This window comes from Mesoplodon mirus (genome assembly GCF_964341445.2).
Source record: "Mesoplodon mirus genome assembly, chromosome: 3".
In the NCBI taxonomy this organism is placed as follows: domain Eukaryota; kingdom Metazoa; phylum Chordata; class Mammalia; order Artiodactyla; family Ziphiidae; genus Mesoplodon; species Mesoplodon mirus.
Window position 1 is genome coordinate 86,651,712 of NC_138978.1, and position 144,179 is coordinate 86,795,890.

The following is a 144,179-nucleotide window of genomic DNA, read 5'->3' on the forward strand; positions in this document are numbered from 1 at the left end:
AATCGAGAAATTAAAGTTACGAGCTATTGACTAAAGATCAATGACTGAACTTGACTGGCCCTCAGAATAAGAAAACAAGTTCCCATTTTTGCAATAAATTGGATAGCTACCTTCCATACCAGGGGTGAATGCTTAATTATAGTCCATGGTTTGAAATATCATTGATGCTGACTAGTTTTAGTCACATAGAGGCTTTACATCTAGTGTGATATAATAGAAAATAAATATTTGCTCCTTGTCCCTGGTTCCTGGCATACATCTCCTAAAACGCTTGCAATCTCCAGAGTGATGAGAGTGTCTTTCATATGCTAATGACATGACTGGTGGCTGGGGGCCCCCAGATAGCTTCAGAATGGGAGTGGGTCACCAGAAAGACCAAGGCATGATTAGAGGGTTGGAGTTTTTTGTCCCGCTACCCTGCCAAAATCTCCAGGGAAAGGAAAGGAGCTAGAGATTGAGTTAATCACCAATGGCCAATTACTTAATTAATTATGCCTACATAGTGAAACCTCCATAATAACCCCCTAAGGGATGGGCTTCTGGGTTGGTGAACACATTAAGGTGCTGGGTGGGTGGCGCACCCAGAGAAAGCATGGAAGCTCCATGCCACCTCCTTCCCAGCATACCTTGCCCTATGCATCTCTTCTATTTCACTGTTCCTGAGTTATGTTCTTTATAATAAACTGTTAAAGTCAAGTATTTTTCTGAGTCCTCTGAGCCGTTCTAGCAAATTATTGAACCTGAAGAGTGGGTTGTGGCAACCTTTGATTTATAGCCAGTTGATCACAAGTATGGGTGACCTGATACTTGTGAGTGGCATCTCAAGTGTGGGCAGTCTTGTGGGACTGAGCCCTTTAACCTATGGAGTCTGACGTTAACTCCAGGTAGTTAATGTCAGAATTGACTTGAACTGTTGGACACCCAACTGGTGTCTGGAGCATCAGAGAACTGGTTGTTGTTGGTGGAAAATGCTCAAGATTGAGTATTCAAAGGTTAGTCTATACAATGCAGCACTTAAATTTCAAATAAACTTGGGAAAATGGGATACTGGGATAAATTATATTATATTCGTAACTATAGTGAAACAGTAAGAGAAACATAACAAGCTGTTAAAAGTAAACGTGTTTCAGAATGAAGGTCATACACAGTCATATATAATGATGCAGATAAACTGTATTCAGTACTCCATCACGACAAATGTATCCAAAATAGGAATTGACAAAAACTACCAGAACGTAATAAAGATCATATACAAAAAGAAAAAAAAGAAAAAAGTAAATGTGTTTGAGTCATAATACCACAGGTGATTTTCCCCATTTTTTACTTTTTCATTTTCTTAATATTTCTAAAATGAGCATATATTACAATTTCTTAGTGAAGAAAAAAAATCAGAGCTATATTTTGGACCAGTATGTTTTAACTGTAGAGTCCCTGAGAGGTTATGTGTATGTCCTTAAAAAAACTCTGTCTAATTAAATTACTACTGAAAAACTATCATTCCCTCTAACCCATAACTAAGCATGTGAAATCTAAAATAGAGATATTAGCTATGCCATGGTTCTAATATATTCTAAAGAAGCATAGTGGAAAATACTACTTTTGAAGAAGTTAACTTTTTTTGTCTTGATGCTATTAAATAAATCAATGCTTTTAACAAGATTTTTTAAAAAAAGAAAAAGAAGCTCAAAAACAAAAGAGGCTCAAACATCTAGGCAATAATAAAGGAATTATAAAAGAAAATTCAGCAATACTGAATACTGAATTAGTGCATGTTTTAACATGAAACTCTATCATGTAACTTAAGACAATATTTTATAATTTTCTTCCAGTGGAAGCCAAATGAAAATATATCATTAACTTTCTAGTTGTCAAATAAAAGACAAACTTTGCTCCCTAAGAAATTTTTAAAGTTTTGTAACCCAAATATCTTTACTATCAAAAATGTTCTTTGTTTAATTTACTTTTCAGGAATCCCTCTAGCTTACTGTTTCCATTCTGAATTATTGTATTTTGATGATTTAATTCTTTTTATATCCAGAAGGAGAAATATTGTTTTAGAAATAGTTTAACATAAAAAATGTAATCTAGGTTTGCTTATGAAATCTGTGGTCAAACTACCTACTTATATTCCTACATCTTGATAGCTGGCTTAATTAAATCAAAGAACCATAAATACTAGAGTTGAAAAGGGCTCTAGTGATTGCTAGTCTTCCCACCAGGAATCTTTTTTTCCCCTTAATTTCTGAACTCTACTTGCTATGTAGCAGTATGACTTCCAATGAAAAAAATATATTCTATTTAAATATAGAATATATTCATATCAATGAAACTTATTCAGTAAGAGAATACTATTATACACAGACTTGGTATATTTTCAGTCAAAAGTTAAGAAATTTGATGTTTTAGTTAGACTCACCATTATAGAGAAGCAGTTTCTATGAGGCCTTTGGAAAAATGAGAGTAACTTACAAGTACTTTTCCCTTATCTAGTAACCCAGGGATCAGGAGACCATTGGTTGGGAATGATCCATTTCGTTCAAGTTCCTAATTTTACATATAAAGTATGTGAATAAAGTAACCTTCTAAGTATAAACAACATAAATCAAATGAAACACAACTTCAAGTGGACCATTTCCACCAGTGATAAAAATAAGAAATGTTTCACACTATAGACATTATAATTTTCTTTAACTCTTTTTTTATTTAGAGATTTTTCTGGTAAGGAGATATACCATAGGAAAGCAATTTCACTGGCAGTGAGGTATGTATATACTCTACCAAAATACTCCTTATTTTAACTGCTCTTAACTTTATTTACATACGAAGAAAAGTATCAATGCATATCCTTGTTTCAACTATAGTATTAGCCATACTACATGAAATAAAATGAAATGGTGCTTGCATACAAAAACTGTTGTTTGTAATGGAATTTAATTTCAGATTAAAAGAATTAATTTGCTTTTGGAAAGAGTTTAAAAGGAGAATCACAATTTATCATGACCAAGACATCTGCACCATATTTTCCATTCCTCACAGCACATTTATTTCAGTAATTCCATTATGTCGGTTCTTAGCATGAGCATAGTGTTACACGATTTTCGTACATATAATCACATCCAAAACAAGTTCTAAAATTTAAATTGTAAACATTCTCATCATATGTAGAAATATTTCAATTGGTGTATTAAGTTTTGCTAACTGATCAAATTTGGAGGAGAATATAAATGAGAAAGCCTATTCTAAACTGTGTAGTGAGCATTGTTTATTAATTACATTTCTACAATGTTAAATAAAGTAAGAGGCAAACCTGTCCTGTAAGCATGTCAAATTTTAGGTAAAACATTAAAAAGAAACAAATCTGTTAACAAAAGGATGTCTTGCAATAAAGAACATTAGATTTTTAAAATCTATTATGATACAAAAATGTAAAGGGTAAATAGCATCTTTGTTGACAAAGTAGGAGGTAGCATGGATGCACCACTTTATTGTCTGAGAAATGCAACTGGAGTAAAGAATATTTCCTTACCATGAATAATTTCCAGGACTATGTACATATTTCTTTTAGAAATACTTGTTTAAACAAATCTCCCTCCACTTTTTAGTATAAAAAAAACCGTTCCATGTGATTTTAAAAAAACACTTACACATCTAGATAGAATAGTACTCTGCCCTATTTGAGTGAACAGTCTCAAACTATGAAGTACATGATATTTAATGCCCTAAGTTGAGTAAATTTAGTTAGCGGTTCCTGGTATTATACAAAACACTAAATATATACAAACAAAATATAATATCTTAATTTTCAATGCAAGTCTTGTGGGGAATAAACAGAACCTTGATTCTGGTAACACTGCAGAAAACATAATTTTCCAATAAGTCTGTGTTTAAGTATCCATGTGCAACAGTTTATTAATGACTGCTTACGTGTACTGATCTATCATTGAGTGAACACAGTTAACTGACAAAACGTAGTAAACCTCAGAAACACATCTCCCATCCTATACAAAATATAGAGACTACTTACTGTTTGAAGCACTCAATTTGCTCTGATGTCACTGTCATTCACTTTTCCCCATTTGCCTGCTTTAGTATTTATAAACGGATAATTTAATGTGGCTTTAAAAAAAAGACAAAGAATTTCAAATTTACATCCAATTCAAATTTGCTATTTAAAAGGTTTTCTTGTTCTATGAAGCTGCTTCTGCCATTAGTAGAGAAAATGAAGTTTCTGTAATGGAGGCAGGCTTTTTGAGTAGTGACGTGACTTCCACCATGCCAGCTCCAGTCCGTGGAAGATTAGCGTTTACAATGTGTCGTTGTAAGTGCTTAATCCAGTCTTCCTGAACAGACAATGGTCCACGAAAGACTAGGCCACAAAACCTAGAGAAGAAGTTGATAACAGTTCTCTTAACATGACCAATTCCCTTTATGTAAAGCCAATTCCCATAAAATCCATAAACACAGGAGCAAACTTTACTCTGTATTGGAGATAGTACTTGACAATAGTTTCTAAACACCTATAAAGTCAAAATGATTTAATACAATATCAAAACTGCCAATTCATAATAACTCCACTAATATTTGTAGAGATGGGAACATTACTATTAGGTTAAAATTAATTAAAAGGTCTTAACATCTACACATCTTAATATATTTAAAACAACTCGTAATTCCAAAATGCACTATTCTTTTCAAAAGACCACTCTCCAATTCAGAATTCCTTAAACTGCATGAAGATGAGTATGGAAGGTGTGAATGAGTTTGTATAGCTACACTTAGAAGTATGAGGGGAGAGAAAATATATTCCCAATAAGCAGGAACTCAAGACAATTTAAAAAATATCAAATTAAACCAAACAAAGCACACAAATAAAACACAACAAAAACAAAAGACACTTTTACAAATCACAGTATCTTAGCTAATGTAAAAACCTTGATTCATTAGTTGTTGAAGTATAGCATATTATGAGCCATATAAGATTTTAAGTCTGTCTCCAAAAGTTCATTTGTAACTTGATTTTTGAGAATGCACCTTCTGCCACAAACTAAAAATCCAGAATAAAAGAGCTAATATGTCTCAAAGCAAAATCTGAAGAAACTGAGCAGATTTGGCAATATAGGCATATACCTGCATCGGAGAATGTAAACCTCGTCAGCACCATGAGGTAATGTTAGCATTTTCTTCTTGCTTCCGGATCTTGACCTTGATTTCTTTTGCTTACAATCTAAAGCTAAAAAAGGGAAGAAAAAGACTTAACATTTCTCATATATTCCAAGTATGTATACATACTATACTTCTAGGGAGGTCAGACCATCTAAATCAAGTTAGAAAAAGTCTGTATTCATTTGTATTCCCTAAAGCATGCACTAACTTGCAGCTGGTTCTCTAACAGCAGTAATATTATTAGCATACACTCTTCCTGTACTCCTTTTTCAAATAATGCTTTACCATATCAAACTAGAACTGAGAAAATGTAACTAAAATAACTTGAAATGACTAAAGTGGTCAATTATTACAGCAATGTAATCTTTTCTCTTATGATCATATATATACATTAACATCTGGTTAAATCTTATTTCCAGAAAAACTATAACCTTTTATGTGAGATCATTAAGTTTGCATTTGATTACTTCTCCATTAATCAGATCTCACATGCTTTGAAAACAGTAAAAAGTTCAATGAAAAATCAATTTTATATACCAATTCACTTTGAATTTTATAATAATAAATAGCTCTTAAAATTATACGCTAGCCCTATATCTGGAAGGGCAAACAATGCTCAACTTTCATTTTTAAACTCAATCTGTGTTGCATAGACAAGCACATGTTTTATTTTGCTAGAAAACAAATACAGATCCAGATTACCTCACATAAGTTCATAAATGGACCAGAAGTTAAATGCTATTTGTTACGTTTTTTTCTTTTTATATTTTCTCCTATAGCTTATTTTAAAAATGTGATTAAAAAGGGGAAAAAAAGATTTTTATGTTAAAGTGGATCAAAATTCTAGTGCTAACTGTTCTTGAAATTTTTCTGTTACTTGACTTTTCCTTCAATCATTTATTACAAAAAAATCTAATTTAATAAAGAAAAAAGGTATTTTTTATAGGTAGGAATAGACAGGACATAACATTTTATTCTTTGAATAAAACTACGCCATTCCTTTAGACAAAGGGATGATAGTATTCCAGGGTGCTGCTGGTCAATTAGCAGGAAGAGATGGTAAGAATTTATCTCTAGGGATCCAAGGGGGAGGGAAACAAATGTAACAGAAGAGTTGTCCAAATGGCTTTTCTTCTGTTAACCTGTCACATGAAATCCCCTGGAAAAATTCTAGGTAAGAGAGAATAGGAACTAGCTATTCAATGATTGTGTGAAATGAATTGTTCGAAGTCTGGGCTCCAAAAGAATAGATGCTACTATTATAAAACCAATAAACAGTTTCTTACAGTAGTCAAGTGGCAATGCTAACAGAAATGTCATATAGAAAATTAAAAACCATGAGAAGCCTAAATCTCATTCAAGCCACTGTTTTTCGCTTCCTGTCACCTGCTTCTTTAAAAGTAAAATCTAGGTCTTACAGTCTTTCTCTGTGTATCCTCAGAAGAAGAATCTAATAAGTAAAGAACTATATAGGAAGTCAAGTTAAGTTTTAAAGAATGGCTACTTCAAAGTTAAACAACCAAAATCTGAACAGAAAAATCTTACAAGGTTCTCATTAGTTAGCTCATTCAAGAGTCTGGCACATAGTAGGAACTCAACAAATACTTCTGGAGTGAAAAATAAAGAAAAACCTAGCAATTTAACCTTTGACATTTAAACAGCATATGAACAGAAATCTGTTCTACCCCTATGTAATATACACTATAGTTCCTGTAGAACACTTCTGTATCATTTGTTTAAATGAATATGTTGCTAGCAGTCACACTTAAATTCTTCACTGGCCAGTCTAGCTTCTATGTAGAAACTAGGTTCTTCATAACCGGTAAGAAGAATGAGGTAACACATACTCTGTAGTCAGCACTTTCTTTTTCCTAGTTGCTTTGGTGAGCAATTTGAATTCAGGTGAATTTTAAAGAAATTCATACACTAGAAGTAAAGAGTTTAAGGAACTCAAAGGGCTAAGTGCTACTAGATGGCAGCTACTCTTTCCCTATCTATAAGGTAAACTACACACAATCCCTGTCTCTGTTACGTGGAACAGAGCAAGCATTTGGTATATCATGAGATTACAGATAGAATCTTACTTTGATGAGTTTGCTGGTTGTCAAAATTGCCACACTGTATTCAAATTTCCTTTTAAAATGTAAATAAATTACTGTAGAATACAAATAAAATACATTTTAACAATCCGTTAAATATTTGTTCACAGAATGCTAATGTTAGGTGTGTAAAGCAAATTGAGGGAGAAGGACAGAGGGTGATGGGGAAGTACGCAAAAGAAAGTTTTATCAGTTACAAAGCATTTAAGTTACATTTAGATGCTGTGATACTTTAAAAAAATGGAACTGGAAATGTTTACTCAGAGGTTATAGAAATGTTTTTGACTTTAATAGACGGAAAAAATTTTTTTCTGACTTTTGATGCTATATGAACTCTAGAAACTCTGAAGTTTATGGCTGTTTTTATGAATGATCAGAACTAAATTTTAAGTGAGAATACCATAGTTTTTGTAGTAATTAGTATTTGAAGGTATTATGACTTTGGAAAGTAGGACAACTCTGTCAGCATATGATTGAGAATCTCCAGTATCCAGAGTTCCACATAAGTTTAAGGAATCACATGAACTGGGAATCCTTGGAAACTTGTCCATAAAGTTAAGGTATTAAAAACCAGGGACCTCTGGTAATTACACATAAGTATCTCCATGTCTTTTTTTTTTTTTTTTTTTTTTTTTTTTTTTTTTTTTTTTGCTGTACGCGGGCCTCTCACTGCTGTGGCCTCTCCCGTTGCGGACCACAGGCTCCGGACACACAGGCTCCGCGGCCATGGCTCGCGGGCCCAGCCGCTCCGCGGCATGTGGGATCTTCCGGGATCGGGGCACGAACCCGTGTCCCCTGCATCGGCAGGCGGACTCTCAACCACTGCGCCACCAGGGAAGCCCTCCATGTCTTAATATCTCCATCATCACTTTAAAATTTCTCACCCCCTGAAATGTCATTTATTTTAGGAAGTAAAATATGAATACATTTGACAGGAATAATTTTTTCTAATATCAACATCCAACCATCACCCCTACAATACTGCCCAAAATTTTAGAAAAATCGGTATATATATATAAAAAAAGAATATTCCAAAATGTTCCACTAAATGAAAAAGATGATGTACAAACATGTCTATTATACAAATGTTCTCATTTAACAGATTTTATTGTCTCTAGAGGGAAAAGCAGTTTTATTCTGGACTGTACCAGGAATTGTTAGAACATTAAAAACAACGTCACTAACACAGTCAGTTTTAGTATAATGCGGCTCATCAATATTTCTGACAAATAGCCTAAGGTTTATTGAAGTTGTTTATATGAATAATCTGTCAAATAGATAACTTTATACAAAGCCTTTCTTTACAATAGAATTTTATTTGCACTTACTTGGTACTGTCAAAAATCAAAACACACACATACCGTTTTTCTGTTCCGAAGTATTTTAAATCTAACATTGTTTCTATACTTGAAATTTACAAAAAATACGAGATTAGTTTTAGAAATTCTTAATTTTCTTTTCCTTGAGTATAAATACTTCTTTAGAAATGAATAAACCCAGTTACTCAAATCTTCCTATTTAGGGTGGCAGGAAATGTTTAAAGAGATCAATTTTAACCAGAAGACTATAAAAAAAAAAAACCTTTGAAGTGATCTGATTTATAAAAGATCTACATTGCTACTGGCAGCAATATTTTACTTGTAAGAAGAATGAATTGAGCTGAGCTATAAGGTCATATAAAATTTTTTTCAGAATACACCTTTCAGTAAAACAGCTGTTTTGATCAAATAGGAATGAGACAGAAATACAGCAGACTTATGAGCCCTCAAAAAGAACATCATACTGCTATGCTACAAAATACAACAACAACAAAACAACAATTGTGCCTAAAGAACTAAACTGGATCAGCAAAAAGCAAATCAATAAATAATACAACAGATACAAATTCAAATCTGTTTTCTGAGACATTAGTTTTATACACAGAAGAAAAGTAATTTACTTTGGGCTCTAACATAAGTCCTTTTGCCACTTCCACCTTTCTGCCCATTATATACAATAACTGCTTCAATGAATTTCATTTTCTTTTTAATTCAGTACACAAATGACCTCAAAGAATGGAGATTTATTTCTTAAAAACATCTGAAGCCTCTATGGTAAAAGAACTAACATCATAACTAAATTAACATTCACCACCAAAATATTGTTATTTGCAATCACCCTTCCCTGCCCATTTAGTCAAAAGCCCTATTTCATCTGTTTTGTTCCTAACTGGTTGTTGGCATATTTGGACACATAAAGCAGTTTAAGTAGTTTATTGTTATGAAAGCAATGTTCCCCTTCCAATCAGAATTAAACATATAGATACACAATTAGCAACCTCAGAAGCATATTTTCACCATCATTTTCCCCTGATATTTTCACTCTAAAATTGGATTTTTTTTTAGTACCCTAAGTTACTTTCATTATTTTTGGAGTTTCCATTCTCAATAACTAAAAACAGTAACTAACCTAGAATCACAGGGCAATTATGGCAAAGTTAATAAGGTACAGCATGATTTAACATTCTACCTGGAAGAGGATGAAGTGAAAAATATTTGAAAAGCAGATTTCCTTTGCTGTAAGTATTAAGTTGATGGCTTAATATTAGTCTAGGGGAATCAGGTAGCTTGAGTTTGCCCTACAAAGTAGGAGGTTGTATTAAGGGTAGCAACAGCTTTATATGCTTGGTTCAAAGAAAGTTATCTACTTGGGACAAGAAAAAGTACATATCGATACATTCAATGTCTAGAAGCCTCTGCTATTTCAAAGTAGAGGGAATGATTAGTAAAATGATACTTTGAGCATTATCAATGTGAAGGGAAAAGCTAAACATAAATATGAAACTTTATCACACATTTTTATAAACAGAAATTGGAGGCATACTAGTTTTTTTAGGTTGCAAAAAGCTAAAAACTAACAATCCCCCAGGTACAAGCTGTTTATTGTTCAATTAAGAGTTAACAGGTACCTGTGGTAACAGGTAAGAAAAAAAAAACTTAAAATTTCTCCTTAAGGTAGGTTGGATTTGCATGCTCTTTTACTAAACACAATAGGCATTTAATATCAACCACTTTTCTAAGACAAAGACATATCTAAAATTGGAATAAACATTAAAATACATAATGGCAAATCTGCTCTAAATCACATTTGTTTAGAATCACCTGAATATAAGCACACTCCCTGCCTTCTAAAAGTGTCAGTATTTCCAAATTACCACTTCATATTTATTAGAAGTAACTAAATGATTGTTCCTATTCAAAATTAGTTAAGTAAGGAAATGACCTTACCTAAAAATGTGTTAACTTATCTTTAATATAATCATGTTCAACTTAAGTTAGATAGAGTTCATAATAATCATAAGAGTAAATCTAAATATCACAAATCTATAATCCCAATAGATCTGATTTGGCTTTTTATAATTCTAAAGTATTTTTTTACATTCCAGCCAAAATCTGAACTATTAACAAACACGGTGTTGACTAGGTAATTTCTGGTTTAGCTAACTTCCAGCTAAGGCCACAATTAAATATATACTTTAAACATTGGACAGCAAGAATTAACCTTATTCCTCAAACTCCAGACACAACAAAAAACCAGTAAATCCTACTTTTCCACTTCTTACTTAAGTGAGGGACCACCAGTCTCCAGCAAGCCATCCCCTTGCCCTAACCTCCAAAAGAGAAAATCTGTGTATTATTTTATTATTTCCATAAAGTCACTTGAAGTAGATCTGCCTTCAGTTTAGGTCTCGCCAGGAACATACTTTTTTTATTGTAAAATCTACTAAATTTTAATCCAGATTATAAACAGCATTCAAGAGATTCATGTCAGAACATAAAACATAACAAACACAACACTACAACTAAGGATGTAAAGATATTAGACAAGTTAAAAAAATTCAAACATAAATATCCAGATTAAGTCAATTGTTAAAAAAACAAAACAAAACTTGAAAATTGGTAAGTAACAGAACCAATAGGAACGCAGGGGACTAGTTAAGACTTTTATGAAAAACAAAATATTGGTCAAAAAAGATTATCAAATAGAATTCCTAAGTTGTATAACCGATGACCAGCAAAAGCAGGCATCATAAAATGTAAATATTTTATGCTACAATAGTACAAAACCCTTAGGCTCCATTCTCCCCAAAACAAACTTACTGACTGAGTAAGTGTGATTGTTTGCTTTGTTAACAGTAGATACCTAGATGATGTTGTGTTGCTAGATAAATGACAGCCAGAGAAGTAATGAAGCCCACCGTTCTCTTACCAAACACCCCGGTAGCAGACTCATTAACTCTACTGGTATAACCATCTTCCCAATAACAAGGTTTAAAACTTTGACCCATCTCCATCTCTTTCCTCTTATTCTTGTTCAGGACTTTGGTTCAGGACTCCTAAAATGACCTCATCTACAATTTCTCCACTTCCCCACCAACTCCTTTAACTTTTATTTAAAAAACAGTTTTAAAAGCTTCACACAAATTCTTTAAAAAAAAAAATCTTTACTGGCTCCTCCCTACAAAATTAATTCCAGCATCATGGGTTAGCATTCTAGCATTCTATGTCCTTTACCTGTCCAACTCTATTCCCTTATCTCCTACTTCCTAGTGTTTTCAATAAACTTTCCACACAGTCCCAAGTTGCTCCTTCCCAGGCATGCTCCTTCCCCACCCCGACCCCCATTTCCATTTCAAGGTCCAAATCAGATTCTACTTCCAAAAACCTTGCTGGGCCCTGGTCTAGCTGAAAATACCTTCCTCTTCATACGAACTTCCACAGTATTTCATGCACACTTATAATTTGGCACTTAAAATTTGTTTTGTATTAGTTATGCATATACGTGCTTCTACCATATTGTAAGTTCCAATTTATCTCTGTAATACTTAGCATAATACATAAACCACCAAGAAGCTGAAAAAAATGCTTGTTGAATTAGTGAATGAATCAGCCAATCGCTTTTCAGTATTGTGGGCAAATAGCCCAATTTTTGCTGGCATAATACAACAATTAGCATCCGTAAGCGTGACTCTAAATACTCAAATAATTAAATTATATTCAGTCTACTGTTTCGCAAGGCAAAAACAAGAATAACGTTTTAGAAACACTACCATAAAAATGGTTGGGATGAAATCAACTTTGACACTAGTCTTCCATTACCCAGAAAATTTACTCGACTTGAACCATTCACTACCTTGCTAAATAAATCACACATTACTGGGCAGATAAATACACACAGATATACACTCTTAATGAAGAATAGTACCACATCAGTAAAAAAAAAAAAAAAAAAAAAAAAGAATAGTACCACAGGATAAGTTATAGCCAAGAAACTACAGAAACCCATCTTTCAGTGTTATGAGAAATAGTTTTTTCAAATACAAATCTGAACACGTCATTTCCTTATTTTAAAAAATTCTTCGATGACTTCTTAAATTTTTTAGCAAGCACTCAAAGCATCAACCCCACCTTTCCGGCGTTATCATCTTCCCAAACACCTACAACTGATTCTCCCAACACCTTTTGAACTCCAAATTCCATCCCTTTATCCCACACTATGTTGTTCTCTCTACCTGGAATGTCCTACTTCATCTCTTCTTCTGTTTAAAACTACTCAACCTTCACGTTCAGGGTCTAGCTGAAACCTTACAAAGCTTTCTGCAACAGTACATTTGTCCTTGTCCTAACAGATCACCATCATTAAGTTTACGCAGCTGGAGTGCAGGGTCTTTATAGCCTCAGAGCTAGCACAGTCCTGGTACAACAATAAACAGCTAAAACTTTTGTTGAATGAATGGAAATTTTATTTGACTACTGTTTTTATTTTTCCCTCCCACTTTAAACATTGTAAGAAACATATCAGCATGAGCTATCTTTTCTTCCTTTTTCTTTCTTTTTGAGGCTCTACTTAACAAGGAGACAAAACAGTAAAAAACAGCAGGAAAAAACAAACCCAACTTAATTCCCAGCTCCCCTTGAAAGGAGGCCTAGACTAAACAAACAACTTGAACTTCTAGAGCACATACAGTCAATATATTATTAATGTGTATAGTATCTTGCATAGTTCTCTAACTTTGATAGTTTTGTATGTATTGCCAATAATGCTTTCCTAAGTTCTTTAATACAGGGTCATATCTCATTATGTATCCCTCATACAGCCTAGTCTGGAGGAATTATCCAGGTATTTGGTTTAATTAGAAGCTGCTTTGCTCCTTTAGAGTTTAATCATAATAAGATCGAAATTTTCTTATACTCTTTCAGGTTGAATGAATCACTATAAAAGGATGTGGTTTCTTGAAGATGCAATATTATAATATTTTAAAAGATACCACAGAAGACACTCATGAAAGGACAAGTAATATACCTTGAAAAGCTTTTACAATACTATTTTTTTCTTTCTCTCACAGCAGAAATAATTCCTACGGCACTTTCTACAATAAAAGAATTATTTTTGTAGTGGCTTTTATATACCCACTCAGCACCTGGCACTGTGTTATATGTTCATTAGCACTTGTTGTTGCAGGCCCCTATGGCCAATTATACCATTAAAGCTGAAAACAGGCAAAAGATCCCATTAAGTAACACATAATCTACTATTCTGCTTAAAAGTGGATGGTATGAAAAATAAAACAATGACTTCACTAAAAAAGAATGTAGATATATTGCATTAGTGTTACTGACTGAAAGGATCTAGTATCAATTTCTTTAAGTTATTTTTCTCTCATTGGAAAAGTCATTCTTTAATTATAATGATGAGTCTGTTGTTGTAGAACAGCAACCATCATGCTTTACTTCCAAAATATTATCATGGAAGTATTCTGAAGATAATTAAATGAACCCCCCCCCACATATTTGCATATGTAAAAATATATTTCCTGCATTAATTTTAAGTAGCTAGAAATTTCCAATTTACTTTAAATACCAAAGGTGAGCAGTTGATTGAAAAATATGATCTATAGTTAAACATTTGAATATAATGAGTAAAGAAAATTCACTTGCTGCCACAGAAAGAGTGTTATGATTTCTAAACTATTACTATTGTTGATTCTAGTCAGTATCAGCTTCTAAAAGAGACACTTAAGGGGAGTGTTTTCAATCTGTGGGCAGTGACTTCTTAGTGGGTAGTAAATCAATTTACTGGGTCATGACCACTATTATTTTTAATGAAAAATAATAAAATAGAAAATATCAGAGTGCATCATACTCAATTCAGGTGAGTGAATGAGTGAACAAGTGAGTTTGTATATGTATGAATGTGAGTTTGTATACAAGTTCAAGATGTAAAATGGAATTCCAGTAAAAACGCTGAATACCACTGTTATCTTTTTTTCTTTTTAGGAGATGACAGATTGCTATGTTACCACAGAAAAGCACTGTGCAAACATGCATTCAACTTACTGATATATTTACTTTCACAGCATTCTCTCTACTTGGACTTCAATTATTTCCCTTTCTTTACCTGTTAAAAATTCACTGTTACTCTGACCGCAAAATATTTTTGTTGTTCCTGATTGCAGATTAAGTTGATAGAATACACTTTGCCTTGAATAATTTTAAATATTTAAAAATTTTAATAACCAGGGTGACCCTAAAATTTATTGTGCAATCCAGGACAATCGTGAGAGTGAAGGAGGCACTATACTCCGTCACTCTATTAATAACTTAGTAAATATATTGTGTTCTTAATACTGCCAGTATGAAAAAGATATCATTTAATTAAAATATTATTAAACACAAAAAAGCCAGCAGTTAAAATAAAAGTCCAAAAGCATTTAATATAAATTGTATGAAATTTCTAATTTTTAATGAAAATTAATAATGTTCTTATTAGACTGTATAAAAAATCAACCAGGAAAAAGAAATCTGTGTGGGCATGTAAAACAATCTGAAGAGAACAAAACCTGAAAAAGAAGTCTTCCAATAGTGCAGTCTATATTAACTGGAATAAATTCTTGAATAAGAAGTATGTCTTGAATTTGCAATGTAGGATATAAAGTAAACCCTTTAGAACTAGTCTCTTTAGATAAAAATCCACTAAAGAAAAAACCTCAGTAAAACAGCTTCATAAATGATTATCCACAACTGAAGGCACATGGAAATTATTAAACAATTCATTTGAACCTGCCCAAAGAATGAAAACTAGGTCAGCGTTGGGCAAAATTTATACCTGTGAAGCTTATTCTTTCTTGACAATTGAACTCTGTTCCAAGTATGGCTACCTCTTCCATGTCTTTAATTCCAAAACTTTCCTACTTTCTTCATTATTTCCTTTTAGTTAAGTTAGGATTTATATCTGTGACCATATAAATTAGTTTGATGTTACACAGTTCTGGCATTTTAAGCATCATCTAATTCTTAAAAAAAAAGAAAGATTTCTTAGGGCTCCAGAATCCCAGTTGTGTGTTCTTTACACTTCATTTTTATTTGGCATCTCCTCTTTCTTAGCTTTCCACCAGAGGAAGGCCCCATGGATGATAAACTTCAAGGGATATGTAACGCCTACATATATAAAACTTTTTATCTGTGGATGATAAGTGCCTGTTTCTGGGATGAGGCCCATAGTTTTCAAAGTCTCAAAAGGGTCAATAACCCCCCCAAAGATTGAGAACCATCATATTATAAGTATTTGAGTCATCAGTAAATAAATATTAGAGAAACAGAGGGGCATCCTTTTCCTTCTGTTCAGGCTGGCTGGAATATTTCTCTTTCCCAAAAAGCCACCAGTTCCCAGAGACAAGGCCAGGAGCTGGTGGTTTCTAAGAAAGCTTGGGAGTTTATTCCATCACAGGTAACCAAGCAGGCCTTTACCATTTCATCTAGGGATATCTAAGCTTTTTCTTCCGAAGTAGGCCACATAATTAACAATTCACATGAATCAAGTCTGCTTGAACTAGGAGCACAAAGGCTTTAGTTCTACTTATTTTCCCTTTATATTGTCTCAGTTTTGTGATATACTTAGATTAAGGTAAGTTTTTAAAAAATGATTTTGTATTTTAGTCATCAAAACAGCATCTACATATTCTTGAAAACTAATGCCTTTTACTCATATGAATTGATGAATCCCTTATAATAACCCAGTGGAAACCTCCTGGCTAACAGGTTGGGACCATTGTTTTATACCAGTGAAACTGATAGGGAAGAAGAGAATTGGCATCTGGAGTTTATAAATATAATACAGAATTCTACACTTGGAAAACAAAAAACAATAAAGCCGATAAAAACTTCTTACTGCCATGAATAATCAGCAAAAATATCCTTTATGTAGCTCTACATTCTACACTTGGAAAACAAAAAACAATAAAGCTGATAAAAACTTCTTACTGCCACGAATAATCAGCAAAAATATCCTTTATGTAGCTCTACTGGTCAAGATGATTTTGAAAACAAGGGGAAAAGTTTCAGAATTTCCAAGGGAGCATGTGATTTTTATGTGTCTTAAAAGTGAGTAGGGGCTGTGGAAAAAAGCACCCTAGACTTTCTTCAGCTTTTCATTTCCCTTCTTTTTGCCCTAGGACTGCCTAACACACACTTCATATTTCCTAACACTTCTGATATTTTGGTTAGTATTTAATAACATTTGAAACATAGCCATCTCCTTTTCTGATGCCCATAAAAATGTATCCCCATTCATCTTATATTACTTTTTCCCCAACTAATGAAACTTTTTAGATGATAAAGAGTTCATGAGAATGCACCCCTGTTCAATGGAGGGTCATTATCTGTTAGTTATAAGCAATTAATACTATGTTTTGAAGGATTTTCATATGAGATAAAGGCATTTTTTTTAATGGACTACAAAATCTGGACTGGAGAGATCTACCTTATTGAATATTTATGTAACGTGCCCAAATGGTCAGAATGGAACATTTTCTAAAGCCCTCTGAAATCTAATACAGCCCTAACCATTTCTTGGGTCCCTGCCCTTTCTTTTTTTTTTTTCTTTCTTTCTTTTTAATTTTTTTTGGCCGTGCCATACAGCTTGCGGGATCTCAGTTCCCCAACCAGGGATTGAACCTGGGCCACAGGAGTGAAAGCCTGGAATCCTAACCACCAGGCCACCAGGGAACTCTCCCTTCCTTGCTCTTTCAAATTAGACTCTGCACCACAATGATCCTCACCTTGAACCCAACTTCATCTTAGGATTTTCAATTGCTTTCATCCTGTATGTGGTAGGTAATAGTGACTAAAAACAAAGATCTAGGGGTAAGACAGCCCTGATTTGAATTTCAAGTTTGCTACTATTAACTGCATAAGTTTGGACAACTTGCTTAAGTTCTCTAAAGCTCTAGTTTCCTATAAAATGCAAAGAATTGTAGTACTTACAACTGAAATGGTGGTGGTGAAGATTAAGTGTTATGCATGTCAGCTGCATAGCATAGTGCCTGACGCATAGAAGTGTTCAATACAAGTTAGTGGTTATGATAACAATAATGATGATTTCCGGTTTCTACAGTCTCTTATTTTCACTGCCTCCCTGCCTCTAATGTCTGCAATTACCTTCCAAGACTGATGAAGGCAGAAGTAACTGAAATGTCACAGTAGGAGGACTAATCCAGTAAAGTAAAACTCACTCTATTCCCCTCCTTTTAATATAAATGGTCAGCAGTCATCCCTGGTTATTGATATATAAAGTCAAAGGATACAGCAAAGAAGCAGAAGAAAGAAAGACACTAGTGTGAATACAAGTGTTTCTTTGGTGGCAAGAACATATTGGATGTAAGCCATAGGAAGACATGAGGAAGAACAAAAAAGCTGGGTAAACAACAACTGGAAGAAAGCAGAAGGAAGTGATCTAAAAGAGCAAGAGAAATAAAAAGATTGGAAGGAGAATTTTAGGCAAAAGAATTTTATGTAGACCTATTTAGAAAAGAGAGAATATTTTAAGATGTGAGACATGGGATTTGCTAAAGCAGGGTAGCTTGAAAGGCTACAAACGAAAAGAGCAAGGCATTTTGTAGGGTTTAAGAAGCAGTATTACATATGAGTAAGCTAATAAAATTTTCACAAGCTAGCAGTATGAAGAGGTATCTGCAAGGTTGGGCTAACCAACCAAAAATAACACAGAAATGTGCATGTTAACATTTATGTGCACAGCTATATTTATTAATCCTAAATATAGTTTAGGGGCATTAAAAGAAAAATCTATTCAGTTGTCAACACGGGCCATTATTAAGGCCTGCCCCTTCAAAAAGTTGATCTATAGACTAATGAAGACTCATTAGTTTGCTTAGTTTTCTAATTTAGTTACATATTTGAAATTTCACTATAATTTCTTTGCCTAACGAAGCATTTCCCTAAGCTAGAACTACAATCTTTTTTACCAAAGAGAGGTGTCTTACTAGAATCTACTAACAAAAATAAATTTAAAAATCAAAAATGGTATAATTTAAAAATCAATAAGAATAATGTAGACTCAAAAGTTCCACACCTCTATTAGGTTACCTTTTTCCTCAAATCAAGCCCTAAGAGCTAAATGAAAAAGAATAACTTGCTTAAAATTATATCCAACAGTTTACAAGTTGCTGAAATTTAACGTTTATTCAGACTCAACTGCTGCTTACAAAAGAAAGCTATAAATATCATCTGAACTAGCACCAGTCTGGTGAGAAAAAAAAGTGTATTGTATCAAACAGACTTGCTGTGTTATCTGTTCAAACATACCTGTACCAGTCAAAAGTCCAGCACTCTTCTTTCGTGCATAAGCGCGTAAGTGGTTGGACAGGCTAACAGCACTTGTAAACGTCGTATTGCAATGCACACATGTTCTAAGCTTCACAGGCATACCTATCATTCAAAAGAAAACTATAATCCAGTTCTCACTTCAAAAAGTGAAATTTTCTTAGGTAAAAGCGTGAAAAAAAGTACCACAATAAAGATGGTTTTAAAAAACGTTCATTGAATTAGCTTAAGATAAGGAGGGGAAATTAAGTCACCTATTATTAGTTTGTAGTTAGTATTTAGAGCCAACCCATGCTCTTTGGAAAGGTAGAAGGAGGAGTGTCTTGAACCCCTGAGCTCCTCTGGATTTAATACCTATTATCACTTTCTTGCAGATTTCTGTGTTACGCAGATCATTTCCTAAACCTAAAATACAATCCTATGATTTGAATAGCACAGTTCTGTTGAGAAGTTTCAAAGTTTACAACATTATCAATAAAAAAAAAAATTAAAAAGTCTAGTTGACAAAGTGGTAATTAAAGTGTTTTACCCACAAAACCTTAAAAGGCTCAATACTAAATTAGGCTTTCTGATGAAGGCTGGGAGAAAAGGTGGTAAAACACACCACTGAACAGCTGTTAGACACAACATTTTATTCAGGGCATTTTATGTTCATTACTCTGAATGCACAATCAATAATGAAAGTTAATGATTTGAAGTATTTTGCTAAAATCTTTGTGCTAAATAAAAGATCAACAAGCTAACATCTTAGTCATCACAGTAAACATGCTGAAACAATAAGAAACTCCTAACTTCTCAGACAACCCTCATGCCCCCAACATGTTTCAATTGGTTTCTTCAACATTATTGTGATAGCCACAAATATGCTTTCCCTCTCTGAAGTGTACTATATCTTGGCCAACATAGCTGACACATCTTCCTTACATTTTATCCCTCTGAAAAATGCTGAAAAGTTATCTTTGAAAGACTCTCTTCATACAAAAGAAAGAACCCTATTAACCAGAAGCTCATACAAGATAAATTGTTTTTCAGACCACTTAAAATACAAGGCAGTCTTTCCTCAAATCAACACTGCATTACAAATATTTGGAATATCCCAGTGTCTGCCCAAAGTAAACAAACCAACATTACAGTAATTTTATTCATTATTAATCCATTGACCAGTTACTTTTACCTTAGATACATTCAACCCAGTGCTAAAATTATGAGATCATCTAAATTTATCTTCAACATTCTTAACCTCCAAAAGAAACCCATACAGACACAACATTTCTCTAGTCTAAAAGTATACACCAGACTTAGCAATACCAAATAAAGTATGGCAACTTTCTATCTGCCACATCATTTGCCAATACATACAAAATATTCCTTTGAAAAGGAAAAACTATGGGTGCATAACCACTAAGCTAAACCATCTGTTTTGTTCTATTAGAACACTATAGTAAAATCTAAAACCTCAAACAAATGTCTTATACTCACAACAGTCCTCCAAAAGCAAACTATCCCACAATACAATGACGAATTGAAGAGGGAGAAGTTTCTTTGGGTTAATCACAACACACAACAGACACCAATCCATTCAGTTTAAAGAGTCTGTTTTGTTTTACCCAAGCAGCAGGAAAACCGACAACTAAAATCTTGAAAATAGTATCACTTTGGAGCACTGGCAAAAAAAATGACAGCCTTTTTAGTAACACTATGCTTCTAAACAACACCAACCTCCCATCCAAAGAACCATCCCCCGTCCATGACAAATTTTATTTTTACAGATCAGCTTTTTGTTTTTGCTTTTGTTCTCACCTTGCATTGTGACCAAGAGATGAGGCACAGAGAACTCAGTGCCGATGAACATCAACTGATGATTTATATAGAAATAACAGTATAACCAATCCTGCTCTGCAAAAAAGCAGCTTAAATAAAAGGATTCTGAAAAAGTATTTTTGACACATATTCCACTAAGGTAAACATTAACTGTGTTTAAATTATGTAAGATAGTCATAAATGTCCTCTTACCTGAGTGCATAGTGAAGTCCATTTTTTGTGGTTGGTACATCAATGGACTATCTTCATTTAGTGGAAGAACACATTTCTGAACAAATCTCTTTCTTGCAGTTTGATTATGGATCTTTTGAGGAGAAATAGAAGAATTCTTTTCTTCTCCCATCCTTTTATTTTTAAGCAGTTCTATCAGTGTAAGAGACTGATTCTTTTTTCCACTAGGCAGTTCTGGCTTTGTTTCATCATATTCATTTAAGAAACTCAGCCCTTCTTCCTCTGATGCAGACACTGATAAAGCTTCAGTCTTTAGGCCATTACGGTATGCTTCAAGAGGTATAACATTTTGAGATAGAAAGTCATCACTTGATGCAAGTTTTTGAGCTACAAATGGTCTAGGAATAATACGACGACTGTTCAATGCCTTTAAGATTTTTTCATATTTTTCTTCATTTTGCATCATCTCATTCAGAACACAGATTGGAGATTTGTGAGCATCCCACTTGGTCTTCCCAAGTCTTTTCAGGTGGCCTCTAACATGATTTGATAATCCAATTTTAGTATCAAACCAACCACCACAGAGCTGACAAGTGTGTTCAGAAGTGGTTTCAGACTTCTCTATAGCTAAAAAAAAAAATTTTTAAGAGTAATATCAGAATTTTTAATAAATTGACCACCTTAAAACAAATTAACTCTGAAATATGAAATTATGTGATTCTAATAAAGGCCAAATCTGAGCAAAACCTTCAAATCCTTTGAATTCGAATATGGACATATTAGCCCAAATTATCTGCATGAAAACTTACCTTTTCTAACTCGCTTAACAGGTGTTCCTGTGCCAGTTCTTTTGAAATGTTGCATTTTGTCACTTGTGGCTATTTGTTCTGGTGATACAACATGACGGGCTTCATAGCTTAATCCTGCTCTGTGAAGATGTCCCCGGACATGATTTGACAACCCAACGCCTGTTTCAAATGTTGCTGGGCAGTAAGGACACGATTTCTTCTCAAGAGACAAATCAGTCCAGTGAAAAACAGAACTATGCTTTGACAATGAAGTTTCTGCATTTTCTAAATGCTGAGGATCATGTATCTCATGCAAAAAGTTATTAGTTCCAGCATCTTCATAATATTCAAAATAAAAGCCATCATTTTGATCATAACTAAGTGTAGCATTTTCTCCAGGCTCTTGACCTTCCACCTTGCTTTTAAATAGAGGGAATAGGTTTACATGTTCTTGATTAATATCATTATAGGTTTCATCTTCTATAGTCTGTGTAGTGTAGTCACCTAGCTCAACATTGTCCCAGGAACTTTCATCTTCTGTTTCATAGCTATCTTTCTTTTCAGCAGAATTAAGTTTTTGCAGAACGACAACGGTCATTTTATGCAAGAAATCTGGATAGCTATCCAAGTCTTCTCCTCCAACAGAACTTTGCTTCTTAGATTCCTTAACTACTCTCTTTACAGCTACACGCCTGTGGTCTCTGAAGCTTTCTGGCCTTTTGGTATCAGAGTTATGAGGGTCTGAAATAAAACTATTGTTGTGAGAATTACTTGATGATGAAAACAGATGTAAAGAATTTAACGAACTAGCTTCCTCTTTTTTGAAATGCAGAGGATATGATTCACCTGATTTTTTGATCATTCTGTAGTTTTCATATTTATGTCTATATAAATAGTTGCTATTTGCCTTGGCATTAGATTTTTCTTTTGCTGCCTGATGGAAATACTTAGGTTTTTGGTCAATGCTGCTTTTAATCATAACAGTCTTGTGAGGAGAATTGTTTTGATTGCACACATTTACACCTGACTGGGCAATGCTTTTCCGAGCTTTTTGTATTCTGTGTGGCCGCTTATGGAATTTTGAAAAATTACTTGATTGTGAGGATGATCCAAATGTTCGCTTTACATCTTGTTTTAAAGCAGAGTTCTTTGGAAATGTTGTTGACTGTTGTTTAGTTAATGGTTTAGGACTATCTGTATCTATAGGTTCTTCGATTATGTCGCTTTTTTTTTTATCAAGTCCAAGAGGACTGCCAAATGAATCAATGCATGATGATGAATGCAAGTACTCCATGTGTTTTTTTAAAATACTCCTGGCTGAAGTAGTAAAAGGACACATCTTACATATATAGGTAGCTGATTTTTTGGATGATCCTATAACGGGGTCCTTCATGAAAGTCTTTTTTTGCGTTTTTCTCTGGGCTACATCAGAACTGACAATAGGGCATTTTACCACTGCTCCATGGGCAATTCCTCGATGGCATTCCAATTCATTTTCTGTCACTGCCATAAAGTTACACTCTTCACAGCAGTAGTACCTTTTATCTTTTTCATGGGTTTTAGCATGTTGCACAAATGTTTTAGGGCAATTGGTACCAAACACACACTGAGGGCATTGTAATCGTGCACTTCTTCCTTCATCTTGAAGTTCTTTCAATTCACGAATTTCCTCCATCAATTTCTGTCTTCTTTCTTGGTGAATAATCATATGCTTTAGTAGCGAGTTCCGATCTCGAAATGTCCGTCCACATTCTCTACAAGCATATGGCCTTGGGACGTTAAGATGTCGAAAGTGACTATTTCCATCTAAATGATACATCATATGCCTGTGGAGATGCTTTTTCTCCCTAAAATTCACATTGCACTTTGTACAGGGGTAGAATGATGGCTCTTCGGTGCTGAAAGTAGCAGGTGACTCGGAATCACTTTCTTCACATTTCTTTTTTAAGGTATTTGAAAGAAAAGTGCCAGTATGAACAGGTGAACTGTCTTCTCCGCACTTATCTGGGTTATAAATTAGATGTTGAAAAGTATCCACAGATTCCAAGTCTTCATCGGTTGATTCAGGTTTCACTTTTGATAATGCATATTTCTGTGAGTCTATTGCTTGCAGTTCTTCATTCTGTTCCATAAAGTCTACTTCTAGCATTTTTGATTTATTGGGTACACAGTTAGAATCATTAAAGCAATCCTCAGTATAACGAGTTATCTTGCTTACATCCATTTTTCGCTTTCTCTTTTTTTCTAGACCTACTTTAGAGTGAACTGGAGCTTTATCCACTGTGTCTTCATTCGTCATAAGAAACTGAATGAACTCTTTCTGGGGATCCCAGTTTGTATCATTTTCTGACCTAAATTCATCTGTACCTGAGGAAATTCCTGTTAATGTGCTGACACAATCATCTTTTACCAATAAATCTTCACTATCTTCACCCACCTCTACTTGATTTATTAAAGTGCTATCTGACTTTATATTACTCCCTACTGAATTCTGAATGTCACAACCAATTGAAGCAGAGGTAGGTAGTTTTTTAATGGAATGGGTTGGATTCTTAGCATGTGCTACATCTGATAACAAAAATAAAACTTGGTGTTGACTTGCTTTCTGTGGTGTAGAGAGCTGAAGATCAGCTGCCACCTTCAAAGTTGAACAAGATTCTGTCGTTGGCTGATCCACAGGCTGTCCAGTGGTTAATGAAACACTGCCTTTATTCATATTGGAAGTCTTATTTAAGGGGTGTGAAACTGGTCCATTAACAGCAGCTCCTTTAGGCAAGATAAAGTTTTCACTAGAAACAGTAGGAGCACCAGCATGTATAAATAGAGTAGACTGGCCTCCACTTAAGGCTTTTTCAGATTTGTCCTTTGACAGTTCTTCAGGCAGAGTGAATGTATTGTTTTTCTGAAATGATGTTTGACAATCTTTTGGTTTATGAACTCCACTCTCTTTGTCTGAGATAAAACTGTTGTCATCTAGGAGTTCTTCTTTAGCACCAGTAATATCGGTGTTTATCTTCAAGTCATCCATATTGTTGGCAAGCCCATTTAACACATTTAGTCTAGAAAATGGAAAAAAAAATTTAGATTTGCATGAAAGAAAGAATATTATTAGAACGTATGGAGAGTTAAAAGTACACATTTTTAGTAGCTTAATTCTACTTTTTATACTAAGATCCCCAAAATTTTTCAAGGATGAAGAAACACTTTAAAAAATTGAAAGATTTTTAAAAGGTTGCAGTGGTTAATTTTTCCTTTGTGCTAGGCAACAACCCAAAACTGCATATATACAAAATGTAGGGCAAAGTACATAAAAAACACACACAGACACACACAATATAAATGAATATGCTACAGACTGAAAAAAATCTAAAATCTCATATACAGATTACTAATAAGAAAATTATCTCACTTAAGTAGATTTATTAAGGGACATTCTACACTAGAGAATAATGTAAATTGTTAAATATTGCAGAAAAGTAAAAGTTTTGTCACTTAAAAGTCCATTCCCAGAGGAAGGTAACAAATTACCAGTCAGTAGAGAAGCTTACTTGAATGTACAATGTGCTATCAACATCAATGGCTAATGTATGAAACAGCATTTTTTATTTAAAATAAGACTGCTTTGCTCTCAGTGTTTCACATTCTCCTAAAATTCGACTAATTTAAAAAATGTTTTATTCACTGGGTTTCATTCATTGCTTATATAAAGTATCCTTCATTCTAAATTAGTAAAGTTAAAATTAATGAAGTTCCATGTTTCTTTAAACTTTCATAACCTGGATCCCCAAATTCTAGGCATTCCCTACAGGCAGTTATCCTATTTATGATCTGACAGTCTACTGCAATAACCTAAAATTTTTTACTCTACTCTGAAACATCATAAATATATGTTAAGTTTTTAGTTTATTTCATATAAAATGTGGACAATATTTTTCTAGGCATTTTTGATAAAATATTTAATCATTATGAGAAGACAGCAGGATATTTTAAAAGGAGAGGAGACTTCTGAAAGTTTGGAAAACATACATACCATGGCTATAATTATTGCCCCTACTATGAAGAGTTTCCTTGTACCCTGTTCTTATTTTGCTCTTAGAAATGGCCACATTATACAGGAGTTGCCTATCTTCTTGGAAGAATGTAAGCTCTTTGAGAGCAGGGATAGTGACCTAGTCACCTTCATACCCCTAGAACCTAACAGGATGCTTGGCATAAGTGCTCAGGCAATATTTGTTGAATAAAGGACTAATGTGGTGAATGAATAAAAACACAACTGCAAAATCAAAACAAAAGTTCCTAAAGTATAAGAAGAAAAGCAGTTTTCTTCCTATGAAATTCGGATATCTCATTCAAATAATGCAAATTCCATCATGGTTCTGATTTCTTAACTCAGCAGTTTTAGCAACGCCTTCAAAATATCCAATAATCCTCAAGTGCGATTTAAAGAACCCACTATTTGGCAGCCCCATGTATTTAATTATTCGAAGTACTGACATAAAATTCCATATTTCTTTTCCTTTCGTACATAGTATCAAGTACAGTTTATTCATTCTCCTAATGTTTACTGAGGCCTTTCTATGTGCCAGGCATTGCTCTAGTAGCAGGGATTCAGTAGGGAACATGACAGACATAGTTCCTGCTCTCAGATAAAGAATAAGGTCTTCCATTTTTCTTTTACAGTATTTTAAATTTGTATAACAAGTAATATCATTTTAGAACAGCAGGAATTTACAATTGCTATTTAGAAATTAAAACATTTGCAATAAAGTTCATTATTTCTAATATCTTTTATGGTACCAAGTACATACTTTGTAAAACATTAAATCCAGTTAAAGAATAAAAGAATTGCTTCTAATTATTTTCTTCTTATTTCACAACTTAGAGCAGCACTTATAAATATGATCTTATTCTTTCCACAAGATGTGTTCCTTAATACAACAAATATTACAAGTAAATATTATAAATATCCTTCTTTGGCATTATTATTTATACCAACAATTATTTTTCTGCCCGTCATAGGTCTTAGAATTCTGTTTTGAGATTGGCAAATTTCCACAGAAATAAAAATAGACTTCAAATAACATCATATTCAATGATATCACTCCAAAATGGTGCTAATGCAGCACCCAGCAGGAGTCTCTACATCACATACAGGCAAGTTAAAAATGGGCAGCACATAAACATGTGTTAGGAAGGAGTGTGCAAACGTCAATGAAAAGAAAAGCAAACCTTGATGCTATACTATTACCCATTCCTGACATTTCTAATTAAGTTAGGTAGAAAAAGTAAAATGTCCAAATAGGAACAACCTCATAAATCAGAAATGGATGACAGATTTTTTAAAAAAAACCAGCCTGAAAAACATTTACTTTCTTTTCCTACTTATTATATTCGCAGAGGTAGACAAATATATGCTCAATCTGAAAGCCTATATTAGCTTTTCTCAACAGGAAGCAACATTGCTAACGAAGTGGTAAATTCAGTGTTAATGAGTGGCTTCACTGTTACCACCTCAGAGGTAAAACCTTCCATGTTCCATGTTCCACCCATCTGTTCTGGTGTTAGAGGTTCAGAGATGGAACAGACGCTTCCCATTTAAAGCAACTTCGTTGGTACCCCCTGAACAGCAGGGTGACAAACTATGAGAATATCATGTCAGCTTGGAGATTGCATCCTCATTACCAGAATGGCTTTATAAAAGCCTTCCATAAGTTCAAAGTTTGAAGATATCAAAGGGTTTTGCTCAAAAACATAGAAGGAATAACAGATTTTTAAATATACAAAGCACATGTAGTAAAAAGAAAAACAGAAGATCAAATTAAATATTGTGAAAATATAAAATGAGGTCTTTAACAATCAAACTTTTCCTTTACATCTACATAGTGAAATACACCTTACTTGCCTCCAAATTGACTATCTCTGCTCTGAAAAATTTTTATTAGCACATTAATATTAAAAATATACTGTATCAGTTTAAAAATATGCTACAAGAAATTGAATCAGTAAGCTAGTATTTTAGCAACAATAAAAAATTCTCCTGGCTTAATTTTCAGAATATATTTCTATAAACGAAAATGTCCAAGATACATTTTTTCTTAACAGTATTCAAGACCCAGAGCTATTGCATTGAGATACAATATAGAACAATGGATCATCAAAATGTGTTACACTGACCCAGAATTTTGACATAAAAAATTATTTCCCTACATTCAGTATGTTTATGGAGTATCCAGGCAAGAAAGCATTTGACCTATAAGTTAATTTCACACTGTCTCAAACAGTTTTTTCAACCACCTTTATATAGTTAAATATATATAACAGAGTCATAAATACTAGGTTATGTGCATATAACAAAGGAAGGGGCATATTTGAAGGTAGGCATTATTCATTAAGTTTAAAAAGGAAAAACTAATGAATTAAAATAAACAAATTAATGTTATATTGTTTGGCCTCTCTAAATTTCAATGAAATTGCTGTTATCAATTAGGATCTTTTTATTAAATGTTTAGATACTATCACTGTGTCCTCCTCCATGTAATCATATAACCACAATTTTTCTATTAACTGAATTTTAAAATGTTCTTTAAAAAAGTTCACATACTTTATAAAAAGCTGCAAATGGAATTTTAAATCTACATAAAACATATTTCAGGTTCTGGAAAATCATAATGAGTTCTACAGCTATAACTGCCTGTAGTTATATACTGTGAGCATTAAAAAAAGTACAAAGGTCAGATCTGTCTTCAAGATGACATCATCACTTATATGCCTCAAGCTAGACTTATTGTCTCAGAAATCTCAAACATCAGTATTTTTGCAAACTATCAGCACTTGCTATAACACCCTCACCACACTACATCTTGAGGTTACTACAGAAGAAATGAGGTGATAATTGCATATTAACATAATTATTCTGTAATCCCTGTGAGCAAGCTTCCTAGGTCACTCAGTAATTCAGATTAGCTACAACCTTCCTGTCACCAAATCTATGCTGTCCACTTCCTGTTCATGAATAATTCTTTTCTGATAGAAAATTGGCTTAATTTCATTTTTTATGTACATTATTCATTGTATTTATTGCAAGTAGGTTGATATTTTGTGGGTACTTATTACATAATATCAACCTCTGTCATGTAGTATAATTTCACAAAAAATATAGTACAATTTGCCCTCACTCTACATTAGTTCATTAATAACTATATTGCATAGCTATAAATAAATTATAGTGTTGCCCACTAGCTGAGTTACAGTTAGGATCTGTCAGATTTTCACAAACCCCATGTTCATTTAAATTATCCTTGAAAACACACGACAACTTCAATTAATCATATTTTGAGATTGGTTCAAGAAGAGAAAACCATTCACAACTGTCATTCTAATTGCAAAAAATAACCTTAATTAACTGAAATATTACATCTAAAATTACTTCAGTATTTAAGCATATATATACTATACACAATGTACAAATATATATACCTGTCTCACCTAGCATACAATGCAAGTGAAGACAGAGTATACCATATATAACGATATCATCCAGGTAGTATCCTAAGCTGTATGTCACACTGACAGGAAACTCTAAAAAAATACTGAACATTCGTAAGGGTACCTAGCATATAACATGAAGAATGAAGAGAAAACCTGGCAAGTTTAATCCAACAATTAGCCAATGCAATTAGCAATCTTCAAATGTTTGAAGGTTTGACATATAGAAGCAAAAACATATAATCAATATGTTTGAATCATAAAGATGTGGATTTTATCTCAAGATTAAGAAAAACTAGAAACAGGAAACATTCAGCATTTCAATGGGTAGTCTTACCCAAGAGTGAACTGAATGGCTCAGCAGGTTGGACTATTTGTCAGAACACTGTAGAAGGAAATACGGCACTGGAGATTGGATAAGATGATTTCTAAGGTCCTTTCTCATATGTACTATGTATGTTTAATGTTTGGTTATTACACTATTAACATTATTTGAAATACTGAGCTAAAAACAGAAGTTAAATTTATACTATTGAACTTTAAAAATATTCTCTAAATTCAAAATTACCTGAAATAATCCTTTAGTTGTAATATTTGATAAGCTAATTCTTGAACAATGAAATATGGCACTAAATGACTAACACACTGACGTCATAGAGCTATATGCATCCCGAAAACTCGATGTACAGGTTTTTTCTATTGGCAACACCAAAAATAAAAAATAGCAGGAACATAATGCTTTCTTGCCAGCAGCATGTGGCACTGCCATGACAAACTAATGATCTAATTGTACCACCTACCACCAAATTACACTGAACTTGTTGAATAGTTTTGTTCCTGATGCCATGTATTATCCTCATTATTTAATAGAAAGATGTTACAAACAGTAAGGTACTAGCTCATAAATAACGTAATAACTCAAAGCAATTCTTGTTGAAAAATACACTAAATATTACACATAGTTTGACACATCTCAAGAAGCTGCTATACGGCAAACTGAAGCAGGTAATGCAAGGAGGATAAAAGAAGGGGGCCCACAAAGGCATAACTTTAACAACCTGGCAAAATCATATAATAATGAGAAGCAATAGTAGTAGAAAAACAAATGGACATTTATTAATAAAAGGTTAATTTCCTAATGAAGAACTTTGCAATTGGAAGAGGCAAGGTAAAAAACTGCAGCTGCAACCAAAGGAGAGTGCTAAGTCATATTCAGCACGGAATGACTGACTGTTGTGTTGTTTATGCTTGCATATAGTCAGAACAAGATAAGTGACCATCTCAGTTTTTTTTTTTTTCTTTTTTTTTGCGGTATGCGGGCCTCTCACTGTTGTGGCCTCTCCCGTTGCGGAGCACAGGCTCCGGATGCGCAGGCCCAGCGGCCATGGCTCACGGGCCCAGCCGCTCCGCGGCATATGGGATCCTCCCAGACTGGGGCACGAACCCGTATCCCCTGCATCGGCAGGCGGACTCTCAACCACTGCGCCACCAGGGAGGCCCGACCATCTCAGTTTTGACAGGGTAAATGACACACATATGCACATAGCTCCAACAAGAACAATTCATGTCTTTAAAAATTAAAATGCGTGATAACTTCCTTCATAGGACTTTCAAACCAATCAAACTTTTGACCACAATTTTATAATTAACATGAGTCAAAAATGTGTCAATTCCACACTACAGAGGTACTGTGTCAACTCTGCCCGCCACCAAAAGAGTATTAAACTGCCATAAATTATTATTTTACTTTGGGTCTTTGTGTTCTTCAGTTTATGATGAGTTTGCTGTTTCTGCTTAATTTTGAGATATTTATTAACCCATCACGTACAGTAAGTGCAAAAGAAGTACAAGTGTTAGAAGTCCTAGGAAGACAAAACGTATAATTATATTAGAAGTGAAAATAGAGATAATAATACCCAAAGTGGTAAGATAAATATTATATATGCATATGGAATGAACTGCTTCAGAGAAGAAATAATTCTTACGGGCAAAGAGAAATTCACCATTAAAACATTACTGTGCCTATACACTTGACAATAATCAGCAAGAAACAAGGAATACGAGAAAGGAAATTTTTGAGTACAGAATCAGTATCAATGTCAGATGTCTTTTTGCCTAGTGGTTATTCAGGGAAGGCTAGGAATTTGTTCAAGAACTCAAAAATTTACAATGTTCTAAGTGCTACTGATGTAACTTCTGCCCCAGACATATGCGATTCCATAGGATCAAGGTCCATTAGAATAAGCACATCAAAGTTAGTGACATGACTGCAAATGCAAACAATTGTGGCTTTGAAAGAATTCTTTATAACAGTTGAAGAGCTAATTTGTGCCTTAATATACAGCCTGGAACATAAGAAATGTTATGCTGGTTTCTTTTTACACTCAAACAATTTTGATGACAAATTCAGAGTTTCACATATTCAACTGTATGTATTTAAAAATAAAAACTTTTGTAGATCTCAATGGTTACGGTAAAATTCTCATTATAAGTGTTCCATTAATTCATTTGCCAATCATATATTAATTAATCATATTTAGGAAACACAAAATTGTTATGGTCTAATGGGAAGTAAACAAGAACATTCTCACATCTGGAGAATAAATTATTTCCCTAAATTACAATTTCATTTTATTGAAAGTGGGGTTCAGATCACATACAAAAAATTCTGTAATTAACCTTTCACCTATATTATACATTTAAACTCTATTAAGTAAATTCAAATTTATATATATTTAGATGGGAAAGTGGGACACTTTCATTGAGAACTAGAAAAACCAAAAAACCCAGAAGTTTTATTTTCTATAAAATAATATATTTATTAAACATGAATTCTCTTACTGATATTACCATTTACTCAACTTTTCTTCTTTCCTTTCTCTAAAATCAGCCTACAAAATTCCAATTATCTTCTGAGAAAAATATTCCAAGGTAATCACTACTCTATAATTATCTTCATTTAGGATGGTAAAAAATTCAAATATAAGAAATTTGCTTTCCTTAAAACAAAGTATGCATCTCTCTCATATCACTGTCCTTTAAAAAAAAGAAAGAATTATTTTTGTAAAGGCAAATCACAAACCAGCCACTGCATTTTTTCTGATTTTACATTTGACCTAACAAGTTTTTACTTACTGCATGTTCAATTCTGGAGTTTTAATTATAAAACCAGAAGCATTTATTTATTGTGAATTTAAATAATTACAAAATTTCACCAAAATGTTACAGAAAACACTACATTATATTTAGAAAATGCAAGTACTTATTGATAATCAAATGTAGAGTTCCCTGGTGGTTTAGTGGTTTGGATTCCGTGCTCTCACTGCCACGGCCTGGGTTCAATCCCTGGTGGGGGAACTGAGATCCTGCAAGCCGCAGAATTTCTTTCAGGTTTACTCATATGGAGAGAGACTGAGGTCATGGTCAAGAGTAGCAATTCTGAACCATGAGAGGCAGAATGCTTGGTTTCCATATTACCAAATCCATAAAACCAAAATGTTATCAATAGCACATTACTGTTTTATAAAAGGAGACTGAAGCATATTAACATTGAGATACTTCATGGAAAATTTTAATTATTCATAACGCTAACTATCTAAATGGTATTGTTGGTAGTTTTTTTGTTTTTTAACTGTACTGCTATCTGAGGAAGACTATATAGGACACATAAGTATAAAAAACTGCTATCAATAAAAAGCAATACATTATTTCCCCAGTGAGTAATATGAATTATACAGTCTACAGTTCAGAGGAAGTAGAAGGTCCTATAAAATACCATGGCTAAGAAAAGCCTCACAGAAAAGAGAGGGTTTTAGATAAATTTTATAGTGCAGTGCCAAGACAATCACTCTTTGGAGGCAGACCTACCTGGGTTTGAGAAATAGCTCCACAACGTCTAGCTTATTAGGACAAAGTTACTCCACTTTCCTTCAACTTCAAGTTGCTTCATCAATAAAATAAGAGTGGAACCTTCTTATAGGATTGTAAGGATTAAATAAGACAATGTACATAAAACATGTAGCAAAGGGCCTGTTATTTAGTAATTACTCATTAAGTGTTCACTCCCCATGACCCTTGCCATTAACTTGCTTCATGTACAGAATGATGACACTGAATTTGTGCACTGCTCCTAATGATAATAGAGACCCTCCCTTACAAGCAGAAACGCATTCTGGGAGGAGATACCTGAGAACTTACACTACTCCCAGGGTATAATAAACAGGATAAATGAGCAGAAGCTAAAGAGCCATAGGAAGAAGCATATCTTAAGAGTTGCTGGTTCTAGAACAATACCAGTCTTGTGGGGATAAGGCAGGGCTTTACTATTCAATAAGCAATAAAGAGGGGAATTACAGTGCATGACCCAGTGCTCTAAGGAAAAAAAGACGTGAAGTGGCCACTCAGGATTCAAGAGTTTCTAAGAGTTCCTGATCCCTTTCAGAATATCAAGGACATGAATTTATCTTTCTCTCTTGTAAAATGCCAACAAAATGAAAGTAGAAGGACTAGAAGAGAGAGACATATGTAGACAAATAAAACCATAAACTTGAACAGTTATAGACAAGGGCTCTGGAAAGAAAGGAGACCACAATCTCAAATAAAACAAACAAATAAACAAAATAACTAAAAACAGGTTTTATACAAAAGAATAGGAATCAGAATAACATCAGACTTTTCACTGTCAAGACTATTACATCAATGAAGCAATAATTTCAAAGTTTGGAATTAAAATTACTTTGACTATATTGATACAATCCTATTCAAAGACAAATTATACAACATTCAGGTTGAGGGCACACAGTGTGTAAGTTTACCACCTACCTATCATTTCAGAAAAATTTTCTCAGAAGGTTGTGTGTGTGAAGGGATCTAAAATTCATGTGCTAAGTGTATTTCACAACAACAAGGTTATGAATACTTATTAATAGTGATTGAAATATAAATTTAAATGTCTGTTAAAATTAGGTTAACCACTAGAAGAATAAAAAGAGAAAGTAAATATACTTAATATCCTCAGATTCTATAAACTACTGTATTTTAAATAAAGAAGTACAGTAGCAGTAGGCTGACAACTTTGAAATAAAAAACTACTAAAAAAAAAAACCTCAAAAAACAAAAACAACTCTCAACAGGTGAGGTGAAGAACAGAGTGAATAAAGCTGATGAAATGAGGTATTCTTCCAATAGAAAGATTTTTTTACAAGGGAGTAGGAAGAGCATTAAAAAAAAACAACAGAAAAGAGACACAAAGTCTAGACCCACAAATTATAATGAGTAGAAATTATAGAAGAAACCAGGGGAACAGGGAAGAGGACACAATAGAAAAAAATGTCAGAACTCAAGAAGCACAGAAATCTTCAGAATAATAGCATTCAATGAGTGCTCAGCAGGATGAAGAAAAAGACACGTCACTTGAGAAGTCCTGGGGGAAATTTCAGAACTCTAAGAATAAAAGGAAGAATTCTACTCATTTCCAGAAAAAAACAAAAACAAAAACAAGACTATCTACAAAGGAACAAGGATACACAATTCATCACCAGTAGTGTCATCAGGCTTTTGAGGGAACATTTTAAAAAATCAAATTTATTGGAAAAAATTACATAAGTAGAACATATTTGTTGCAATCTCCTCTACCTTTCCCACTATATCCCACTTCAATTACCAATGTAATAGTCTGGTGTATCCTACTACTCCTTTTTCTTATTCATACAAACATATATACATATGTATTTGTTTTGTGCTTACCTTCACAGAAATGGTATTATATCATACACATGCTACAATAAGTATCCTTGTATAGACAGCCCTAGAGTCATGTTTTTATTTTGATAATGTAGATCCTTTAAAATTGCATGTGAATTTTTTGTTTAATATACATTTTCAAATCATTTCCCCAAATCTCTATCAATATGCATGTCTACCTCCGATGTATAAGAATGTCTGTTTCCCCACATTCTTACAATTTTTGCCAGTATCATGGTGAAAGATGTGAAAATACTTTTTAACCCAGAATTCTATAACTAGCTAAACTAGCATTCAAGTATAACAACAAAATATAGACATCATTGGACAAACAAGGATTCCAAATGTTTACCACCTACAGATGAGAGAATTACTCAAGGAGATATTCAGGCATAGATAGAAAAGAATACGTGAAGAAGAATCAATAAGCATTAGTGAGCAATTAAACTAGTAAAACATGCAACTAAATCTAATAACTGTTGACAGTTGTTCAAAAAGGATTCCTATGAAATGAGAAGCATGTATTCTTTTTTGTTCAGGATAATCATGCTGGATCAGAGTGACTTGTCATACTGACTGGAAGTGGACCATAGATGGACTCCTGGCCTGCACCTGAGTGCCCTCCTAGTTAATAATATGGGAAATAAGATCCCCAAAAGATTTCAACATGGGAGTTTTGACTACTGGAAAATGATCAAAAGAAAATCTTTTAAAAGTGTGTTAAAATGTTAAGGATAACCAACTAAAATAGCGAAATAAGATATATAATTTCAAATCTATAGAATTAAAAAATGGAAAAAAATTGATCCAATATAAAAAGTAACAACAATGGAACAAAGCAAAGAGAAAATAAAAATAAGAAAGTAGAAAAAAGTCCAAACATATCAGTATTCAGAATAAGTTTATTCAGAATAAATGTGAAAAGTTCATATATTAAGAAAAAGGCATTCCTATTTTTTGTTTTGTTTTTAAGTATAGAATTAACATATAGGAACAACATAAGTATTCTATATGTTGTTTATAAAAAGAAAGATAAGGTGATGAAAAGATAAACTAGGCAAATGTTAATGAAAAGAAAATAGATGTCTCTACTACCAGAAAAATCAAATGGAATTTAAGGCAAAAGCACTAGACCTGCTAGAAATGAATATTATATATTAATAAAGTACATGACCCACCAAGAAGATATATTTTTCACGAACCCCTATGCACACAACAAAATGCCTACAAAATATATAAATTATAAACTTACAAGTATTAGGAGAAATTGACAAATAGATAGTCACAAAGGGAAGCTTTAAACACTTCTCCCCAAAAGTCAAAAGATCAAGGAAAATATTCTAGTTTTCCTCTTCCAAGATCACCTTTCTCTCACTTTATGAAAGAAAGATTCCCAAACACAAATCTGCAACTTTCTCCATCTCCATCAGTTGTTCAGGCCAATAACCTTGGAGTAATCTTCCTTATTCTCTTTAATTCACACTTCATATCCAAACCATCAGGAAATCCTATTGCCATCATCTTCAAATTACATCCAGAATTCAACTGCCTCTCACTACTGCTACACCCAGGTCCACTATTATCTCTCCCCTGTATTACTTCAAGGGCTTCCTAATCTGGTCTTAGTGCATCTACTCTTGCCCACCCACCATCTATTCTCAACACTGCAACCATTTTAAAACCTAAGACAGATCAAGTTCCTCAAAACCCTTCAATAGCTCCCTGTTTTTCCCTCAAAGAAAAAAACCCAACATCCTTATAATACCCTGTAAAAGGTGCTATGAAGATCCTTCCCAGTAACTCTTTTTTTCCCCCAGTAACTCTTTGACCTCATTTCTTACTCCTCTCCCCAACTTGCTCACTCAGTTCCAGCCATGCTGGCTTTCTTGCTATTCTTTGAACACATTCTCTCCCACATGAAGGCCTTAGCACTGACAATTCCACAAGCTGGAATGCTCTATCTCCCAGGTACTCTCATGGCAAACTTCCTCATCTAATTTGCTTTTGTTCAACCATTTTCTTTTGAATAATGCCTACCTGGACCACTCTGGTTAACATTACATACAAAACTCACTCACTTCCCTATTGCTGACATTCTTAAATACACTTACACTAGTTTACCCTTTTTCCTCCTGTAACATTTATCACCTTCTTACATATTACATAATATACTTACTAATTACAGTTATTGTTTGTGCATCATTCCCATAATACTAAGTTTCAAGGGCACAGATCTTTGTCTTGTTAGCTGGATATCTCATGGATCTAGAAGGGTACCACCACCCAAAACCTTGATATTGTACATTGCTCTGATGTGTAAAAACTTCTGGGGAACCAAATAAAAGGTTTGAGAATACCAGATTTTCTTAAGGAGAATGCCATGGCAGCAAAGCAAACGATACAGAAAGGCCACATAGTCTCAATTCACTGAAAAACAACTCAAGGCAAGATTCCAGTGTCTGTCTCTCACTCTACCTTCTTCCTCTCCATACCTACTTTCCCCTCCCTCCCCAATCCCCAATCTTAAGAATAAAAATTCAGAAATGTGAAGGTTGTCAACAATGACACGTATGATACGTGAATTGAATTTAAAAAGGGAAGCTGTTCCCTGGTGGAGCAGTGGTTGAGAGTCCGCCTGCCAATGCAGGGGACACGGGTTCGTGCCCCAGTCTGGGAAGATCCCACATGCCGCGGAGCAGCTGGGCCCGTGAGCCATGGCCGCTGAGCCTGCGCGTCCGGAGCCTGTGCTCCGCAACGGGAGAGGCCATAGCAGTGAGAGGCCCGTGTACCGCAAAAAAAAAAAAAAAAAAAAAAAAAGGGAAGCTGTGTTTTTACTGAGAAAGGGTCACTCTGATTTAGCTGTGAAGACTGGCTTTGTTATATAAGTTACATGGCAGACATTTTCTGTAAGCTGAATTAATTAAATCTACAGTGCAAAGATTTTGAAGAAATTAGATTTAAAGCATGTATACAATATATAAGCATTGATAAATACTTTCACTTTGTGACAAAAATTACAAATGCAACTTAAAAATGCCACAGTTTGTCAAAATTCTTTTAGAGGACATTTCAAAGAAAAATTTTAAAGACCACTGATCAAATATATAGAGAACTCTACACAACAATAAACAGACATTTTTATTTCAAAACACAGATTTGTAAAACACAGATTTGCAAAATCTGACTATATATTATAATGACCACAGAGAAATTTCCAACAGAGATGGAAGTCACATAGAGCACATTCTCTGGCCACCATGCAACTAAACTAAAAATTAGATACAACTAAGAGTTAATTAGTGAACTAGAAAAAGGTCAGAATAAAGTATCCAGAATGAAGCAATGAGAGACAAAAGGATGGAAAATGAAGACAGGAACCCGAAAAAGGATACAATGAAAAGATCTAACACACATTTAATGGGAATCCTAGAAATAAAGGAGCGATAAAATAGGGCAGAAGCAATGCTTGAAGAGATAATGGCTGAGAATCTTTTAAAATTGACAAGAGACATCAAGCTGTGGTTTCTGGAAGCACCAGGAACTCTAAGATACATAAACAGAAAGAAAACTACACCTAGATACATCACAGTAAAACTGATGACAATAAAAGACAGAACATCTTAAAAGTAGACATAGAAAAAAAGAATAACTACACAAAGAGACAGTAATTAGAGTGAGAAAGAAAAACAGCAGCTCCTAATGTCCGAGAACTAATCTGATGTTTTCAGCTAAATCATATTGTTCTGTTGAACATAAAAATATCTCACAGAATATCGACTTCAGACAAGGTAACTGTGTAACACAAACTACCAAATAGCGCCTTCCCTTGCTAAATGAGTTGATTGCTACCTTCTTTACCAATTATGTTTATCTCAGCTTCAGCCTGCCTTCCCTACAGATGAGATTTCTTAAGAGGGCAATCTCAAGATGAATGAAAACAAAACGCAACATACCAAAACTCATGGAATGTCCCAAAAGCAGTATTTGGAGGGAAATTTATAGCTGTAAATACCTACACTAAAAGAGAAGAAAGATCTCAAATCTATTACCTAACTTTATACCTTCAGGAACTGGAAAAAGAGCAAACTAAACCCAAGCCAGAAGAAGGAAGAAAATAATAAATATTAGAGCATAGATAAGGAAATATAAAAATAGAATCAAATAAAAAGTTAATTCTTTTAAAAGGTCAACAAAATTAACAAAGAAATTTACTAAGAAAAAAAGGAGAGAAGATGCAAATAACTAAAATCAGGAATGAAAATAGGGATATTACTACAGACTTTAGAGAAACTGAAAGGATTATAACAAAATATTAGAACTGAATACTAACAAATTAAATAATTTAGATGAAATGGACAAATTCCTAGAAACACAAATTACCAAGCCTGACTCAAGAAGAAACAGAACATCTGAACAGATTTATAATTAGGTAATGAGACTGAATCAGTAATCAAAAACCTCCCAAAACCCCAAAAAGGAAAAGTCCAAGACTAAATGCTTTCACTGGTAAATTCTACCATTTAGAGAATTAACATCAATCCTTCACAAGCTTTTCCAAAAACAGAAGAGGGACTACTTCCTAACACATTCTATGAGGCCAGCTTTACCCTAAAACCAAAGCCAGACAAAGATACCAAAAGAAAATGACAGACTGTTATGAAGACATGCAGAAATCCTCAACAAAATGCTACCAAGCTGAATCCAACAGCGCAATAAAAGGATTATAATCATAATTGGGTGGGATTATTCCAGGAAAGCAAAGGTGGTTCAATATAAGAAAAGCAATGTATTATATTAATAGAACAAAGGAATAAAACTACACAATCATCTTAATAGACGCAGAAAGACCATTTGACAAAATCCAACACTATTTCATGATTAAAAACAGTCAGCAAACTCGAATTAGAAGGGAATTTCCTTAACATGATAGAAGGTACCCATGAAAAACCCACAGCTAACATCATACTCATCAATGATTAAAGACAAAGTTTTCCTCCCAAGACAAGGCTGCCTGCTTTTACCACTGCTATTCAACATTGTACTGGAAGTCCTAGGCACAGCACTTATGCAAGTAAAACAAGTAAAAGGCATCCAAATTGTTAAGAAGTAAAACTACCTATTTGCAGATGACATGATTGTATACACAGGCACGCCTTGGAGATATCAGGTGTTTGGTTCCAGACCACTGCAATAAAGGGAATACTGCAACAAAGAAAGACAAGACAAATTTTTTGGTTTCTCAGTGAATATAAAAGTTATGATTACACTACACAGTTGACCCTTGAACAACACGGGTTTGAACTGCACAGATCCACTTATAAGCGAATTTTTTTCAATAGTAAATACTACAGTGCTACATAATTTGAGGTGGGTTGAATCCGTGGATCTGGAACCTTGGATATGAAGGGCCAACCATAAGTTATACTTGGATTTTCGACTGTGCAGATGATGGGGACCCCAGTCCCCTGGCTTTTCCAGAGTCAATTACAGTCGATTAAGTGTGCCATGGCATTATGTCTAAAAAAAACAATGCACATACCTTAATTAAAAATACTTTATTGCTAAAAAATGCTAACCATCATCCAAGCCTTCAGCAAGTTGTAATCTTTTTGCTGGTGGAGGGTCCTGCCTCAGTGTTGATGACTGCTGACTCATCAGAGTGATGGTTGCTGAAGATTGGGGTGACTGTGACAATTTCTTAAAATAAGACAACAATGAAGATTGCTGCATCGATTGACTGTTTCTTTCATTAACAATTTCTCTGTAGCATGCAATGCTATTTGATAGTTTGAAATATTCCAAGAATTACCAAAACGTAACAGAGATATCAAGTGAGCAAATGTTGTTGGAAAACTGGTGCCAAGAGACTTGTTCAACACATGGTTGCCACAAACCTTCAATTTGTAAAAAATGGAGTATCTGCAACACAATACAGTGAAGTGCAATAAAACAAGGTATGCCTGTATAGGAAAGCCCACAGATTCCACACAAAAAACTTACTAGAGCTAACATAATAAACAACTTCAGCAAACTTGCACATATAAGATAAACAAACATAAATCAATCGTGTTTCTCTATGTTAGCAATGAATGATCCAAAAAGGAAATTAAGAAAATTCTATTTACAAAAGCATTCAAAATAAAATACCTAGAAATAAATGCAACCAAGAAGTTGAAAGACCTATACACTGAAAAATTACAAAACACTGCTGAAAGAAATTAAAGAAGGCCTAAATAAATGGAAAGGCATCCCATGTTCATGGATTAGAAAAGAAAATATTGTTAAGATGACAATACTTCCCAAAGTGATCTACAGATTCAGTGCAATCCCTCTCAAAATTCTAATGGCCTTTTAAAATAGAAACGGATAAGCTGATCCTAAAATTCATATGGAACTGTAAGGGGCCCTTAAGAGCAAAAACAACAATGAAAAAGAAATAAAGTAGGGGGGCTCATAATAACTTTAAAATTTACTACAAAGCTATAGTAATCAGTGTGGTACTGGAATAAGGGTAGACATATAGACCAATGGAATAGATTTGAGAATCCAGAATTAAGTCCAAACATCTATGGCCAACTGATTTTTAACAAAGGTGCCAAGACCATTCGATGGGGAAAGAACAGTCTTTCAACAAATGGTGCTGGGAAAACTGAACAATCACATGTAAAAGAATGAAGCTGAACCCCTGCCTCATTTTGTCTACAGAAATTAAATCAAAATGGACCAACAATATAAACATAAGAACTAAAACTGCTATTGCTCTTAGAATAAGGCTTAGGGATGGATTTTATGATGTTGGATTTGACAATGAATTCTTAGAATTGACACCAAAAACATGATGAACAAATGAAAAAAAATAGATAATTTGGACTTCACCAAAACTTTTGTGCAAAGGACATTATCAAGATATATTTGGTAAGGGTTTAATATCCAGAATATATAAACAGCTCAACAACAAAAAGAAAAAAAAACCAATTTTTAAAATAGGCAAAGGACTTAAATCGACATTTCTCAAATGAAGATACACAAATGGCTAACAAGCCCATGAAAAGATGTTCACCATCTTGGTCATTAAGAAAACTGAAATGAAAACCACAATAAGGTACCACTTCACACCCATTAGAATAGCTTTAATTAAAAACAACAACACCAAAAAAAAAAACCTGGAAAATAACAAGTGTTGATGAGAATGTGGAGAAACAGAGACCCCATACATTGCTGGTGAGAAACTGAAACAATGTACGTGCTGTGGAAAACCATGGGGCGTTCTTAAAAAAGGTAACAAAGGGGCTTCCCTGGTGGCGCAGTGGTTGAGAGTCCGCCTGCCGATGCAGGGGACACGGGTTCGTGCCCCGGTCCAGGAAGATCCCACATGCCGCGGAGCGGCTGGGCCCGTGAGCCATGGCCGCTGAGCCTGCGCGTCCGGAGCCTGTGCTCCGCAACGGGAGAGGCCACAACAGTGAGAGGCCCGCGTACCGCAAAAAAAAAAAAAAAAAAAAAAAGGTAACAAAGAATTACCACGTAACCCAGCTATTCAACTCCTAGATATATATCCAGGAGAAATGAAAACTTACGTACACACAGAAAATTGTACATGAATGTTTACAGCATCATTATTCATAACAGCCAAAAAAAGAAATGAAGTACATGCTACAACTTGGATGAACCTCGAAAATATGCTAAGTGAAAGAAGTCAGACATAAAGAATCATTGTATGATTCCTTTCATTTGAAATAGCAAGAATAGGTAAATCCATGGAGACAGAAAGTAAAGGGTACCAGGTGATAGTGGAAGGAGGGAATTGGAAATGATTACCTAACAGATACAGGGTGTTGAAACACCTTTGAAATGAGAAAGCTGGTGACTGCATAATATTGTGAATATATTAAATACCACTGAATTGTACACTTAATATGATTAACTGCATGTTATGTAAATTTCACCTCAATTAAAAAAAAAAAAGATGGCAGTCAAATGTGCCCATGTTCTGACAACATCTAATTTAGAGCAAACTTCTACTTCGTTAGCCCCTCTCTAAAATTACCCAACCAAAGTCCAATCCTATTATAGGTTCTAATACCCTCTTAAAAAGACACCCCAAAATTCACTATACTATGAGGAATCTTTCACTTCAACAAGTAAAAACCATGTTCAACTATAGGTGTTCTTTGCTGGTCTTTTTGGTTGGAAGATGTTGACAAGACTAGCACCTAATTTCTCAACAGAAACAACAGAAGCCAGAACACAAAGGGATAATAGCCTAATTAAAAGAAAATGATGGCCAACCCAGCATTCTAACCAGGAAAAACTGTCATTCAAAAGTGAAGGTGAGGGCTCCCATGGTGGCACAGTGGTTGAGAGTCCATCTGCCAATGCAGGGAACACGGGTTCGTGCCCCGGTCCAGGAGGATCCCACATGCCGTGGAGCGGCTGGGCCCGTGAGCCATGGCCGCTGAGCCTGCACGTCCGGAGCCTGTGCTCCGCAACGGGAGAGGCCACAACAGTGAGAGGCCCGCATAACGCAAAAAAAAAAAAAATATATATATATATATATATATATATATATATATATATATATATATATATATATGGAGTTAAAAACAGGTGAGTATTATAGCAAATAAACTGAGCAAAGGGTGAGGGGGGTGATTAATGGAATTAAAATGTTTTAGGTTCCTCACATTGTCTGGAAAGATATAAGGTAAATTAATTAGACTCTTACTGGTCAAGGATGCATGTTGCAATCTCTAGGGCAACAGCTCCCAAAAGTGTGATCTGTGGACCCCTGGGGGTCCCTGAAACCCTATCAGGGGATTCTCAAAATCACAACAGTTTTCATAATATTACTAATAAGACCTTATTTGCCTTTTTCACTCTCATTCTCTCACGGTGTACAACAGAGTTTTCCAGAGTCTATATGACTTGTGCTATCCCAACGGATTAAAGCAGAGCAGGTATGAGAATCCAGCTGTCTTCCATCAAGCTAGACATAAAAGAGATTTGCAAAAATGTAACACTATTCTTCTCACTAAATTTTGTTTTGGAAAGTATATTTTTCAAAAAATTATACTATTTATGTTAACATTTAATAGGATATTCTTGTTCCCCAAAACAAAATTATTTATGTAAATATTTAATAGGATATTCTTGTTCCCCAAAACCAGATTAAAAAAAAGGTTTTTTTAGAGTTTAAATGGATCTTGAGAACACAGAGTTTGAGACTCAGTGACCTAAATAAATGAAAGGATATGACATTCATGGACTGGAAGATTTAATAACATAAAGATGTCAACTCCTTCTCAATTCAATTTTTGTAAAACTGACAATGTGACAGTAAAAATTTATACGGAACTGCAAAGAGCCAAGAAGAACAAGGTAGGAAAACTTGCCTCATTGAACATGAAGACTTGTTATAATGCCATGTTAATTAAAACAGCATAGTTTTGGTGCAAGGGTAGATAAAGTAGACCAATGGAAAAAAATAGAGCCCAGAAACAGATTCATACATATATGGTCACTTGATTTATGACAAAGTTAATACTGCAGAGCAGCTGGGAAACAATCTTTTCAACAAATGATGCTGCATAAAATGTACATCCATAAAAAAAAAAAGAAAAGGTGACCTCTATATGTCATATAATATCTAGAATAACTTCTAGGTAGAAGGTAAATCTAAATGCATCATAACAATATACAAAGTAATATACAATAATCAATTCTAGGTAGAAGCAGAAAGCAAAATAATAAAGCCTCTAGGACAGTGTCTCTAAACCTCAGCACTAGTGAAACTTTGGGCTACATTAACTGTTTTGTGCATTGTAGAATACTTAGCATTCTGTGCACTGTAGAATGTCTAGTAGCATCCCTAGCCAACCCACTAGATGCCAGGAGTACTCCATCCACCCAGTTGTGAAAACTAACAATGTCTCTGAACACTGCCAAATGTCCTACCCATGGGGTGGAAGGTGTGGGATGAGGGCAGGGTGAACTGCCTCTAGTTGAGAACCACTAGAGGATAGATAGTAGAAGGTAACATAAGAGAATATCTTCATTCATGTTCTTGGAGCAGAGAAAGACTTCTTAGACAGGACACAAGCAGCATTGACTATAAAGGAAAACAATGATAAATCAGACTACAATAAAATTAAGATCTTCCTTTCATCAAAAGATAACATTAAGAGTGTGAAAATCAAGACAAAATGGATACATTTTTTTAACATAAGTAACTAACAGAAGATTTGTATCTAGCATATATAAAAACTCCTAAAAACAGAAGGAAAAGAACAGAAACTACAGTAGGAAAAAAAAGGGCTCATCCATAAAATATGTAACTCCTATAAATCAGTAATATAGAAAGCTAAATAGTAATAATAAAAAAGAGGATATCCAAACGGCCAATAAATTCAAGAAAAAGTACACAATTTCATTTGGAATCACGGAAATGTATCCTTCAGAAGGGCTAAAATTAAAGAGGCTATTAATACCAAGTGCTGGTGAGACTGCAGAGCAATAGGAATCCTCATATTCTGTTGATGGGATAGGTACAATGACTCTGAAAACAATTCTTGCATTATCTTCTAAATTTGAACATACATACACCAATGACCCAGTTATTCTACTTCTGGTATATATCCCACATAAATGTTGCACATGTACCCCATGAAACATTTACAGGAATGTTCATGACAGCATTACTCAGTCCAAATGTCCAACAGTAAAAAGATAAATGGTGATAAAATAGTACAAGGGAGCTACAGTTATATTGGTAGCTGATAACATACATGAATCTCCCAAACATGACAGAGACAAAATACTACTACTATATAATTCTATTTTTATAAAAGTCCAAAAATAGGTTTAAAAAAAAGCTATCATCTTTGAAGCCAGGTAGTCGTTACTCCAGGAAATGGGAAAGGGAGAGTGCTTGGGAAAGGAAGCATAGGAGGCTTCTGGTTGCTGGCAGTATTCTATTTCTTGATCTATGGTGGTCATGGAGTGTTTACTTTGTGACGATTCACTCAGCTGTATACTTAGTACAGTTTCCTGTATGTATTATATTTCAATTTTGAAAAAGACATGGGTGGGGAATTCCTGGCGGTCCATTCCCCGGCGGTCCAGTGGTTAGGACCTGGCACTTTCACTGTGGGGGGGCCCGGTTCGATACCTGGTCAGGGAATTAAGCTCTGCAAGCCACGTGGCGCGGCCTGGAAAGAGGGGAAAAAAAAAAAAAAAAAAAAAAGCCATGGGGCATTACCTTTTATATGCTGTATATGCAACCCAGAAAACAAAAATTACACAAATACTTTAGCTATTATGGTATTATATATCAGTTGTTTAGAAGTAAAAATCATGTCTGGGGACATCATAACTTTCCACATCTTACACTTCAAGATCCTTTGCCTAATTAAAAAAAACAAATAAAATATATTAAAAATGACTGCCTGAGTTTTTAGTATGTTGCAGGAAGACATAATAAAATATACTTTAAATTTGTTTTCCTACATGTGTCATTTATTTTGATCACCTAAAAAAATCTACTATCTTAGTTTTATATAAGACAAAATAAAATACACGTCTTAGAAAATATTAATATTAAAGGAAAGTTGAAGATGTTTGTTTCTAATATTAAAAATATTTTTTTTTAAAATTTAGACACACAGAGGTTTAAGGCAGAATATAAATAATGCCTGGACTAAATAAAGGAGGTTTCTATCAAAAATCTGTATGCTTTCCCTCCCCATCAAACTAAGGCTTGGTTTGTTTTATTTTTTTATTTTATTTTATTTTATTTTTTTTTTTTGCGTTATGTGGGCCTCTCACTGTTGTGGCCTCTCCCGTTGCGGAGCACAGGCTCCGGACGCACAGGCTCAGTGGCCATGGCTCACGGGCCCAGCCGCTCCGCGGCACGTGGGATCTTCCCAGACCGGGGCACGAACCCATGTCCCCTGCATCGGCAGGCGGACTCTCAACCACTGCGCCACCAGGGAAGCCCACTTGGTTTGTTTTATATTCCATATGACATTTTAATAAAATGCAGTTTTACAACACCAATTATTATTTTATTTACAAAATAAGAACCAAACATTTATAATATTAAGTTGCTTAATATCAAATAGATGCCCTCTGAATTTAGTCATTTAAGTGGGATGGCATAGTTAACAGCAGACAATCTGATTTTTTTTTTTTTACATCTTTATTGGAGTATAATTGCTTAACAATGGTGTGTTAGTTTCTGCTTCATAACAAAGTGAATCAGTTATACATATACATATGTTCCCATATCCCCTCCCTCTTGCGTCTCCCTCCCACCATCCCTATCCCACCCCTCCAGGCGGTCACAAAGCACGGAGCTGATCTCCCTGTGCTATGCGGCTGCTTCCCACTAGCTAATCTGATTCATTTTTAAGCTAAGTAGTGCCACCAAGTGGTAGCAAATTCTTTTTCCAAAATACCATGCAGAAGCAATAGAAAAGATTATAATGGAATATAATACTGGAATGGAAAAATCAATCTTAATAAAGTAATAAATTAAAGTAAATAAGACTGTGAAATATCTTGGTATAAAAGTTTTAAAACAAAACAAAATAGGTCAATCTTTTAAGAAAAAAGTTTTATATATTACTGAGATGGTCTTACAGTTTCAAAGTTAAATTTTTCATAGAAAGTAAGTAACTATGAATATAGTTCTTAGACTTTACTTTTTGCTGCTCTTTTAAAAAAATTTTTATTGGAGTGTAGTTGATTGACAATGTTGTGTTAGTTTCAGGTGTATGTTGCTTGTTTTTTAATTCCATATTTTCTTAAAAGACTTAAGTTGCTCTAGAATTAATAAAACACATACAGTAAAAGACCCAAAGCTTTCATAACAATCTGCTACCCTTGTTAAGTGTTGGGAGAGAGTGAGGAGAATCGGAATAGAGAAAAAAAGAAACTTTTGCTTTTTAGTTAATATTTAGTTTGCTAGCAGTCCTGTAACAAAGAACTACAGACTGGGTGACTTAAGGCTAGAACTCCAAAATTAAGGTTTCAGTAGGACTGATCCCTTCTCAGGGTTGCGAGGAAAGGATCTATTTCAGGTCTCTCCTTGGCTCATACGTAGATCATCTTCCTATTTTGTTTCAAACTGTCTTCCCTCTATACCTGTCTCTGTGTCCAAATTTCCCCTTTTTATAAGGACACCAGTCATAACTGGATAAGGATCCACCCTAAGGACCTAATTTTAACTTGATTACCTCTGTAAAAGACCCTATCTCCAAATAAGGTACTACTCTTAGGTATTGGGGATTAAGACTTCAACATGTGAATTTGGGGTTTGTATAGGGGGTAGGAAATTCAAGCAGCAACACTACTCTTCTGTATTTGTGTATTTTTGATAAGACTATATTTTTATTTAAAAAGAAGATAGAAATAGCTCTTGAAAGTTGTTAAATGATAGAATATTTGTGATACTGTGACTTATAATAAGAAATATGTATTTGGTCTTCCCGTTTCTGGCACAGAGTTCCTAAAATCCTTCATTTCCTAAATCAGGAGAGCTATAAAGGTGTCTTTTGTTATGTTAACGGAGACTTCTGGCAAGCACCTAAGAATGGGGACTGGTTGCCAGAGGAGCCAACTGTGTGATTTTGTACTTTCAGCCCAACTCCCCTGACCTCCAGGTAAGGGAGAGGGGCTGAAGGTTGGATCAATCACCAATGGTGAATGATTTAATCAATCATGCCTATGTGATGCAGCCTCCATAAAAACCCAAAAGGATGAGGTACAGAGAGCTTCTGGGTTGGTGAACATATGGAGGTACTGGGAGAGGGGCTTACCTGAAAACGGCATAGAAGCTCTGAGCCCCTTTCCCACATACTTACCCTATGCATCTTTTCCATCTGGCTGTTCCTGAATTATATCCTTTTACAATAAAGTGGTAATCTAGTGAGCAAATGGATTTCCTGAAGGTCTGTGAGCCACTCTAGCAAATTAACTGAACCCAGTGAGGGGGTCATGGGAAGCTCTGATTTAGAACCAGTTGGCCAGAAGAACAGGTAAAAACCTGGACTTGAAACTGGCATCTGAAGTCCAAGGACAGGGTCGTGACAACCTCCTATCTGTAGCCAATTAGTCAGAAGCATAGGTGACAACCTGGGCTTGCAAATGGCATCGGAAGTGTGTGTGTGTGACTGGGCAGAGGGGGAGTGTAGTCTTGTAGGACTAAACCCTTATTGTGGAATCTGATGCTGTCTCTGGGTAGATAGTGTCAGGACTGACTTGAATTGTAGGACACCAACTGGTATCTGGAGAAATGCTTGGTGGTGTGGGGGAACCCCCCTCCCCACTCCACACACTGGAATTAAGTCCAGAACTTTAATAATACTATTTTAATTTCATGAACAATTACCAGCAAAAGAAATTACTAAATTTTAGTATAAAGCTATATATATAAAATATCAAAGTGATAATTGTTATATAGTTCACATCCAAGCCAACTATAATGCACTTAGTCCTAGACCTCATCTCCTAACACTCTCACTCTTCTCACTGTACCTCAGCTACACTGGCCTCCTTGCTCTTCCTTGACCAGACCCCACATACTCTGTACTTAGTACTCAGTGTTCTCTGCCTGGAATTCTTCCTCCAAATATATGTGATATGTACAGATCAGTTCCTTCAGTGCCAGTTATCTCCTCCTCAGTCCTTCTTAGACCATCCTTAATAACATAGCACTCTCAGTCTCTCTTTATCCCCCCTATCTGGTTTTACTTTTCTTACTAATAGTAAGTACTAATACAGTACTTACTAATACCTGAAAGATGATATAGTTATTTGATTATCTGTTTTCTCTTCCCAGCTACAAAGTAAGCTCTTTGAGGGCAGAGACTTACGTTTTGTTCACTGATACACCCCTGTTACCTAAAACAGTACCTGGAGTGACTACTTTTTTGTGTGTACTATCATAAGCAGAAAGAATTTTACAAAATTAATGCATCTGCGCTTTCTAAATGGATCTATTTGTTCCTTTCTAACCAATTCCTCACATATATCAGCAGAGTGATCTTTTCAAGTTCATTACTCCTCTGTGGAACACAACGTTTTCCTCTGTCTCAAGACAGAGCAAACCCCAAATCTTTTAACATAGCTGAAATGGCTTTGCTGGGCCCTGCCTACCTTTCTAGTCTTGTCACACACTTTCCTCCTAACAGTTCTCAAGGGATTCAACTACATTGGCCCTCTCAAATTTCCCAACATATTCCTTCTCATCACAGAGCCTCTGCAGATGGAGTTTCTTTGGTCTGGAATCCTCTGCTCTCCTCTCCCCAGCCCTCTATCACATAAATTCAGTTAACCTTAGCTCATAATCTTCCTTCAGATCAAAGCTTAAACATCCCTTACTCTAGGAAGGTTTCCTCAAACACTCTGTCAAGTTCCTTTATCATATGCTTTTGAAGAACTGTTCCTTTCAGAGCACTAATATCTTTCAAATATTCAATTGATATTATCATTGTATCTCCCACTGAACTGAAGTTCCAAGAGAACACGCACCATGTCTTTTGTTATATACACTGTGTTTTTAAGCAACTAGAATGTGACTGAATACTAATGAAGAGATACAGATAAAGCAGACTACCTATAAGTGAATAATAAAGCCTGCAATCAGTCAATTTTGGTAATTAAACAAAGCAAACTTTCTTTTTATTAACTTCAAGTGTCTTATCTAGACATACTGCATGTTTCTGGGTAGCCTTTCCCTAGTCATCATTGTGTGCACAAAAGATAAAAGCTTATTTAATATTTCTACTAATTTCTATTAGTAATTCTACTATTTCTACTACATATGAATAATATAAATCTCTACAACATTAACTGTTCTATCATTCGCTTTCAGGTGCCTAAACAGTAACTATCTCCAGATTGACTTGTATAAATTTTGCATATAGTACAAACATTTACTGTTTCTTTATGACAATATCATAATGATAATTAAAATGGGTCAAAATGAATTTTTAAAACAAATTTGTATCATAAATGATATAAAACAAGGCTATAACTCTCTCCCAGATTTACGACTTTTGTTCTAAGTACTTTAATATACCTCTCAGATGACACAGATGCATACCTACTTGCCACAGCAAACTGAAAGTTACATATCTGACTTGATGCCTTACACCTTGTTATTACACTCTAAGAGGATGGTTTAAAATGGTTAGAAAAAAACAATTCCAAATAATTTCATTTAACTCTTTAATTCAGTTACACAGGAGAACACTTGAAACTTACTGTTATAGACTGAATTACGTCTCCACCCCACCTCCCCTGCAAATCATATATTGAAGCCTTAAGCCCCAGTACCTCAGAATGTAGTCATATTTGGAGACAAGGCCTTTAAAGAGGTAACTAAGTTAAACAGAGGTAACTAGGGTGGGCCCTAATCCAGTCTGGCTGGTGTCTTTATAAAGAGAGATTAGGACATACAGAGAGACATCAAAAATGCATTGCACACAGAAAAAAAAGGGAACCCTTAAAAAACTGTTTAAGTAACCCATCCTAAGGCAAGAAAAGAGTAACTACAACCAGAAAAAACATCAAAAATTACCTTAAATGTAAATAATCTAAATATATCAGTCAAAAGAAAGAAAATGACAGAGTAGATTCAAAAAACACAACCTTACTATATACAGCTTACAAGAAACTCATTTCAAATTCAGTGACATAAGTAGGCTGAAAATAAAGGAATGGAAAATGATATGCCATGCAAACACTAATATCTGGTAAAACAAACTTCAAAACAAAGAAAATTACTAGTGATCAACAGGGACATTAAATAATGATAAAATGATCAACCCACCAGGAACACAATGATCCTAAATGCATTATACCGAACAACAGAACCTCAAAATACACTAAACAAAAACTGATAAAGCTAAAAAGAAACAGAAAAATCCACAATTGCTGTTGGAGACTTTAACACTCTTCTCTCAGCAACCGATACAACCTCTAAAAAGAAAATCAGGGGCTTCCCTGGTGGCGCAGTGGTTGAGAGTCTGCCTGCCAATGCAGGGGACACAGGTTCGTGCCCCGGTCTGGGAAGATCCCACATGCTGCAGAGTGGCTAGGCCCGTGAGCCATGGCCACTGAGCCTGCGCGTCCGGAGCCTGTGCTCTGCAACGGGAGAGGCCACAACAGTGAGAGGCCCGCGTACCGCAAAAAAAAAAAAAAAAAAAAAAAAAAAAGAAAATCAGCAAGAATATAAAAAAAATCTGAAAACAATCAACCAACAGGATCTAACTGAAATACTTAAAACATTCCAACTAGCAACAGAGAAATAGATATTTTATCCAAGTGCCTATGAAACATTTATGAAGATAGACAATACCCTCAGCAATAAAACAAACCTAAACAAATTTAAAAGAATGGTAATCAAACTAGAAACTGGTAATGGAAAAATAAAAGGAAAATCTCTATCAACTGAAAATTAAGCAACATACTTCTAAATAATCCATGGCTCAAAAATTCTCAAAGAAAATTTTAAAAACGAGAACTTAGGGCTTCCCTGGTGGCGCAGTGGTTGAGAGTCCGCCTGCCGATGCAGGGGACATGGGTTCGTGCCCCGGTACGGGAAGATCCCACATACCGTGGCGTGGCTGGGCCCGTGAGCCATGGCCACTGAGCCTGCACGTCTGGAGCCTGTGCTCCGCAATGGGAGAGGCCACAAGAGTGAGAGGGCCGTGTACCGCAAAAAAAAAAAAAAAACGGGAACTTAATGAAAATGAAAATACAACTTATCAAAATATAAGAGATGCAGCTAAAGCAATGCTGACAGGGAAACTTAAATTTATACCATTAAATGTTACATTTGAAAAGAAAAAAAAGAGCAGAATAAATCCAAAGCAAGCAAAATGAAGGAAATAATAAGTATAACAGCAGAAATAAATGAAATTGAAAACAGAAAAATCACTGAAACAAAAAGCTAGTTATATGAAAAAAATCAATAAAATTAATAAATTTCCAGCAAGAATGATAAAGATTAAAAAAACTGTCAATTTAATAATGAAACAGGAGATATCACCATAGACCCTATAAACATTGTAAGGATAATAAGGGCATACTATGAACAACTTACAAACATAACTTTAACAATTTGATTAAATGGCCCAGGGAGAGGAACCAAGATGGTGGGGTAGAAGGAAGTGCTCTCACTCCCTCTTTCAAGAACACCAGAATCACAACTAGCTGCTGGAAAATCATCGACAGGAAGACACTGGAAATCACCAAAAAAGATACCTCACATCCAAAGACAAAGGAGAAGCCACAATGAGACAGTAGGAGGGGCGCAATCACAGTAAAATCAAATCCCATAACTGGTGGGTGGGTGACTCACAGACTGGCGAACACTTATACCACAGAAGTCCACCCACTGGAGTGAAGGTTCTGAGCCCCTGGGAGTCCAGCAACGGGAGGAGGAATTCCTAGAGAATCAGACTCTGAAGCCTAGTGGGAACTGATTGCAGGACTTCGACAGGACTGGGGGAAACAGAGACTCCACTCTTGGAGGGCACACACAAAGTACTGTGTGCATCGGGACCCAGGGGAAGGAGCAGTGACCCCGGAGGATACTGAACCAGACCTACCTGCTAGTGTTGGAGGGTCTCCTGCAGAGGTAGAGGGTTGCTCTGTTTCACCGTGGGGACAAGGACACTGGCAGCAGAAGTTCTGGGAAGTACTCCTTGGTGTGAACCCTCCCAGAGTCTGTCATTAGCCCCACCAAACAGCCCAGGTAGGCTCCAGTGTTGGGTTGCCTCACACCAAACAACAAACAGGGAGGGAACCCAGCCACACCCATCAACAGTCAAGTGGATTAAAGTTTTAACAAGCTCTGCCCACCAGAGCAACAGTCAGCTCTACCCACCACCAGTCCCTCCCATCAAGCCTCTTAGACAGCCTCATCCACCACATGGCAGAGAGCAGAAGCAAGAAGAACTACAATCCTGCAGCCTGTGGAACAAAACCCACATTCACAGAAAGATAGACAAGATGAAAAGGCAGAGGGCTATGTACCAGATGAAGGAACAAGATAAAACCCCAGGAAAACAACTAAATGAAGTGGAGATAGGCAACATTCCAGAAAAAAGAATTCAGAATAATGACAGTGAAGATGATCCAGGACCTCGGAAAAACAATGGAGGCAAAGATGGAGAAGAAGCAAGAAATGTTTAACAAAGACCTAGAAGAATTAAAGAACAAACAAACAGAGATGAACAATAAAATAACTGAAATGAAAACTACACTAGAAGGAATCAATAACAGAATAACTGAGGCAGATGAACAGATAAGTGACCTGGAAGACAGAATGGTGTAATTCACTGCCGCAGAAAAGAACAGAGGAAAAAGAATGAAAAGAAATGAAGACAGCCTAAGAGACCTCTGGGACAACATTAAACACAACAACATTCGCATTATAGGGGTCCCAGAAGGAGAAGAGAGAGAGAAAGGACCAGAGGAAATATCTGAAGAGATCATAGTTGAAAACTTGCCTATCATGGGGAAAGGAAATAGCCACCCAAGTCCAGGAAGTGCAGCGAGTCCCATACAGGATAAACCCAAGGAGAAACATGCCAATACACACAGTAATCAAATTGACAAAAATTAAAGACAAAGAAAAATTATTGAAAGCAGCAAGGGAAAAACGACTAATAACATACAAGGGAACTCCCATAAGGTTAACAGCTGATTTCTCAGCAGAAACTCTACAAGCCAGAAGGGAGTGGCATGATATACTTAAAGTGATGAAAGGGAAGAACCTACAACCAAGATTACTCTACCCAGCAAGGATCTCATTCAGATTCGATGGACAAATCGGAAGCTTTACAGAGAAGCAAAGGCTAAGAGAATTCAGCACCACCAAACCAGCTCTACCACAAATGCTAAAGGAACTTCTCTAAGTGGGAAACACGAGAGAAGAAAAGGATCTACAAAAACAAACCCAAAACAATTAAGAAAATGGTCATAGGAACATACATATCGATAATTACCTTAAACGTGAATGGATTACATACTCCAACCAAAACACACAGGCTTGCTGAATGGATACGAAAACAAGATCCATATATATGCTGTGTACAAGAGACCCACTTCAGACCTAGGGACACATACAGACTGAAAGTGAGGGGATGGGAAAAGGTATTCCATGCAAATGGAAATCAAAAGAAAGCTAGAGTAGCTATATTCATATCAGATAAAATAGACTTTAAAATAAAGAATGTTACAAGAGACAAGGAAGGACACTACATAATGATCAAGGGATCAATCCAAGAAGAAGATATAACAATTATAAGTGTATATGCACCCAACATAGGAGCACCTCAATACATAAGGCAACAGCTAAGAGCTATAAAAGAGGAAATCGACAGTAACACAAAAACAGTGGGGGACTTTAATACCTCACTTACACCAATGGACAGATCATCCAAAATGACAATAAATAAGGAAACAGAAGCTTTAAATGACACAAAAGACCAGATAGATTTAATTGATATTTATAGGACATTCCATCCAAAAACAGCAGATTACACCTAATTCTCAAGTGTGCACGAACATTCTCCAGGACAGATCACACCTGGGATCACAAATCAAGCCTCAGTAAATTTATGAAAATTGAAATCATATCAAGCATCTTTTCTGACCACAACGCTATGAGAACAGAAATGAATTACAGGGAAAGAAACGTAAAAAACACAAACACATGGAGGCTAAACAATACGTTACTAAATAACCAAGAGATCACTGAAGAAATCAGAGGAAATCAAAAAATACCTAGAGACAAATGACAATGAAAACAAAATGATCCAAAACCTATGGAATGCAGCAAAAGCAGTTCTAAGAGGGAAGTTTATAGCTATACAAGCCTACCTCAAGAAACAAGAAAAATCTCAAGTAAACAATCTAACCCTACACCTAAAGGAACTAGAGAAAGAAGAACAAACAAAACCCAATGTTAGCAGAAGGAAAGAAATCATAAAGATCATTGCAGAAAAAAATGAAAAAGAAACAAAGAAAACAATAGCAAAGATCAATAAAACTAAAAGCTGGTTCGTTGAGAAGATAAACAAAATTGATAAACCATTAGCCACATTCATCAAGAAAAAGAGGGAGAGGACTCAAATCAATAAAATTAGAAATGAAAAAGGAGAAGTTACAACAGACACCACAGAAATACAAAGCATCCTAAGAGACTACTACAAGCAACTCTATGCCAATAAAATGGACAACCTGGAAGAAATGAACAAATTCTTAGAAAGGTATAACCTTCCAAGACTGAACCAGGAAGAAACAGAAAGTATGAACAGACCAAATCACAAGTAATGAAATTGAAACTGTGATTTAAAATCTTCCAACAAACAAAAGTCCAGGACCAGATGGCTTCAAACGTGAATTCTATCAAACATTTAGAGAAGAGGTAACACCCAGCTTTCTGAAACTCTTCCAAAAAACTGCAGAGGAAGGAACACTCCCAAACTCATTCTATGAGGCCACCATCACCCTGATACCAAAACCAGACAAAGATACTACAAAAAAAGAAATTTACAGAGCAATATCACTGATGAATAGAGATGCAAAAATCCTCAACAAAATACTAGCAAACAGAATCCAACAACACATTAAAAGGATCATACACCATCATCAAGTGGGATTTATCCCAGGTATGCAAGGATTCTTCAACATACGTAAATCAATCAATGTGATACACCATATTAACAAATTGAAAAATAAAAACCACATGAGTATCTCAACAGATGAAGAAAAAGCTTTCAACAAAATTCAACACCCATTTATGATAAAAACTCTCCAGAAAGTGGGCATAGAGGGAACCTAGCTCAACATAATAAAGGCCATATATGACAAACCCACAGCAAACATCATTCTCAATGGTGAAAAACTGAAAGCATCTCCTCTAAGATCCAGGATGAGAGAAGGATGTCCACTCTCACCACTATTATTCAACATAGTTTTGGAAGTCCTAGCCACAGCAATCAGAGAAGAAAAAGAAATAAAAGGAATACAAATTGGAAAAGAAGAAGTAAAACTGTCACTGTTTGCAGATAACATGATACTATACATAGAGAATCCTAAAAATGCCACCAGAAAACTACTAGAGCTACTCAATGAATTTGGTAAAGTTGCAGGATACAAAATTAATGCAGAGAAATCTCTTGCACTCCTATAAACTAATGATGAAAAATCTGAAAGAGAAATTATGTAAACACTCCCATTTACCACTGTAACAAAAACAATAAAATACCTACAAATAAACCTACCTAGGGAAACAAAAGACCTGCATGCAGAAAACTATAAGACACTGATAAAAGAAATTAAAGATGATAGCAACAGATGAAGAGATATACCATGTTCTTGGATTGGAAGAATCGATATTGTGAAAATGACTACACTACCCAAAGCAATCTATAGATTCAATGCAAGCCCTTTCAAATTACCAATGGCATTTTTTACGGATCTAGAACAAATCATCTCAAAATCTGTATGGAGACACAAAAGACCCCGAATAGCCCAAGCAGTCTTGAGGGAAAAAAATGGAGCTGGAGGAATCAGACTCCCTGACTTCAGACAATACTACAAAGCTATAGTAATTAAGACAATATTGTACTGGCACAAAAACAGAAACATAGATCAAAGGAACAAGATAGAAAGCCCAGAGATAAACTCACACACCTCTGGTCAACTAATCTATGACAAAGGAGGCAAAGATATATAATGGAGAAAAGACAGTCTCTTCAATAAGTGGTGCCGGGAAAACAGGACAGCTACATGTAAAAGAATGAAATTAGAACACTCCCTAACACCATACACAAAAAAAACCTCAAAATGAATTTGAGACCTAAATGTAAGACCGGACATTATAAAACTCTTAGAGGAAAACATAGGAAGAACACTCTTTGACATAAATCACAGCAAGATCTTTTTTGATCCACCTCCTAGACTAATGGAAATAAAAACAAAAATAAACAAACAGGACCTAATGAAACTTCAAAGCTTTTGCACAGCAAAGGAAAAAAAGTAAACAAGGCGAAAAGACAACCCTCAGAATGGGAGAAAATATTTGCAAACAAATCAATGGACAAAGGATTAATCTCCAAAATATATAAACAGCTCATGCAGCTCAATATTAAAAAAGCAAACAACCCAATCAAAAAATGGGCAGAAGACCTAAACAGACATTTCTCCAAAGAAGACATACAGATGGCCAAGAAGCACATGAAAAGCTGCTCAACATCACTAATTTTTAGAGAAATGCAAATAAAAACTACAATGAGGTATCACCTCACACCAGTTAGAATGGGCATCATCAGAAAATCTACAAACAACAAATGCTGGAGAGGGTGTGGAGAAAAGGGAACCCTCTTGCACTGTTGGTGGGAATGTAAATTGATACAGCAACTATGGAGAACAGTATGGAGGTTCCTTAAAAAAACTAAAAATATAGTTACCATGTGATCCAGCAATCCCACTACTGGGCATATACCCAGAGAAAACCATAATTCAAAAAGATACATGCACCCCAATGTTCACTGCAGCACTATTTACAATAGCCAGGTCACGGAAGCAACCTAAGTACCCATCGACAGACGAATGGATAAAGAAGTTGTGGTACATATATACAATGGAATATTACTCAGCCATAAAAAGGAACAAAACGGAGTCATTTGTTGAGATGTGGATGGATCTAGAGACTGTCATACAGAGTGAAGTAAGTTAGAAAGAGAAAAACAAATATCGTATATTAACGCATGTATGTGGAACCTAGAAAAATGGTACCGATGAACCAGTTTGCAGGGCAGAAGTTGAGACACCAATATAGGGAACAAACATATGGACACCAAGGGGGGAAAACCACGGTGGGGTGGGGATGGTGGTGTGCTGAATTGGGCGATTGGGATTGACATGTATACACTGACGTGTATAGAACTGATGACAAATAAGAACCTGCAGTATAAACAAACAAACAAAACAACTAATACTAAACTTTCTTTGGGTTATTTGTATGGAAACATGTTAATATAAATGTTTCAGACATTACATGAAATTTCTAAAAATCTTATATGTTCTGTATGTTATAAGTCATAATTCTAGTTATTACTTTAAAATGTATATCTCAGAAATAACCAAATTTCCTTGTTGATTGCATTATTATGAACTTTCATCAAATTTTTAACCATAGTCATTTTTAAGTCTTTTGTCATTTACAGACAGTTTTGGGTGTACTCTGATGCTTTTGCAAAAATGTTCCTATAAAAGGGTTTCATCCTCAAGGAATTCATGGAAAGGACTCTGACAAGTACAGGTTTCTGGTAACTGACTACTATACTGCTGAACTGAATGAATAAGCATTTTCTGAACTCTAATGGAAAACTGATGAATTCATAAAAGTGCTAACAAGAGATAAAGATGAAAAAAAAATTAATTACATGGGATTGAGTGAACTGATGAGGATGATTATAATGTTTTTGACTTTCTGTTTGAATAAAGAAAAATCCCACAAGGACTCTGAGGCAAAAAATATACAAATCAATTTTCACTGCAAAGTAAAGGAGCTGTTACAGTGGAGGATTAATGGAATGAATGTCAATATTATGACATAGTATGAGTGTGTTTCGTGTTTGGTAATTGCAATCATTGTTGCTTTTGTTGTGGTCCAAAAAAAAAAAAAAGCCCCAATATCTTGAAAAACATAACCAACTACAACTCACTAAATATGAAATTAATTTTTAATACCCCAATCACTCTTAAGGGTATTGAATTTAAATTGTAAACCCCCCAAAAAGAAATCTCTAGGCCAAGACGGTTTCACTGGAGAATTACAAATTGGAAAATTATTTTAAATAACATGAGTATATCAACTGAAAACCCAACACTCATTCATGATAAAAACTTTCAACAAGTGGAATAAAGGGAAACTACTTCAACTTGAAAAAGAGCATCTAAAAACACCTATTGCTAACATTATATTTAATGGTACAAAGACTGAATGCTTTCCTCCTAAATCTTCTAAAGGCAAGAATGTCCAGCTTCACCACACTAATCCATATATTACTGGAAGTTCTAGCCAGTGCAAAAGGGCAAGAAAAGGAAACAAAAGGCATACACATTGGAAGGAAAAAAATAAAATTGTCCCTATTTGCACATAATACATCAATGCCTACATAAAAAATTCCAAGGAGTCGATGAAAAAAACCTGTGGAACTAAGAAGTGAGAACAGTGAGGTCACAGGATACAAGATAAACACACACAACTCAATTGCAGGGTGTCAGTTAAAATGGCACAGTAAAAGTAATGGCTAATTTTATGTCAACTCGGCTGGGCCATGGTGCCCAGATATGTGGTTAAACCTCATTCATGAAATTTCAGTGAAGGTGTTTATGTATGAAATTAACATTTAAATTGCTATACTCTGAACAGACTGCCCTCCATAATGTGAGTGGGTCTCACCTAATCAGGTGAAGGCCTGGTTAGAATGAAAAACTGAATTCAACAGCATATGGCCTTCAGACTTGAACTCCAACATCTGCTCTTTCCTGAGCCTTCAGCCTGACAGCCTTCGGACTTGAACTGCAGCATTAGCCCTTCTCTGGGTCTCCAGCCTGCCAGCCCACCTTATAGACTTTGGACTTGTCAGCCTCCACATTCACATGAGCTAATTCCTTGAAATAAATATCTTTCCATATATATATATATACACACAATCTATTAGTTCTGTTTCTCTCGAGAACTCTGTAGAATACAGTAAGAAAATGCAACTCTGATGAATACAGTAAGGAAATTCAAGGGCCTGTCCCTTCAAAGAAAGACCAAGAGTCCAAAAAAAAATAATAATAATAACAAAACCCCCAAACTGTCAGAAACAGCTTTTACCAAACTCTGGAAAACAGTAAAAGGTTTGAAGCAACAAAGTGAATACTGAATCAAGAAAAAGCAACTTAAAAATGGTAGGAGAGCTTTGTGGCATTTTAACTTAGCCTAGCTCCAACCCCTTGCACAGTACAGCAAAAGTCAAAAAGATATCACTCAGCATTCCTGTTCTGAGGACCTGGTTCCTCAAAGAGCAGAGCAGACCTTGTTCCAAAAGAATGTGTGTGTTTGTTTTAGTCTGTCTGGGGGTTGGATAAAAGACCAAAGAAATGCGTGTCTTTGTTTCATCTAACTCAAATATGTCTCAGAACAGAAAAGCAGCAAAGAAGAGGATATTACAAAGATTGAGAGGAAAAGCTGGGAAGAGAGATATTTCGGGAAAGAAGGGCTGTGAAAAGCTTTTGTATAAAATGGGGAATCCAGAAATCCATGTCAATGCCTAGGGCAGGATACAAGGTCAGAAAAGACCTGAAAAAAAACCCTAAGCTTCCACCTCTAGCTAATCTTTAGGCTCAGTGGGAGCAGGAAATGAAGGCTAATGCAGAGTTGTAAATAACCTGGCTAAGAATTGGAGGAGTGACCGAAAATAAAGTCAATTTGCAAGGACTGGAAAAGTTTTATCTTCTTAAATTTTTCTTTGTTTTATTTTCTTCCGCTTTTTTTTTTTTGGCTCCAGGCATTGTAAGGAAATTTCTGTCAGACCAGTAGGTGACCCCAAACTAAAGGAACAGAGACTTCAGAGACAAAAATACAGTTAAAAATTTTTAAGAAAAATCACTGCAAACCAAATTAAGTAACAACAAGAAACCCTGAGAGAAAGGAACCTGATTTCTACAGCTATCATGTTATAATATTTAAAAGGTCCAGTTTTTAAGGAAAATTACAAGGCATGCAAAGAAACAAGAAGGTATGTCCCATTCATAGGAAAACAATCAATAGCAACTGTCCCTGAAGAACAGACATGGGACTTATTGGACAAAGCCTTTAGATTGACAGTTGTAAATATGCTCCAAAAGATAAAAGAAACCATGGTGAAAGAACTAAAGGAAACCAGGAGAACAGTATCTCAACATAGAGAATATCAATAAAGAGAAATAAATCAAACAAAAAATTTATAAAAAGGAACTAAATAGAAATTCTAGGGCTGAACAATAATTAAATTGAAAAATTCACTACTGGGCTTCAAAAGTAGATTTGGGCAAGCAGAAGAAACAATTACTGAATGTGAAAATCAGTCAAATGAAATTATGCAGTCTGAGGAGTAGAAAGAATAAAGAGAAATGAACAGAGGTTAAGAGACCTGTGGACACCACCAAGTTTACCAACACATTTATAATGACAGACAAAGAAGTAGAGGAGTGAAGAGGTAGAAAGAATATTTCAAAAATGAATGGCCATAAACATCCAAAACCTGAAAAGGAATGAATCTAATCAAACAAGGAACACAACCAACTCCAAGCAGGATAAATAGAAAGAGATCCAGACTAAGTCCCATTAATATAAAATTGTCAAAATTCAAAGACAAAGAATGAATAATAAAAGCAGCAATGGAGAATCAAGGGATCATAGACAAGAGGTCCTTATTAGATTAAAAGGTACTTTCTCATCAGAAACTATGGAGGCCAGAAAGTACTGACATGATATTTTTAAAGTGCTGAAAGAAAACACCTGTCAACCAAGAATTCTATACCTAGCAAAATTATGCTTCAAAAATGAAAGAGGAATTAAGACAATTCCAGGTAAACAAAAGCTGAGAAACTTCATCATTGGTAGACCTGCCCTATAAGAAATGTTAAAGGGAGTCCTTCAGACTGCAATGAAAGGATACATTATGGCAACTCAAAGTCATAAAAAGAAAGAATAATGAAAGGCAACTCTGCAGGTAAACATAAAAGCCAGTATTAATATATAAAGATGTAACATGGGACAGTAACAAGAGGACCAATGGAACGGAACAGAAACAGAGCTTTTACACTATTGAAACAAAGTTAGTATTAATTCAAACTAGATTATTATAAGTATATGATGTTAATTGTAACTGTCAAGGTAAATACAAGAAAATAACTGAAAAATACACATAAAAGGAAATGAGAAGTCAAAATGATACACAACAAAAAGATAAACACAAAATAAAGCAGTAATGGATAGAACAACCACATAGATTATCAATAAGGAAATAGAGAACAACATTATAGACCAGTAGGTCCTAACAGAAATACACAGAATAATCTACTCAAGAACAACATACATATTCTTCTCAAGTGCACATGGAACATGCTCCAGGATAGACCAAATGTTAGGCTATAAAACAAATCATAACAAATTCAAAAAGATGCAAATGACACAAATACCTTTTCTGATGAAATGGAATCAAACTACAAATCAACAACACAAAGAAAACTGGAAAATCCACAAATCTGTGGAAATTAAACAACACATTCTTAAGCAGCCAATGAGTCAAGAAAAAAGGAAAAGGGGAAATTAAAAAATACCTTAAGACAAATGAAAGCAGTACTAAAAGGTAAGTATACAGATTTAAGTACTCACATTAAGAAAGAAGATCTTAAATCAAAAACCTAACTTTACACCTCTAGAAATTAGAAAAGAAGAACACTAGCAGAAGAAAATTAATAAACATTAGAGCAAAGATAAGTGAAACAGAGAACAGAAAAACAAGGGGAAAAAAAGGACTGACTTTTTGAAGGGATCAGCAAAATTCACAAGTCCTTAGCTAGATTAACAAAGGAATAAAAGAAGACCCAAATAACTAAATAAGAAATGAAAGGGGACTTAAAATACCACAGAAATAAAGAGGATTATAAGAGAATGCCAGAATCAACTGTACACCAAAAAACTGGATAACCAAAAAGAGATGAATTCCTAAAAACAATCAACCTCTCAAAATGGAATCATGAAGCAATAAAAAATTTAAACAGATCCATAACTAGTAAGGAGATTAAAGCAGTAATCAAAACCTTCCCAAGATAGAAAAGCCCAGGACAGGATGGCTTCACTGGGAAGTTCTACCAAATGTTTATAGGAGAATTAACACCAATTATCTTGAAACTCTCCCCCAAAATTGAAAAGGAAGCCAGCATTACCCTGATACCTAAGGCAGACAAAGACACAAAAAAACTACAGTTCAATATCCCTGATGAATACTGATGTTAAAATCCTCAACAAAATACTAGCAAACTGACTTCAATAGCATATTAAAAGAATTACTATACAACCAAGTGAGATTTACTCCTGAAACACAAAGATGGTTTAACATGTAAAAATCAATCAATGTAATTGATAAACTAAATTATCAATGTACTATGATGTAATACACTACATTAACAGAATAGACAAAAACATGATCTCGATTGATGCAGAAAAAAACATCAGACAAAACTTGATGCCATGTAGAAGGAAACTACCTCAACATAATAAAGTCCATTCCTGAAAAGCATACAGATAATATCATACTAAATGTGAAAGACTGAAAGCTTTTCCTCTAAGATTAGGAACAAGACAAAGCCGTATGCTCTTGCTACTTCTATTCAACATAGTACTGGAAGTCTCAGCAAGAGGTATTAAGCACGAAGAAGAAATAAAAGACATTCAAATTGGAAAGGAAAACAAAAAATTGTCTCTATTCACAAACAACATGAGCTTATGTAAAAAACCTGAAATATACCACAAAAAAACTTTTAAAACTAATAAGCAAATTCAGCAATGTTATAAGATATAAAATCATCACACAAAAATCAGGTGTGCTTCTATACGCTAACAATGAACAATCTGAAAAAAAAATTAAGAAAACAATCTAATTTATGATAGCATCAAAAAGAGTAAAATACTTAGGAATAAACTTAACCAACGAGATGAAAGACTTGAACAATGAAAACTACAAATACTGCTGAAAGGAATGAAAGAGAACAATAAACTGAAAGATATCCAGTGTTCATGGATTGGGAGACTTATTTAAGATATCCAAACTATCCAAAGCAATCAACAGATTCAATTCGATCACCATCAAATTCCCAGTAGCATTTAATTTTTTGCAGAAGTAGATAAATTCATCCTAAAATTTATATTAAATCTCAAGATATCCCAAATAGCCAAAGTAATTCTGAAAAAGAAGAACCAAGTTGCAGGTCTCATACTTCCTGATTTCAAAATATATCACAAAGCTGCAGTAAATAAAATATTCTGGTACTGGCATAAAAACAGACAAGTAGACCAAAGGAATAGAAGAGAGAGTCCAGAAATACACCCATATATATGGTCAAATGATCTTCAATAAGGATGCCAAGACCACTCAATGGAGAATGGATAGTATCTTCAACAACCGGTGCTGGGAAAATTGGATAAACACAAACAAAATGATGAAGTTGGACTCATCTCACACCATATATAAAATTAACTCAGAATGGATCAAAGACCTAAATGCAAGACCTAAATCTATAAAACTCCTAGAAGAAAACATAGGGGAAAAGCTTCATGATATTGGACTTGGCAATGATTTCTTGGATATGACACCAAAAGCAGAGAAAACAAAAGCAAAAACAGGCAAATGGAAGTACATCAAACTTAAAAACTTCTGTGCATGAAAGGATACAATCAATAGAAAAAAAAAGGGCAATCTCCAGAAAGGGAGAAAATACTAGCAAGTTATATATCTGATAAGGAGTTAATATCTAGAATATATAAAGAACTCATATAACTCAATAGCAACAAAAAACAAACAACCCAATTACAAAACTGGACAAAGGACTTGAATAAACATTTCTCCAAACATGATCTACAAATAGCCAACAAACATATGAAGATGCTCAACGTCACTAATTATCAGAGAAATGCAAATCAAAATCATAATGAGGTATCACCTCGTATCTAGTAGGATGGTTCTATCAAAATAACATGTGTTGATGAAGACGTGGACAAAATGGAAACGGCGTGCACTGTTGGCATTATAAAGTGGTGAGGTTCCTCAAAAACTTAAAAATATAACTATCATACGATCCAGCAATCCCACTTCTAGGTATATACCCAGAAGAAATTTTAAAAGTCTTGAAGAGATATTTGTGCACCCATGTTCATAACAGCACTATTCACAATAGCCGAGACATGGAAGCAACCCAAATGTCAGTTGACAAATGAATGCATAAAGGAAATGTGGTATGTACACCAAAAGGAATATTATATAGCCTTAAAAAGGAAGAAAATGTTGTCACATGCTACAACATGGATGAACGTTAAGGACATTATGCTAAGTGAAATAAGCTAGTCTGAAAAGACAAATATTGGTGATTCCACTTGTATGAGGTATCTAAAGTAGTCAAATTCATAGAAACAGAAAGAAGAATGTAGTTACCAGAGACTGAAAGGAGGGGAAAAAAAGGGAGTTGTTGTTCAATGGGTATAGAGTTTCAGATTTCCAAGATGAAAAAGTTCTGGATTTGTTTCATAACAATGTGAATACACTTAACACTCTTGAACTGTACACTTAAAAATGGTTAAGGGGCTTCCCTGGTGGCGCAGTGGTTGAGAGTCCGCCTGCCGATGCAGGGGACACGGGTTCGTGCCCCGGTCCGGGAAGATCCCACATGCCGCGGAGCGGCTGGGCCCGTGAGCCATGGCTGCTGAGCCTGCATGTCCAGAGCCTGTGCTCCGCAACGGGGGAGGCCACAACAGTGAGAGGCCCGCGTACCGCAAAAAAAAAAAAAAAAAAAAAAAATGGTTAAGGAGGGCTTCCCTGGTGGCGCAGTGGTTGAGAGTCTGCCTGCCGATGCAGGGGACACGGGTTTGTGCCCCGATCTGGGAAGATCCCACATGCTGCAGAGCGGCTGGGCCCGTGAGCCATGGTCGCTGAGCCTGCATGTCCGGAGCCTGTGCTCTGCAACGGGAGAGGCCACAACAGTGAGAGGCCCACGTACCGCAAAAAAAAAAAAAAAGGTTAAGATGGTAAATTTTATGTTATATGGGTTTTTTTTTTTAACTACAATTTTTAAAAGGGCAGTAATAGAGGAAATAAGGAATAAAAGTTATAAGATATGTATACAAAAAACAGCAAAATAGCAAAAGTCCTCACTTATCAGTAAGTACTCTAAACAAAACTCACCAATGATAAGGTAGCAACTGGCATGATTTAAAAACATGATCCAGGGCTTTCCTGGTGGCACAGTGGTTGAGAGTCCGCCTGCCGATGCAGGGGACGTGGGTTCGTGCCCCGGTCTGGGAAGATCCCACATGCTGCGGAGCGGCTGGGCCCGTGAGCCATGGCCGCTGAGCCTGCGCGTCCGGAGTCTGTGCTCCGTAACGGGAGAGGCCACAGCAGTGAGAGACCCGCATACCGCAAAAAAAAAAAAAAAAAAAAAACATGATCCAACTATATCTGTTCACAAGATTCACACTTAATGAAATACACAGGATGGAAAGTAAAAGGATGGAAAAAGATATTCCATGAAAATATCAACCAAACAAGAGCCACAGTTGCAATACAGATATCAGACAAAATAGAATTCAAAACAAAAACTGTTATGAAAAACAAAGAAGGACATTATATATTGATGAAAGGGTTAATTCATTATGAAAATCAACAAGTATAAACATATATGTGCCCAACAATCAAGACCTAAAATATATGAAGAAAAACTGACAGAAATGAAAAAAGACAGTTCTACAATAATAGGTGCTGGATACATCAATAGCCCAGTTTCATAATTATGGATAGAAAAATCCAACAGAGATCAATAAAGAAATAAATGACTTCAACAACAACATAAGTCAGCTAGACCTGACAGATATATACAAAACATTCCACTCAAAAAGAGCAGAATACATATCTTCTCAAGTGTACGTGGAACACTTTCTAAGACAGACCATATGTTAGTCCATAAAATAAGTCTCCATGTATTAAAAAGAGAGAGCTCATACAAAGTATCTTTTTCGACTACATGGAGTAAAACTGGAAATTAGTAATAGAAGGAAACCTAAAAAATTCACAAACATGTGGAAATAAAAAACACCTTCTAAAACAAGCAATGGACCAGAGAAGATCTCATGAGGGAATAAGAAAATACTTTGAGATAAATGAAAATGAAAACACAACATATTGAAACTTAATGGGATGCAGCAAAAGCAGTATTCAGGGGAAAATTTATAACTATAAAAGCCTACATTAAAAAAGATACATGTCATATCAATAACCTAACTTTACACATCAAAGAACAACAATAACAAAACTAAACTGCAAACTAGCAAAATGATAGAAATAATAATGATTAGAGTGGAAATAAACAAAATAGAGATTTGAAAAATAACAATCAGTGAAACCAAAAATTGGTTCTTTGATCAATAAAACTGAAAAAGCTTTAGGTAGACTGACCAAGAAAAAAAAAAAACTCAAGTTACTAAAATTAGAAATGCAAGAGGGACACTACTACCAACCTTATGGAAGTAAGAGGGGTATAAGAGTATACTACAATCAATTGTATACTAACAAGTTAATAACCTAGGTGAGATGGACAAATGCCTAGAAACACATGAACTACCAAAAATAACTCAAGAAGAAATAAAAAATCTGAAAAGACCTATAATAAGAGGTTGATTCAGTAATCAAAAATCTCCCTAAAAGAAAAAGCCCAAGACCAGATGGTTTCACTAGTGAACTCTTCCAATCATTTCAAGTGGAATTAATAATCAATCCTTCTCAAATTCTACCAAAAATAGAAGAGGAAACACTTTCTAACAACTCTATAAGGCCAGCATTAAACTGATTTCAAAGACATCATGAGAAAAGAAAAGATTCCCTATTAATATGGATGCAAAGATCCTAAACAAAATACTAGCAAAATAAATCTATAACCTACTAAAATGATTATGTATCATGAGCATTTGAGATTTATCCCAGAATTCAATGGTAGTTTAATATAAGAAAATCAACCAATGTAACATACCACATTAACAGACTGAAAAACAAAAACCAATAGAGCATCTCAATAAAAGCAGAAAAAGCATCTGACAAAATTATACACCCTTTCATAACAAAAACACTTAATGAAGTATGAATATAAGGGAAGTTCCTCAACCTGATAAAGACTATCTATGAAAAACCCACAGCCAACATCACACTTTATAGTGAAAGACTGAAAACTTTCCCACTAAGATTAGGAACAAGACAAGGAAGTCTGTTCTTCCCACTTCTATTCAACATTGTATAACAGGTTGTAGTTAGGGCAAACATGAAAGAAAAAGGAATAAAAGGTATCCAGATTGGAAAGAAATAAACTATCTCTACTTGCAGCCTACATGATCTTATATAAAGAAAACCCTAAATAATACACACACACAAAAAAAACCTATTAGAGCTAATAAACAAGTTCAGAAAAAATTGCAATATACAACATGAATATAGAAAAATCAGCTGCAATGAAAAATCTGAAAATGAAATTTTTAAATTCCATTTACAATAGCTTCAAAAAGAATAAAATACTTGAGAAAAATTTAAATAAAGAAGCAAATTAATACACAAAAAACTAAACAACACAGTTAAAGGAAATTAAAGAAGACATAAATAGGGGCTTCCCTGGTGGCGCAGTGGTTGAGAGTCTGCCTGCCGATGCAGGGGACACAGGTTCATGCCCCAGTCCGGGAGGATCCCACATGCCGTGGAGCGGCTGGGCCCACGAGCCATGGCCGCTGAGCCTGCGCGTCCGGAGCCTGTGCTCCGCAACGGGAGAGGCCAAAACAGTGAGAGGCCCACGTTAAAAAAAAAAAAAAAAAAAGAAGACATAAATAAATGAAAAGACATCCTGTATCCTGTGTTCATGGTCTGGAAGACTTTATATTGTTAAGATGGCAATATTACCACCTAAAAGCCATCTACAGATTCAGTGCAATCCTCATCAATATTCCAACAGTGTTTTTGTCAGAAATAGAAATGCTGATCCTAAAGTTCATATGAATTTGCAAGGGATCCCAAATAGCCAGTACAACAATCTTAAAAAAGAAGAACAAAGAGGACTCAATCTCCAAAATCAAATCTTACTACATAGCTACAATAATAAATGTGGTACTGACATAAGGATATACCAATGGAATAGAATTGAAAGTATAGAAATAAACCCATTCATCAATAGCCAACTGATTTTCAATAAGGGCACTAAGACCACTGAATGGGAAAAGTCTTGTCTCTTCAACAAATGATGCTGGGATAACTGGATATCCACATCCAAAGGAATAAAGTTGGACTCCTACCTCACACCATATGCAAAAAATTAATTCAAAATAGATCAAAGACCTAAATATAAGAGCTAAAATTATAAAACTCTTAGAAGAAAGCATAGGAATAAGTCTCCGTGACCTTGGATTTCACAATGGATTCCTAGATATGACAAAAGCAACAAAAAACAAAACAATAAATTGGACTTCATTGAAATTGAAAACTTTTGTGCATCAAAGGACATTAAGAAATGAAAAGACACTCTACAGAGTGGGAGAAAATATTTGCAAATTATTTTTCTGATAAGGGTCTAGTCTCCAGAATATAAAAAGAACCCCTACAACTCAACAACAAAAAGATGAACAATCCAATTTTTTAAATGGGCAAAGGACTTAAATAGACATTTCTCCAAAGACAATCTATAAATGGCCAAGAAGCACATGAAAAGATGATCAACCTCATTAGTCATTTAAGAAATGCAAACCAAAACCACCATAAGATACCACTTCATACCCACTAGGATGCCTATAATCCAAAAATTGAAAAATAATAAGTGTTAGCAAGGATACAGAGTAATAGGAACCTTTGTACATTCCTCGTGGGAATATAAAATGGTGCGGTCGCCATGGAAAAGTGTGGCTGTTCCTCAAGAAGTTAAAACACAGAATTATCACATGACCCATTAATTCCACTTCTACGTATACACAGAAAAGAATTAAAAACAGATATTCAAACAAAGGTACACAAATGTGCACAGCAGCACTATATGTAATAGCCTAAAAGTGTAAAAGCAACCCAAACGCCCATCCACAGACCAGACGAATGGATAAAGAAATTAGCATAGTCATACAATAGAATGTTTCTCAGGCATAAACAGGAATAAAGTACTCATCTGCTACAAAGTGGATGAGCCTAAAAAACATTATGTGAAATAAACATGACACAAAAGGTTACATACTGTATGATCTTATTTACATGAAATATATAGAATAGGGAAAATCACAGAGATAGAAAGCAGATTCATGGTTGCCAGGGGCTGGGAGGAGGGAGGAATGAATAGTGACTGCTTAATGGGTACAGGATCTCCTCCTTGGGAGTATCAAAGTATCTTGGAACTACTTAGAGGTCATGGTTGCACAATACTGCAAATTCACTAAAAGGTCACTGAATTTTATACTTTAAAATTAATAATTTATTTTAGGTGAATTTTCCCTCAAAGGAAAAAAAGCAATTGCATTTCTATATACTAACAATAAACATACAGAATCTGAAATTAAAATCACAATACCACTAACGATCAATCCAAATAAAATGAAACACTCAGGTACAAACTTAACAAAACATGTAAAATATCTGTATGTTGAAATTACAAATGCTGATGAAAGAAATCAACCTAAATAAATGGAAGATAGATTGAAGACTCAATATAGTAAAGATTTCAATTTCATTCTTCCCAAATCAATCTATAGGTTTAATGCAAATCCTATCAAATCCCAGGAAAGATTGTGGTAGATACATGTAAGCTTATTTTAAACTTTATATGAAAAGATACAGGCCTTAGAATAGCTCAAACAGTCTGTAAGAATAAAGTGGGATGAATCATTCTACCCTAAATTAAGGCCTACTATACAGCTACAGTAGTCAAAACAGCATGGTATTGGATAGACATATAGATCAAAGGAACAGAACTGAGAACCCAGAAATAGATCTACACCAATATGCCCAGCTGATTTTCGACAAAGATCCAAAAACAGGTCAACAGAGGAAAGGTAGCCTTTTGCAACAAAATGGTGCTAGAGCAATTAGATGCTCATAGGCAAAGAAACAAAAACCTTGAATTAAGTCTTACAACTTGTAAAAAATTAATTCAGAATGGATCACTATGAACTTGGATGTAAAATGCAAGTCTATAAAACTTTTAGAAAACAAAACAAAACAAAAAACATCTTCGGGATCCAGGGTAAAGAGTTCTTGACACCAAACGCACAATTCAAAAAGAAGAAATTGATGGGCCTGTCAAAATTTTAAATTTCTACTCTGCAAAAGACCGTGTTAAGAAGACAACACAAGCTACAGAACAGGAGAAAGCATTTACAAGCCCCGTATCTGACAAAGGACTAGTGGGTAGAGTATATAACTCTCAAGACTCAATATAAAAAAAACAAAAAAAACCAATTAGAAAATGGTGAAAGACACAAACGGATATTTTGCCTAAGAGAGTATAAAAATGGAAATGAGCACAGGAAATGATGTTGAGCATCATTAGCCATTAGGGAAATGCAAATTAAAAGCACACTGAGGGCTTCCCTGGTGGCGCAGTGGTTGAGAGTCCACCTGCCGATGCAGGGGACACAGGTTCATGCCCCGGTCTGGGAAGATCCCACATGCCGCGGAGCGGCTGGGCCCGTGAGCCATGGCCGCTGAACCTGTGCGTCCGGAGCCTGTGCTCCACAACGGGAGAGGCCACAACAGTGAGAGGCCCGCATACCGTAAAAAAAAAAAGCACACTGAGATATCACTACACACCTTTCAAAATGGCTAAAAAAAGTGACATCTACCACCTAATGTTGGCAAAGATGTGGAGAAACTGGATCATTTATACACTGCTGGAAAACAATTTGGCCATTTCTGATAAAACTAAACATGCAACTAGCATGCAACCCAGCAATTGCACTCTTGGGCATTTATTCTACAGAAATGCAAACTGATGTTTACACACAAACCTATACACAAATGTTCATATTAGCTTTATTCATAATATCCCCAAACTGGAATTGACCCAGACATCCTTCAATAGGTGAATAAACTGTGGTACACTGACACTGTGGAATACTACTCAGAATAAAAAGGAATGAACGAATCAACATACACAGTAGCTTGTATGAATCTTGAGGGAATTGTGCCGATTGAAAAAAGCCAATACCAAAAGATTATATACTGTATGATTCCATTTGTACAACATTCTTGGAATGACAAAATTATAAAAATGGCAAACAGATTACTAGTTACAAGAGATTAGGGGACCAGGCAAAGGGAAGCAAGTTGGCTATAAAAAGGCATCCCTCCAGGTTCTTGTGAGGGAAGTGTTCCATAACTTGACTATATCAAAGTCAGTATCCTGGGTATGATATTGTATTGCGGTTTTTGCAAGATGTTACCATTAGGTAAAGGGTACAGGGATCTCTGTATTATTTCTTTTAACTGTATGTGAAACTACAATTACATCAAAATTAAACTGCCCTCTTCAAAAATGCCAAGATCATTAAAGAGAAATAAAAGATGATATAAAGGACATTACTGGAACAACTGGTAAAGTTTTAACATGAGCTATGGATTAGATAGGACAATAATACTGCACCAATGGTACATTTCCTGACAGAGTCCTTATTTTTAAGAAATAGATACTGAAGTATTCACAGATAAATGGACATGATGTCTGCAAATTAGTCTCGAATAGTTCAGGAGAAAAATGATAACAAATAAATATGTGTATAGATACAGATAAGGAAAACACAAATAAAGCAAATGTCGCAAAATGTTAACTGGTGAATCTGGGTATGAGTACAGAGGAGCCCTTTATACTATATAGTAACTTTTCTAAGTGTGAAAGTCTATCAACATTAATTTTTTTTAATTATCAATGAAAAAAATAAAATTACCAATGAGAGTAGTTGGGCAACAATACCGTATTATTGCTCCAAAATAATACCTTCTCCTGAGGGTGAAGGAGAAATGGGTGAGAGTCTAAATGAGATAAGACTACATATTTGATTATAGCTTTTTATACATGGTTTCTTTTCTTCATAGCAAAATTATTCCACAGCTCTTACGAGAGGCAGTATAAAAAGCCTTTAAGAGCACAAACTCTGAAGCTAGACTACCCGATTCAATTCTCAGCCCTTCCACTGCTAAGTCAATTAAGCTCATTGTATCCCAGTTTCTTTACCTGAAAACTAAGGATTGACTTGATATTTTATAAAGTACTTATAACAATGCCTGGCATATAGTAAGCACTATCTAATGTTAAATAAAAGAAATCTGGGCTTATCATGGTTTTGGTTTTAATCAATCAGATTAAAAAATCTGCTTGTTTGTCAACTGTGGAGACAGGTAAACACTATATAAACTTTTGTTTATGAAATAAATCTAAGGTTATCATAGTTTAAGTATTAATCAGTCAGTCAAAAAATATAAGAGCCTATCACCTACCAAGGGTACTGTAGGAGGTGTTATTATTTAGTATCTTATTTATTATCTTCTCATGCTTTTAAGTCATTGAATCAATAGGTTGTTCAGTTTACAATCATCACAGATACACAGAGAAAGTAACTTCCTAGGGACTATGTCCTCAAGACAGAGCCAAGATTTAAGTTGAACTTTCTTGGATGAGTTAAATTTCAAGGGTACAGATGAACTGAGGATGAGAGTGGTGATATGAGTAACTGTGAAAGTGTCAGGATTTTCCAAGAACAATGCTAATCAATTAGGCTACAGCAAAATGTTTATTTAAGAAAATAGTAGGAGATGAAACATTAAAGTTGACTGGAACATGAATTTGAAAGCTCTTGAATGTAAGATCTAAAAATTTAAATTTATCCTTAAGGAGTTGGTAAATGTTTTTTTTTGAGCAAATAATGTAATTAGGGTAACTTCCTAAAAAACTGAATCAAATGATCTTACAGAAATAAAATGAAGTGAGCAAAGACATATCATTCACAGATGAATACAATAGAGAGGATAAACAAAACAGCAATGGGAATGGAAAGGAAAGATACACATTACACTGACAAGGTAAAGGCAAAAAGACCTAGTAACTGACCAAATCTTTAAGACAGAAAGTAAGCAATGTAAATATTCAGAGGGATTTTGGTCTCAATGACAAGAGAATGGGGCGCTAGCAAGAACAGGTTTTGAGAGTAAAGGTGACTAATTCAGTTTAAATATGGTGATGTTAGAATACACAAATGAAAGTATCCAAACTGATTGTGATTTTAGTAGAAGACATGTTTCAATAATGTCATTAAAAATATTTCTGATTAAGGCTTCCCTGGTGGCGCAGTGGTTAAGAATCCACCTGCCAATGCAAGGGACACGGATTCGAGCCCTGGTCCAGGAAGATCCCACATGCCGCGGAGCAACTAAAGCCCATGCGCCACAGTTACTGAGCCTGCACTCTAGAACCCGCGAGCCACAACTACTGAGCCTGGGTGCCACAACTACTGAAGCCTGCGGGCCTAGAGCCCATGCTCCACAACAAGAGAAGCCACCGCAGTGAGAAGTCCACGTACTGCAACGAAGAGTGGCCCCTGCTCACCACAACTAGAGAAAGCCCATGCACGGCAACGAAGACCCAACACAGCCAAAAATAAATAAATAAAATAAATAAATTTATTGAAAAAAATATTTCTGATTAGAAAGTGAAATATGTTTGTTGGAATGGAAGGAAGGCAGTATAAATATGAATGGTTACAGGGTAATTTAAGGGGGGAAATATTACTCAAGTAAAAGAATAACCTTTTAAGTTGGAAGAACTAACTTGTCTGTCACGCCTGTCATTTGACTAAAAATAAAATTTGATTAGATATTAAATGTTATATGTAAACATTGACTGATTATTCAGCAAATGTTAATTGAGTTCCTCTGTGCCAAGAACAGCTCTAGATGGTGAGTATACAATGGTGAACGAAGTAGGCGAAGTCCTACTGTCACATGTACCTTTTTTCCTAATGATTTGCTGAATCACAATTAACCTAAAGACTTCATGACCAGAACTTCCCTGGTGGTCCACTGGTAAAGAATCCGCCTACCAATGCAGGGAACACAGGTTTGATCCCTGGTCGGGGAACTAAGATCCCACATGCCGCGGGGCAACTAAGCCCGCACACCACAACTACTGAGCTCGTGTGCCTCAATGAGAGAGCCTGCGTGCCACAAACTACAGAGCCCACGCACTCTGGAGCCCGCATACCACAACTAGAGAGAGAAAACCCACATACCACAACTAGAGAGAAGCCTGCGCACCACAACGAAGAGCCCATGTGCGCTGCAATGACAGATCCCGCATGCCTCAACGAAGCTGCTGCGTGCCACAACTAAGACCAGACGCAGCCAAAAGAAAGAAAGAAAGAAAATAAATAAATATTAAAAAAAAAAGACTTCATGACCATTTTAACCTAAACTTTGTTACACAGGCAGGAAAATATCTAAATTATCAAATATCAGAGTTCATATTTAGCTAATATGTATTAGACACTATTAATGGAAATCCAAGATTTAACACATTTAATATATCCTTAGGCTATTCAAGTATCTTTGGTAAAACTATTGCCATCAATAGTATGATTAATTGTTCATTCAAAGTATTAAATCTTGTTTAATTAAGAGTAAGCAGAGACTAGAATCTAATAAAAACAGCAGCTCATAAATTTACATGGAGCAACTCATTTTCAACAATCTTTAGGTCAACTGAATAGCTCATATATAAAGATGCTTTGTAATATCTTACAGAGAAATATCAAAACAAAAAATAAATTTGTGAGATATTATGAAGATTTAATGCTGATGACTCTCAGATCTCTTTAAGTTACAGGTCTCTTGCATCTAACTGCCACCTGACATTTCCACTCAGATGTCTTGAGCTACTTCAAGTTCAATATAGCTAAAATTTAGCTCTTGTTCTCTATAAACCTGCTTCTTCTCCACCGTTCCTATCTGTGAATATCGCACTACTGCCAGGCCAGAAACATGGATATCATCCTCAACTCCTTCCTTACTCTCCTACCACCAATTCCTTTACAATTCATCACCAAAGCTGATCTACTTTCTTGTCTAAATCTCTCTCAAATCCAACTACAGCTTTTCCATTACAACCACTCTAAAGTCAGGCCAGCAGCGTCCCCCTACAAACGGGTCATCCTGATTCCAATCTAGCTTCTCCACTAATTTGTTCTCCATTTTAATTCTCCACATTTCTAAAACCCTGATCTGATCACATCACGTCCTCACACTTAAATTCCTTGAATGGCGTCTCATTACTCTGTTAATCCAACTTCCTTAAAGTGACTTATAAGACCCTCAATAAAATAGCTCAAGCCTTACTCTGTCTTATCTCTTGACACTAGCCACTCCTCTCAGCCTCACTGCATGTAGAACACTACACTCAAGACATACCATATTTCTTTCAGTTCCACCAATCTTCCCTTTCTCTTACCTCTCATCCTTTCCACGTGCCACTTCCTCTACTAACAGCAGTCTTTCCCCAACTTTTTATTTAGACAAATCACCAAAAGTTCCTCCAAGTTTTAGTTTAAGTGTCACTTCTTCTGGGAGGCCTTTCCATATTTCCATTTAGTCATTCAATAAATCTTTATCATTTAATAAACATACTGTCCTAAGTGCTTATATATCAATAAATAAAACAGACATGGTATTTGTAATCCAGGACACAGACTATCATAACATTAATCACATTTGATTGTAATTACATATTTAGTCATGTTTCCTCCTCAGACTAGTGACTAGTACCAAGTATGAGCTACAACCAATTTAACTATAGCAACCAGTTCATAAAACACTGAATGAATCAACAAAACATTAAACAAATATTTACCATCACGTGACAGGCCCACAGTCCTCAGCCTAGCTAGAAGACTCTAAAAGGTTTCAAATGCCTGCTTTAATGGTCATCTCAAAAGAATAGTAGATCAGAGGTCAGAAGACAGGTTCTAATTCCATCTTTGCAACTATCTACCTGACCTCAAGCCAGTTTTTTTTCTTTTCTTATTATGAACCTCATACCCTTAAATGTAATATTATAATATTTAAATTAATGATCAGTATGGAGCCTTTTACAGTATAATTTATTTCTTGGTGGGTTCAAAATCAGACTTGGTAAAAAAACAGTTTGAAAAAGCCAAACAAGGAAGTAGTTCAAGCAATGAATTCCTAGGCTGTAGTAAATTTTAAACTTGAGTACACTTAAGAAAATATCAGTAACTCTGACAATATGGACATCCAGTTAAATGAAACTGTTTTACAAAATAATTTCTGGAAACTAAAATAAGAGCTTCAGTTTATACCCCCTCTGTCCATATTTTCCCAAGGTCATCCTACAATCAAAATTCTATTCTTTCCTTCAGGGTACAATTCAAATATCACCTCTTCTATAAAGCCTTTCTCATTATCTTCCTTCAAAATTCCCTCCTTAGTCCCACTATACTCCCCTATACATACCAGTCAGTATTCTGTTCATGACTTATAATTAATTATATAGAACTGAGATTCTAATTACCAACGCATACTTAACATATAGCATAGTGCCTAGAACGTTAGGTTTCAATAAAGGCTTACTGAATGCCTTGTTTTATTTAGCACCTTTATTTACAGTTTAGACCTACTATAGAAGACTAAACTACAGCAATTCCAAAATTGTTTGGTCTGACAGGACAGTTTTATGGTTTACTGTTTACATATTTGAATGACGTTTGCCACATTTTTTTTTTTTTTTACTGCTGAAGGCAGCAAAAACATAATGACAAACAAGGAAAGTTTTCGAATGCTTGAGTTCCAACAGACAACAGATTTTGGCAGCATGCTATTAATCTAGACTTAATTTACCTAATACTTAGTAATGGCTTTTATTTTCTTTCTACAGACCATGCTAACATTAGTTTGTAGCAAACTATAAAGAAATTCATCATAAGAAAATATTTATCCTAAATAAATAGCTTTATGAAGGGAACAAAGAAGACAAAGAATCTGGTTATTCAATATTAAGTAACTGAAGGTAGTACATAAAACATGAAGGTATGTTAATTGATGGATTTAACAATAAACAAAATCTTTTGCAAATTATATGTTCTCAATGGATTAAGCTATGATGATGGTGACACTTCAAGCCTTTGAGAATCTCACAAAGAAATGCACAGTCAAATAAATACCACTTTTCAACGATCAGACTGGCAAAGATTAAAACACTGGTTAATATTTAGCAGGGTCTGGGAAAACAAATATTCTCAAAAACTGCTAATAGAATATTAAGTGGTACAATCTCATTTGCAGTATATATATCAGAAATTAAAGTGTACACATCCATTGACCATTTGTAGTAATCCATTGCTACAAGTTATCCTATAGACATTCTCACACAATCACAATGATATAGTTAAGAATATTTACTGCAGCACTGCTCTAGCAGCAAAAAAACCCCTGAGATTTACCCAAGTATTTATTAAGAAGGAAACAGTTATATTACATGTAATGCATATATGAAAAAAAATGTCCAAGACATATTGGAAAACAGTGAAAAAACAAGGCAGAATACATACCAGCCATTTTGGATAACTTATGGGGAGTACAGGGCTGAGCGAGAGAGGAGAGTTTTACTTCTTATTTTAAGTATTTCTGTACTGTCTGCTTATACATATAAGCATATGTGGCTTTTATATAAAAAGATAAAGCTTAGAAAATACTAAATGTTGCTTGGCAATATATTTGGAAAAAGTTGAATGTACATTGTGCAATCTTATCTAGAATTAGAAACAAACTATTTCATTAATTAAAAAGTTTTCTTTTTCACAGTACAACAAAGGGAAGCACATCTACAGTACTACTAAAGAATGGAAGCACGAAAAGGTTAATTTGGAAATTAATGAAATTAAGCTAATATAAGACATTCATAAAGAACTTTAAATCCCTGGATTCAGGGATTCTGCAAAATAAAAACGCTTAGCAGCATCTGACTGTGTTAAATATTGAAGTACAAAATGAAGAGGAAGTGTCTGAAAGCAAGGTAAACCTGTCAGCCTCTGAGAAGAAAAACTAGTCTAAAATCTCTTAGAGACACATAAGTCAAGCAGTCTCAAGGGTAAACTTCTCTCAATAATCAAATTTTATCAACAAGAGAACTAAACGTACTTTACATCCAGGATGAGATAAAAGAAATAACCAAGGTTGTACATTTGATAAGAATCTGTGTCTTAAGAAAACTCCTTGCAGGGAGACAGAAGGAACAGCATGAGATGGGGTCAATGCCCCACTCTGTGTCCAAGCTTTATGGTAGAAGCTGCAGGGAGGGAAAGTAACAAATTGATCCCAGTGGGGAAGAACCTCTCCTTGCTTTGGACTTGCTAGAAGGCAATAAAGCTTCAGGCATAAAAACCGCCCAGGTGACTATGATAGCCAACCCAACTAGCCCAATTCCAAACCTCAAAGAGGAAAACTAGCAAAAATGCTTTAAAATTTTTTTAAAGTTTCATTTCTTAAGAAAGCATATTGTTTATATAAATTATAGATCTATAATGATAAAACATAATCTTTAAAAATACGTCTCAGCAAATAGCAAGCTTCCTAAGCTATAGGAATCAAAAATGTTACCGTTCCAGACTATGATTCAATTTTTTCCTCCACTCCAACAGTTTTTTACCCCCAGGAAAATGAGGAAAAGTTTTCTTCACTTCTTAAAGATGTGACCAGTCTTCTTAATCTTCTACTTGTATTAGTCTAACACATCTTTTAAAATCTTTAAATGAAAGAAGTAACGAGTAGGAACTCACAAAGAGAATACTTCTAGTAGTAAATACTCCAATTTCCATAGCATGGATTAATGCCTTTATTTGGAAAGAGTAATCAAAATCAACGACACTCAATCTTCCTTAAGGTCTGGACTAAGAATATTATTAGCCATTTTATTCCAACTGGACTGAAAGAAGACTAGGAGGATATTTTATTTCTCTTTCCAAAATGCCTATAATGCTACTTTTGGATTGCCTTCATTGGCTCCTTCCTATAGTCCAACAGCAACTGAAGTGCCAATGCTCTCATCCCATTCCAGCCAGTACTCTGAACCCCTAGTGTTAGAGAGAGAATTTTGTTAGCTGTTCTATGTTTAACAAATCACTAAGTATACACAGTACTCTGGCACTGTGCTACTAAGATAAATAAGACATGGATGGTATCTACCTTCAAAGAGCTCACAGTCTAGTAAGGAAAACAGACTACTGCAGTATGGCCAGGTCTGGCTCAAAGGACAAGATGATGCTTGACATGGACTATTTCAGGAGATTAGCTGACAACCAGGAGAAAATATATTAGCAGTTGGGGAGGCAAGGGGGTCGGAAAGAGTGACAACATATACACAGAACTAAAACTAACACTATGAACATCATATTTGGTTCATTCAGCTAATTCTAGGCATTCTGGAATAGCTGCAGTGAGATCATTATATACCATGTTATGAGTTTACATTTTATTGTGCAGGTGATGGGGGACAATGAAGGAGACAACTAGATGAAGGAAAGCAGTGTAGAAAGTTGGCAAGTGAGGTCAGAGACATGGAGAATACAATAAACAAAATTATAGAGAAAATACATAAAAATTTTTATTGTGTTCATACAATGGAATATTACTCACCAATAAAAAATAATAAACTATTGGTACTCATAACAACATGGAGGAAACTCAGAAACATTATGTTGAATGAAAAAAGCCAGATACAAAAGAGTACATATTATATAACTCTATGTACATAAAGTTCAAGAACAGGTAAAACTAAGCTATGCTGACAGAATTCAGAAAGATGCTTACCTTGGGGGAAAGGCTATTGGATTGGAAAGGAAAGAGCACGAGGAACTTTCTGGGACAATGACAGTGTTCTACATCTTAAATTACATGGTGGTTATACATGTGAACATATACATAAAAACTCATTCAGCTCTATACTTTAAATTTTGCACATTTTATCATACATAACTTAATAAAAATGTAAATTATACCTTAACCAAAAAAGAAAAGTGATATATAATTGTGCTGGAATAAAATCAGAATAAGTTAAACCAGTGTCACCCCATGAGCAATATCTAACTTGTAAGAAATCAGAACAAACATTCTAATAGACACCATATTCAATTAGCAAACAAAAATCACTAGAAGACTTTAAGTACAAAAATCTACCTTCTTCTCCCCTTCAGAAAGATATATAGGCAAGTGTTCCTTATAATGCTGTGAAAATAAGGTTTCTAAAGAAAAAGAAATAGCTCACTATTAGCCAAAAAACAAAAATTTTCTAGACAGCAGTACCTGCCTTATAGGAGGTACCATAAAGATTAATAAGGCATGAGAAGCACTTAATACAATAAGTATTCTCCACACTACCACTACTATTATTACTACATAATACCAATAAAATGGAAACTTTCCTTCAGATTATGCCTAAACCACTAATTGAGAATACACTATTTAACTGAACATTATTCAACTACAGCACTTCTCATCCTAGGCTTTTTTTTTTTTTTTTTTAACCATTGAGATCAGCAAGTTCTTGACAGCTGAAACATCTAGTTAGATTTAGAAAGACCCAAGTTAACTGCAATGTAATCAAAGTATTCTTTTTTAATCTGGTTATATCCTGAAGCCATGTTCACTTACCAACAGATAGTAAATGCACCTTTTTTTAACATTTCAAAAACTTATATTATTAAAAAAGCAATCTGTCACATATCAGACCAAAAGTACATGATCACAATTCAATTTTCTGAAGTCAACAGTCTTAAAAAATGAAAATAAATCAGAATGCTAAGTTAGAAAAGTCATTCAGTAGAGATACAAAAAATAGTAAAACAATCATTTATAACTCTGAACATTATATTAACATAAAGAAGTCATAATTTGGCAAATTTAAACAACTGTAGAAGTGCTTTCTTTGTTCATGGAAATAAGAAAGTAAAATTCACAAAAGCAAAGACTACTCAAGTACTATAACCCACTAAGAAGGGAACACTGAAGCAACCTAGCAAATCTCTTACTGAACTGGTTTCCCAGTGGCTAAACCAAACATCAACTTGATTTCTGAACGTGTTTAATAGTCACTGGAAACTGCATACTTTAGTTTCACAATTTGACAGCTATATTTTCACTTCCATCAAATCAACTGGACCAAGAGCATCAAAAAGTTGGTTCTTTGTATTTCAAAATTTAATTTAAAAACTCATTGATTTTGGATTTGGAGGCACGCTTTTTAAACAGAAATTTTTTGTATTATTCCTACTTTGATATGTAATATTTAACAAAGTTGTCTTCTACTTACCTTGATTTTGTCTTATTAACATCTCGTTGCAAGAACAATCTCATTCGAAATTAAATCAAACCTGAAAGAATACATGTAAAGGCAATCATTTAGTTTTTTTCCTTCAGGTATGAATAAATACATCTATGATACACTAATCTTTTTAAATTAAAAACTATAAATTGAATTATTACAGTAACCTTCAGGAAACTATTGCTAAGTACCATTTTTGGAGGAACAATCATCTATTCAAATGAGAAACAAACTTTTTAGTTCTCTTGTTTTCATTAATATTAATAGTATGGCAATAGCATAATTAAAATTATTACTTGTTAATAAAATACACACTTCTATCTATATCAATGTTTATCTAATATTATTACATACATACCAAAAAATACACCAAGAATTGAAGGAAAAAAAAAAGTGAGATGGCATAAAAGTGTATGTTAATAGCCATAATAATGGCTAACACTGATTACTTACTAAATGCCAGTGAAGATTATTCTAGAGAATAGTGTATATTGATACTCTCCTGCTTCCTCAATTTAGCCTTCAATCTGGTATAAGGTGACCTCCACCCCAACACTCCACTGAAAATTTACTTGTCAAAAATCTACCCACCCCTAATTTTATCACACTTCACAAATGATGAAACTCAATATATCTTACCCTGAACTCTACACATCACCTTTCCCCCATTCCTAAAACCAGCTCGTTACTCTTCTGAATTTTTATTCTCAAAAAATGGCACCACCATATCTACTACTATTCTCACCTAGATTACTGTAACTGTTCTATTTCTAGACTCACTATCCTCTCAAATTCATCCTTCCCAAAACTATGTAAGTAATCATTTTGTAATGGCTACCCCGAAGACATCACATCTATGCCTCAAGGCCTTCAAAAGTACTCATCAAAGACCTAAGCCTCATCTATTTATCCCCAATCTTTACTTTCCCCTTCACTGCACGTTTCTACTATACTAAACCCTTTCAACTCCCAGAAGAGCCCATATGCACTCTCAGCTTTCCTGCCTTTTCACATGGTGAACTATACCTACTTTCTATCTCTCCTTAACCTTGCTAACACCTTTCTACTAGTTTTTTGATATTTAGCTCAGTCACCCTGGCAGATCCTTCTTTAACTTCTTCAACTATGTAAAGCTGTGTTTCTCAATTGTTATAGCAACTAGTGGTAGCTCTATATCAATTCTGTTTACCTGTGTGTTTTCTGAGCTACAATGTGGACACACTGAGGAAAAGAATTCATTTATCTCACTTCAGCACTTTCATTGGATAGCACATAATAAAAGCCTAACAATGTAGGCAGAATGAAAGATAAGAAATTTTGTATTGTATCTCCAAATGTACACAGGGATACAGAAGATAAAGTAAAATTCAGGCTAATGAGTTTATCCACATTTTCAAGGACTAGAGAAAAAATTCATATCACTTCTGGATCCCAGTAACATTACTTTATAAAATGACTACATCTAAGTAAAATACAACTGACAAAAATTAGCCCAGTGCAACCTTTTATTGAGTAAATGAATTAATTTCACTGATTATCAGTACCAAGATTTGGTACTAAATGTTTGTATCTCTACAGAAAACAAAGTTTGTGGACAATAAATCCTAATTTAAGTATTAGCATTAAGCAGAAAAACTTTGGAGAGGATAGGGAATATGGTTTTAATACTAATAATGTCAATAATCTAGAATAGTGGTTCTCAAACTTCAGGGTGCATTGGAATGACCCAGAGGGCTTGTTATGCAGAGATGGCTAGGCCCTACCCTCAGAGTTCCTGATTTGGCAGGTCTAAGACTGCAGCCTGATCATTTGTATTTCTAAGTTCCTAAAGTGATGCTGATGCTGACACTTCTGGGACCACCCACTGAGAACACAGGCCTAGAATTTTTTGCATAATGTCTAGAAGAGATGAGAATATTCTGCCACCCGCTGCCACCAGCCTGTACCCACCCAGAACTAGATACTGAGACCTATTACAAAGTATAAATCAAAGTGGGAACATCAGAAGTCTACTATAAGTTGCTCAGTATGATAGGCTAAAAAATGGTCCTACAAAAGATATCCACATCCTACTCCCTCGAACTTGTAAATTTTACTTTATATGGCAAAAGAAAAAAAAGTGTCTTTACAGATGTGATTAAGTGAAAGATTTTGAGATGGAGAGATTATCCTGGATCATTTGGATGGGCCCTAAATACAATCACATGTATCCTTATAAAGAAGGAGACATGCAGACTATACACAGCGAAGGTAAAGACAGAGCAGAAAGAGATTTGAAAACACTGGCCTTGAAGACTGCAGCCAAGGCCAGGAATGCCAGCAGCTACCAGAATTGAGACAAGGCGAGGAACAGATTCTCCTATAGAGTCTGGAGGGAAATCATCACTGCTGACACCTTGATTCCTGCCCAGTGATACTGACTTCAGATTTCTGGCTTCCAGAACTGTGATAGAATTAAGTTTCTATTATTTTAAGCAACCTAGTTTTTGATAATTTGTGAGAGCAGCCTAGGAAACTAATATATTGATGATGATGGCAGGTTCTCTGGGAGATAAATTAGAAGCACTACATAAAAGATGTTATGGACTGAACTATGTCCCCATAAAATTCCAATGTTGAAGCTCTAACTTAGTAGTAGTAGTAGATATCTCCTATTTGGAGATAGGGCCTGTAAGGAGGTAATTAAGGTTAAAGGTTAAATAGGTTAAATTAAATTAAGGTTAAATAAGGTCATAAGGGTAGGGCCCTAATCCAATATGACTGGCCTTATAAGAAGAGACAGAGACACCAGGGATGCAGGCTCAGAGGAAAGGCCGTGAGAAAACAGCCATCTGCAAGGAGACAGGAATCAGTGGAAACCAAACCTAACTCTCAAATCTTGGACTTCTAGCATCCAGACCTGTGAGACAATAAATTTCTGTTGTTTAAGCCACCTCGTCTGTGGTTTTTTATTATAGCAGCCCTAGCCGACTAATACAAAAGGATATACATGTCTGCACAACAAAGTGAATGTACTTAATGCCGCTGAGCTATATACTTCAAAATGTTTAAAATGTTAAATTTCATTATATGTACATTTATCACAATAAATAAAACAAAGCATACACAAATACTACGTACAATAACTAACTTTGACTTTAGCTGTTTAATTTTTTTATCTTGTTCTGCTCACAGTTATATTTCAAAGTCTGGGGGGAAACCCCACTTTTAATTGTATCTGTTCCCCAAAGAGACAAACCAGGCCATTTTAAACACTATATTTTTTTAAAAGGTGGATTTTATAAGGAAGTTTGATAGAAAGTTCCTTTTAAATCCATACCTTAAAAGTATAATATAATTAGGATATTCTTTAGGTGAATACTGGAAGGGGGATACAGAAAAGAGAAAACACTTAAAGTAACTGATATAGCTGGTTTTACCTCAAAAGGTATATTTTAAGAGAAAACTGCAAACTAAAATCTCAAATATATCCTCCCCAAAACCCATAATCCCAGTCTAATCATGAGAAAAACATCAGACAAATTCCAGTAGAGGAAAATCCTACGATATGCCTAACCAATACTCCTCAATCTGTCAAGGTCATCAAAAACAAAGCCTTAAAGAGCCTAAAGAGAAATGACAACTAAGTGTAATGCAGTATCCTGGATGGGATCCTGGAAGAGAAAAAGAACATCAGCTAAAAACTAAGGAAATCTGAATAAACTATGTTCTTTAGTTAATAACAATGTAACAATATTGGTTTATTAACTGTAACAATTGTACCAGACTAAAGTAAGTTGTTAATAATAGAGAAAACAAAGTGTGCATGGGGGAAGGACAGTGTGAGAAGTCTTTGTACTATTCTTTTCAAATTTCCTATAAATCTAAAATTTCTAAAAAGTAATATTGGGACTTCCCTGGTGGCACAGTGGTTAAGAATCCGCCTGCCAGTGCAGGGGACGCAGGTTCGAGCCCTGGTCTGGGAAGATCCCACATGCTGCAGATTAACTAAGCCCATGTGCCACAACTACTGAAGCCCACACACCTAGAGCCCATGCTCCACAACAAGAGAAGTCACTGCAATGAGAAGTCTGTGCACTGCAATGAAGAGTAGCCCCTGCTCGATGCAACTAGAGAAAGCCCATGCACAGCAACAAAGACCCAACGCAGCCAAAAATAAATAAATAAACAAATAAATTTATTTTAAAAAATAAATAAAAAGTAATGTCTTCATTTTTCAAGTATTTTAAGTATATTGAAAAGGCATGAACATATTTTGGAAAATTAAACACTGACAAATTAGAAAAGGTTTCAGAATTAAACCCTGAAGTAAAAATAACCCATCAAAAATATGTATAAGGTAGGCCACAAAACAAGTCTTACCAAATTTAAGACTGAAATCATGCAAACTATCTTCTCTCACCACAATGAAATGAAACTAGAAATCAAAAGCAAAAGGAAAACAGGAAGATCCACAAATACAAGAACTAAACTAACTCTTAAACAACCAATGGGTCAAAGAAGAAATCTCAAGGGAATTTAGACAACATTAGGAGACAAATAAATATGAAAACACAATATACCAAAACTAAGGGGATTCAGTGACAGCAGTACTAAGAGGGAAGTTTATATGCTTACGTTAAAAAAAGAAGACCTTAAATCGTCAACTTAACTTTATACTTAAATAAGAACAAGCTAAACCAAAAGTTAGCAAAAGGAAGGAAATAATAAAGAATAAAGCAGAGATAAAATAAAGAACAGAAATAGGGGGGAAAAAAATCAACAAAACCAAGAGTTTGTTTTTTAAAAGATCAACAAAATTGAAAAATTTTTAGCTAGACTAAGAAAATAAGAGAGAAGATTCAAATAAAACTACAAATGAAAGAGGGGACATTATAACAAATGCCAAAAGGATTATAAAACATTACTATGAACAATTAGCTGCCAACAAATTGGACAACCTAGAGGAAACAGATAAATTCCTAGAAACACATGACCATGATGACTGAATCATGAAGCACTAAAATATCTGATCGGACCTGTAACTAGGTAAGGAGATTGAAGCAGTAATCAAAACCCTCTCAGTGAAAAAAAGAAGAACCAGATGACTCCACTGGATAATTCTACCAAACATTTAAAGAAGAATTCTCCTCAAACTCTTCTAAAGAACTGAAGATAAAAGAACATGCACAAACTCATTCTCATTCAGGGTAATGAGGTCAGCATTACCCTGATACCAAAGCCAAAGACACAACAAGAAAAGAAAACTACAGACAAATATCCCTGATGAATATCAGCAAATATCCTCAACAAAATACCAGCAAACTGAATTCATTAGCACATCAAAAGAATGATACTCACCATGATCAAACTGGATTTATTCCTGGAATGCAAGGATGGTTCAACAAATAAAAATCAATTGATGGAATACATCATATTAACAGAAGGAAGGATAGAAACCACGTGACCACCTCAATTGATGCAGAAAAAGCACTTGACAAAACTCAATACCATTTTATGATAGGAACATGCAATAAACTAGAAATAGAAAGAAACCACTTCAACATAGTAAAAGCCACATGAGAAAAGCCCACAGTTAACATCATACCCTACAGTAAAAGACTGAAAGTTTTCTCTCTAAGAGCAAAAAGAAAGTAAAGATGCCCACAATTGCTACTTCTACTCAACACAATACTGGAAGTACAAACCAGAGCAATTAGACAGGAAGACAAAATAAAAAGCACACAAATTGGAAAAGGAGAAGTAAAATTACCTGTTTGCTGATGACATGCTCTTATACATAGAAAGTCCTAAAGATTCTTTAAAAAATGTTAAAACTTCTTTTAAAAATGTTAAAACTAATAAATGGTTTCAGCAAAACTGCAGGATACAAAACCAATACACAAATATCAGTTGTGCTTCTACATATTAACAATGAACAATATGAAAAACAAAATTATGAAAACAATCCCATTTATAATAGTGCTGGGAAAACTGGATCAAAACATGCAAAAGAATGAAGTTGGATCTTTACCTAATACAACATTAAAAAATTAACTCAAAATAGATCAAAGACATAAACATGAGAGCTAAAACCCTGAAAAAAAGGCAAAAAGCTTCATGAGATTGAGTTTGGGGTATGACACCAAAAGCAAAGACAACGAAAGCAAAAACAGACAAAGTGGACTACCACAAACTTAAAAACTCCTCTTCTTCAAAGGAATCAATAGATAGAGTGAACAGGTAATCTACAGAATGGGAGAAAATTTTTACAAATCATATATCTGATAAGGGGTTAAATATCCAAAATATGTAAGTAGCATTTACAATTCAACAACAAAAAAAACCCCAAAACCACCTGATTAAAAAATGGGCAAAAGATCTGAATAGACAAATATCAAAAAAATATACAAAATGTTCAAAGAGTATATAAAGAGATGTTCAACACTGCTAATCATAAGAAAAATACAAATCAAAACCACAATGAGATATCGTTTCACATCTCAGTAGAATGGCCACTACTGAAAGAAAAGAAAATAATAAGCTTTAGAAAGGATACAGAGAATTGGAACTCTTGTGCAGTGTAGGTGGGAATGTAAAATGGTGTAACAATTACAGAAAACAGTATGGCAGTTCCTCAAAAAATTTAAAACAGAATTAGCATATGATCCAGTAATCTTAGTTCTGGGTATATATCAAAATAATTCAAAGTAGGATCTCAAAGAGATTATTTACATACCCATGTTCCTTGTAGCATTATTCAAGAGGTGGAAACAAACTGAATGTTCAACAACAGATAAATGGATAAAGGAAATTCAGTATATACATACAATGGATTATGTAGTCTTTAAAAACGAAGAAAATCCTGTTACATGCTACATCATGGATGAACTTGAGGACATTATGCTAAGTGAAATAAGCCAATTACAAAATAACAAATATTGTATGATTCCACTTGTATGAATTATCTAACATAGTCAAGATAACAGAAAAAAAGGTAAAAAGGTAGGTGCCAAGGGTTAAGGATGGGAAAGGGGGGGATAAAATTAGTGTTTAATGGTAGAGTTTCAGTTTCACAAAATAAAAAGTTCTAGAGATCTGGCTGCACAGTACAAATGTTCTTAACACTACTGAACTGTACAACTAAAAATGGTTAAGATTGTAAATTTAATGTTGTGTATTTTATAACTTAAAAAAACAAAGAAATATCAAGAAAAAAATACATACAAGGGCCAAGATGGAATAGCAAGGATTGAGGTTGCCCTCCACCTGTAAAGCCTAAGAAACCAAAAAAAATATATGAAATGAAAGTTTTCAGGTATTAGGCAGTCAGTGATGGTGAACCCTAAAAGAAGAGAAACAAACGCGGTGAGCCTTCCAACATTCCCAACTTACCACCTGAAGAAAATACAGCCCCCCAGGGAAGAGCTACCCAGGTAGAATATGATGGTCTCCCTGAACTGAGGAGACTCAGCTGGAAGTCCAACGAAGCCATGACAGCTAGAGACTGCAGGGCAGAATACTGGAGAGGACAACTGCATAGAGCTAAAACACCCTTAAGTATTCAGCTGCATAACGATTAGAACAAGCCTATGTGGAAACTACCCAAGGTGAAGGAAAGAGTCACTCAAAAGGATGAGAGGGATTATTGCCCTAGTCTCACACAAAGTCAGAAATGCCTGTTCCCTTTAGAAAGAGTATAAAACCTCTTAAGTCAGGCAGCACTAACTATAGCAACCCTAGATTAAATGCTTTTGACAGACAGACCCAAAAGGGGAATGTAGCTGAAGAGGGAAGAACTACAAAGTGGCAAGAGGAAACTTTTGGGGTGATAAATATATTCATTACCCTGTTTTGTGGTGATGACTTCCTGAGTGTATATATATGTATCTCAAAACTTATCATACTGTACACTTTAAATATGTGTATTTCACCGCATGTCAATTATATCCCAATAAATCTTTTTTAAAACTTCAATTACAACAAAACAAACAACCCAATTATAAAATGGGCAGAAGATTTGAAGCAGCACTTCACCAAAGATACATGAATGACAAGTAAGTACATGAAAACATGCTCAGTATCATCTGTCAATAGGGAAATGCAAATTAAATCCACAACAAGTTATCACTACACAACTACAAGAATGGTTAAAGTTAGTAAGGCTGACCATACCAAGTGTTGGTGAACATGTGAAGGAACTGAAACTCTAACTCACACATACAGGAAGATAAAATGGTACAATCACTTTGTAAAAACAGTTTCAACGTGTCTTTTTTTTGTTTTTAGTTTTTTTTTTTTAAGTCTTTATTGAATTTGTTACAATATTACTTCTGTTTTATGTTTTGGTTTTTTGGCCACGAGGCATGTGGGATCTTAGCTCCCTGACCAGGGATCGAACCCACACCCCCTGCATCGGAAGGAGAAGTCTTAACCACTGGACCGCCAAGGAAGTCCCAGTTTCACCATTTCTTAAAATGTCAAACATACACCTACTCCTAGGTATTCACCCAAAGAAACGTTCACACAAAGGCTTACATACAAATAATCATCTTCATTTGTAATAGCCAAAGGCTGAGGGAAAAAATGTCCAGCAACACACTAATCCTTAAATTATATCTGTAAAATGGAATAAGTAGAATTTAACTAATGACACATGCAACACAGATGAATCTGAAAATAATCATGCTGAGTGAAAAAAAAATGCAGACAAAAAGATTTCACACTGCATAGCTTCATCTACATAAAATTCTAGAAAACTCAAACTACTCCATAAATGACAGAAAGCAGATCAGTCATTGTCTGGGCATTAGGGGAGGAGCAATAAATAGGAAAGGATTACAAAGGGGCACAAGGAAACCTTTGAGGATAAAGGATATGTGATTTATTATATGTCAAAGGTACTTCAATAAATCTATTTAAAATATCACAATATGCAAAGAATAAGCAGGGGAAAAATGAAGTCAAATCTCAAATTAAGAAGGTTAGAATGGGGCCTCCCTGGTGGCGCAGTGGTTGAGAGTCCGCCTGCCGATGCAGGGGATACGGGTTCGTGCCCCGGTCTGGGAGGATCCCATATGCCGCGGAGCGGCTGGGCCCGTGAGCCATGGCCGCTGGGCCTGCGCATCCGGAGCCTGTGCTCCGCAGCGGGAGAGGCCACAACAGTGAGAGGCCCGCATACCGCAAAAAGAAAAAAAAAAAAAAAAAAAAAAAAAGAAGGTTAGAATGATAATAATAAACACAAAAAAACTGTCATTTATAACTAAAAGAGTAAAGATACAAATTAATCATCTATAAACACCTACAACTCAGACAACTGGCACTACAATTACCCTATATTTGGTAACTCAGTACATGAACAATGCTTCCAAAATCTCATCAGACACATCCCATGAAACAAGTAAAACAAGTCATCTGGACTACTGGACAGATCAATGTATTTAATTTACACTTGTCACAACTTCTATACTTAAACTCAATTCCTACTGAAATATAATGGGGCTCGACCTAGAACAAAATAACATCAAAAATTAATTCTACAACATGAGTCAAAAAGTCTGTCTGCAAAAATAACCCCAATTCTGTACCATCCCATTACTCATGCAATTGGCAATAAGGCTTTGCAGTTTCTCCTACCAAGAGGTAGAATCTTTCCCCAGTCCTTTTAATTCTGGGCTTGACCTTATAAGGAAGATCAATAGAATGTAACAAATGTCACAGTTTGCCAGTTCTGAGCTAGACTTCAAGAGACCATGTATGCCTCTGCTCTCTTGGAATCCTGCCACTACCATGAGAACAAGCCCACTCTTATCTGCCGGAGAACAAGAGGACAGCCCAGATGTCCCACCCCAGGCCATCCTAGAGAAGCCAGCAAAGAGCAGCAGAATCACCCTCCTGAGCTGCTTCTGAATGCAGACTTAAACGAGCCCTGCCAAGACTAGAAATACTGCTTGACTCATAGACTTGTTCTAATAATAAATGTTTGTTTTAAACCAAGTTTTAGAGTAATTTATTACACAGCAATAGCTAACTGATATAGCAACTCTATCTTAAAGATACCATATTATTCTTATCCCTAGAAAGAGTTATTTTAGATTAACAATTGATCTAGGTCTCTTAACTTTTGAAGGCAAGGGAAAAGGAGACATAAAAATCTCTTTTGGGCTTCCCTGGTGGCGCAGTGGTTGGCACAGGTTCGTGCCCCGGTCCGGGAAGATCCCACATGCCGCAGAGTGGCTGGGCCCGTGAGCCATGGCCGCTGAGCCTGTGCATCCGGAGCCTGTGCCTCGCCATGGGAAAGGCCACAACAGTGAAAGGCCCACGTACCACACACACACAAAAAAATCTCTTTTATTATTTTACTAACAGTGACTCTAGAAAACATGTCACAGTTTGTCAATCTCAGAGGTATATAAACTGAGCAAAATCATTTTAACAAGTAATGTTATCAGTCAACTACAATCTTTCATGAAATTTTGTTGCTAGATAGTTTTACTGAATTCAAGAATACAATGAAATCTTTCAGGATATGCCATAAATCTATATAAACTGTTGCAGAGCAATCTGCTACCTTGCCTAACATTCTTTTTCCTATTTATGCTAATGGTATTTTCCTTTAAGGAAACACTCTTACTCAACTATTAAAGTTGCACCAATCTTAGGCCCACCCCTGGATCAAGGGATGTACAAGTGATATCCAGGCTGATCAGAGTACCTTGTTCTCCTAGCCATCATAATTTTATTATGGATGGGGATGTAGTCCAGAATGGGAAATCTGGAATCCTTCTCATGATGTTTGCAAGGACTACTGGGAAAGGTATACTCTTCAGTGGAAATAACAGCTATGACAATGATGTAGATCATAGCAGACAGTGGCCATCTTTGCCACCTCATGGAGATTAACATATTTAGGAATAAAGTCACCACAGAAAAAAATCAAAGCCGAGACAGAGACATTATCCTAATGCTATCATTTGCACTCACTGATTCAAACATGTCAATTCAGGGCTTCCCTGGTGGCGCAGTGGTTGAGAGTCCGCCTGCCGATGCAGGGGACGCGGGTTTGTGCCCCAGTCGGGGAGGATCCCACATGCCACGGAGCGGCTGGGCCCGTGAGCCACGGCCGCTGAGCCTGCGCGGCCGGAGCCTGTGCTCCGCAACGGGAGAGGCCACAGCAGTGAGAGGCCCGCATACCGCAAAAAAAAAAAAAAAAAAAAAAAAAAAAGTCAATTCAAATAACTGCAATAATAGCAGAAGAGGTAATATTTATCAACCCACCCACTGAGACCTACTAGAAAAACTGAACAAGATATTAAAAACCATCAATTTGATGGCATCAAAAAGTTAACACAACAGTGAAGAATGACCAGGCCAAGATCCAAGAAAAGATGGAGACCTATAGATAGAAACCCAGCACCTGAGGATGCTTTTACCTTTGGGTTATTTGCCAATCCACCTGATGCAGTTGAGAAACTGATCATTATTTCTGACACTGTTGTAGACCTAGGGGGATCAAATGGAGATTGCAAGGTTCAGAAATGGTGAGTACCATACTAAATGTTACCCAGTATTTGAGGTGAGACCCTAAAGGATTAAACTGTAGTGAACCAGAAGTAAAAAAAAAGTTCTTACATGCACTGCAGCCCCACCTGAACACATCTAGGTGGCCAAATAAAAATCTCAATCCTTAAAATTTAATTAAGGTAAACCCAGAATGCTGGAGACCTCAGGTGTGGCACGAACAAACAAAAATTATCTCTGGAGAAAGACAACATCACCAAAGGGCTCAGAACTGAGGCATGGAAAAGCAGTTGTAAATTTAAATGGAGAAAGCATGGCAGTGAGACAACCAAAAAAGGAATATAACAAAAATTTTCAGGGTAAACTTTGCCCAAATCACTGGATGACTGATAAACTATGTATGCACAGAGGAAAACTGAAGGAGTTGAGGGGGAAAAGCTGACAGAGGCCAGAGAGAAAGCTACACTTGAAAAACAGAGCTTTACTATTAGTTTGATGCTTTTTCATCAGGGTACATTCAACTGTGTACAGTTTAGGCAGCAAGAAGCTGAAGCCCTACAAGGTTGAAGTGTCAGAGGACAGAATCCAAGCCCAGCAGAACAGCTGGGAATTAGTGGACTCTCTAGAAACATGTAAACCACAATGAAGCTTCAAAATCTGACTATAAACTTCACACAAGAATTCTCAGAAGAACATTAAAAGAGTCCAGTCACTAAAATATATTCATAATGTCCAGTTTTCAAGCAAAAACTAAATGATATGCAAAGAAACAGGAAACAGTGATCCATACTCAGGAAAAAAAGGGTGTCAATAGACATAATTCTGAGTACCCTGAATATAGGAGTTAGAATATAAAGAATTCCAAGCAACTATGTTAAAGTATGTTATGAGAATTAAAAGAAAATACATTCAAAGAGTTGACAGAAACTATAAGAAAGAAAAAGCTGATAAATAAAATAAATGATATAAAAATTCACCCAAAGGAGGTGATTAGAGATGGCAGAAGAAAGAATTCATGAGCTTGAAGATAGGGCAATAAAACTGTCCAATCCAAAAAACAGAACGTAAAATGACTGAAGAAAAATTAAGAGTCTCAGAGACCAGTAGGACAATATCAGGCAGTCCAAAATAGATGACACCCAACTCAACACATACGTACAACAAGATGTAATGGAATGCGAGAAGAGTAAAAAAGGTACAAAATAATTTTTGCTGAAGAAATAATGGGAAAAAAATCTCAAATGTGGTAGAAAACATTAACTTATAGATACAAAAATCTCAACAAACCCAAGCAGGATAAACACAAAGAACCATTTCTACATATACATCATAGTCAAGCTACTAAAGGCCAACGAGAAAACCTTGAGTGCAGCCAGAGAAAAGTGGCTGGTTATATATGGGAAATGACAATACAAGTAATGGTTGACATATCACCAGACAAAAGTGGATACTGGAACATCTTCTGTATCCAGTGATACTATTCTTCAAAAATGAAAAAGAGATATTCTCAAATAAACAAAAAGATACTTGTGGCTAGCAGACAAAACCAACAGTTAAAAAAATAAGACGGGGGAAGGGGAGAAGTAATAAAAATAGTTAATCCAAAAGACGACAAGAAAAGTGAGAAAAAGAATACAACAGTCCTAATAAATAGAAAGCACATAATAAGATCATTCAGTTAAGTCCCAATAACCAGTAATATTATGAAATCTAAATAAATTTTATGTTATAAGTAAAAGACTAAGAGTGTTAGATGGGACTGAAAGTAAAACAATGATATGGTGTATACATGAAATACTTCTAAAACATATAGGCACAGAAAAATTTAAAATAAATGGTTGGGGGGAGAAAATGAACCACACAAACACTAACAATAAGAAGACTTGTGTAGCTATGTTCTTATCAATAAAGGTAGATTTCAAAGCAAAAAAGCATTACCAAAGATAAAAAGAATCAATAATGATAAACGGTTCAACTCATCAGAAACATGAAACCATTCTAAATTTGTGTGCCCCTAGTAATATGGATTCCAATATGTAAACCAAAAATCAACAGCAACACAAGAAAGACAAATCCATAATAGCAGTAGAAGATTTTAACATACCTCCCTAATTGAACAAGCATGCAGAAGTTAAGCTGGTGAGGATGCAGAAGTTTTGAACAACATGATTAACAAAACTGACTTAACACAGCGGTCCTCAACCTTTTTGGCACCAGGGACCAGTTTCGTGGAAGACAATTTTCCACGGACCAGGGGCGGGGGTGGCGGTGGGTGGGGGGAGGAAGGGTTCAGGTGGTAATGTGAGCCATGGGGAGCCGCAGACGAAGCTTCCCTCACTTGCCGGCCACTCACCTCCTGCTGGGCAGCCTGGTTCCTAACAGGCTGTGGACCAGTACTGGTCCGCAGCCTGGGGATTGGGGACCCGTGACTTAACAGACACATGTAAATACTGCACCTAAAAACTGCAGAATACACATTCTTTTTCAAATACACAAAATATTTACAAAACCTGCTCAATAAACATAATAAAAGGTATTCAATCACAGTTGCAATCAGGGAAATGGAAAATAAAACCACTATGAGACAGCACTACACACCCTGTAGTATGGCTAAAATTAAAGATTAACAGTATAAAGTGTTGGAGAAGATGAAGTGCAAAAGGAACTCTGTTGATGACTATAAATTGCTACAAACACTTTGGGAAAAAAATGTTGAATATCTTCTGAAATTAAACATAAATACACTCTAAAACCAAGCTATTAAACTCTTAGGTATTTACTAAATATACACATGTGCATGTGTGTACTAGGAGACACGTACAAGTTAATGCATAGCATTATTTACAGAAGCCTAAAAATGGAAATAACTCAAATTTCCATCAAAAATAGAATGAATAAACCATGGACTATTCACATACTGTACAGCAATGGAAGTGAATGAATTACAGTTTTATGCAACAATAGAACTAAAGCCCATAAACAAAGCTGGAAAAGCCAGGACCCATTTACATAATTTCATTAACAAAAAAAATTTCAAAAATGTGTTTTTTAATAGTAAAAAGAAAAAGCAAAAAAGTTAGTACAAGAAAACGTAGGATGGTAATACCCTAACAGAGAAGAGGTTTGGGAAGAAGCAGAGTGGAGGATCTGGCAATGTTTTAATTTTTGACAGGGGGTGACTAAGCAGGTATGTACTTTTGAATACTTAAGTTGGACATTTTTTCCATGCATTATTCTGAGCATTTTTTCCACAGTAAAAAATGTCTCAAAACTAAAAACACAGACATTTAAGGCTTTGAATTTTTCTGTAAATAAGGCACTAGCATTATCCTACAGTATTTTGTTTTTATTTTAATCAAAGCTATACAGATATATATTTTAAAAATCAAATAAAGCATGTTATGAAAAACAGCAGTGAAGTCCTCCCCCACCAATTTCTAAACAATACAGTTATATCTTGATTTTTCATTTTGCATCTGATTATTTCCAGTGTAAGAAAACGACTTATCCTCTTATATCCCTCTGTAACCTCCCCAAATTATTCCATAGCCCTACAGGAAGATGGCTAATGGATTTTTTGACAAAAGTGCAAAAGCAATTCAATGGAGAAAAAAAGTATTTTCAACAAACTATGCTAGAGCAACTGGATGTATGTGGAGAGAAAAAACAAAACAAAACACCGACTTAAATCTGACATTCTATACCAATGTTAATTCAAAGTGGATTATAGGTATACATGAAAAATGTAATATTATTAATCTTGTAGAAGATAGAAAAAAATCATCAAGCTCTAAAGACAGAAAAGTGTTCTTAGAAATAACAAATGCATGTTCCTTAGAAGAAAAAATGTGATAAACCAGACTTGATCAAAATGAAAATTTTCTACTCTATGAGAGATCCTGTGAAGAGGATTAAAAAGCAAGGGACAAATTTGGAGAAAATGTGTGCAAACTACATGCCTGACAAAAGACTCATAACTAAAATATGAAAGAACTTTGGGGACTTCCCTGGTGGTCCAGTGGTTAAGAACCCGCCTTTCCAATGAAGGGGACATGGGTTTGACCCGTGGTTGGGGAACTAAGATCCCACATGCCGCAGGGCAACTAAGCCTGCGCGTCGCAACTACTGAGCATGTGGGCCACAACTAGAGAGGCTGCGTGCCACAACTACTGAGCCTGTGTGCCACAAATGGAGAGAAGCCCGCACACCGCAACAAGGAGCCCACATGCTGCAGCAGAGGATCCCACATGCTGCAACAAAGATCCCGCATACCGCAACTAAGACCTGACGCAGCCAAAAATAAATAAATATTTTTTTAAAAATGACTAGTGTGTTAAAATAAAATTATATATATAAAAGAATTTTGAAAACTCAATGGTAAGACACCAGCAAAAATACCAAAATAAGGAGATTCAAAAATCGTCTCCATAAAACCAACAAGAACACTGACAAAAACAGAGTCAACATTTTCCAAAATCTAGAAATTAACCAAAGACTTGCAGCAATCTGGGGAGAGTTTATTCAAGAAAGATGGCTGAATCTTGATGAGACCAGCAAACTTTGTGGCATTTATTTTGCCCTATTCCCATCCTCCCACCCTAGTGCCACAGTAGACTTGAAAGCCAGCAGTCCACAGGCCTGGTGAAAACCAGCAGCCTGGCAGTTACCTGAGGGGGGCAGAAGAGGGTGAGAGCTCCTTCACTACTGCATTCTCAGAGGACTGTCATTATTTGACATATCTGATGGTTTCCTAGAAGACACCACTCCCAAAGCTATCTTAAATTTGACCTAAGAGGGCACTCAGTGCAAAAAAAGCCTTTCCCCAAGGGCATTTGTCAAAAACGACTGGAAAAAATTGTATCATGTTACAGCTGACTGAGGCAGTGGGTAACAGATAAGACCAACAATAGACTAACCAAAAAGCTTAAAAAGAAAAATTGGGGCTTAGAAAAGTTCCAATATATTCCTGAGAATCTAGATGGTCAAATGTGTGCCCAGAGCTGCACACATGCTCTAGGTTGTACATATGCTCAGGAAAGGCCTGAGAAGGCGCTAAGTGCTCACCTCTGGCTAACCTGGAAGTTCTGCACAAACAGGAAACAAAGGGTAAGGCAAAGTTACAAATTTACTGGCTGAGTGCTGAAGGTGTGCCCCAGCACACATACACACACACAGAGCCTCTCAACAAATACTGGGAGACTTACTGGTCCCAGGCGTTTAAGGAAATCACTGTCCAATTATTGGCTGACCACTAAGCTAACTGAGTAGAGAGACTTCAGTGGCCACACATAGCAAAGAATACATATTTTACAGAATTAGTTCTGAAAAATCACTAAACAAACTAACAACAACAAACAGTAACAACAACAAATGCTGGGGAGGCGAGAATATCTAATCATCAGAGCTGCCACACTATTTAAAATGCAGTTTGTTGTCAACAAAAAAAATGACAAGACAATAAAAAAAAAAGTATGGCTCATACACACATTAAAAGAAAAAAAGGCAGTCAAAAGAAACTGTCTCTGAAGAAACTCAGACATTGGACTTAGTGAACAAAGTTATAAATCAGCTTTAATATGTTCTAAGACCTAAAGGAAATCCATGTCAAAAGAACTAAAGGAAAGTATGGATGTCTCACAAGCAGAAAATATCAACACAAGAAGATTTTTGAGGTGATAGAAAAATTCTGCATCTTTATAGGGATGTAGGATATAAATGTATATACATTTGTTAAAAATATACAGATAGAGTTTGTGCATGTAAATGTGTGTAAATTTAACTTTAAAAAGTCAAATTCAGGTCTGTAGAAAATAAAATGTGTATAGTTCTTGAAATTGGTTAAAAAAAAGAGATAGAAATCATGAAGAAGGACAAAATTGAAATTCTGAAGCTGAAAAGTACAAGAATGAAAATGAAAAATTCACTACAAGGTTTTAGTAGCAGATTTGAGCAGACAGAAGAAAGAATCAGTGAATATGAAGATACATCAATTGAGATTATCCACTCTGAGGAACAGAAAGTAAAGGAAAAAACAAAACAGTGCGCCTAATATTCCTGAAGGACATAATTAAGAACACCAATACAGAATGGGAGTCCCAGAAGAGAGGAGAAAGAGGGGAAGAAGTAATATCTGAATAAATAATAGCTGAAATTACTCCATATTTAATGAAAAACATTAATCTTAATACCCCAAAAGCTCAAGGAATCACAAGTAGGACAAACTCAAAGAGATTCACACCTAGATACTTCATAATCAATCTCTCAAAAAACAAGGAGAGAATCCTGAACAAGCAACTTGTCATATAGAAATCCTCAATAAAATTAACAGCTAATTTCATGTCAGAGACCATGAAAGCCAGAAGACAATGGGAAGACATATTCAAAGTACTGAAAAAAATAAGACTGTCAACCAATAATTCGGTAACTACTTTCCCAAAATGAAAGAGAAATTAAGACATTCAACAGATAAACAAAAAATGAGACAACTGGCTGCTAGCAGACCTGCTGTACAAGAAATAATAAAGGGTGTCCTTCAGGTTGAAATCAAAGGACAGTAGTCAGTAACTTGAGTATGCCTGAAGAATTAAAGGGCATGTAAAGGTAACCTGATAAGTAAACATAAAAGACACCGTAATTTAAAAATTTGTGACTCTTTTTTTCTCCTATTGGATTTAAAAGACATAGAAAGACAATCTGTATGACAATAATAGCACAAAGGAAGACAATAATAGAGGAATAAAGGAACAACAACAGAAAAAATCTTAAGACATATAGGAAACAAATAGCAAAAGGGAAGACATAAAATCTACCTTATCAGTAATTACATTAAATGCAAATTAATTGGGCATTCCAGTCAAAAAGCAGAGATTTGGCAGAATGGGTAAAAGAACACAATCCAACTATATGCTGCTTACAAGAGACATACTTCATATTCAAAGACACTTTAGATTCAAGTAAATTTAAAGTGAAAGGATAGAAAAAGATGTACAATGCAAACAATAACCAAAAGACAGCTAGAGTGGCTATATTCTTATCAGATATAAGACATTAAGAAAAAAATCATTACTAGAAACAAAGAAGGACATTTTATAATAAAAGGGTCAATTCATTAAAAATTATGGATGAACTATAAACATATATATCCCTAACAACAAGACCTCAAAATATATGAAGCAGAAACTTATAGAATTGAAAGGAGAAACAGACAACAGACAAAAACAAAAATAGTTGGAGACTTATATGCCTCACTTTCAATAACGGATAGAACCAGACAGAAGACCAACAAGAAAATAAAAGACTTGAACACTATAAACTAACTAGACCTAACAGATAGCTACAGAATACTCAAGGAGAGCAGAACACACTTTCTTCTCAAGTGCACATGGAACATTCTCCAATATAGACCATACGTTAAGCCATAAAACAAGTCTCAACACATTTAAAAGAAATCAAATCATATGAAGTATGTTCTCCAACCATAATGGAATGAAACTCGACATTCATAACAGAAGAAAATTTGGAAAAGTAACAAATATGTGGAAATTAAGCAACAAACTCCTAAATATTCATTAGATCAAAGAAGAAATCACATGAGAAATTATAAAATATGTTGAGATGAAAACAAAAACACAACACACTAAAACTGGTGGGATGAAGTGGAAGCAGTGTTTAAAGGGAAATTTATAGCTATATATGCCTACTTTAAAAGATATCAGGGCTTCCCTTGTGGCGCAGTGGTTGAGAGTCTGCCTGCCAATGCAGGGGACACGGGTTCGTGCCCCGGTCCAGAAAGATCCCACATGCCGCGGAGCGGCTGGGCCCGTGAGCCATGGCTGCTGAGCCTGCGCGTCCGGAGCCTGTGCTCCGCAACGGGAGAGGCCACAACAGTGAGAGGCCTGCGTACCGCAAAAAAAAAGATATCAAATCAATAACCTAACCATCCAGCCTAAGGAAGCAGAAAAAGAGCAAATTAAACCCAAAGCAGACAGAAGGAAAGAAATAATAAAGACTACAGCAGAAACGAAACAGAAATTTTTTTTAAAATAAAGAAAAATCAATGAAACCAAAAATTGGTTCTTTGAAAATATCAACAAAATTGACAAACCTTCAGCTAGGTACTGACCAAAAAAAAAAGACAAATTACAAGCACACCTTGTTTTATTGAGCTTTGCAGTTACTGTGTTTTAACAAACTGAAGGTTTGTGTGACCCTGCATCAAGCAAGTCTATCAGCACCATTTTTTTAATAGTATTTACTCACTTCGTGTCTGTGTGTCACATTTTGGTAATTCTTACAACATTTCAAACTTTTTCATCATTATTACATTTGTTATGGTGATCAGTGATCAGTCATCTTTGATGTTACTATTGTAACTGTTTGGGGGCACCACAAACCATGCTCACATAAGATGGTGAACTTAATAAATATTGTGTGTTCTGACAGTTCCACTGACTGATTGTTCTCCCACCTCTCTCCCTCTTCTCAGGTCTCCCTATTCCCTAAGACACAACAATATTGAAATTAGGCCAATTAATAACCCTACAGTGGCCTCTAAGTGTTCAAGTGAGAGGGAGAGTAAATCGATGTGGCAAGCTTCACCACTGTCTTATTTTAAGAGTTGTCACAGTCACTCCAACCTTCAGCATCCACCACCCTGATCAGTCAGCAGTCGTCAACACTGAGGCAAGACCCTCCACCAGCAAAAAGATTACAACTTGATGAAGGCTCAGATGATGGTCAGCATTTTTTAATAATGGAGTTTTTTTTAACTAAAGTATGGACACTGTTTTTAAGACATAATGTTGCACACTTAATGGACTTCAGAATAGTGTAAACATAACTTTTATATGCACTGGGAAAGCAAAAAGTTCATGTGACTCACTTTATTGTGGTGGTCTGAAACCAAACCTAAAATATCTCAAGGTGTATTACAATCATGAATGAAAAAGGTTTTAATGCTTCCTTTATAATAGGAAATAAAAAATTATAAGGGAAGCATACAACTGAATGGCAACGAATTAAGAAACCTAGAAGAAATGGACAAACTCCTAGGAAAAAAACCAAACTACCAGAACTGATTCAAGAAGACACAGGAGGGCTTCCCTGGTGGCGCAGTGGTTGAGAGCCCGGCTGCTGATGCAGGGGACACGGGTTCGTGCCCCGGTCCAGGAAGATCTCACATGCCGCGGAGCGGTTGGGCCCGTGAGCCATGGCCGCTGAGCCTGCGCGTCTGGAGCCTGTGCTCCGCAACGGGAGAGGCCACGACGGTGAGAGGCCCGCGTACGGCAAAAAAAAAAAAAAAAAAAAAGACACAGGAAATCTTGAATAGATAACAAGAGATTGAGTAAGTAATGAAAAAACTCCCCACGAGGAAAGCCAGGACCAGATGGCTTCTCTTAAACCAAACGTTTAAAGAATTGACACCAATCCTTCTCAAACACACGAAAATAAAACTACAGATAAATATCCCTTATGAATAAAGTCACAAAAATCCTTTCTATATCTTGTGTGTGTATTTTCAGAAGACATACCATCTAGATCCCTTTGTCCTCCTCAGGAACTGATTATTCTTCAGACGTGCTGCACAGCCACATTCCTTGCATCTCCCTGAACAATCATCATTTTCTCCTGTACTAAATCCTGTTTCCTGGATCCCTCCTTTTTTTTTGATTTATCCAATCATTCTGATAGAGCCCATGTACTCTAGTAACTTCCTGAGATACAGTATATTTGAAGTAAATATTCTAACAACCTCATGTTTCATATTTTTAGCCTACTCCCACATTTGACAGCTTGGGAAGGTACAGAATTAGTAGTTTGGAAATAACTTTCCTTCAGGATTCTGAGGCATTATTTCATTACTGATTGAAATAATATTAATATTATTAATATTAATAATAATCCAATGTTACTGATTCCTAATCTTTTATATGCTCCATAACCAAAAGCTTTTAGGATCTTCCCTTTATTTCTGGTGTCTGTAATTCCATCATGATGTACATTTATATGGTTCTTTTTTTTTTTCCAGTCACCATGCTGTGCATGCTACGAGTCCTTTTCATGTGGAAACTCGAGATTTTTGTTCAATTATTTTAAAATAATTGCTTCCATCCATTTCCTCCCATTCTGTAATTCTGATTTTTCACATGTTGAACTTGCCAAGAGTGATCCTCTAATTTTATCTTCTCCTACTTTACATCTCTTTTGTCTTACTTTGTGGAAGACATTCTCAATTTTATCTTCTAACCTTCAACCAGAAATTTAACATCCTAAATTTCTAACTCTTCTATTAAGTATTCCATATTCTAAATGTCTAAGAAAGAGCTTGTCTTTTTTTTTCTGAGGACTGCTTTTTTATAGCATCCTTTCTTATTTCAAAGATACAATTATCCCTTTACTTGCAAAGATATCAGTAACTTTTTAAAGTTTTCTTTTAAAACTTAAATAGAAAGTTTTAAAACTTAATAGAAAGTTTCTGTTTCCTTCTTCTCTTTCTTATTGTGGTTATCCTAAAATGTTTAATGATCCTTAACCTCATATTTTAAAATGAAACACCTAAAAGTTGTCTAGTTGATGAACCTAGAGATTATCATACTAAGTGAAGTAAGTCAGAGAAGGACAAATACCATATGACATCACTTATATGGGGAGAATCTAAAATATGATACAAATGAACTTATTTACAAAATAGAAACAGTCCCATAAACACAGAAAACAAACTTATGGGTTGCAGCTGGGGGCAGGGGAGGGATAGACTGGGAGTTTGGGATTGGCAGAGGCAGGCTGCTATGTATGGAATGGATAAACAACAGGGTCTTACTGCGTAGCATGGGGAACTATATCCAGTATCTGTGATAAACTATAATGGAAAAGAATCTTTTTTTAAAAAGTTGCCTTGAAGTACTATGTTAATGGGTAGGTGTCAGTGTGAGATGATCAGCCTGATGATTTCCCTAGTGGATCCTTATCTATTATTATCTGTTGGTCTTTTTTCCTGATAATCAGTTTGCTACAGCAGGATGAATCTTCCAATCTCACATCTGGGGGTAGAAGCCTGATACCTAGTATTCTCAGAACTAGGAGGAGAAAAGAGACTGTGGATGATTCCCAGTTCAACATGTAAATTTCTACTCAATTCTCTGTTTTTGAGTATGACAGACACCCTTAACGTGAGCTTGCCTACTGTTCAAGAACAGAGATTTTCCCTTTGAGTATCAGAAAAGAAACTTGGATAAAGTTTCTTGGCACCGTGAGTGTTGTTAACTTGTTATTAACTCTTAGACAATTCTTTCAAGGTACCTGCAGCCACTAAATTCCTGAAGTACCCCAGGGTTCAACAGCATAATTGTAGACCATTCTAGGCCTTCCCACTGAAAGTAGAAAGTTGAGTTTTCTTAGAGCTACGAAGTTGTTGCTTTCCAGCTTCCAAAGTTTTACTTCTGTGATCAAATTTCCAGTTTTCTTTGTCCTTGACAGCCTATGATTTAAAAAAAAATTACTATAATTCTAGTAGGGGTTTGATATCAAAGTAAATGGTTATTTAATCCACCATGTTTAAAAAGATATTCATCTCATCAGTTTTGATGTGTCATGTCTTCACTGTTGTTCCTTTTGAAATAGTATGAAATTTAGGCTCAAGTTCCAGTAGGATACAGAGTTTTAATCGTCCAAGTAGTTACAATCATTTTGGCTTTAATATCTAGCTTTTCTATACTGTAGTCAAAAAATATTGACCTATATAATTTCTCTTATTAAAATTTCAAATTCTCAAGCCCAAGACATTTAAAAAAATTTTTTAATTCACATACATTGGAAAAAATGTGTATTTCTTTATTGGGAACGAAGTTTGACATACACCTATTAAATAAAGCATATTGTTATTCAAATCTTTATAGCCTTTTTGTTTACTTGATCTATTAAAATCTGAGAGTTAAAGTCTCCTGAAAAGACTGATGTTACCAATTTCTCTAAAGAAACTCTACTTCATATGTTTCAGTGCTCTGAGTTCATCACACAAAAGCTCAAGCCTAATATTGCTTCGTGGCCCTAATTTTTTATTAATTAAAAAATTCCTTTTTCTCAAAGGTTTTGGCCTAGAAAAGTTTTAGCCTTTGCTTGATATGAATGAAACTTGCAAGTTTTAGTATCATTTTTGCCATTTCTTTATTTCAAACATTTGTTATTTTTAGATAAAACTTTTATAAAACCACATATCAAGAATTTTTAATTCAATTTGTAAAGGGGAGGAGAGTGGGAAAGAAATCAATTCCAATTAATTTAAGAAAAAGCTGTTAGAAGGGTACTGGGTAATCAAATTTGACAGGAAAGTTGGTGAATAAGGCTTGGAAAATGAGATAAACCAGGAGACGACTAGGTGAGCAACGTCACACCAAAGGACACCTACTTAGGAAGACATTTGTATCACTGTTAATGGCAATGCCACCAGTAAGACATTCAGTTTCATTGCATAAGACTTTTGTTTCCATCACAGCCACTGATGGTTACCTCTATCTCCTCCTTTACTGTATGAGCTGTTTCAGTTGGATCAATATACATGGAATAGTCAGTTTGGTTTCCTAGTTTCCAACCCGTTTAAACTGCTGCCTCTCCTTATTTATGCAGTGATTTTTCATGGCTTTTCAGCGTGCAGAGACCCACGGCAGCGAACACAGGTGAGGATAGGTCTATTTCCAGTAAGTTTGCAGCCATAAAAAAGTATAAATAGGGAACTATTTAAAAAAGAGGTTAGGGCAGGGCTTTCAAGCAAGCTTCCTATTCCCAAACCACCAGTTCATCCAATAATCGAGGAACAGTAGATTGTTCTGCTGTCATCTATTCTCACCCACTCTATCTACATAGAAACCCCAAATTTCAGAGAAGTGGATGAAATCTTTTTCCCACCGATGGTAGGGGACAACCTATTCTCTTTTCCTTTAGCTGATTTGCCTCCACAGGTAACTTGGATGGAGTCAAATGTACCTCCCTATTTTACCATGGTGCCAGAAACGGCACTAACTTCTTTACTAACCAAAGTTAAGTCTATACTAACTGTGAGAGTGGTTAAAATATAAACTTGTTATAAGACTAACATACTGTCTTAAAACTCCAAGACTCTATTAACTCCTAAACTCTGTTCTATTTACTAACTCTAAAAAAGGCAGAAAAGGCAGAAAAAAACTTTTAAAATTATATTACTTTTATAATTTTTTCATATTTTCTAATTCCATTTTAAGAATAATGGTATTCATTGTAAGACAACAGTATACATTCAATTTAAGAACTCTTAAAAACTCCAGTAAAGACAAACATATTACATCTTAAATATCCCAGAGGGAACTACATTTTAGGGATCCCTCTCATAAAAGCAGTGTGTTCTCAACTGTCCCCAGTTTTTAAAACAATACCTATTTTTTAAAAATTTAAACACTGGTAGTCCAGGTATTAATTTTTGTTATCTTTTGTTTTCATACCAACTCCCATACCAATTAGAATATCTCTTAAACCATGGCTTAAATGTACTATTATAACTCCAAACACAGCAATACAATTACAAGCTCTTCTTACTATTCATCTCAAATAGTTTTTTAGTTGAAAGTACGAGCAATTCAGAAAATACCACTATAGCATAACTTTCTTGGGTTTTACTTAGTTTTGAAATCAAAGGTTTTTTAAAAAGCTCTTAAGTTTTTTTATAGGATAAGGCAAATGTACAATAATACCTCAATCGGTATTAATAGCTTACTTGCAAACTGTGTCTCCAAGTAAGTTTATTTTCAATACCAGAGATAATAAAATGGTTCCATTCTTATTTTAATTTTGCACTACAAACTTAGGAGCCACATTTTCCGCCAGTTTTATTTTAAAACTACCCGTTCTTATTCCTAATATACCCTCCCCACCATTCACCAAGATGATAACCTCTAACTGACCTTACTCACTTCAATCACTTCTCTAATCATGTTATATCTGGCTGCTGATCTTTCTCATTTTCCTTCATGTATTTCTGTTCAATGGCCTTTAGTAGAATTACTTATTTCTAATCCAAACTTTTTTAGATTCCTCCAGCTCAGGCCACAACCTTATAAGCTTTATTTTTCATTACATTCATTTAAAACAGATGCTACTTCAAACAAGGAAAATGCTTGTATTCCACAAGATCCATCTCTGTGCTTTTTAACATACCCTCCCCCTAGCTGATACTCCCTACCCTCTCCACTAATCTTTACATCATAACACTTCTTCAAAATCTAGATGAAAAAGTATTTTTCCCAAGAATCTTTTCGTCTTACTGTATACTGTTCGCATGATTTTGTGTCAGTCCAGTAATTCAAATATTTCATTATTAAGCACTCTTTAAGTTGTATCTTAGATAATGACCACTTTGGAGCAGGAACCACATCATTTGCTCTATGTATCTGCAGTCTTACCCTAGTGTGGTACTAAATGAATTGTGTATAATAATTAACCCAGTTAAAACAAGTGAAGGTTGGGAGAAATACAACCACGGAAACAAGGTTTTTCTGAATACAAAAAAATTAAATCTCCCAAACCCAAATTCAAATATAACATTCATTTTTTCAAAACAACACAAAAACATAGAACATACTCTTAAATATTTTTTTTTCTACACACAGAAGTCAGGTCTTAAAGCTATAATAACATGCTAATTGTTTTGTTTGTAATATTCTAACTCTAGCCCAAAAAAGCTATTATATAAAATCTTAATATTTTATAGATAATAAACAAGCTTTTTCAATGTCTAATCTAATCAATTTTACTTTGGCCTTCTATACTTCACAAATACAAAACCTACATAATAAAAGTTCACAGATGAGGTTTTATTTCTTCAAGACAACAATTAAAATTTTTGGAGCAAGAGTATATTAAGCAAACTTGGTACAAATTCCAAAAAACAAAACTTCATATAAATACTTTCATTCATAAGCTCAAAAACATTCACAATTCAAACATTAATTAGAAAGATATTTTTATGTCCACTTCTGCACAATTTACAAAACATATTCCTCAAAACTTGGCATACTGGAATGTGATGATACATATTTTCATTGTTATGTACTTTTAACAACTTTATTATAAGTGATACATATTTCAGAAAAAAATCTTTCTCCCAAAAGCACCAATTGTTACACTACAATAAGGCTCAATATTTATGAAAAACAATGCTGTAACCATTAATCCCATTTGGAAAAAAATGACTCAAGCACTACAAGAAAAAAATCATGATCAATAACTCCATTGCAGATCCATTTACAAAGTGTCCTTCATGGATTTTAACCATTCAAACTTTTGTGCAACTGTCCTTACGGTAGCATTCTCATTCTTTACACATAAATGGCAAAATCTTTCTGGTTGAGAGTGGATACTTACCTGTAAACAAAAGTGCACCAATTTATTCCTCCCCCTACAATCACAATCAGAAATACTCAAATACCTTATTAAGTAATCTGAAATGCCTGAAAGCTAACTTACATAATGCCTAGAAGCTACTAATAAAGAGTTTCCAAAAAGCAGCTATATAAGGAGGCAATCCAAGATCTCTTCTACCTACTTCTTGGCTATATGCCTAGAGAATACTGTAATGAAAGCAAGCCAGACAACTATGGTATCTACGGAAGCAATTCAAACCCCTGCATTCTAAACAAATTTTCTGGTCATTAAAACTAACCTCTAAAAAGTTACTATTAATGAAAACTAAGAAATATCTCTCTGATGTTGGTATATATCACACTGGAAAAAAACAGCAGGGCCACAGTACCAACTACTTATCATCTGATTTACCTCCAAATTCATCCAACAATGCCAATGATAGAAAAGAAAGAGACAGATTCAGGCGTCAACTCTCACTACCCTTGGAAAGGGCAAATATGCCATAAGCAAGTTCAAAAATAAGCCAAACCTATTTAAGATGATGGAGATCAGAATATGCTTACTTCTTTGAGAAAGAATTAATAAGAAGGGGCACAAGGCACCTTTTTCAGTGAAGAAAATGTTACGTATCTTGCTCTGGGTTGAAGTTACCTGGGTATATTTATTTGTGGCATTTTACTGAGTTGTACTCATATAAACGTTGTGCACTTCAATATATGTAAATTATATATAAATAAAACATTTAAAAACAAGTCACCAATAATGGTAAAATCTAAAAAGCTTTTCTCAATTCTCATCCTTTTTCATCATTCTCCATATTTCTAATCACAGAACACCAATATTCCCTAAACGCAACTCTTTCCCCTTATAAGACCCACAAGGCTTTGTTAATATTCTGCCAGCATTTTTCTTATTCTGCCTCATATTAATTCACTTAAATGTTAATTCAATATTCATCAGGTGCTCATGTGCAAGACATGGATTAGGCACCCTCCAGCATCTCTCCAACACACACACACAGACACAGACACACAGACACACACACACACACACACACACACACACACACACGTAGAAACCAAATTCCCTAAGCTGGATTCAAGCCACTCTATTATCTGGTTTCTAATAATGTCTCCTATTTTAATTCCCATCACTTCTTTCTGGGAATGTTCTTCCCCAGCATACTCTTTTCTCAACTATCCTTTAAGACTCAGTTCAATTTCTACTTTATCCTTTCTCCATACTTGTATAGAACTTACTGTCTATATCTGCACTGTCCAATCCGTGATTAATGAGCACTTGAAGTCTGGCTAGTCTGAACTGAGTTATGCTTTAAGTATGTAACACACACTGGATTTTGAAGACTTGGTGTGAAAAAAATGAATGGCAAGTATCTCAATGTGTACATGCTGAAATGATAATATTTTGGATATACCAGGTTAAATAAAATGAATTTAATATTAATTTTACTTATTTCTTTTTATTGTTTAATGTGGCTATGAAAATATTTAAATCACACTGTGGCTCAACATATTTCTACTCGGCAGTGCTGACCTATATAATCGATTTATAAATGTCCCACAAATTATCTTTTAATATATGGCCTCCGCCCAATACGAGTGTAAGAAATTCAATATTAAGCTTTTCTCTTTTTATATATTAAAGATTACATTAAGAATTATTAATAATAACTAGACAGTTGATTTAAGTACCTATTTAATATCAACTTTAAAGATTTTTAACAAGGAAGCTTAAGACATTTCAAAGCGTAAAAATATTTTAAAAGTTGTCTTCATATGGCTATAAACTGAAAATGTCACCTACATTTTACATATATCCATTTTGAGTTAAATGTCTCACCAGAAAGGATAGATAGTAGTATTAAACTCGTAGAATTTCTAATCCCAGAGAGTATTAGTTCTAATTAATACTTTTATTATTAAAATATGAGTATTTTAATACTCTAAAATATTAGAGTATTTTTTCTAATTATTTTTCAACTTAGTCACTGAGTAAAGAAATAAGCAGCTTCTATTTTGACCAATATCACTGTATCAATGTCCAGCAGCCAAGACAAAGAACCTTTATATGGTGGTATGAATAAACAATGTGGGCAATAAGACACCACTTGAAATAAGGGTATGCAGAAAAACACTTCTATAATGTTACGTTTCATAAGGAGGAGACAAAACTTACAACTGTATAAGGTAAAAATGTAGATATACAGAAAGAAAGGCTAGGAAGGCAGAACAGAAAGGTCTCATCTGTAGAATCAAGATATGCCTAGGTTGAAACTTGGCTGCTCTACTATTTACTGTCTACGTGACCCAAGTCTGAGTTTGTTTTCCTGCATATGAAATGGGAATATATATATATATCACAGCATAATTATAAGGAATACATAGTAGATGCTTAATTAATGTCAGTCTCATCTCCCTTTCCTTTAATACTAATGATTATATAATGGTGACAAGATTATCAGTGACTTCCCCCCACTTCCTTTTCCAAACCACTGAAAATATTTTTTCAACAAATATTAAACTTCTAATATTTCATACTCACACCCCCTCCTATGTGAACTTAAAAGTACTTTTACTAACTGCCTTTTACAGTTTCTTTTAAAGTTTAAAATTTGTGTTTGTGGTGGAGAAGGTAGGTGGTACAAGAAAAACTTAAAGTGGGAAATAACTTTAAGACTATACCAGCACAGATATATACAAAACAAAGAGAAGTGTAGAGAGGAAAACAGCAAAAGGAAATGCTGTTTGAGGAAATTCCCCTGACTCACACTAAGTAATGAAAAGATAACATTCTTCTCCTCAATCTAGCTTCTGCTGAAGCCACTCCTCACTCTCATCTGGGGTTTCTGTGTACTTTATATACAAATACACATAGCCACTCACCCGCTTCTCTCTACTAATGGTCACCACCATCCTCATGGTCAAAAATTTAAAGGGGAGTGAAGAAATTGAGGATGTTGTAACAAAGCAAACCAACCCACTGGTTGGGAAAGCCCTTCACTCAAATGCACTCACTCCCAAATGCATTATCATCATCATCATCATTAGCTGACAGCCATAAAAGAGAATGTGTTCCCGAAATATTGACCCTGGTTATAGCTTTAGCTGCTAGAACTGGAGATGCCACACTTTGATGACTGTCTCTTACTTCCTTTGTAGATATGGGCCTCAAAATGGAACATTAGAAAAAGCATACAACTTCAGATCACTCACAGGTGAAAATTTCACGTTACCGTAGGAAACACAATTAAACAATGATGATAATAACTATTATTCTAACAGCTAACATTTACTCAGCATTCATTACATATCAGAAAGCTAAGGACTTTACTACATGAATTATGTAATATAAACCTAAACCTCTATGAAGATTTCTTATTGTTAAATCTACTTGCCTAGTGCTCACACAGCTAGATCTTAACCCCACCAGTTTTACTTCAAGGCTTACACTTTTTAAACCTTATCCTCCCATCCTGCACAAACTATTCAACAATAATTAGGAACCATCCCCCTCCCCAGTAATTGGTGTTTTGAAAATACTAGTTATGTTTGACATCTTCCTCAAGAAACTGATGAAAAGATATTATGCTTTCAAGTAAAAGGATAAATACTCTGGAAGAAAGGATAAAAATGTTCATCTTTCATAAATATTAGATAAATAACTGATATAATACAGGTAAATATGGTTTGTAAACTGTACTTTAACCCCAACACTTTATTAGGTGCTTTTTAATTTGGAATTATCCTTTTGACTCACAACATATTTAGTTTCCTGACTTTGTACAAAGTCTTTTAAAAGCTGTATTTCCCCACAGATACAGAGAACAAACGGGGTGGCTGCCAGAATGGGGAGCGGCATGGGCAAAATAGGTGAAGGGAATTAAGAGGTACAGACTTCCAATTTTAAAATAAGTAAGTCATGGGGAGGTAATATAATATACAGCGTAAGAAATATGGTCAATAATATTATAATAACTTTGTATGGGGTCTGATGGTTACTAGACTTATCCTGGTGATCATTCCATTTGTATTTAAATGTTGATCACTAAGTTGTACACCTGAAACTAAAATAATATTGTACATCAACTGTATTTCAATTAAACAAAATAAAGCTGTATTTTCAATTTCAATGAATGATATACATACTAAAAAGCTTAATACCTAAAACACTGTGTTTATCACTCTAACCAACTTCACTTCTATCACAGTTTAGACTAACAGAATCATATTTCAAGGAACAAATCACTCATCCATACTTTAAACAAAGCTACCTACAAAATCACAGTTCCAAGAATCCCAAATGAAACGGGAAGGCTACAGCTTACAGACAGAAGAGTTAGGGCAAACGTTAGTAGAGGGAGAGTACGAGGGAAATCTCTTAGAAACGCTAATCTTAATACAGTCTCGCTTTCCCTCATCCAAGAGACGTATGCACTGCTGTTGCTGCTACCCTAGCATTTTTCTCCTCTTTCTCCTCTTGAAATCCTCGACTTTTCTCCTCCTGGAAAGTTTATCTCACAGGACTGCTAACATCTCTCAGTAGTCAAAGGATCTTTTATCTTGAATTTAAAGGAACAAAAATATACTAACCCCTCCTAATCACATAAGAGTTCCCAGTAAATTCAGAGAGGATAGTAACTTCACAGTTCAGCTTCAGCAGATCTAAGAAAAAATTAAATTAAGTACAGCAACTGAGGCCCTAGAGAGAAGAATACACCTTTTTCATGGAGACTCCAGCTATCTGAAGAAAGACCACGAATTGAACTTGGTGTTCTACTTTCTAGGTCTCAAGTGATCTTTATGTTTGGTGTTTTATTTTGTTTTGTTTTGTTTTAAGAGGGGAAAGAGAAATACTTTAGCCAACCAGCAGGGTGAGCTAGTGCAAGAATCAGTTTGATTATTCTGTTTTCTCAAAATTCAATGATATAAATGGGTTGCACTATTCAAAGCAGCTATTCCCTCCTAATAAACCTGAATTAAAAGACACAACTTCTAAACCTGCTTCAGTCAGTGCTACACAATTCTGTTCAATATTTACAGATTCTCCATCTACAAAGCAGACATTCTCTATACCAGGTGGATTAATAACAGATAAATGTAAAAAAATTAGAGCTTATTTGAATATCTATCCAAAATATTATAGTATCCATCCTTTATTCTCATGTTTTATTTTACAGACTATCAATTTAAAATTTTTTTAAACATTAAAAAAGAACTGCTAAAACTAGTGTTCTTTAAAAATTAGGGCTGGATAATTCAACATTCCAATTTCTGCATTCGTTGCAAGCTATAGTTGCCTTAATATATGCCAGAAAAAGCAGTCATGAGAAAAGCATTCCCACAAGAGTAAGATCCCCTGCTTTCCTTTAGAATCACATTCTGAGAAGAGTCTAAATAAGTAACCCTAAACACTAGTAATATATTTGGGGTGAGAGAAAGATGAACCTGATCTTTTCTAACAACCAATTTCTTTAAATTTTTTAAATTGCAGGTAACCCCACCACTTCAAGTAACTGTCCTTGAGTTTTTCTTCTCTCCTCCTGTTACCCAATACAGTCTCAATTCAACTACAACAAACTTCTCCCTCTTTTATAACTTGAATGACAAATTAAACCTGCAAAAAGTTTAAGGTCTGCAGGTGACAGACTCACTTCATAATTATTGATACAGAGAATCCGGGAGTAATCTTAATTATCCCAAAACCAAAGTATAATTAAATCCACTCACATAGTGTTGAAAATTAAGAAATATATCAACTTTCCTAGAAAAATCAATAATTTAAGTGCACCTTAAAAGACCCATAAAAACTTTAAAACCTAAAGACAATTTACCTGTTTTTTTTTTAAACGTGATATCTAAAGAAGTTAAAGATAACTGTGGGATCCCATCTTAAATGATTTTACTACTTGTTGAATTTCCTAACAGATGTTACAGATTTACTACTCAGCAGTAGTACTAGTTAGTCTTAACAAGTTGTTTTTAACAGTAGGCAAAGTGGTATGTCCATTTTTCCAACTAAAACACTATTACAAAATGAAATGCACTAGCATCACTGTTTCAAGCCTCTATCTCATTTCTTATCTCGTAACTAGTAGAAATGGCAATTACTTCAAACTTTCCAAGAAGTTTATCAAGCTACCTGTTTTGTTTTGTTTTTCAAATCTCTGAGTCGCTTGTTTTGGAAGCCTCAGAATTCAAAAGCAACCTTGCTTTGAAATTATCTGAAATGTCTGTACGTTGTAACTGATTTTATTTCACTTTGGAAGTCACTTTAAAAACTAAGTTACCATATCAAGTTAAATAAAAGCTTTATTGTCACATGATTTCTCATTAATATAATAGTATCTGAATAACAAGTACTCTCAAGCATACTACCTTGTTTTGTTTTATAACCATTATTAGTTGCATATAGTCACCTCCTTATCCCACCAATGTGACCAATGAAAAGACCAATGGGGTATAAGTTGAGAGACAATTTTCCATCACGCCATTAACTTAATCATCTCTGGCCCTCAATATATTGAAAAAGAGAGAGTAATACTAGTTGTTCTCTAAGATTCCTTCTACACTAAAACTATATGATTCAATAATAATTTTGCTGATATTAATATATCTCCTATTCGTTAATACAAGAGTGTTCTCTATTAGAAGGAGAAAACCTAAAAGGGGGGAAACATAAATCTGGGAAGAAACAAGGAAAATCAAAGTTTTAAGTAATGCTGAAAAGTTCGAATTCGATTTGAACAGAGATCTAAAGCTAGTTATATAAATGTGCTTAAACATCCCTTCAATCAAGTAATTTAATTTGTTAATGTGACCTAGCCAAAACATTAGTTGTTTCCAAATTTCGTACTTCAAATATTACAAATATATACCAAGTATGATGTAGATGTAAGTGCAGTGTAAGTTTAAACTGTTAGAAATTCTAAAGCTTACACCATCATGATTTTAACAGCAATATACCTATCACTGCATTAATACTAGTCAAGCCTTCGTGTTTCACCTATTAAAATGTCTAAACTAAACTGTAACTTCTTTATAATTTTTTCTTACAAAAACCTATCGCTGTAATATTGCTGCCATCTAGTTCCCTGGATACTTACACATATGACTGAAGGCAAACAGCAGGTTTCCTTTCTTTGAGCAATTTGAGTTGTCTATTTTTTGAAATGTTCTTTTTCTTGTGGGACCAAAACTATGTAACTAAACTACTGCAGAGAGGCAATATATTATTAAGGCAAATCTAATCTATCATCCAGATGCAACAAGCCTGGCATTAGTTAGGACTGGCCAGAATAGATGATGGTGTTTTGGTTATTTCTGTTGAAGTTATTAACTTGTATACAAAACAGGACCATCATTCAGGCTCTCAACTGTGTTTCTCTCCTCGTTGAGTACTTCTTAATGACCACACAAAATATGAAGTCTAAACATAAAAGTTTTATAACAACTAAATTTATGTCAATATTACTTAAAACAGTTCAAGAAAAGTTTTCCACTAATGTTGCTAAACCATGGATGGATCCCAACACGAGAGTCGTCTGTGGAAGTCTCGTAACAAGAAACCGTTAGTTCCACCACCTAAGTTTCCAATCACTGAGAAGGGTCTGGGACAACTCATCTTCAGGTTCACGGGAGGAGTGGAGCACACCTGCTTTCCTCTGGCAGAGATTAAGCTCCCAGGGACACAAAGGCCAGGGAATCAGACCTGGAGAAGCAAAAAGCTTTAGCTGGACACCCACCAAGCCCCTGGCAACCCAAACACTTTGAGCGATTTACCTCTTGCTGTTACTTCCCAGGCACCTATCGGCATAAGATCTTGCAAAACAGGGGGAGGGGAGGGCTCTGCGGTCCTGGTCCCACGTTAGGGGAGGGGTGTGTACAGTTAACGCCAGAGCCTACGCTTCTGGCCGAGGCAGAGCAGCCCCAAAGAGAGGGGTAGGTGGCTGCTCTCGGACCGCCCCGTTACTCAGTGCATTGCAATGGCGACCGCAAGGCTCCCCAAGCCGCCTGATCTCGGCCCCTTCCCCCTACTGCTCACTGGCTGCTCAGCTTCATGTGACTAAACAAAACCCCCAAGTCTAGTGCCCAGCTCAGCCCCTTTGTGTCCGCTACCGGATCCTCCGACGCCGCCGTGGAAAAGTCCCCCCCTCCCCACCTCCGCCGAGTCCCGCCCCGCGGCGGCGGCCGCCGCTCACCTCAGGCACCGCCGCCCCCCGCGGCCGCCGCGGCCGCCGCCTCCCCGAACCCGGGTCCCGGGCTCCTTGTGTAGCACCAACTCCGCCTCCTCGGCCGCCGCCGCCATCTTAGCCTGTGCGGCAAAATGCGTCCTTTTGGATGGTTGGGACCCAGCCTAGGGCGTAGCTCCCCGGGCCCAAGCGCCGAAGGCCGGGTCCCCCAAGTTCCTCCGCCACCCTCAGTCCCGCCGCCGCCACAACCCAGAGGCCCGAAACCCACACGGGTCCCGGCGAATCCGACCAAATAACCCCTGAAACTCACAGTTTGGTGCCGTGTGCGTCAAACCGGGGCGACGTTGGGAGCGCGCGGCGTCCCCGCGTCACACGCCGCTCTGTACGCTACTCGGCTCCAACGGCCCCCCTCCGCTCCCCGCTTTTCGCCTTCGGCCCCGGTTCCCACGGCGCAGGCGCGCTGCTTTCCCGCCTCTTACCGAGCTGCGGGCCGCGGGGGCGGCCAGCGAGGAGCTCTCAGGCGGCTTCGCGCTGGTGGAGCGTCTGGGCCAATTACACCAACGGGTGCAGCAGAAACAGTGCACCACTGTTCTCGGGTGCCAGAAACCCAACAAGGTCACCTCCCCCAGCGCTGACCTAATCACTCTCAAGGAGGTTCCCGCCCCAAAGTAGGCACGCTCCAAATATGGTGGTGCCCAAACTCTGCAAGACCCACTTAGGCAAGCCTAGGCCCTTTAAGGTGGAACAGACCCATATTTGATTTCCACAATCACGAGAGGGCCACAGTCCCTTTTCTTCCTACTGTTGAGGAAAACAGCTAAAGGACTCGAGATTGCTGGTCACAACTGTAGAGTAATGGCAGAAGAAGGTTTCTGGATCTTAAGGGGACCAATTGTTGGGAGATGCTTGATGGACAAGCAGAGCATCAAGTGTAGCATCTCAGTTAACGGAAAAGCCTACCCTAAAAGGTGCCCTGGGTTTGGTCCAATTTGATTCTGTGAACATACTTTCTCCCTGCATTATTGAGTGTGTTGTGGGTCTCCGAATTAAAGTTATATAAGAAGCACCCGGTATGCTGGTTACCCTTCAAAGAATGAGTAGGTCCCGAGAGAGTTCTAGAAAACTTTTTAAACAAGTATCCACCTCAGAGTCTGAGGACAGTTTCACAGACCACACTTTGAGAAACATTGATTAGGAGCTATTCTCATTGCTTTTGAACTGAGCAAACATAAAAGTTGCTAACATGTCTGACATGAATCAGAATTTCCTGAGGAATCTACTAGTCCTGCCTTAATAAGTTCTTTGGCTGTTCTGAATCTCTGGGTTCTCAAAAAAAAAAAAAAGTTTTCATTAGTTAGTTTAGCAGCTATCGCAAAACTCTGCTTTTCCAAACCCTCAAGATGACTTTGGCATTCAGAGGAATACACTGTAATTGCACGTATTTGACAAGAATGAGAAACATTCCCTTTACTATAGGATGGTGACTTCATCATCATTATCAGCAAACATAGATTCCAAACGACAGGTATTTATACTTGCTGAATTAGTTAATAATAATAGCTAACACTTTTGAGTGCTTACTATTTACCAAGCATTGTTCTAACTCATTCAATTTCATTAAAACCTAAAACCTAATGAGGCAAAGAGAGGTTTGGTAATCTTCTCAACGTCACACAGCTCTTTGGACTCTTTCAAAATACAAAATTTTCTTCTTCATTTACACAAATGGGTAAACAAGCAAATGTATATAAATTTTCAGCCAATTTTGGGGGGTTGTCTTTTGGGTTATTTCATCTGTAGAATCCATTAAAATTGGACATTCTCAGTTTGCTATTGGACTTACAATAAATAAAATTATAATGTACTATGTAAATTCTTATAACATATCACTACAAAAGCAGTTACCAACAAAAACAAAAACTCTGTTGTAAGTGTACACCACTGACTGACTGATGTGCATCAGATCGCACCACCAGCAAATAGAACTCAACCATGATCAGGAACTTGTCTCACTAATGAAATTGTTTGTTTATACAAGAATTAAGCAACTAAACTGTAATACTATAGAAATAGTAGTATAAGTAATGGTAATAATTGTAATAGTAAAAGTAGTAATGGTTGATGAATTTCTTTATAAACAAAATAGATGTCAAAAAACCTTCTATGAGTGGGAGAAACCTTGAAAAGGGCAGAAATCTTGAATAAGGTAATGCAAAAAACAAAATGCAGGCAACTAGAAAAATCCAAAGACACATTATGTGGCTCAAAGCCAAAATATTTAAAGACATTAAAAGGAAAATGTAGTTGAGAATGAAAATCAAGATGTGGAAAACAGTTTGACCCCTGGAGAAAATTCACAAAGCACATCTACTCACTGTAATAAAAGAATGCTCTGACCTGGGGAAGAATCTTTGAAAACAAAAAGGAAAGAAAGGAAAAGCCAGACTGGCTATTGTTAAATTGTTAAAACTTGACATTATTAGCACAGTATATGAATCTATTAGTTTTTCCAGTGAATGGGATTGCCCAATAAAAGATACAAAGTAAGCTGTAGTCTCAAATGACCTAATCAAAAAGAAAATGCAATTTCACGTTGGATAAAAATGGTTAATTCTCCACATTCCAATACTTCTGAATTGCAGGCAAAAAGAAGAAAAAGAAAAATTGATTAATCTACTATCCTAGTTACAGCAGAAATTAACACAACATTGTAAATCAACTATACTTCAATTAAAATAAAAATATACTATCCTAGTAATAAAGTCAAGTCCAAGTTTGGATTTATCTTAGGGCCTCACCCGAAGAGGACCCACCTCTGAGTACCAAAATTGTTAAGACAGTCTATTTGTGGAATTTCAAATATTATGACGTGTGTTAATTAGGGTGGAGGTCAGAGGATGTTTGGCATAGAGAGAGGTGAAGAGAGTAAACAGAGATCAAGTCTTATATTTATTTTTGTCTCACAGTAACCCCAGCACAGAGACTTTTACATGTAAAGTATGCAGTAAATAATTTTGTTCAATTCAGCCAACATTCACCAGTTGCCTATACCATGCAAGGCACTGTACTAGGCACTGTCAGCGAATAAAAAAGGAATAAGACAGTTCCTTGCACATATTCAATAAATATTAGTTGAGTAGATTAGGAGCTTTTATAGTCCAATAAAAGAACTAGACAAAAGGATATAATCGACTCTCAATTTACCAGGGAATGGGGGAGATGAGGAAATAGACAATTACGATTTCAAAATCATTGAAACAAAATTTCATAAAACATGATACAAAATAAGTTTCGTATACACATATTTAGTAAAAATTATATCCAATATTTAGGAACACATTTACTACTCTAACTCTTCAGCATATCAGAAGTAGACCATGAGTGTGGACTTGTTCACAGAACATATGTAAAGAAAGAAAATGGTGGGCTAGGGAAACAGATAAAAAAAAAATATTTAAGGAATGAGTAGAGCAGGCCAAGAAAATAAAAAAAATGGAGGGACAGAGGGATATGAGGAGATTTAGGCAAGAGTGCAGCCTCACAGAAGCCAAGGAAGTATTGGTAACAGCTTAACTACTATGACAAATAACTTCAAATATCAATGGATTAACACAGTAAAATTTCACTTCTTATTCACATCACACTCCACTGAAGTTAGTGGGAAGGGGGGGGGAAGCCTCAAAGCAGTTACTCAAGTACCTAGGGTCCTTCTGTCATCTGGCTTTGCCATCCCCTAAGGTCTTAGTGTCTTCTACTGGATCCCCTGGAAAGAGAGACAACACACATGGAGAATCGTGAGTGCAGTAAACTGAAGTGGACAAGCCCAGAAGTGGCACACATCACTTCTCACTTTCTATTAGTCAGCATCTAGTCACGTGGCTCCACTTAACTGCAGGCAAAGGCTGGGAAATGTAGTTGGGCCGTAGGCCCTGGAGGAAAAGGAAATGGGACTGGTGAGCACAAAGCAGGGTTTCTGCACATCCTGAGTAAATGCAGAAGAGAGGTTATATAAGTAAGCGGAGTGCACTGGGTGTGCAAGATCACTGGTGACCTTGGTAAGAGCAAGGTCAGAGGAGTGGCTCAGCCCACTGCAGTGAGTTCAGGAAAAAATGAAAAGAAGGGGAAATGGCAACAGTCTGAGCAACCGTGGAAACCTGACAAGATCAACTGACTAGACTTACAAGGCTGAGAGACTAATCTCACACTATAGGTAGGTGCCACTGCTTAAGGATTCTTGGCAACTAACTAGCCAGCCTTCTCCTGGTTAGAAGAAAGCCCTCTCTAGGCCTTCATCAAACTTTCACCCACATTAAACTTGAGAAATGTCTTTATTGTTTATTTTTTCTAGAGTGAAAGATTCCAGATGTTCCAGAATATTTGCTTGAGATCCATCCAAGGAAAAAAGGCATCTGTAATTTCAGCCATCCCATGTGTTTTACTAAAGAAAATGAACATAAAATAGTAAGCCAAAGTATTGCATTATATGTATTGATTTCCTTTGTAATCAATAACTGGGAGATATAAGAGATGTAATTGTACAAATGTGTTCCTTTAGCCACATGGCAATAATTAGAAATTGAACTTTGATATTTCTAGTTTAATTGTAAATGAAATTAAATGTCTTCAAAATGAACATTAAAATCTCTATCATGTATCATTTACTTAAATTTTCTAAATATGTTGTAAGAAGGGAAAGAATGGGGGTTTCAAGTTGTAAAAAATAGATTTAGGAAACATTTAGTTCAAAGTAGAAATACAGGTCTAAAAATATAACACGATAGTATCTTTATTTTTCTTATCCATTTCTCTGTTTATTGCAAGGCATTAAAATCTCTCTTACAAATTCTCATTCAGATTCGTTCCTGAGTGCCATACTTCACCCTCAACATAGAATGGCTGTGGTCTCCAGGCATACCTGAAAGATGCCCTGAGATGTAGAGCCATCCTCTCTTCTAATATTCATGTGGTACCTACAATATTCCAAGCACTATACTGGGCCCTGTGGAAGATGTGAATATAAATAGAACACAGTCAGCTCTCAAATATTTTATGGTCGAATAGATCAAAAGTCATATGCTCAAAGTGCTATTTGTATTTTAAAGTTGACCAAGAAGGAGGTCAGTTTATTGTTCAACTAGTGCCTCACGTGGTGATAATGCTGTGGAGTCATTTCCTCTAGAGTTTAGCTCTTAGCTCTGCAGGTTGAGAATCAGACTAGAAGTGATCAAGCTCGGATGCATGAAACATATAAAAGACTAATGTATAAATCACATGGTGATATATTAATTTACAGTAAAAGTTGTGACTGCCAAGCATAATGGAATACTCAGGCAGATTGGTCAACATATTCTTTCCCCTGTAGAGAAGGGTTCCAGGAACACCAATTACTTGTTCAATGAGCATGGAATTATATGAAAATGATCTTAACAGATGGTGTTATGAAACTTTGATAGCAAACTGTACTCTGCCATGAAGATGTACCTGTCAAGGGAACTTGAACCATTAGTTTGCTCTCACAGGGAAATAACTGGTATTTTCCTTAAAGATATATAGCAATATATTAGAAGCACAAAAATATGAAGCATTTTATCATCTATATTTCATCAATTCTGTAACACTTTTTAAAAAATTATTGTAACATCTCTGAAATTGAGGTGTGTTTTAAAAATTATAGTTTGTAACTGGCATTTTTTTCTTGCTGAGGGGTACATGTAATAATGGCACACGTTTCAATGAGTGATATCTTAGAATAACTGCCTGACACTTTTAGAAATTCCCCTAACTCTGTTTTGGTAAATCGACTTTCACAAACTTAGTTGTTGCCCCAGTATATCATAGCTCACAGTCTAAGTTCAAAAACTATGTCAAAGTTTAATCTCCTCAGTTCATACGCTGATCAGGCTGAAGTTCCCAAGGGATACAGAACATTGGAGGATAGTTCATACACAAGTGCATTCTTTCCTCCTAAAGTAACCCGGAAGTAACCTTCACTGGGCTTGTCACCACTTTTTACTGCAGGACCCTTAAAACCCCTGCAAAATTCCTTGAAAGAGTCTCATGTATACTCAGAAACAGGTCCTACCAGCTATCTCATTACTCCTCTGATATGACAAAGTATCTTCAGCAGCTACTGGTGAGCCTTCTGCTGGAAATGACTGCCTTCCACATGGCACCACCATTTTTTGCCAGGCACCTCCATAGTCATAGCTGATAATGTGCATCTGGAATACACATTGGTTGGTACTAAGGCAGTACTGAGGGCCCTAGTCTAAGCTTTTATTTTTATGGACTACTTTTTAAATATTTACCTGTTGTATGTCAGGCCCTTTACTAGTCACTGCAGAGACTGTAGTGAAAAATCCATGGTCACTATGTACAGTTGTGGAGTTTGTGCTCTGCACAAAGACTCTCAGCCAAGTAGGTATGCAGAGGCTAAAATCCAGACTGTTCTCTACTCACCAAATCATGCCCCTTAGTGCAGGGCTAAATTTTTCTTTAGGAAAGGACGCCATTTTCTTCCCACAAAGTGCCTTTTCTTGTGAAGCAGTTCTTGTATTTGTGGGCCTGCATCAGCCTATGTCTAATTCTTCTGCACAGAGTATCACCTTTTTCAATCTCTCTGCCCAGAGAGGGTCTTTCTGCAATTCCTCCTTCCTACTTCACACAAAGGGCATTTATAGGCTACTGGGTCCTAAATATTAAGTCCCTGCCCTCAAGGAGCTTACAGTCTAATGGAGGGAGATAAAGAAAGAAAAAGACCATTGTTATATGTGTGATAAGTGTTAGATAGGAGTAAGTATGAGGAGGGCCTTGGGAACACAGAGGAGGAGGACCTAAGTTAGTCTGGGGGACCCAGGAAGGCTTCCTGGAGAAGGCTTTCTCTGCCTAGGTCCGTCTTCCTACTCCATCTGGGCTACATTCTTCAAGTTTCAGTTAAGTATCCCTCAGAGAGGCTTTCCCCCGCCCCCTTACCTCACACCCACATCTAGTACACGTGTTTTCCCTTTGTTATACTGGTCTTATGTGTGTAGTAAAACCCACTACAACTGAACAAATTGGGCCCAAAAATTCAGTTTCATAAATTACAAGGTCATATTAGGAGGTTTACGAAATGACTGGAGTAAGCCTACATAGTTTGCTTGCTAGAGTTCCAGGGGTCTGACTGTGTAATCAGAATCTATCCTGGTCTCCTGGTTAGAGTTTGGAGCAATCTGCTGGTACCTGACTGTTCCAGCTTAAACGTGCTGGGAATGATTCTAGGTCCTATGACTAGCTGGGAATTCCAGGATCATACCACAAATTCCAGTTACGTGGTATCCATTTCATCTGCCTTTTTTTTTAATTTTATTTTTTTATTGGAGTATAATTGCTTTACAATGTTGTGTTAGCTTATGCTTTATAACAAAGTGAATCAGTTATACATATACATATGTCCCCATATCTCTTCCCTCTTGCGTCTCCCTCCCTCCCACCCTCCCTATCCCACCCCTCCAGGCGGTCTGCCTAATCCAAGAAGATTGGGTTGGGAGAATAATGCAGAATTATTCTGGGAATGCAGAATCCCACTTCTTCCATTTCACCTTGCCTCTCTCCATCCCAAGTCAAGAACTGTAGCCCACTGCATTGGAAAATGGGAACCAGGCAGAGGACAGGATTAATGGCTGGAATCATTATAGTTGGTTTAGCATTATCAGGAATACGATTTTCCTATATGTTGTTTTCTACATCATTGTAGATTTGGATTTAACTATAATTACTTGCTTAATGTCCACCTCCTCCCCTAGACTATAGAGAACATGAGGGTGTTTTAGATGTTCATATTATATTCCTTACTCATAATACAGTTCTTAAGTCATATTAGTTGCTTAATAAATATTTATTGAACTGAATTGATGTTATATCTAAACTGGGATCTAAAAACTTATAAAAGCTAGCTGGGGGGAAGGAATTGAGGGAAAGTATCCTATGCAGAGGGAGCAACATGAAAAAAGCCTAAGAAGGGCAAGCATGTGTGGCATGTTTGGAGAATTGTAAGTAATTCATATGGCAAGCATATAGCACACGAGTGGAGAGTGGGGAGTAGTAAGTATTGAAAATGGAAGGGGAAGCAGTAGTTGGATCTCAAAGGACAAGAACTTGGAGTTTATCCTAAAGACAATGGGAAATCATTGATGGATTTTTTCAAAAGAAATTATATTATCAGATTTGCATTTTAGAAAGATCTACAGTGTGAGAAATTTACTGAAGGGAGTAAAACTGGATGCAGAGAGAGACTGGAATGTTTTGAGGATAGACCCTGATGCCTGCATAAGCACAACATATGTTAAAGAAAACTGCCCTGCTCTCAGCCCACATGAAGAGGTGGTCCTTAGCAGCCCTGCTTTGTACTTTGCAAGCCTCCTCCCACTAACACTCAGCTGCAGCTGACTGGATCATGGATGGGAACCTGATCCAAAGAAAACCAATTTGTAGGCTGGCAAGTGGTCTATGACATAACTGTCATGGAAAATAGTACTCAAGACACTGTGGCATTATAATAGACAAATAGATCAATGGAAGAGAATAGAGGGTCCAAGATATAGACTCACAAATGCAAGGTCAATTAATTTTTGGCCAAGCTGAAAAGGTAATTCAGTGGAGAAAGTGTAGTCTTTTCAACAAATGATACTGGAAAAATGGATTATCCATATGGAAAAAATCAAACTTTGATCCATATATAAAAATTAACTCAAGATGAATCATAGAAATAATATAAAATATAATCTGAAAACCTTTTAGGAGAAGAACTTTGTGAGCTAGTGTTGGGCAAAGTTTTCTGGAATATGACACCAAAATCATGATTCATGAAAGAAAAAGTTGATAAAATGGACTTCATCAAAGTTAAAAATTTTTTCACTCTTCAAAAGACTCTGTTAAGAGAATGAAAAGACAATCCACAGACGGGAGAAATTACCTGAAAATCATGTAATTGATAAAGAACTTATATCCATATAAAGAATTCTCAAAACTCAATAATTAAACAAATAACCTGGTGAAAACTGGGCAAAATAATTAACAAGTACTTCACCAAAGAAGATATACTGATGTCAAATAAGCACAGAAAAATGCTCATTAACCATCAGGGAAATGCAAATTAAAACCACAGTAAGCTATCACTACACACCTGTGAGAATGGCTAAAATTAGCAAGACTGACCATGCCAAGCATTCAGCAGGTTGTATAGAAACTGGAACTCAATTACACTGTTTGTGGAAATGTAAAATGGTACAACAACCTTGGAAAAAAACTCGGCGATTTCTTTAAAATGTTAAAAAATATGATTTATCCCTTTTGCTTCTGGGTATTTACCCAAGATAAAAGAAATATACATCCACACAAAGACTTGTACAAGAACGTTCATAGCAGCTTTATTTATAACAGCCTAAAACTGGAAACACTCCAAATGCCCATCAGTAGATGAATATATAAGGCCAGTCCCCAAAAGGAATACTTACTGTATGATTCTCTTTATATGAAACTCTAGAAAATGCAAATTAACCTACAGTGCCCCCCCCCAAAAAAACAGATCATTGGTTGCCTATTGTGGAGTAGGAAGAAGAGACAGCAGTGGGGGTAAGGGATTACAGAGGGGCACAAAGATATGTTTGAGGGTGAAGGTATGTTCATTATCTTGATTGTAATGGTATCATCTGAGGTATAGCTATATGTAAAAATTCATCAAACTGTACACTTTAAATATACACAGTTTGTTTCAATGAAAGACTTTCAATAAAGAGCTTCAATAAAACTCTTTTAAAATTTTTTAAGAGTGATAATGGAAAGAGTGAGCTCCTTGAAGGGGTAGAATAGTAGGGTACTAAGATTAGACTTGGACAAGGACAGGTAACACTTCTATTTGACATGTTTCTACACGGGGTGTCAGGCAGATGAGATTATTTCTTTTGCATAGGTGCTGTCCGTTTTCTCCATAAAATTGGCAGCAGTCTTTCTTTCTGCACAAAGTGATCTGAAGGAGGTAGGCAGAAGGCTGGTGGGTAGTGGAGCAACTTTGAAACAGTTGCTGCAGAGAGTGGGTCAGCCCCAACCCTTTGCATTTGGGCAGCATTGGGGTTTCTCTTGATATTGGAAACCAAGAATCCATAGTGACACCACTTCCGTATCATTATGTAATTTTCTCTAGCACAAGTCAACAGTACGAATGAAGGGAGGGTCAGTCCTCTCACTTCTTTGAACACGTCTTATCTTCGAGAAGCTTCTTTAATCTTTTGAGCACTCAGATTTCTATGGCATCTGCTTCACCATTTTGCCAGACATGTCGAGATTTTTTTTCATTTATTCATTCATCCATCCAATAAATATCTATTGAGCCCCTTTGACTCAGGTGTCAGGTGCTAATGGCACTGAATACACAGTAGTCTAAATATATATGGTCCCTGCTTTCAGACTTCCATGCCTAAATAAGCAACTTGCTCTTCCAGGCTCCACCCTGATCCATTGCAGACATCAGGGCACCAGACACTTCCCAAGTATAGGTTACCCCTGGGACTCATACAGACCACTTGGCCTCCCATCATCAAGGTGGCTCCATTGCATGTTCTATTTTCATACTGGACCCTTGTCATATTCCTCCTTTCGAGTGTGTATTGTGAGCTGGGAAAAGTATGTGGCCAACATTGAATTCCTAAGATCTATAACTAGGGACCCAAGGGCAAAAGGAAATGAGCACAGCCGTCTAGTACACTGTCAGTGAGAACTTAGGTATTTTTTTCCCTTAAAATTCAATAAACCTTCACAATGACCTTCCATAAAAGATGAAGGCTAAACTGCTTGTCTCACTCAGTTTGGATAACAGATTATTAAGAAATCTTTACATATTAAATAATGTGGCACCACTACATCAAATGGAAGTAACATTATTTCTTTATCCTTTTAAAGAGAACTACCAGATGAAAAAAGTTAAATACACACAAGTGTGTATTTATATATATGGAATGTTGAGTTTGGAATCACATTATTTTTGCTTTAAGAGAAGATAGAAAAGTACGAGTTTTTTTTTCTACCTTTCTAAGTCTGTTTTGAATAATGTAAGAAATTCCATATGAGATTACAATTTTGGGCCAGAAGCCAGCGTACAGTGTCATGTAGCTGACTGTCAATATTCAGTCTGTGAGGACACCACCAGAAGAGACAGCTAAACAGTAATAAAGGGGGGAAATGGGGTATAAAAAAGATATATGCATGTTCTTTCCTCTACTGTGGTTGTGATCCAAAAATTTAAAATAAAAAATATGCACAAATGCATAAGGGATGTTTCTTTTAGTGAAAAGGGGAAAAACAGATCCCTGAGGGTTGGGAATAGAAATTGATGAGTTTGGCAGTGGGCTTTGGAAAAGAGCAGTGATAGCCAACCTGACTAATAAGAAAAAAATGTTGCAAAGAAGCACTAGTACCAAAAAAGCAACAATTTTTGAATTGTGCAGAAAAACAAAATGGTCTTGTAATAGCCCCCGAGGGAAGCTTTCTGTGACAAAGAAATTTTCCTAAGTAACAAAATGGAAAAAGGGGACTCTGCCTGCAAGTTCCCTTAAGAGATAAAGTATTAATCTCTCTATCTCTATGGGTAAGAATGGATTTTTTTTTTATAGGGAAAGTGATCATGTGCAAGATATTTTCCTAAATCACAGGTCAATGCATTTTATTTTCCATGTAGCCATCCATGGTAAGAAATCTGGCTGGAGATTCCAGGATGATCACTATTCATAATCAAGTATAAAGGTTACATCTAGCCAACTATTAATATTTTGCCTGTAAGCTTGTTGCCAGAAGAAATTGCTGAAATGAGCACCAAAAATAAGAAAAGATCCATGAATTTATTGTAATTTGATCAAGCCCCCTCCCCCCAATGAAAAAGATTTGTTTTGGAATTCATAATTTCCCCCAGCTTTTTGGAGCCTTAACTGTTGAGATAGGAAATTCTTAGATTGTGTGTATTTTTATTTAGATAAATAATCAGAGAATACTTATATAAATAACTTTAAGTCATTCTTAAGACAGATTACTTTTGTGAATTATCTATAGTGACTTGTGAAGCATTTCCCCTCCTCCCAAAGACAACTTACTCTTCTCACCTCACTCATTCCTTTTGTGTCTAGAAGGGTTGACCAACAGAGCATTCATGCAAACCTTCATGAAAACGGTTTTTCTCAGTTGAGCTTTTGATAGGTACTTGGCATCCATGAGTTTATGATTTTACTCTCTGTAAAGTGCCCGAGCATAGCATGTCTATCTTGCTGTGATAGTCAGCCAGTTTTGGGGCTGCACCACCATCAGACTGATTCAATCAAGTTTTATCTATCATGTTCCTACTGGATGCTGGGAATCACACTTCTTCATGACACTGGGCATGATTCTATGAACAAGATTAACAAGGTCCCTGTCCTCATAAACCTCACATACCAGAATGTTGACTACAGTCCAAAACTAGGAAACCACTCTGGGTACTTCAAGCCAAGGATTCTTAGGTATTCCCATGAATCAGTGGGATAAGAACTGTAAGGAAGGGAAAAACAGAATTAGGGTATTGATCCCAAGAGAGACCTCCTGCTTAGGAAGCCAGAGTTTAATCAAGCAGGCAGCCTTAGGTGAGGGAATGAAGGAAAAACTTATTGTTTTGAAGGTAGGGAGGGCAACTCAGTGGGGACTCAGAGTAAAGCATTCTTGGAGCAAGAGCAGGCTATTGCTTATGTGCTATGATTTGAGATGAATTGGGAAAACTGCCAGTTCAAAAATGTCTCTTCCACAGATGTCTGTAAAATGTGAATGTTTACTTCTCTTGGGAGAGATGGCAGTTAAAAGAATGGACTTTGGAATCAGGCAGACTTGTTTGTGAATTGCAGCTCTGCAACTTAATAACTATGTGACTTTGGAGAAGTTACTTTTCTCTCTTAGCCTCAGTTTCCTCATCTACGAAATGGGGATAATTATGCACCCTCACAAGGTTTTTATAAGGCTTAAAAGAGTTATTATAAATCAAGCACTAGCACAGATGCCCGGAAATAGTAAATATTCAATAAGTGATAGATATTCTTAATATTATTTATACCTATTGATTCACTCATTCATTCATTCAACTAACATTCATTGAACTCCCACCGTGTGTCAGGTATTGTGCTGGTCATGATGAAACAGGGAAGATAATCATGGAAGCAACTGACTAGTAAATTGTGAAAGGTGCCCTAAGAGACAGTAATAGAAAAAAAAAGTAAAAGAAAAAAACTCCATTTTTTTTTCTTTTTCCAAAAGCAGAAAAAGGAAGGAGAACATTCCTGGAAGATAGAACAAAAAAGGCTCAGTGGCCTTCCCTGGTGGTGCAGTGGTTGAGAGTCCGCCTGCCGATGCAGGGGACATGGGTTCGTGCCCCGGTCCGGGAAGATCCCACATGCCGCGAAGTGGCTAGGCTCGTGAGCCATGGCCGCTGAGTCTGCGCGTCCGGAGCCTGTGCTCCGCAACGGGAGAGGCCACAACAGTGAGAGGCCCGCATACCGCAAAAAAAATAAATAAATAAATAAAAAAGGCTCAGTGTGTGAAAATGTTTTAGATCCATTTCTTCCTAGAAACTGAGATGTAGATGGTAGAAATTGGACCATTGATATAAGAGGTTACTTTATCCTAAAAACACTGTGTTCCTTTGACTTCTGTGACGCTGCACTCTCCTGGTTTTTCCGCATTGTCTCTGGTAGGTCCATCTCAGTCTCCTTTGTGGGGTCTTTCTCCTTTACCATTGTATGTTGGAGTTACTCAAGATTGTCTGAGATGCTTTTCTTACTCCATATGCTCTCCTTAAGCATCTCACTCATTATCAATAATTTTAGGGGGGTTTAAGTTACTATTTAAATGATAACTCCCAAATTTTTATATCCATCAGATCTCTCTTACAAACTCCTCCTATTTCCAGCTGACTCATACTTGCAGTTATTTAGTGAATGTCTTCACTCGGTTGGTTGTCTTAAGAACACCTCAAAATTAGAATGTCCCGAACTAGCTTGACTCCTTTCCAAAGCCCCTTCCAGTGTATCCTCTCAAGTGCCGTCCAAGTTAAAAACCTGGCAGTCATTCCTGACTCCACCTCCGTCATCATGTCATCAAATCTCTTCCTTCTACCTCTTAGATATGGATGTCTCACATCTGTTTGTTTCACGGTGTTCATTGCCACCACCATAGTCCACCTTGACTTTCATATTGTCTCCTCACATTTAGTCTACTGCTTTCCCACCTAATCCAGTGTCCACACAGCAGCCAGAAAATGCAAATCCATCCAGGTCACTACCTTATTTAAAACCCTTCAAAGCCTTCCCACTGCCCTTAGGAAAAATTCCAAACTCTTTACCAAGCTGTCTGCTTATCACTCTCCTATTTCCAGTCATTCTAAAACTTTCTTTCCCCAGGACAACTCTATCCAGGCTATTGCTTACCTCATACGTTTTCCCACTTGTCCCCTGTGCCTGGAATGCTTTGCTCTCCTTCTTTTCACCTAACTATACTTAGTCATTCTTAAGGTCTCACTTAGAAGTCACTTCCTCATTGAAACCTTCACAACCCCTCACTCTGGGCCCAAAAGCCATGGATAAGGGGGAAAGAAGGGATGGGAAGAAAAAAATATGACCAAATTTGCATTGTGAAAATCACTGTGGATGATGTGTGGAGAACAGATAGGAAATAGGAGAGAATGGTTGTTTCCAGTAGTTGAAATGGTAAGAAGGCTATTGCAGAGTTCTTGAGAGATGATGTTAGCTTGGATCACGGAGGTGTTAATAGAAATGGAGAGAAGGTAATGTTGTCAGAGATATTTTGGACATGAAATCAGTAGGCTTTGATATTACATCGTATTAGGAGAGTGATGCCTCCCTACTCCTCTGGTTTTCATGAAGAGGCATTTTCCTTAAAATTTCCTGGCTTTTTGCCTCATCTCATACTCTTTTCACATAATGGATGAGTTTGGGAGAGTAACTGGGCTTGTAAGATTCAGCCCTTCCTCTCTTCTCTTTAAGACTGGCCCGTCTACAGGGAACATGTGCTCTGGGGTCTGCAGAGGGGTCAAGTTTTTTGATAAAGAGCCTGTCCTTGTAAGTAGAGGGCTCTGATGGTCTGGTGCTGTCAGGGACAGCATAGGTAAATCCTTCTAAAGCTGGGGTTCGGAGTTATGAAGCTCATTTTTGCCACACACCTGCATCACATTATTCAACCTGGCCTTCATCAGTAGGAAAGCTGACACATTGATCTGTATTTTCCTCACTCTTAATTTACTTGCTAATTTATTCAGAGCTCAGATGGGGGTTGGAGGAGGGAGGAGACAATGAACAGTGATGACTTCTAGATTTCCAGCTTATACAACTGCATGGATTATGGTGTCATTCTCTTGCCTCCTTCCTTTTTCTTTTTTTCAAATGGGGCAGTCAGAACTCACAAATTCAGAATTTGGGACATGTTGAGTTTGAGATAACTTTAAGATGTGCTGTGGCAATGTCAAGTTGGCAATTGTATATACAGATCTGGGGCTCAAGGATGCAGCTTGGGCTGGAGATAGAAATTTGGGAGCTATCAGCAAGTAGATCACCATCATGGGTTAGGATGAACTCAACTGGGGCGGTATTATAGAGAAGGGAAGGAGGTTAGACCTGAGCTTCAATGAACTACAATGTTAAATAGCCAGTTTGAGGAGGATGCGTCTGAGAATGTAGGTCAGTTTGCTGATACTAGAACAGATCCAGAGGTCAGAGAGGAAGGGTTTAGAAGATGAGCAATGAGGGAGGGGCTGAATGAGGGGCAAGAAAATACATAACATTATGAGGAAAATGGTACATAAAAGATACAAGGCCAAGGGTGGGCTTATACTTTGGGCATTGACAAATGAACACAGGATTCTGATTTAATCTCACATTTTGTAATAATTTAATTATTTATAATTATTTGTATAATGCTGGTTTTGCCTCCAGATAGTGACCTTATTTTTTTTAATTGAAGTATATTTGATATGCAATATTGTATAAGTTACAGGTGTAAAATATAGTGGTTCATAATTTTTCAAGGTTATATTCCACTTAGGTTATTATAAAATATTGGTTATATTTCCTATGTTGTACAATATATCCTTATAGCTTATCTTATACACGATAGTTTGTACCTCTTAATCCCCTACCCTATATTGCCCCTCCCCCCTTCTTTCTCTAGTAACCACTAGTTTGTTCTCCATGTCTATGAATCTGTTTCTTTTCTGTTATATGCACTTGTTTGTTGTATTTTTTAGATTCCACATGTAAGTGCAGTGTCATACAGTGTTTGTCTTTTCTCTGTCTGACTTATTTCACTTAGCTTAATGCCCTCCAAGTCCTTCCATGTTATTGCAAACGGCAAAATTTCATTTTTTTAATGGCTGAGTAGTATTCCATTATATATATAATGCATCATCTTTATCCATTCATCGTTTGATGGACACATAGGTTGCTTCCATCCAGATACAGAGACTTTGAAAGGCTGTCACTTCTTGGCCACTGCTGAATCCTCAGCCGTATCCATCAACACAATTCCTGAAACAAAATATGGACTCAAGATCCTTTGACTTCCTACTTCTATATTAACAGTTAAATGGACCAGAGAAAGAGAAGCCTAATAGCATTTCTTAGGTTAAGCTCTAACTACTGTCACAAAGAGAGAGGAGTGGTAGTGAGAAGAAATGTATATTTGTTACTCACTTCATTCCATACTAACAAAATGTGTTTTCTTACCCATTATTATTAGCCAGAGCTCCTCTCTTTTAGTGTTATAATTTGTTGATTGCATGGAACTCCTCATCAAATAATTTTTTAAAATGTTCAGACTTCCCAAAATACATCTGGCTTACAAAATTATAATTTCGACTATGTTAAAATTTGCATTTAAAAAGTCTGGAAGGAAATGTGATAATATGTTCATAGAAGTATGAGAGTGATTTTTACCCTTTAGATCTAATTTCTAAATAGTGTAGATATTTTATTTGTTAGTTTTTTAAAGAAGTTTTTATATTTTGTGGATATTAATCTTCTGTTGATTGTATATTGTAAATATTTTCTCACAATTTGTTACTTCTTTTAACTGTTTGTGCTTTTTTTCTTTTTTTTTTTTGCGGTACGCGGGCCTCTCACTGTTGTGGCCTCTCCCGTTGCGGAGCACAGGCTCCGGACACACAGGCTCAGCAGCCATGGCTCACGAGCCCAGCCGCTCCGCGGCATGGGGGATCCTCCCGGACAGGGGCACACACCCATGTCCCCTGCATTGGCAGGTGGACTCTCAACCACTGCGCCACCAGGGAAGCCCTGTGCTTTATTTTTAACCGCTTTGTGGAGGTATAATTTGCATACCACAACATTTACCTATGCTAAATATACAATTGAATGGGTTTTAAAATTTTTATATAGTTTCACAAACATCAGTACAATCAAGTTTTAGAACACTTTTCTCACTAGAAAAAGTTCCATTTGTATCAACTTCCTCTCCCACTCTCAGCCCCAGAAAATTGCAAATCTACTTTCTACAGTTTTGCCCTCTCTAAATTTTCATAAAAATGGCATCTTACAATAAATAATCTTTTGTCTATGGCTTATTTCAATTGGTACGATATTTGTGATATTCATCTATGTTGTTAAATATATAGTTTGTTCCTTTTTATTGCTGAGTTTTTTAATTTATCTATTGTATGGATATACCATAGTTTGTTTATATATTACATTTGATGTTGTAATATATATATTACATTACAAGTTGATGGACAGTTGGGTTATTCTCAGTTTTGGGCTATTATAAAAAGAATTTTGTGTGGGCATATATATTCATTTATTTGGGGTAGATACATAGGAGTGGAGTTTCTGGTTTATATGGTAACTTTACATACACTGCTAAATTGTTCCAAAGTGGCTGTAACAATGTGTGAGGGTTCCAGTTTTTTCAAATCCAATACAACACTTTGTATTTTCAGTCTTCTGTTTCAGCCATTCTAATGAGTGTGTAGCAGTACATCATTGTGATATTAATTTGCATTTATCTAATGACTAATGGTGCTGGGCATCTTTTCATGTGCTTATTTAATCTGTACATCTTCTTGAGCGAAGTGACTATTCAAATCTTTTGCCAATGTATTGTGTTGAGTTGTCTTAGTTGTTGAGTTGTTAGAATTCTTTATGTATTCTGGATACAACTCCTATATGAAATATATGCCTTGAAATAATTTCTCTCAGTCTATGGCTTGTCTTTTTATTTTTTAAATGGTGTCCTGAGAAGAGCAAAATTTTAAAATTTTGATAAAGTGAAATTTATCAATTTAAAAATTTTATTATTTGTGCTTTTTGTGTCACACCTAGGAAATTATCGCTTACCCAAGGTTACAAATTTTTTTCCCATGTTTTGTTCTAAAAGTTCCATAGCTTTAGCTCTTACATTTAAGTCTATTATATATTATAGACTGATATATTTTGAGCTAATTTTTTGTGTATGAGTGAGGTAAAGACCAAGTTTTTTTTTGTTTGCATAAAGATGTCCAATTATACTAGTACCATTATTTGAAAAAAAAATTATTTCCGGCTGATTTAGGTCAGCACTTTTGTAAAAAAATCAGTTAATCTTAGGTCTAATTCTGGACTTTCTATTTTGTTTCATTGATCTCTATGTCTACCCTTCTGCCAAAACCTGATTGTTTTGATTACTATAGCTTTATAGTATCACCTGAAATAAGGTGTGAAAGTCCTCCAGCATGTTTTTTCTTTTTCAAAATTGTTTTGGCTATTCTAGTTTCTTTGCAATTTCACATAAATTTTAGGATCAGCTTCAATTTCTACTAAAAAAAGGAGCCTCCTGAGATTTTGTTAAGTATTGCATGGAATCTACAGATCAGTTTGGAAAGAATTGCCATCTCAACAATATTTACTCTTCCAAATCTTGAACATTGTATAGCTCTCCATCTGTTTAGGTATCTGTGGGCATTATTTTTATTATCAGAAAAAAATCAACAACACTTTTGAAAATAGTTTATTTTTTATCAGTACCATATAATCTTAAAGGAGAATGGATTTCTCCTATAGCTACTAGTTATAGGTAAATGTGTAATAGGCATGTCGGGAGCTGCTCTCAAGGAAGTGCTCTGAGCTCTTCAGAATATTGCTGACACTGGTAGTTTATCATGGAAGAAAGAGATGCAGTGAGAGTGTGGTGTGTGGGCTGCAGAGGTCAATGGGTCAAAATCATTCTCAACTGTTCTTTTCCACTTGTTTAAGATACTTATAAGAAAGGGTCATTTAATTTGTCCTTCATCATAAATACTAAATATATAATCTTATAGAAAATAAGTGCTCAAGTACTGAATAGTTTTCAGTTATTGAAAGATCATTAGAAAATTCTGGAAAAATTGTTTATTACAGCATTTTTAATACATGAAGAATAACAGGTGAAAATATTGCTGTTTTTTTATAGATCATTATTTATTTTAAGACTTTTCTTGCTGAATTTTATTGATAAAGTAAATTCTCTTGAAATGAATGTACTTATCCAAACCAGATAGTTTACTTAAATTTAAAAATGTCACTCAAATATCAATTCCAAAATAAGTAAATAATAAATACCATAAACCTACTGGAAGACTTTAAGAAATACTGTTGTCTGTTAATATTGAAAAATTGAAAAATACTGGATGAATAAAGTAGCTTTAATAAATGAAACAGCAACAACAGCAAACCTTCCTTATATGGAGTGAAAAACATTTTTTCTTTAAAATTTTTCTATTTGAGGAAGCAAAATACATTTGCACTAAGGTATAGTAAACTGAAGAAAAAGAGCAAGCAGTAGCCTGCAGAAACTAAAATGTAACACTCTGTAGCTCCAATTACAGAACTGCAGAATGAAAAATAAATAAATGAGACACAACAAATATAAACCTTTTATATCTCTTATATTCATGTTATCTGCTTCATTTACAAAGAAAACATGAAAAGAGTTTGCAGTAAAAAAAGAAAAAGATATAAAACTAACCCAACTACGTTCATAAATCAATAAAACTTCCTCAAATATAAATGGACACATTTCAAAAAAAATCAACAATTATAATACTACTCATAGTAGAACTTATTAAGATTAAAATATTTCTGCATATTTAATAATTTATTCAACATTATAGGGGATTTACTAATAGCCCAATTGTAGCTAACGTTTATAGGAAAAAAGAAATTTTATACATAGAAAGGAGAGAGATAAATGGATAGATAGATATAAACAAATACAACACTTGTACTAGGCATTTTTTTCCCACTGTATTTTGTCTCTCTGAAGGGAACTACAGATCATTTAGTGGGCGCATAAAAAGCTTTTGAATGGATGAATGAATTAATCTGCCCTGATTTCTTCATTTTATAGATGACAGATTGGTGGCCCAAAGAAGTTAAATGACATTCACTCTTTCATTAATGTATGCATGCATACATTTCCCAAACAAATCATTTTTGAGCACCTACTATGTGCTGATCCCTGAGCTAAGAACTGGGAATTCAAGGATAAACCAAAATCCAAGAGGTACCTAGTCTGGAAATTATTGTTTAGTGGGAGGAGACGGACATTAATTACACAAATAATTAACAACTGCAAATAAGTGCCCAAAAGATGTACATGTGGAACTATGCAGAGGTAGAAGAAAAGGGGATGTAACTTACCCCAGGTTCATAGATGTAACTATCAGAGACAGAATAACCCAGATCCATTATCTTTCCAAAATATCTTTAGTTAAATGGTTGAAAGTACTTAGTGTTCACAGTAGAGGACATCTCTGGAAAAAAAAATCAGAAGCTGCTAGTATATCATCCCATTATATGAATAAATTAGGCATACATATACAAACCTTTAAAAAGCATTTAATTCTTAAAAATCAAATAAATGAACTGTTTGGTAAATGGTGCTAGGTAAATTGATCATTCTTTTGGCAAAGTAAATTTTCCACTTACATATCATACAAATATCAATTCCTTTTGACTTAAGGATCTAAATACACTTTTAACAAAACTAAGAAGTATTATAAGAAAATATAATTTAAAAGAAGTATGGGGACAGTATGAAATTCTTAAAGAAGAAACAAAATTCAGAAGCTATAAAGGAAAAGATTGACAAGAGTAACTAAATAAAAGTTAAATTGCTAAGCATGGGAGAAAATATTCTCTCTCTCTCTCTCCACACACATACACACACACACCACTATCACTACCACCACCACCACACAATTATATCTATAGTATATAAAGAGCTCTGGCAAATCAATAAATAAAAGACAAACAGTCCTACTGAAAGATGGGCAAAAGATATGTAGTGGGAAGACTCTAAAATGGTCTCCAGTGATCCCTGTCTCCTGATTTTCACTCCTCTTGTGTAATCTCTTACATGTAGCCAGGATCCAGTAAATTCAACAATGACAATAGGAGGTCACTTCTGTGATTAGGTTACATAAGATTGTGACCTCTGTCTTGCTAGCTGTCTATTGCCTCTCAACTTGCACACTTTGATGAATTGAGCTGCCATGTTGGAGAGGCCCACATGGTAAGGAACTGAGAGTGGCTCCTGGCCAACAGTAGGCAAGGAACAGAGACCCTCAGTCCAACAGCCCCTGAGGAACTGAATTCTGCCAACAACCACAGGAGCTTGGAAGTGGATCCTTCCTTAGTTAAACTTTCAAGTGAAACCATAGTCTTGTGAGAAACCTAAAGCAAAGGACTCAGTTAAGCTGTGCCAGACCCTGACCCACAGAAACTGTGAGATGATAAATGTGTGTTGTTTAAGCCATTAAATTTGTGGTAATTTGTTATGCAGCAATAGATAACTAATACAGGTTATGAACAGGCAATTTATCGAGGAAAAAATACAAATGATCAACAAATACACTGTCAAAATGCTTAATCTCACTAGTGATTAGGAAAATAATATAGAAAAATTACTGTGAGGTATAAATTTGTACCTATCAGACTAGTAAAAATGTTGAAGATTGATAATTTCCAATAAAAGCAACAGTAGAAGGAAAAGAGTACTTTCATACAGTATTGAGAGCAGTTTAAACTGGTACAATTTCCTCCTTAGAGAGCAATTTGGCAGCACCTTTGAAAAGTTTAAGTATATAGACTGTTAACTCAGTTAAATCCATCTCTTGGAATCTATGCTACAGAAAGAAAAGAGATGTATCTCAATGTTCATTGCAGCATTTGCTGTTGTAGCAAAATATTGGAAATTATCTAAATCTCCATCAGTGGGGAGTGGTTGAATAAATTATGCCACATTCATACAATCGTAGTCAATAAATGTAGATCTGTGTGTACTAACCTGGAAGTGTTCTCACTACTTATTAATGGGTTAAAAAACAGGTTGATAATGATCTTTTTAGTTTGATCTCATTTCTAATGATACAGATATACACATACATACTTTCATATGTGCGCACGTATGTATATGCATAGGAAAAAGTTTGGAAGGATTCGCACCAACTATTACCAGTGGTTACCCCTTAGGGAGTAGAAACAAAGCAGATGGAAGAGGGGCTTTCACTTTGTGCTTCCTATTGTTTGAATATTTTCAGGGAGCAGTTCATCCTTTTTGTACAATATTTGTAATTCTTAAACCAACGAAAATAAATAAAAGGAAATAAAAAACAAAACAAAAGCATTCTTTCCTTGTTGAAGGAGGAGAGCTTTGATATTCCACTTCATCTTGTAACAAAAGAACACTGAAAACAGAAACAGATGTCCCTCATTCAAGCATAGAGAAGGAAGCAAAAATAGGAGGACTGTTTAAGAAGAAAAGGTTTTAAAACAAAAGTAATCTCTTAGAATTTAATCTACACAAGCACATATGGTCTACATTTTATTTTTTTTTTTTTTTTTTTTTTTTTTTTTTTTTTTTTTTGCTGTACGCGGGCCTCTCACTGCTGTGGCCTCTCCCGTTGCGGAGCACAGGCTCCGGACACACAGGCTCCGCGGCCATGGCTCGCGGGCCCAGCCGCTCCGCGGCATGTGGGATCTTCCGGGATCGGGGCACGAACCCGTGTCCCCTGCATCGGCAGGCGGACTCTCAACCACTGCGCCACCAGGGAAGCCCTGGTCTACATTTTAAAAAATTATTTTATAATATAAAAGAGAAAAAGAAATAACTTGTTCATTTTGCCGCTAAAAACAAAAACTACATTTGATAGCCATGAACATTTCACCAAATAGAAAATGTCCAAGAACAGATAGATAAAACAAACAAAACAATGGAAAGTATTTCTCAAACAGACCAAAATTATATGTGATTAAATGAGGAAACTTTTAGATTGAACAATATGAAATCATCATTTTTATAAGTCAAAAATAGTAAATAATCAGTAGTTTTATATTGTTCTATCAACTATAGAGGAGGGTTCTGCATTATACAAGCCTTTGGGAAAATAGCAAAAATAAAGAAATTTTAAACTCTCATTTTGTTTGCTCTCGCTTTTTTTTTTTTTTAATCCCGTAAAGCTTTATGGGACAAACCTGAGATTCCACTTTGTTTTCCAGACAGGGAAACTCATTTTTTTCATAATAAATTACAAGTGTAAAGGTTAATATTTGAGGGAATAATTCAGTTGTCCTTTGTGCCTAATTAGTGTTCAAAGCAGAAAAGAAGAAAACAATTTTAAAAAATTATCTTTCATGAAAGTCAAAATGAAGAGATGAAAATTAGAGAAAGCTTTTCCACTGACAGCTAAACTTTGAAGCAATCTCTAGGTAAAAAGAAAGCATCAAAATTCAGATTGTTTCAAATCTAAATTCATTTTTTTAAGAGCAAAGGAAAACAAAGACCCACTTAGCTATAGACAAATGGGTTGTTTTAACAACATAACCTGTAGATAAATGTTCAGAGTGAAAAATACAGTATCAGAAGATTTAAAAAGTAGCAACAGGAATTTTCCTATAAACTGGGATCCTTTACCCCTCAAATGTACGATGTTACCTAGAAATTCATCGTAAAATAGTTTTACCCTCAAAAAAAAAAAAGAAAAGCCCTTCAAACATAGATTAGATTTTCATTAAAGGTAAGATCCTATGTACAAGAAATTTCTATGTTTTGAAGCATAAGTCTACAACCATTGTCCCTGTTCTAATATCAGAATAGGGTGCATCAGTGAAGATTCTACCCTGTCTTAATAATGAATATTTTCACTGCAAATAACAGATATACACTCAAAATAGCTGAAACAAGAAAAAAAAAAGAGGGAAAAAAGAAGGAAAAAGAAAAGAGAGAGAGAAGAACGTGGAGAGAGTTGTAAGACTATAGGACTACCTCAAGAAACTGAGGCGTACAATGTACCATTGCACTTCATGAAGAACTAGAACCTGGAAAGAGCCCAGAACCACGTGCTCTATTCATTTATTTCTCTGTGGACCACATGTTCTCTCATCGTTTTCTCTGTACTTTTGTTCTATTCTTCTTTTTCTATAGACCACTTTCTCTGCTTTTTCATATGTGTGCCAAGGGATTGCTACCTAAGTTCAGGTGCTAGCTAACATTGGTTAGCATTATCATCTCTGAATGGAAAATTCCAAATTCCTTGGAAGAAAGAATCTGATTAGTCCAGCTTGATGTGTCTATTCCTCATCCTATCAACGTGGGTGAAATTCCATAGGCTAAATATGGCTGTAGGGTCTGAGCCTGTGAAGGGGGAGCAATACTTTGTGTATGTTTGGGGGGGAATGGGAAGGGTCATGGTCTAATATACACCCTGATTCTAAAATTCTGCATTTTCAGGCTCACAATATTCCCATCTACAAAATATTCTGAAATATATGCATGTCCATTTGCCTTAGTTACATATTTTTATTGTTTGTAATGTTTATATTATTTGCTCATATGGTAAATACTTGTACCAAGAAAAAAAGAAAAGAATATTGAAGAGTAAGAACAACGTAGACTTTCAGAATAAATTAACCATACTTGTATGTTTAACTTTTACACCAAAAAAGATCAGTTTGGTAGGCTGAAAAAAGACATCAGAGCTCTAACCCCCAAACCTGTGACTGTTATCTTATATAGAACTTTGTAGATATGATTAAGTTAAGAATTTTGAGATGGGGACATTATCCTAGATTATCCCTGTGAGCCCTAAATGTAATAATCATAAGTGTCCTAACAATTATAAGAGGAAGGAAGAGGAAGATTTTACTGCACAGAGAAGGCAATGTGATGCTGAAAGCAGAGATTGGAGTGATGCACTTTGGAGATGGAGGAAGAGGCCACAAGCCAAGGAATATAGGGGACCACTAGAAGCTGAAAGAAAGGTAAAGCAATGGATTCTCCACTGGAGCCTCTGGAAGGAACTAGCTCTGCCAACACCTTGATTTTGACTCAGTGAAACTCATTTTGGACTTCTGACCTCTAAAATTGTAAGAGAATAATGTGTTGATTTAGGCCAAGTATGTGGGGTGTATACGGTGCAGTACAGAAGAATGAAGCCATGACCAGATCTGTGTTGGGTGGGGGGGTATCAGAAAAGTCCTGATCTTTGAATTGAATTTTGAACAAAGTGCAGACTTTGGTCAAGTGAACGAGGGAGGGGAAGGATACTCTAGGGCGAGGGAGCAGTGTGGTGCTGCAGGGCTGTGGCGGATCTGCCGCTGACCAATATACAGGGACTAGCTATATGTGGCTATAAGCCTTTTGTCATAAAACTTTGGTCATGAAAATTTTCAAACACAAAACAAAGTTGAAAGAATATTACAGTGAACACCCATATACTGCTTCCCAAATCCTACCACTAATATTTCTATGCTATGTTATCACATATCTATCCATTTGAATTTCCAAATACTAAGAGGAAAAAAAAGTATGTGCTAATAAGGATACTTCTATAATAAATTACTATTTTTTTAGTTCTTTCCAAAGT

The 144,179-nt window shown here is 35.6% G+C and overlaps 1 protein-coding gene across 16 annotated transcripts; it reads right to left on the reverse strand.

Moving 5' to 3' along the window:
• Positions 1-2,411: 2,411 nt before the first annotated feature.
• Positions 2,412-118,833, reverse strand: ZNF644 (zinc finger protein 644). Of its 16 annotated transcripts, none has more exons than XM_082614920.1 (7): positions 118,711-118,795; positions 83,125-83,185; positions 21,721-24,758; positions 20,933-21,538; positions 18,902-19,024; positions 5,128-5,230; positions 2,414-4,380 (listed from the first exon to the last, which is right to left on the reverse strand). In XM_082614920.1, the coding sequence occupies exons 2-7, from the start codon at positions 83,166-83,168 to the stop codon at positions 4,188-4,190; spliced, it is 4,107 nt and encodes a 1,368-aa protein (XP_082471046.1). In that variant the 5' UTR covers positions 83,169-83,185; positions 118,711-118,795; the 3' UTR covers positions 2,414-4,187. The 16 variants fall into 16 exon arrangements, with proteins under 16 accessions (XP_082471042.1, XP_082471043.1, XP_082471045.1 ...); XM_082614923.1 differs by lacking the exon at positions 18,902-19,024 and adding an exon at positions 105,934-106,111 and having other exon boundaries at positions 2,415-4,380; positions 118,711-118,764; XM_082614927.1 differs by lacking the exons at positions 18,902-19,024; positions 118,711-118,795 and adding exons at positions 40,043-40,128; positions 40,503-40,623 and having other exon boundaries at positions 2,415-4,380; positions 83,125-83,186.
• Between the last annotated feature and the right edge of the window lie 25,346 nt (positions 118,834-144,179).

Coding starts and splice junctions, on each gene's coding strand:
- ZNF644 (XM_082614920.1), bottom strand. CDS start 83,168: ATGAGATTGTTCTTGCAACGAGATGTTAATAAGACAAAATCAAG. Junction 24,759..83,124: donor GTTAATAAGACAAAATCAAG/GTAAGTAGAAGA, acceptor TCCATTTTCTAG/ACTAAATGTGTTAAATGGGC. Junction 4,381..5,127: donor GTTTACATTCTCCGATGCAG/GTATATGCCTAT, acceptor CTTCTTCTCTAG/GTTTTGTGGCCTAGTCTTTC.